This window comes from Carassius auratus, chromosome 28, assembly GCF_003368295.1.
Source record: "Carassius auratus strain Wakin chromosome 28, ASM336829v1, whole genome shotgun sequence".
NCBI lineage: Eukaryota > Metazoa > Chordata > Actinopteri > Cypriniformes > Cyprinidae > Carassius > Carassius auratus.
Genome location: NC_039270.1, coordinates 9524864 through 9636861, shown reverse-complemented (window position 1 = coordinate 9636861; position 111998 = coordinate 9524864). Strand labels below are relative to the sequence as shown.

Sequence of the window (111998 nt, the reverse complement as noted above, 5' to 3'; positions counted from 1 at the left end):
CTTTTAGATGCAGTATAAATATTTCTGCCTTGACATGGCTTCCGCAGTCTGATGGCAAAAACGGAGAGGCTCAGAAGTTTATTCCCTCACACTATCAGACTGCTAAACATGGACATTAACCACACTGCACCTTAGAGACTAGTGTAGAGTTACCCAATAACTCTCTGCACACTGCACTTTTTTTTTAGATAAGCTAGCTATGCAACTCATCCTCGCTGCACATTGTTTTCATCTCTGCACATCATCTGTGAAGAAGTTTCTGTGTAGCATCTCTACACATCATCTGTGTAATAGTTTAATATATTCTGTATATTTAATTATTTGTATGTAATTTTCTCTTTTTTGCACTGTCTATAAAGAGTATGCTAGACCTACATTTCACAATCTTGGAGACAATATCAATATATTAACATGTATGCAGAGGCAATTCTATTTTGCACATTCTAGAAAACACAATGTTTTCTGTTTTGTTGCTGTTTTTTCCCCATCGAAATTATCATCTTCATCATCATTGTCTTTTTAGATTATTTTCTTGTTTATTTAAATAATTACTACTGAGCTTAGATGTGCATCTCAAAAACCTTGTCTGCAATGTTAAAAGATGTACAAACATGTTAAATAAAATTGATTGATTGATTGATTGATTGATTGATTGATTGATTGATTGATTGATTGAATGAATGAATGAATATATATATATATTTACAGTTTTTTATTTTATTTTATATTATTTAAATATGTAATGACAATAATGACAATAAAAATAAAAATGGACACATTTAAACGAAATAAATATATTTCCTAATAAAATATTATTTGCCGCATTTAATGCACGAGACAAAGCCAACACATATGTTGTCACTCCCCACGACTAGTTTAAAATGTTTCCATACCTCCGATTTTCCTCAAAACTTGCTCAAAGTTAATTCTCCTTTTTTTTTCTTTGCTTCTTCAAGCTCCATGTTGCACTTAATCTACTGAATAGTAGGCTGTGATGCGTCACGCATGCGAGACTGCGAGTGGACGAGACGCTGCGCATGACACGTGACGTGCTTTATCAAGGGCCCTACCCGAGCTCGGGCTCGGGCTCGGGCTCGGGCTCGGGCAGAGAATCTAAGCTCTAATATATTGTGAGATAGATTTACTTTTGTTCAAAGAAAGAAAGAAAGCATCTCCACGTCCTGCCAGTAGAGGGCAGGCTCTCCGTCTTGTTTATTTGAGAAGGCTGTGGCTGCAGTTGAACAGGAACCATGGCCAGAGAAGGGATGCCAGGAAGTCCACGGGAGCGATTAGGCTGGTTGAGAGATACTAATGGCTGACCGCTGGCCTAGCTGGGTGTGTTAAGGAGGACTTGCCCTCTGTATAGGACTGCTTGGTTCACGTGGTGCGCTGGCAGTAAGAAAGCATATGCGGCCTTCATACACACAGGGATTAAATAAGAACAAGCCACATTTCATGGCCCACTCAAAAAAGCGTGTGGCTGGGGGGCTGCTCATCACCAGCTGGGCTCTGGCGTTGGTAGATTGCTCATGGAAGCCAAGATCTGCGGCTTCACAGTCTGCAGAACACACAGTCCATTAATCATTATCTTATGGCTTCTGAAGGGAGACTTCATTTGGCCCAAAAAGAGTAATTTTCAGTTTAAAAGGAACAATTTGGGCATGTAAAGTATTTGCACAATTTCTGATATCTGACTTTTGATTTGAACTTTTAGCAGTTCATACCAATTCAGAATTTAAGAAGTGTCTCCCTTTAAATTAATGATAAGATAACTTCAGGCATTCGGTTTAAACCTGCTAAACCTGCTTCATGACTTAGAAATAAATTATAGATATTTGGGAAATGTGTTATTCCACCATATGAAATCATATATTTTTCTATAGCCTATTATTGGCTAATCAAGGGTTTGCCTTGCACTGAAGGATTTTGCCAAGAACCACCGGCCCGTTGATTGTCCGCTAATTCCATGGTCATCTGCCAAGTTATAGACAAAGTTAAAACTCTTTACTCTTTCCAGCTCAATAGTTGACCGGAAGGGTAGAAATTACAGTTTGTAATTTACAGTTAGCGCTAGCATACTGCCCGCATCAAATCAGACATAGAGATGAAATAGTGCAGTTAGATCACATTTATTTGAATGAATTATGGCATGTATTTCAATTAATTATTGATCAAGAGAGAGAGATGAGTTGTGTGTGCTTTGCCGCCCCCCTCCCCCTCTCTGTGTGTGTGTGTGTGTGTGTGTGTGTGTGTTGTCTATGAAAAACCATTGGGGTGTGCAAACTGATAAATTAGGTGCTCTATAAATTACAAACAGATGTTATATGAATGCATTTTTATTGCTTTTATAAATCTACTTCTTTCTCAAATTAGAATTAAAATGTTTTACTACCGCAGTTGAGAAAAAATTGAATAATCTTGATTTAATTATCAATAACAAAAAAGTTGTTTTTCATTAAGTGATTTTGATATCATTTAAATGTATACATTTACTGACATATTTTTTATTTATTTATATTTTTCATTTTTGAAATGCAAATATACATAAATAAATGCAAATATCTCTAGACTGCATTTTACATTGGCTATAAATATATAGCCTGTATTTTTCTGCAAATACACCTCTATGAAAACTATGAAAAATCATTAAAACCGACAAATTAAGTGCTCTTTAATCTACAATATGAGTAGCCTAATATAATATATTTTTTACTGCATCTTCTTTCTCATATTAGAATTAAAATGCAACATATTTTACTAGCTCAATTAAAATGCATTAATTGGATTAATCTCAGTTTTGATTAATAATAAGTTGTTTTTCATTAAATGATTTTGTGACAAACTGGTCATACTCTCAGACACATCACATTCGTTTTATTCCATTGTTTATGTTTACCTTGTTTCATTGAAAGCGTGTTCTGTGTTAGTGCGCCTCCTCGTGGCGGGATTCATGAACATCAGGTTCCCCTGTAGAAACCGTAAACTCTGTAAAAACAGAGTAGAAACAACAGCTGTGCGGTTAGAGCTCTGCAGTTGAATGTTTTTCCACCAGGTGGCAGTAGCACCCGTCAGTCATCATTACTACCTTGAACCACAACAAATTGAAAATGAAATTACTGTCAGTCTATTGAGAGAATGAAGTTATGTCATATTGTAGTCCACAGAGGGAAAGAAATGGACAGATGGGCAACGGGTGCAGATAAAGCTGTTTTAAAGGAGGAGGAAAAAGCATGACAGTTATTTTTCTTTGTTTTATTCTGCTGAATGAAATCCTCTCTTTATTTCACATCTCTCGTTCCCGTTTTCCATTCTATACAATGGAGTAAACAATGGTTGCATCTGGAAAATAATAGAGCAAAATGTGCTGAGTGTGGTATCCACATGAAGATGCCATTGTCTGTGAATAAAAGAAACCTCAGAATAATAATTGTGGGGACAAAGAGTGGACAATGCACACTGAACTGGATTACGAGGTTGGAAAAAGTGCAAGAAGTGCAAACAAAACGATTGGCCTACTAAATAAAAATGAACAATGACAAAGAAATAACACAACAGGACTAAGGCCATTGCTCTCAAAATCTTGCTTAGAGCATGTTCTCACAAAGGTCTTAGTTTGTGGCTACCAGACCTTATCTTTAGCCTACTGGACGGGGGACATACACAAAAACACTCATTTTTGAGGATGTGGTGAAGAAGGGGATGCAGGATGATGGAAGCCATCAATCAAAACATTGCTGCTTCCATCTCTCTTTTTTTTTCATCCACAGCATCCGCCTGCTGAAGACAAGTGTAATCTTAATGTCTATTGAATAACATAAACTTCCAACATTAGATTCTGAGCTCAGATTTTGCAGTGGGAGACATTTAAATGTCGTGTTTTAGGCAACATCAGCTCTGTCAGGTGTAGTGAAGTGGGCCTTCATTTCACCATTTCCCCTCATTTTCATAAGGTTATTTCATTGGCATAAGAAAAAGGGGAAATTCCACTCTAAAGTGCTGATTCTGTGGGGACCGTCGAGACTAAACCTTAGCGTGTTTATTTATATGAACAGACAGTTCATCTTCCACGCGCCTCCAGCCAAAGCGAGGCGTCCGCACCGGGCTGCTTTTTTGGCGGGCAAAAGGGTTAAAACCGATCGGCAGGCATCAGTTTAATCATAATCAACCGAGCTAAAGAGGAGTAATGGAACCTGCGAGCCTGGCGCGCCTGTGCTCCGCCACAGATTAGCCGCTAATTTGCATAGCGCTTTCGTTCATCCACATCGGCCCGACGACAGGCCGTCCTCCGCGGACACAGCCATGCGTAGCCTCCGGGGCCGCTTTGACAAATGGCTGGCCACGGCGCGCTGTCTTTGCGCCCAAGACGGGGCAGCGAGAGCGACAGTGATTGATAGTCTGACGGGATAAATAGTGCAGAACTTCTTCTCCTTCGGCTTCTTTTTTCTCTAATAGCAGTACAAGAGGTGTTTAAAAACCTGCGTAATGGAGAAATATGAAGCCAAGCAGAGCAAGAGGGAAGGAGCTTCTGTGTGAGAGAGTGAAAGAGTTTGTGAGAGGCCTACTCGAACACGAACTGCTGGACTTTCTTACTCTTTAGGTCTGGTCTGACAGCTATTAAAACAAAACGTTCCTAAAGTAAGGTTTATGGAACGTTCTTATAACGTTATTTAATATTTGCTGCAACGAGAACATTCTTAGAACAACATTCTCGGAGTGTTCTCGAGATGTTATCTGTCCTTGATGAAAGTTCTTTAAATGTTGTGAGAAAATGTTCTTAGAATGTTACAAGTAAACATTGAAATAAACATTTTAGGTCAAAATAAAGTTAGAACGTTTTAAGCAATGCTTTTGTGGCCTTCAAATAATGTTATAATCACGGCAAGAACAATTTTAACATATTAGGAACATTTCAAAACAATGTTCCCTCAATGTTTATGGGATTTTGGGTTCCCAGAAGACATTTCCATTGAACAGTTCTCAAAATAATAAATATTTTTAAATTTAACAAATGTTAAAAACAAAATATATATATATTTTTCACTGTAAAGAAAACATCTATGCAATGGAAAGCCATATGCATTGAATATGCAATAGACTGATTTGAATCTTTTTCTTGATTCATTTTTTGATCAGCTTGCCAAAAGCCATTTTACAAACAATTGGTTTAAAATGCAAAATAACCTTTTATATATATATATATATATATATATATATATATATATATATATATATATATATATATATATATATTTAAACAAGATGAGCACCACTTGCTCAGTGAGATCTGACAACCAAACTTTTTTTTTTCTTTACTCATTATGGATCAGACAAAGTGTAAAACATGCACATGCTTTACCTTTTAAAAAAAAGGCATGCACAAATGGACACTACCGGCTTGAATCCAGCATACACATTACAGTTTAGCTGATCAAAACTATAATTGCATTTTGTGTTTATTTAAAAATAATAGGCTGTATAGGCAGCATGCAACCACATATTCAGCTCTGAGGGGGACCAAATGTAATAATTTATGAAAATGTCATCCAGATTGACTGCTGATGGGAATATTTGGTGGGATTTGTTCCTGTCAATATCTATGGTTATTGCCCTGCAATATGCAGTACATACTATGCAGTGTGCTAGTATTACATTCCAAATACTCCATTAATTTGCTTTCCCCCCATTGTCCTCATCATCATCATTATCATAATGATTAATATATAGTACATCATATCAGCAATCAGCAATACAGAGTTGGTGTTTAACACTACTAATTTGTTCAGAAATAAATGAATAAATGTAAGGCCTGAGACTGAACCTCTCAGTTTCCTGGGCTGAAATTGAAATCAAATGTTTATTTAAACGTTTCTGTAGCCGTGCCATTGTTCTCATGTTTCAAGCATTGCTTTATAACTGAAGAAACAAGGGCGGGACGAGCCGAGCTGAGACGAGCCGACTCGATCAGCCATGATGCCACGTACATCATTTATTCTCTGCAAGATTTCTCTCAACAAACTCAACCGACCGGAGACTTGAGATTCTCGACACACTAAAATCACTTCACAATCACCTTTTACACCAGCGCATAGAAAAATAAAACCAAATGAACTCACTAAATATAAATGTAAGTAGAGTCAAGCAATAAAATGCTTTAATGTTTAATAAAATGAAACAATTCCCAATTAAACAAAAGCAAGATCATTATTATCTCATTAGGAATGATAATTCCATGTAATATTTTTCATCGAACCTTGAACACACACACACACACACACACACACACACACACACACTTACAGTATGTCCCTGAGTGGCTGTCTGTTTGCAGATGAGGGTGCAATACGGCAGGATAATGAATTCATTACATGTTATCGGACACCATTACCATAAAAATGCCAAACACATACATCAGCAAAGCCCGATTTACACACCTCACCTCGCTCAGCTGCTAACACACACACACACACACACACACTGTGATGTCACATACTATGTTATAGACACCAAAAATAAAAAATAAAATAATGGTTTTAACTTCTATACAATAAGCTAGAGCAAGCAGAGTAATTAAAATGTACATTTAGATATTATTTTTTATAGATTTTTTATTAGACTTATTTTATATGTATTACAAATAGAGCATTTTATCATATTTGAATATATTTATTTAAAATGTTTAAATCTCACCATAACAGGTACACATACACTCAATGGAACCCTCCTCAGGTGCATTTTATATCTATCTCTCTATCTATAATATAATATAATAATATGTACCTAATATATATATATATATATATATATATATATATATATATATATATATATATATATATATATATATATATATATATTTAGCATTGTAAATAATATTTTCATTTATTGATTTTTTAAATGTATCAAGCATATACCACTGTACAACTACTGTATGCACAAACTCATTGGAATCCTCTGCGGATGCATTAATGCACAGAGATAGATCGCAGGCATTAAGAAAAATAATGGTGTGGATTTTGCAGCCTCTCATCTCTGGTCAGAGTGTTTTAATAAAGTGTGTAATAAAGTGAGGACGGGGTGAACGTACGCTCTGTATGATCTGCGGTAAGTGCTGAAGATCTGTCTCGGTTATGAAAACACAGCATCACTCATTCACAATAAAACCCGGCGTCATCGACTGAAGCAACAGTGCCTTTTCCAGCAGAGATGCAGACGAGACAGCTGTCGGTATCTAGACAGCAAGTTGATCTGACATTATTACTCAGGTGCTACATTAAAACATTACAACGTTATACTCTGTTCATTTATGTTGGAGGTTATTAGGTAATTAGAGAATAATTCGGGGCAGATGGTAGTTAAAGATGCTTTATTGCATTAGAGCTCATGGGACCAAAACTCTAGAGAGATGTTTTTATATTAATGAAACTCATCTGGCCACAAACGATAATAAGATTTAAGGAAATTATCATGTGAACGTATTTGGAACTAAATTGAATCAATTACACCTGGAAAGTGAGATAAAAACAAACAAACAAACAAAAATAAATCTAAAATCAGAAGTACAACTCAATGTTGCATGAACTTTAGTGCAGGCATGTGAAATGATTTGATGGCAATGGGAACTGGACCAAGACTTTAACAGCTGTATTAATTAATGTGACTAATTAAAATGTGGCTTCCCTTATGGCTGTCCAATGAGATGTGATTGAAGATGGCAGTAATCAAGATGTGGAAAACTTCATTTTCTTTTTTTTTTTTGAACCAGTTGACAGAGCTCAATTCAGCGTGCTTGGAAGAGAAATGGCCACTAACTATGTTATATAGAAATTCCAGGCACACATACACACCAATATGTTCAGGCCTGCAAAACATCACGGTGCACGGCCGCTGCCAGAGCTGTATGTTCACACACTCCTCATGAAGCTCAATTTAACTTCTTGTGTGTAATAAATAGAGTTGCCAGATCATTTGGGCCATATGTGCTGTATCACCCTCAAACACACAGACGGTCTTTCGCTCCGACTTCTCGGCACGCTGGCTGGCAGCGTTCTGGGACTGAATGTGGAAATGTGATACTGCGCAGCACCTGGGAGTCCTGCAGGAGACAGGATGTGTGTTTGGGTTCTGCTGGACTCCCGTGTGTTTCTGTTCTGTATATTATCATGCACTATTGCCCTGTGGCCCGCTAGGCCCCGGGCTCCTTCTGAGCACTGCCAGTCAATCAAGACTGAAAATCCACTAGTTTAACAGCGGATTTCAGTGCAGTTTTTATTATTTGCATAAATTAAAATTAGTGGAATTAACAGCATTTTTTATTATTTGCATAAATTAAAAAAGGATGACAATAAGCCTTTTAGTTTTATTAAAAATAAAGGCTGCATTTTAATTTGCATGGTCTTTTCTACACTAAAACTAAATTGGCTTTCTCATTTTATGTAAGAATTTGAAAAATCTTGTCAAAGCTTTTGATATATTATTTTTCAACAGATCTGGAGACAATAAAATGAAATTATTTTTCATTTAAGTTTATTTATTTCCACATATTAACAAAAAGTAGCTAACTAGACTTAAGCTATGTTTTATTCTGAAACTAAAATAAAAACAACCAAACTTAATTAATTTACTTAATTTTACAATAGATATAGCTAAAAACAACCAGTTTTTAAAATATTAATGTTTTTTTTTAAAGCTCAAAATTCCAGAGTGACTATCATGTGGGCAATTTTAGCATGTAAAAGCATAAATCAATGCAAATTTCCCCAAATCCACTAGAAATATTAGAATTAGAATATTAGAACCATATTAGAATTTTTGGCATCATATTTGTAATGTACAGTTTTGTTTTGTTTTTCAAGATTTTCCAAAAGTCTCTCAAGCTCACCAATACTCCATTGATTTGATAATTAAATAAATAAGCAAATAAATAAATAAATACATAAAAATACATAAAATATTTTTTACAATTTAAAATAACAGTTTTCTATTTTCATATATTTTCAAATATAATTGATTCTTTCACGCAAGCTGACTTTTCAGCATAGTGTCATTCAGTGTCTCATGATCCTTCAGAAATCAATCTGATGTGCTGTTTTGCTGTTCAATAAATTTTCCTATTATATTATTATCAATGTTTTTTTTAAGATTCCTTGATGAACATAAAGTTCATTATCGATTTGAAATAGCATAATGTTAAATACAGAGGGAAAAAAATGAACTGAGCTTAAACTTTTGAACTGAACTGTGTACTATCTGGGATACATTGCTTGCTATTTATTACTGATATATATGAATTGAGACGCAGGCAAAGAGAAAGAGAGAGAGAGAGAGAGAGAGAGAGAGAGAGCATGGCTAGAATTATCCAATAGCATGAGAGAATAATAGAGGTGGAGACACATACATTAAGAATGTGGGTGTCATAAACATAGAGAGAGAGAGAGAGAGAGAGAGAGAGCACAAAACAAGTGCATGCCATATTAAATGAATATGGAAAATAAAAAAGTGAGAGAGTAGAAAAGAAATAGCACTTTGATTGACTTTTTTTCCCCCACACAGGCTGATTTGTCAGATTATGGAAATGGAGTCGAGTGCCTAATATTACTTATTTTAGACATTCACATATAAACATCACAAACGCATAAAAATTCAAAACCCCACTCCATCATTGTAAATGTCCAACACTTTCTCCCCGCGGTTAAGATTCGTCCATTATGCCCAGTAATTCGCCAGACACACACATACACACATCGCCAGATGTCTTTCCCTCTCGCTTGCCACTGAAGAGTTTCTCTGTACAAACAGCAGGGGTCACTTAGTGACCCTCTGAGAGGTCAGAGGTCAGGTTCCCAGCCCTGTGTAGCCATGGCGATGGCATCTGGAGTGTCGCAGCAAAGTGGAATCTCCTCGGCTTGTCAAAGCATCAACACACACACACACACACACACACACACTTGCTCCTGTTTGGGCTCATTAGGTTGATAATCTGTGTTCTTTATTGTAGTGGGCTTCTCTTCGAGGTGGTGTTGATTGTATGTTGATTATCTCATTGGTTATGTTCTTATTACATACTGTGGTGTGTGCAGTTCATAGACAGCAGAACACCAGCCGCCCACATTATCCCATAAAGCTGTTACCTGGGCGGCAGCTGTCCACTGGAGCTGACAGTGGCGTCCAGAACAGGCCCGGAGGGGTTGGTCTCCCCACGGCTCCAGAGCCCGGCAGCTGAGGAGCAGAACAGAAAGAGCTGTGTGCATCTGCTTCTGTGAAGTCAGCACGCCTGGAGGCTGGCATTACCACAGGGTCAGAGGTCATCGCTCGCTGGGTGGCGTCTCCCGTTTCGTTCTGCTGGAAGTCACGATGTAAAAACACAGTTTGAGAGATGTTTCTCATGAGCGTGAGCCGAGAATTATGATAAATTGCTTCCAAACTCTGTGGAAACCAAATGGACCTGAACATTCTTTGCAAAAAAAATAAAAATGTACTGTGATAATTAAAGTTGCTGGCAAAATACCATAGTTAGTGCAGTTTTAGTTGCTTCTTGATTAAGGTGAGATCAAATTCATCTTTTGAAAACAATCATTTGCATAAAGCATGCCCTTAGGAAAGAACATCGAATTTGATTAGAAGTAGATTAAATGGAGAACAAAGGGTGAGGTTTGATTTAGTCATCTGGATTTTAGATTCTCCCCTGAGAAAAAAAAAAAAAGAAACACTTACTCTCGCGTGTTGGCTTTAGTGCTTTAGAAGAGATCTCAACAGTGTCTTAAACTGTTCGCAGATATGTTTGCAAGTTATCACAGCATCTACAAAACATATTAAGAAACAACTGTTTTCAACATTGATAATGAGAAGAAACGTTTCTTGAGCATTAACTCATGCTAGAATGATTTCTGAAGGATCATGTGACGCTGAAGACTGGAGTAATGATGCTGAACATTCAGCTTTGAATCACAAGAATAAATTACATTTTAATAAAATATATGAAAACACAAAGCTTTTAAAAAATGAGGCCTTGTTCATAGTTGAGGTGTGTGTGTGTGTGTGTGTGTTTTTGTTTGTGTGATATCAGGTGACCGGTCAGGTGAGGGTGGCAGACAGCTGTCTGGGGGGCGTTTGATGTCCATGTAGTAAATTCAGGATGTCTTGTCAGTGTATATCTGACAGGCCCGTGTGGGTGGAGAGTGTGTGTATGTGTGCAGGGCTCTACATGTGACTCAGCGACCTGTAATTGCTGTAACCCAAGCGTTAGACCAACAGCGCTCCTGCCCCGACCCGATCAGATAACACACGCTCACACTGTCACACTGGCTCTCGCTGTCTCACACACAGCACACAATAGTCTGATGCTCTGGCATGCAGCAGGCCGGATGATCTGACGCGTCCAGCCCTCCATCAGAGCCGTCAATCACGCCGCTGAGTTACGGCCTCGCCGAGACCTCGCCGTAGGCCTGGCAGACGAGGAGGAGAGTGAAATATCTCTCTGTGAATGATCTGTCTTTGTGAATTATGTGTGTGAGAGTGTATGTGAGGGGTTCCCTTTCTCCTCACTATTCAGAGAGATTGACCCCGTGGCCTTAAACTTTGCTCTTTCTCTCTGTCCACACACACATATAGGGATGGCACTCTGCGTATGTATCCATCACGCCAACTTCTTCCTGTTTTCAACCTCCACAAATCCCTAAAAACATGGATTTTAGGTTGAGCTGTGGTGCAATGGCTAGCGCTCAGCCTGCTGAAACACTGAGCCCTGGTGCTCATGGGGGGGGATGGGAGACAAAAATACACTGCATAGTTAAAATGTCAGATTAAATGAATTTCTCTGCTCTTTAAATCTGTTTTAATATTTTATTTTGCATAATATTAAATTCCAGTTATTTATTGCACCATATAGTTATTTGATGTAGCTGTATATTCCATATGGTATATTTCTAGATTTAAAATAATACAAATAATAAAATTAATAGTAAACACTTTATATACAGTGGATGAGAGAGTAAAATATATAAAAGAAATTCAATACTTAATTTTACATTTTAAATGTAATTAACAATAATTCATAATTTTGTATATTGAATTTATATACTGAATTACATTTCTTATTAAATATTTATATCTCTATATAATATTTGTTATTTTAAAATTATTTTAAAATAATGTTTCATATCTTTCTAATAATATATATATATATATATATATATAGAATACAGAATATTTTATAGAATATTTTTTAATAGTCTATTCTGGGGACCAAGTGCTGCCTCTAAAAGTACTGACAGATTACAAGTCTTTCTTGCAAAATGTTATGATGGTATTTCTCTTCTCATTGCCTATGATCATCCTTCTCTATATCTAACTCTCCAGAAACAAGCCACCTTAAACACTTAAAAACGCCCACATTGGTAAAGTATCCAGCAACATCCACTAATCTGAGTCCGGCTGAGACTCCAGTCTCATGAAATCCGCTTACCAACCCTTTGATACAGCTCATGTCAGGACGTGTGGCACTGATTATCGGTCAGTTCCACCATGTTCCCAAAACTGTAACATAGAGAGGGACGAGAAGCGAGCACCGAACATCCTCTAAAAGCCCCGACTGTTTGTGCACATATGGGCACCTATAGACGGGCGTGTGATTGGAATTGCCAAAGTAAAGGTGGTCCCTGCAGTCTAGGGCTGCTGGCAGGAAAACAGATATCATTATGGAGCTGTTTGATATGCATACTGACATGCTCTCTCTCTCTCACACACACACACAGAAGCACCTGACACTCCATCATGATGTCGTCCCTGTACCTCCCAGGGGGCTGCAGGCGCTCGCTGGCGTCAGAAACACATTACAGCCGAGAGATTGAGGAGCCAGAGGCCATTATCTCCCCTCTACAGCACACAGCGCTGCTCTCCTCCTGCAGAGACACAGAGAAACACTGTGTGTGTGTGTGTGTGTGTGTGAGGAGAGAAGAAAAATAGAGTGATATTTTGTCTGTTTATCCCCAAAATTATCCAACAGAGATATTAATGTGACTTCAGCAAACACGTTGAAAGGAAAGCAATGTATTATCTGAATTATTATCTTATTTGGAGATATCCACATTTTTATGAGAGAAAACAATAGTTTTGTGTCTCTTTTTGATTCTGGTTTGCCCCTGTAATTATATAGAGCATAATGTAATATTGAAGAATCGATGTTTTGAATGCAGGATTGGTGACTTGTAATCTGTCTCTGTTTTTAAGACATTGATATTTTGCCAAAGGTATCGATGGCCTTATTTGGACAAATTGATGTTTTTGTCACGATAATGTTTTTTTAATCACATTAGGATTTCCACCATTGATGTTTTTAGCGATGCTTCACTGACGCTCGGCAGTCTCGCCGGAGTTAGTCATTTTGCATGTTATTTTAATCAGATAAATATTTAAAAGTTATTGACATTGGGTTTCATGAAGTAGATGTTGAAGGCACAGATGGTTTGTGTTGTGGTGGACACAGAAGACTGCAGCTCGCTGTTATGATGCTGAAGTTTTCCAGAGAGGAACATCAGCTTTGTCCAAAAAATACTAGTATATTTACTTTATCTTTTGAATAAATTGCATAAAAACCCCGAAAATATTTAACATTCAAGCACATTCATTAACGAAACATTAATGAAAATACTATAATGTTATCTAATGATAGATTTGTTTTATTATTTAATGATGCATGTGTGTGAATGAGCAAGTGTGTATCATCAGTCAAACCACACAGGGGTCAGAAAACAGGGTCACCAGGCAGGACAGATGTTCTTCTGAGCCTGATGGCATCCACAGCAGTAATTCAGTTTTATCTAAAGACAAACTGTGCAAAACTGTCTGAAATCTAAAAAGCAGAAAAAAAGGGATGGCAAGAAAGACAGAGAGCACTTGGGAGTCGTGGACAGATAAAAAGCCTCTTTATGGGTTATTACAAGCACCTCTTTCATTTGCTCGTTGACACACAATGAAAAATGAGGATGAGGCACGACTCCTCCGTCTCCAGCAGTGTGGATTCACCAGGACAAGCTTGAAACTGTCCACAGCAAGACACAGCATCAATCCAACGCCAATTAAATGTCCCTGATTGGCTAATCAGGATTTGTTTGGAAACGCAAAGCAAAGTTTTGGAGGGAAAGATCATGTGTGGTTCTTTACACAATACCATCACAGGGTCATTTGCTTTCAAAAAGCCCAGAAAAGTTTTATGTCACTGTCTGTATTCAAAGACTCTTGTTTATAGGCGTGTTAATATACAGTGTATATATATATATATATATATATATATATATATATATATATATATATATATATATATATATATATATATATATATATATATATATATATATATATATACACATGTTAAACTCAAAAGCATTAAATATTAGTTCTTGTTAACTTTAACAGACTTATAAAAAATCTGAAAATTAATTATTAACTATTATTATTCATGAAAATGTTTTGTATTTTAATCATATATTTATTAAATGTTTTATTTAATTTTATATTAAACAATAATTGTATTTTAAATAATTGTTTTGAAAATAAAATAAAAAGTGAAAAATAAAATACACTATATATATATATATATATATATATATATATATATATATATATATATATATATATATATATATATATATATATAAATACACAAACTGCACACACACTCACACAGAAACACATATATATATATACACACACACACGTATACACATACATACACACACACACACACACACATATATATAATGCAGAAAAGTATCTGATAACTGATAACTTTTGTAAATGCAACTGAGTCAATCATTCCAGTATCTTCAAACCACGGCAGGTTCTGGAAAGAGTAAATAAATTGTAAATCCGACACTCGGAGGCCTTGAACTGACACTTTATCTCAGCACCCAAACTTCATCTGTTAAAACTCATGACTAAAATCACAAACGCAACACGATAACTGTCACAACAACTCATAACATTTCACAGAGATGGTCACAGCTGACTTCAGCCTGCTCTGAGAGTTTGGATCGGTCACTTGATAAAAGCCATTCATCACAACCGGACGTGAAGCGACGACAACTGACATGTTCACACTGTAACAGAACCACAGGGTGACAGAGATGCTTGATGAAAGTGTAAATGACAAACGTTTAATCAACCCAAATGTAACATCAACAGCCACGGGGGCCGCAGTTAATGAGAAGTAATGGAAGAAGCCTTCTGGGGGCTTTTTTCCGTAGCGTAGGAATGTAACTCACACCATTTAGTGTGAATGGTGCACCGTGGAACGCTTTAAATAATCACAACCTGAGATTTATGAATTGGCAAAGGAGATCTGAAAATAGTCTGTGTATGGGAAAGTGCTCTTAGTTTCCGAACAGACCTCAGTCTGTGCCATGATTCTCCTCTACATTTGATATCTATTCACTGCAGGTATGATTCAGCATTCATCGCATATTCAAATGACAGGTATCTCATGTCTCTTAAATGAAATAAGACATGACAGTTTGGTAACACTTCAGTTTAGAGACCAATTCTTACTGGTAACTATTGGCTGTTTAAGGCAAAAGTCATAATTAATGGTTTGTCAATAGTGAAAACTGGACCTTAAAATAAAGTGGGACTTCTTTTTTCTTACATTTTGTTTATGAAATATGAAAATGAAATAAAATATAAATATAAACCTATAAAACAGAAATATAATGGATATAAATATAAATATATAAAACAGAAAGAGCCTAGATATAAATATTGGTATATCAAAAGTATTTTATTTTTATTTCCCAAAATAAAACATTTTATTTTATTTGTAAAGTATATTTGAAAATATTTGTAAAATACAGAACTACGCATTTTTGCATGAACGTTGTGGCATGGTGCTTTAAATAATAAAATCCTTTTATGAAACGGCAAAAAAATATATCATAAAATGACCTTAAATGTTTCTCATTAATATTTTCTTAAAACCAAATTATTTGAGACACATTATGCACACTTATTTTGGGCCTCTGCTTTCATTTGTGTCTATTTAAGGAGAAACCTCTAAAAAAGGTTGGTAATCACATCATATTATATCAGATTTCTTTAAAGGATTCATAACCGTATAGTGAGATTTTTTTTGGTTTTAGAAATTTTCTGAAATGTCATGTCTGAATATGCAAATGAGGCATTACCTATTAAATCATCCAATTACATATGCACAAATTTGAATACATTTCCAGAACAGCAATCTGAACGTTGTATAAAGCCAGGTTTATTTATGTATTTTATTAAATTTATTTTTAAGTGGTTTTGCAGAAGGGACTTTGTATGTATCTCTTTTTATTACTGCACACACCAGAAAACAGTGTCAACAAACAGAATTTTTATATATTTTTTAAAAACACACACATTTTCACCATGTTTTCCACTATAGGAATGATTCAGCGTTTCTATCAGTGCGATACCTGCAGAAACATCACATTGCATCTTTCAGCTGTTCAGTTGCATCAGATAATAAATCAGGACCTGAATTAATGTGAGTGTTTGTTTCTCGCCCTCTTACTTTTTCTTTCTTTCTGTTGCTTTCAGACAAAGAGAAAGAGTAAAAGAGAAAGGCACACACCATATACCTCATTTCTGGGCCTTTGAACTGCCAGGACACTCTGTCCTGAGTGAGAACAGCAAAACCAGATGGATAGAACAAGCAATAAAAGAATCAAAAACCATAAATGGAGATATCTAAAAAAGAGAAAGATTGGGAACGGAGGGGCGCAGCTGGGAGAGTTCTGGCAAGCGAGAGTGTTCGGGGGTGTACAGGCACTGTCTGCCCTCGGGGGGGACATGGTGGGGCCGGGGGGGGGAGGTGTGGGTCTCGACCCTCATCAATCTCACTCAGAACCCGCTTCAAGACACCAGAGGGGCCCAGCCCCGCAGGCCAGAAACCCCCATCCTGTTCACCATACACACGGGGCGAGGAAAGACCCCACTATTGAACACAGCAGGAGGACGCCACACACGCTCCAAACTGCTCCAACCGCCAAATAACTTCTCTTTTAAGGGGAATACTGCATCTAAGAGTGCTTTTGAGAACAAGAAATGATTTCGGACAGGGTAAAAAAGACAAATCGTCATGGGATGTCAAAATAAGATGGTTTAATAGTGTCCTGTCCCACTCTTACACTTGATCACACCCACATCTGACACTTACTGTCAGCAAACTATCATAATCTGTCTTCTGTGTGACACGCCACAACTGTTTACTACTTTTAATTATTTGAGCAAATAGTTTAAAAAGATTCAAAATGATGGGCAATTCAATTGTGAAGCAGGACACTCTTAAAATTGGTGGCATTAATGTTTCCATTAAGAACCTTGAACATCTCCGGAAACTTTCCATTGCACTAAACAATCTTTATTAAATGTTCTTCACACTGAGAGAAAAGGGTTATTTTAAGAACTGTTCACTGAAAGCTTTTTTTGGGAACCAATAATGGTTGGCATAACTGTGAATTTTTTTCTTCTTCTTTTTTCAAATATATCAGTTCTTTCTCCCAGACAGCAGCAAAATGAAGAGTAGAGAGACAGGGGAAATAAAAAATGTAAAAAAAGATCTCAAAAAGAGATTTTAACATTGTCTCACATATGGTTATTAGTGTTAAGTTTTTAGTTATTACAAAAAACTACAATAATTTCAAAATCAATACAAAATACTTTATATAAAATAAACATTAACTGAAGCTAGTTGCCTGCTTCATTTAGTTTAAGTTGTAAAATAACTCAATAAACTAAAACTAATAACCAGAACTTAAATTATATAGACACATTTCATAAACAAACTAAACAAAACAAAAAACAAAGACCCATAAAATAAAATAAAATAAATATTTATTTTGCTAATTTTTTTAAATTTTATTATTAAACTAAAGTAGAAACATAACTAAACTAAATCTAACTTAAAACAAAACTATATTGACAAAAAAAAATATATATATATAAAAAGGACAAAAACACAACAAAATTACTAAAACTTTAGCTCAAATTAGAATAAAAACTAAAATTAATTCTAAATACTAACAAATAATCAATTATAATAAAAGAACACTGGTCTCAAATTGTGCTAAGACACCAAAGACTGCTTTCGCAAGTAAGATATCTCAAAATTAACTCGACAAAAATCTACTAAATCGAACTAAATCGGAAATATTTGATACACTCTTATAGACTCTCTTTGTCAACGCTCATCTCATTTGTGTCTACTTCTCCGAAGGGCTTCTCAAACTGAGCTGATACTTGAATGAAACATAGATGAGATGCCCTGAGCTTTGAAAGAGCAACTTTTGAGCAATGCCATTTTCCTTTGGATGCATTGCTGCAAAGTATTTGGGAAAGAGAAAGAAAGAGAACAGAAGATGTATGTGTAAAAGTGTGTGTGTGTGTGTGAGAGAGAGAGAGAGAGAGAGAGAGAGAAATGGAGAGAGTTCTTTGCGTGAATGTGTACTCGAATGATAAGGGAGTAATTAATTTTGCTTAATTAATTGCTACAATGCTGCTATCATCAGAGGGAGTGAGGAGCACAACTTCTACTGTTCTAAAGTGGCGAAACACACACACACACACACACACACACACACAGTCATGCATCGTAACCTCATAAAGGTTGAGGACACATTCGTTCACAATACAGATGAGAAGACAAGCTTTTATAAACATGGATCCTTGCATCTGCGAATCATTTGCAAACTAATTTATGAACAAAACACTGACAATGATGTGTCCAAGAAATATAAACCAAATGTTTCCAGCAAGAAAATCACATGAAGTGACCAGACACACGCTCCATGACTGATGTAAACCACCATGTTCATACAAACTCTTCCCATCATACATGGCTATAAACAGCTAACAGCTATGAGAATGAGGAGGGTGAGAGAGAGGAAGATCAGAACAGGACGGCAGAAGACAAGGGCCAAAACGTAAAAATCAATTTGCCAACTAAAACAGATGACCCTAAACTCAGTGTTGGGCTGGTAATGGTGGGGGGTTGTGGTGGGGGGATCCCTCTGTAAATTCAATTTACGCAGCCCTACCAACTCAATTTGTGCTTCCATTTGGGGGCAGAAGAGAGAAGCGGCGCCAAGGGAACAAGCGTCCCCCAGGCCCCTGCGGCTCCTCTACATATGTTCCTCTTCCCAAACCTAATAACACCCAGTCCAACCAGAGCCAGGTATCTCTGCTCTCTTTTACGCACACAAACACTGTTTCTTTTCTTTGCAGCATGCAACTGTCTTCCACGTACTTCTGTTCTCATTGTTTTTCACTGGCTGGGATATTACTGTACTGATAGCATTTATGCGGTAAAAAATATAATAAACAGATTGAAGTAGTTGTGCTTTACAAGAAAATACCATTTCAGTTTTTTGAACATTTAATGTTTCATATTAATGGTTCGTGATATTTACTAGCCTTTTCTGAGTGAAAATAGTTTCTACACCTTTGTTTTTAGCATACATTTATGAAATATGGCAGATGCTTTCATCCAAAGCAATATTGTTTATTACTTCATGTATTTCCTGGGAATCAAACTCTTGACCTTGGCATGGCTTGAGCTAATATTTCAATGCTCACATGACCTCAATATATGCATGTTTAATTCCGGTGATGTTCTTCACATAAATAATTTACGCAAAGTTCAGCTTTGCATTAAAATGTCTTAAAACTTTTAACAGTGCGATCAAATAATGAGTCAAGAAAATACAAAAGAAGTGCAGTTGATATTACTTCTGCTTCACTGCTCACAATGGAAAAGTCAGGTGGAGAGCATTGCATTATGAGGTACAATATACTGCACAGTGTGCTCGCTCTTATAATACAAATTCTATTCTATGCATACATAAAATCTACAGTATACAAACATTTTGTGGCATAAATATGTGTAGTACGGTAGCAAGCTGTCTTTCTCTCTCTCCCAAACAAGAAAGACAGACATTTTGTAAATATGAGTTGTGCAAAAAGTTTAATGTAATTTAAAATTATTAAATTATTAAATATAACAGAAAATATTATCTTGAAAATTTTATACAAATAAGCACCCCCCCCCCCCCCAAAAAAAAAGAGTAACATGCTCTTGACTTTTTTTTACTTATATCATGTTGTAAATTCTCAAAGGGAGTTTTTTGCTGACAGAATCATGCTTCAGTAGTTCTTTCGGCCTTGGGAAATTATGACAGACAGCTCCTGAATTTGAGGTTGTCCCGAAAGAAAAGCTGCTTCCCATTTCTGTCCATTTCGGTGTGCCTCAAAGCGACACTTTAAGCCCCGAGCTGGTTCAAACTCTGATTATTTTAGGTTTTTAGGCTATGGTTGTTATTTTTAGACGACACAAAACACAGAGGTACACGTGTAGCGATCTGACCCCACGCCAGTGTGTTTACAGACCACAAGTCTCTGATTTGCGGACAGTAAGTCAGATAGATGAAGACACCGCTTTAATTCCTCACGGATTCTTACAGCCACAAGGAAATGGAGAAAATGCGGTTTGAGATGCCAACGAAAAACCACACAGAGAGAGCGAGAAAGAGACAGATAAAGAGCGAACAGGTTTGGATGGAGTGGTTACACATACAGACTGTTATATCCACATATATAATCGAGTGAGATCAGACAGGCTTCATCTAAATCTCCACCTCTTTTATTCATTCTGTCGGTCTCTATTTTCTCTTTTTCTCTGTTTCTCTCTCTCTCTCTCTCTCTCTCTCTCTCTTTCTCAGCCGCTTGGTTTCTTGCTCTATTTTCTCCATTCCTCTGATTGGCCACAGAGGTGCTTTTCTGCCCTCTGATTGGACGAGAATTCTCTCTCTCCTTCTCGCTCTCCCACTTTCTCGTCTTTTTCCCATAATGCCCATGGTTGGTGAGCAGGAGCTAAGGGTCTGTCCAATCATTGTCTGAGCCATCAATCAAAGCTGACGGGCCCAAGCGACATGAAAGAAACCTCAGTGGCAGCCATTAACCGAACACCCCCCACCACCCCTCTCTCTCTCTCCCTCTCTCAACCCCCCGTGCTTTGTTTTCCTTTCAGCAGACAAAAACGGACTGACAAGATGGAGGGTTGGACATTAATCAAACCACCCCATGGAACCACCTCTTCCTCCTGATAATAAATAAATTCCACTCTTCTCATTGGACAGATGCTCGCATTTTCGCCCGGCTTTCCCTCCTCCTCCTCCTCGCTAGTTCATGCTGGCTCTCTCGGTTTTAAGGATCCTCATCTGCTCTCAGTCAGAGTAATTCCCCACAGATCAGAGCAGGGCAGGTGTTTGCTTCACCCTCGTCCCTCTCCAGGGGCCGTGTTGCCCTGACAACTGACCATCCCGAGCCTCTTTGGGTGTTTGCGGCTGCCGTATGTGTGTTCTGTTTGGTTTGGACCAATGGTCACCCCCTGCGCTTTAATTGAACATGCACTTCTCAGCGGGAGAAAGGAACAGCCACAAAAACACGTTCTTGCTATACACATGACTATGAATGTCAACTGTGCTCAGACCGTTGCATCTGTACGAGTCTTGCTGCATGGTGGAAAATCACACTCAGCCCAAGAGAATGCATATAAAAACAGCCTTTGTTGATTTGGAAACATGACAGCTGGTCTTTTCCTGTCCTACTGCCATGACAGAGAGAACAACAAGACTCCCAAGATGAGTCAAAGACTTATAATTAAAACCGAACTTAGGGTTATTGAAGAATTTGTCCATGTTCAAAACAACAAAACACACTGCAACACAGCTGTTTGGGTTTGTATTCATCCAAACAAAAACCAAGTATAAGAAAGCTACACAAAACAGAAACAAAACAGCTGTTTGGGTTTCATTCATGCAAACGAACCAAAACCAAGTATAAGAAAGCAACACTAAACAACAACAAAACAGCTCTTTGGACTTACATAATATTATAAAAGATCTAAACAAAACACAGCATTACTGTTTGATCGTGTTTAAAACAAATACACATATACAAAGTCAAAATGTATTACACAAATGCAAGGTCAAACAAAACAAGACAAGAAAAGCTAAAGAAAAAACATCAGAAAAGAAACTGCAGTTTGGGCTTATCATTTATATTATTAAAGAGCCAAACAAAACAAAGAAAAAAAAAAAAAAAAAAAAAGGAAAAGAAAAACCAGTGGTTTGAGCTTATACATGAAAAAAAATGCAAATGTGCTTATACATAGACAGACTCCTAACAAAACAAAAAGCATAAACATAAAAATAAAAAAGGGTGGTTTGAGCTTATATTATATATTCAAAGATACAGACAAATAAAAATAAAAAAATAAATGTGGGTTGTACTTTCATTATATATATATATATATATATATATATATATATATATATATATATATATATATATATAAATCATCAGTCTGCACTTTCACATTCTACATCCAAAAGGTCCAGACAAAACAAAGTAGAAAAAATTAAAAATGAAAATAAATTTCTGGTTTGCACTTGTATTACACATACAAGAGATGCAAAACAAAAAGCAAAGCAAAAATCAACAATTAAAGCATGTGTGAATGTATTTCTTAACTGCAGAGTCTAATCCCTGTAACAACAATATATTTTATGACTGGGATGAAGATGACTGAATTAGACTGTTTCTGCTGGTGGAACGTTGAATAAAAGTGCGTTGTCATTTAACGGCACAGAAGTACAACTGATCGATCATGATTCTGTCATTCCCTCCAAACTATTTTTTCCTCCCCTTGACAGGTAGAAGAAGACAAATGAAAAGTTAAGATGGCACGTGGAGGCGTGTTAGTGAGCCGCAACGGGTACCGTGGCACCCTGCCTTGCAGGGCATTGTGGGATATGTCCTCCACCGAAGTGGCTGCCCAGATGACATATTACAGCTCCGCGGGAAACGTATGGGCCTACAGGAGGAGGCGTTTCTCCTGCGTTCTGCAAACGTTTAATTTCGGCTGTCCTCCCTGCTGCTTTTACCCAGGTTCAGCGAGAGCCCCGCGGAGGGCCGAGGCGTGTTTGCGTTGGCCCCTTCAGAGAAGGATGCGAGCCCGGAGGACTGTTTAACGCTCCAACTTTCAACTTTGAAGTTTTCTTTGACTGCGCTGTGAAAATATTAGCGAATGCAGCTGAAGCACTTCTCATATTTGTAAATCAACTGGAGCCTTCAGAGATCAAATGGCTGCGCCGTAGCGCCGTTTGAAATATTTGCTTCCTCGCAACGTTTACATCCTCACATTAGATAAAAGAAAACATTCTGGGAGAGGCCTCCATCCTGGCGATTTACGCACACACACAACGCGCTGCCAATAACACGTCGACACAATGAGGATGTCTGGACCTGCAGAAACAAAAGAAGCCCATTGATTTGCTGTTAGCAGATCTGATGAGTGGAAATACAGGCAGAGTCTGTAAGACGGCTGGATCGGTGAAGATATCGTCCCCAGTGCGGCGCTGCTGTTTTCCCGAACCCCAATCTGTTGTACCATTGACACATAAATGGATTAGGGTCATGTATCACTGATAATGGTCTAGCCCAATGCTGGTGTGTCTGCGGTTCTGGTTGTGTGTGCGCGATAAGGCCTATTGATTATGTACCATATGCAGTTCCCACGCCGTCCTTTGTGCCATGTGTTGGGTGATGTGTTTTTTCCCCCAGAAAGGGGTGGGAGCAGTGATACAGCTGGTGAGTGCGGGGTTAATTTACTCACACAGCCATTGGCCTTCAGGAGCCTGCACGCTTCTGTCTGGAAAGGTAAAAAACATGTGCATTTTGTGCTGCCGATTCAATAAGCTTCAACGAACAGAATCTGCAATCAAAAAAACAAAAAAGACGCCACACGTTCAAGACGGACAAATCCTTTTTAATGGATATAATCACAGTGGTTTCAAAATGAGAATTGTACTGCTGCAGTTTCTGACTGATAAGGCCACAGTGAGGAGTTCGATATAAGAGGCACGTGTGTAGTTCACATTACACACAGAAAATATATTCACATTACACGCAGGGGCACACTTTCAACATGTGATCAACTAAAATACCACAAGTCTGAACTACATCAATCACGATGCACCCCGCTACCAAGAGACATCCATGTCATTTTACAGGAGAGCGATGCTTAACCATCTGCCACTGTGTTCACAGCTTTAGTCTACTTGGTGTCGAAGTTTTAGCGCACGACAAACAGTGTGTGATAACGTCTGGCAGTGATGCTGGAGGTATGTCAAAGCTACTGTTTTCCAGCTACTTCTAATTGTAACTCCGGGGTTCGTTTTTGCAATTTCAAATCAATAAGAAGTCACAGTCTTGTGTAATCAACATGATAAAAATCATATGCACATAGTTTGCCATGTACTCTATAGCTTAGACAAAAAAGGATAGTTCACTCAAAAACAGGGCTGCACGATTTGTGGGGAAGAAATTTGTTGCATTAAAAAACAGCACCAGTCCCAAAATTTTAATAATAATAATAATAATAATAACTATTAGTATTATTAAAATATTAAAATAATAACTCATTTATAATAATATTTCAATGCGAAATAAAGTAATAGTTGTAAAATTGTATTTATTTTTATTTTATAGTACAAATGTAAACTTACAATACTAATAAATTTGCTGTTTACATTTCTTCTTTTTAAATGTTAAGATATTATGCTTTTATTTTGAAAGACAACTGCAGGGAGCCCTTAGAGATTCTCTTGTGGACAAGTCTGTTTAAAAATTCTTAGAAATCTCATTAAAAAAAATTGTGACAGTGGTTGAGTTCCCAAATGTAGGTTAAAAGTGACTCAGGGCACAGCACAAGCAGAGATTTCTCTGAGAGACTGAAAACACTGGGTCATGATAAATGAACTCAGTGCTGCGCTTCACTTTTAAACGCTGCTTGTTAAATTAAACTGCAGCCTTTGCATTTTGATAATCACACTCGGTTTTGGTTTTATTTTGATGAATCATGCAGCCTTCCTCAAAAATTCTAATTCTGTCATAATTTACACACCCTTGCGTCGTTTCAAATCACAATAAATGAAAATTAAGTAAATGATGACAGAACTTTTTTTCTGAACTATCCCTTTAAGGTTAATAACAGGGTTCTGGGTCGTTATGAATTCTTCAACTAAATATGTTGACTGGGGATGTCCAATGATAGTCAACACTCAATGCTCAAACATTGCTTTCACGGTCTCAAATGAGCCCACCACTGGATCATCAGCTGGGTGCGGCCTTTTCCGAAGCCTCTTGGCCTCATTCTGAAGCTTCTGTCGTATGTAGCCCTTTATTTCCGAATCAGTCTTTCCGGGGAAGAACCGCTGCACTGTCCCTGTGGAGAATGTTTCACTGGTAATCAAAACTGCAGACTTGAGACCCCAATTAATCACAAACTTCACAATGGCCTGATTGCAGTTAATGAAATGGAACTGAACGCATTCTGGAACTAACTAAAAGACACCCACCGTGCAGTACTTGTTACAAACAGTCCCTCATACGTACTCAGAATGGCCTGGATCTCATCTGCCGGAAGAGCTGGCTTAGGCATCCCTCTCTTGCTGTTGACGATGCCTGAGATGGAGTGAGAGGCCAGACAGTCTCTGTCGTAGAGGCTGCGCAGCAGGTCATTGGTGAGTTTCTGAGCGGTGGTCCCTGTGTTGCAGCGCTCCAGGAGATCAGCAGTAATAACCTGCAGAGGAAACAAAAAAGATGCTGTTTATGAGCTATGAAAATGTAGGTAAACAACCAATAATGACTCATTTTTAAAACTGATTATGGAACCAAATTAAAATAATCAACAATTAATGTTATTCCTGATTAGTCAGGTGTTTCGTATGGTGCAAAATGCATTACCAGAACCTAAATTCTTCTACATTGCAAAACAATGCATTCTAACAGAAAGCAATTGAATGTTTTTGTCATTGTTACATTTTAATTGAATAGTAGCTTTAAATGAGCCACAAATGAACTTGAAATCATAAATGCACATAATAATATTTTTGCAGAAACAAACTGTCATTTTAAATCATGCATACTACAGATTTACCCAAATAATTGTTCATACTTAGTTGGTTTAGTTATTTTCATAATTTCGGTTGTTTAAACTGTTATGCTGCTTTTAACTGACAATGACAAATGACACATTTTCAATAAATAGGCCTATATATTTTTTCCTCAACATAAAATGAGTTTATACAGTAACCTTTACTTTAAAATAATTTGACCTAATGTATCCATTCAATTTGCATATTGTTTGAAGGAAAGAATTGAACATGATTCTCAATTAATCAAGGAAATAACAAACAGATCAATCAGTTACTAAAATATTCATTTACTGCAGTCCCGCAAAAATAGTAATACAGCAACTAACGCAAATTTAAAAAACAACAGAACACAGGGTTCTGCAAAGAACTGATACTGTAAAGAAAGAAGGTTATTAAAAAATCTTTTACACTATAATTTTTTTGTAACCATTTCACATCGTTTCATAATTCTTTATTATACAGTATTTTTAGACACAATGCAAACACCACTTTTCAAATTCTTCGATTGAGGGCGTTAAACATTACGTCTCATTAATCAAAGCGATACAATAACTGCAGCCCTACGATGAAACAGCAGCAACTGTGGCTGAAGAACAACTTTTTATTTCAAAACAATTAAATACATGAAATTATATGTAGAACTTTTATGAAAATGCAGTGAATTCCACCAAAATGAAACATTCTAAAGCTGACTGCAGAGGCACTTAAAACGTAGCTCTTACTTCTTGTTCGGGAAGCGTTCCATTCCGTTGAGGCAGTGTTTGTGTGACCTCATACTGACCACACCCCTGCTGCTCTGAACTTGCACATTCAGCTGTTCTTCCACTAATGTGACTGGGTGGCCTGCTTCTCTCCAGCTCCTCTGGAATGCTGGGAGTTGCAGCTTCGTGGCTGCAGCACAGCCATCTATCACTCTTCTCGATCAGCTCTTCAAGTGTCTGAGCCAACTTCCCACAAGCTGTACAAAAAAAGTATGAATTTAGCTTGAAACTGTGTCACAACAAGAGGCAACCTGTTGTGTAACATGGCACGGTAACACCACAGTAACACTAAATCTTTCTTTGACGTAAAGTTTCCTCATGAACTTGCTTGACTTTTCCTCAAACTGAAATGATCTTGAAACATGAAAAGATCTGTGAACGAGCTGGTTTTCAGTGAGCTTTCAGCTCAATGCACGTCTTTCCCTGCCAATGGAAATGCATTGCTGTAAAATAAAAAACTAAACCCAAAAAGGGACATTTTGCCACATTTCAGAAGTCCACTGCTTTACCTGTAAGACTTCTGATTTGCTCTCGAAGGCTGTCCATCTCCCTCTGCATACTCAACACCATGGCGATAAGCTCCGCCCTTGAACGTGATTGGAGGCTTCCAAGCACCTGGATGAAGATTATCCACGTCACATTATAAACTGAGTGCACACATGCGTTCAAACTTGTATCAGTAATTGACCAAAACCACCTAAGATCATTTTAAACATAGGAAACGAGTTTCTGGAGCTGAACGAATTTGGCTCTAAATACTTATAAGCACTGCATCAAACAGGTTCTGACGTAAGAAGCTTAATTTAATTTATGTTGTGAATTTTATTAACAAATTAGCCCAAAAGTGGAATGTTGTGCCATATTACCTCCATAGTAAAATCTGCACCCCTTGTTACATCTCCAAGAGTCTTGTCAACCTCAAAAGCCTGTTTGAGAGCAAGCAAAATACAAATGAAACCAGTGGTTCTAGTTTGGCTTGCAACTTCACAAAAGCATTGGACTGCAATGTAAAAACGATGGTTGTGAAGTTCTTCACATTGGCAGAACCACTGGATAACCTTCTGAAGATGCCTCAAATGGAAATGACATTATTCGAGATTTCGTTCTATATTTTAAGTGCCTCAAAACCTTTCCCTCATGATTCTTTGAAGAAACTGATGGCAGTCTTTTAAGCTCTTGCATGAACTCCATCACGTATAAGTTTTCAGAGAACTGATTTTCCTTTTTGAAATGCAACCTAAAAAAATTCTCCAGAGGCTTTTGGCAGTCTGATAACCGGAGGAAGTCCAGATGTGTCTTCATTTTTTACAGTAGCCTATGTGAACCCATTAACCCTCATTAAACTAGGCTACAGATATAGCAAACATGGAATAAATGAATGAAAGATGCATTTTATCTTTCATTTATTTTCATTATTTAGCCTATTACATTTAATTATCAAAATCTTCAAGGCTATAAATGTCAAGAATTGTCACTGGAACAGATGTTTTAATCTATTCAGCAATGCTTCTCAGATAAAAAACAAATCTGATTCCAATATTGATTCAACAATAAAAAGGAACAGACCTTTGTTTTGAACTTGATATAGTCAGCATTGCGAGATGAGATGTCCTCTCCATTCAGTTCTCTCCATTTTCTCCTCTTCGCCGGCTCTTGCTGAAGGACAGTCACATAATTAAACCAAGGGAGTGCAAAACAATGACACACAGGCAACAAAAGCTGATGTTTACATACACTGAGGACGTGGTTCGCCCTGGCGCCGGTTTCTGCGGGTGTCTCTTCGTATCCATTGTACAGGATGCGCTTTGCTATTGTTTTTCTCCTCATCTTTCGCCCATTAGCCGTTTTCCTCGCCGAAAAGCCGTCCGGTTCTTTATCATGCCGGTCATGGCCACGCGCAGATCCGTGACAGCCTGATGACTTTCACGCTCGTGGCATTTCGATTAAAGTTAAAGACACTCTGGCGTGTCGACATCACGAGTGCGCCTTGAAACACTTGAAAACGAGTCAAATGTGTGGGAAAGGCACCCTAAAAGTTTTAACAGCGGCTGACATGTCTTAAATCTATAACAGTTTGAAGAAGAAAAAATAAGAAATCATAAACGGTTCAATATGTCATAAAGACACGATAGCTATAGCTAGCGGTCATTTTAATAACGCAAAGCTCGCATCTGATGTTTATTCTGTACGTAAGAGTGAGATTAATTATAGACTAGTTAATAGTTAGCTGTTGCTGTTATTTTGCATTAGTAACTATTTTATTTAGCAGCATTGGTTTACTGACGCATCCTACAAAATTCAGCACACTTCAGTCTCCAATTAACCTTTTAAAACGATATAAATCCCAAACTATTATACAAAACATTTACCTAGCGTGAACTGTATCCAGCTTTAAACACATAAAATGTCTTTATTCTCTCTGGAAATATGGATTTTGACTATTACTTAACACTAATAGTCAAAATCATCAATAGACATCATCATTAAATGAATTTAATGAAATATATTTAATTAGTTGTAGTACAATACTTTTTAATTATACACAAATTATTATGAAAACAACATTACAAAATATATATATATATATATATATATATATATATATATATATATATATATATATATATATATATATATATATATATATTGACAAAAAGTAATCTATCACTTTCGGAGGGCAGGTAAATATTTTACTTTCTGAATTTTTACACATATTGGAGAGTTTACTGCATTAGTCAAGCTCAACCATAGTAGTCAATTTACTGTAAGAAAATGTATTAATTACATTTCATAAATATATGGGAATTTTTATTATACAATAGAGATAGGGAAAAAAACATTAAAATATCTTAATTACAAGCCCTATGAACACACGTAAAATGCATTTGTCTAAAAAAATATGTAGTCTAAAATAAAACAAAAACAAAACTAGAAAAACCTGAAGATGTGAAATGACTTCTCCCACATTATAAGAGAGACTTTATAGGGCACTTTGTTTTTCTTGTTCTTTCTTTGTGTGGCTGCGTGAGCACAGATACCAGTGGGAGGTCAGGAAAGGGTTGACCCCGTGCATTCCCAGGTGATGTACAGTGAGCACTAAGTGTATCCAGAAGCACCTGAGGTTGTAAAAGAGAGGCCTCTGCAGGGATGAGAGGAGGGAAGCAGCTCTGTGCTGGAACAAAGTGGATCCTGTAACTCATTAAAGCAGGCTGGGGATCACAAAAGGTCAATCAAATAGTGTCAGGTGCACCAGTACTGTCTGTCTTATATGCACTGTGAATATATGGGTCAGTTTAAATGATGTCTCGTTTGAGCCTATCACAAGGGCTCAGACAAGACAGATCATGTCCTTCCTGCTAGTAAAATGCTGATCAAATCAGTTAATTCTCAATTATTCTCAGTTTACCTGTATTAAGTAAGGTTAAGGTTCATTTCTTTTAAAACCCTTGTTTTAAGAGTGTATGATGCCTGAAAGGTCAGGGCAAATTAAATAGTATAGCTAATATCACGAATGTGATTTGGTCACATGCATTTAAAATTTAATCTATAGGTTCTCAAAGTGTTCAACATCCTATTTACATCTGTATTTAGTGCTGTGGAAATGGATCTCAGTACCAAAAGTAAACGGGGTCTATGTGAGTTCTTGACTAACTAACAAACTAGCACACAAAGACTCGCTGTCAGGAGAAACAAATGACACCGAGTGCAGAATTACTTTGTTACCAAAAATAAGCAATATGCATTACATGCTGGATGCAAGAGAACTGGCACCTTCTCTTATGACAGTGATTAGACAAGTATGAGAGCTACACTACATTGATCCTGGTGGCCCAAGTCATTTCAGTTCAGACCCTTTGAGAACTTTGTTCTAACTTATGTGAACAAAACGACTCAGTTAACCTGCTGGATCCACCATGACGCTCCTGTCGGCAGAGGCCAAATGTGAAGACCTGTAACAAAAGGACATCTTACATCACAGCAGATGTTATAACAGTCACCATTTCTCACTCAGACGGACTGATTATTGATCTCCGCCCTGCATACTGCAGCTTCTTGAATCAGCATAAAGAGGAGTATTAATGATATATTGATATGCATTCTTTCATTTACTTTACCCATAAGGGCTTTCACCTCTCTTATAACAAATCAATTGCACATACAGCATAGCTGTAAGCTTCTTTTCTGGGTCACAGGCTGCCATTCCCCATTTAGTCTGAGAGCAGCTTTGAAGTCTGTCTTGTGACTGTCAGACTTGCCTATGCATGAGAAGTTGTACTAAAGGACCTAATCTGAGGTCAGTCTAAACAAACAACAAACACAAAAATTCTGGAACCAAATGACGCCATTCATGATGCCATTGAGCAAAAAAACAATGTACATAAATATTTTGATAATGTTTCCTGCATTTTTATTAAGTGTCAACACTATTTAAACAGTAATATTAATTGCACCTTAACCAGTTAACATATGACAAGGTTGCAAATGTCTCAAAGTTCATTTTGATCAAAAATAGAAAAAAACAATCTAAATAAAATGTATAATAATATATAAATATACAAATGAATTATCACACATTCATTTGCACATAGTTGCATCTCTAAGCTAATAAAGACAACTGTGTATTATAATTCCCTTCTTGACAGAGTAGAACAGTGAACAGAGCATGTAATAATCAAAATTGTGTTAAAATATATATTTTTAATATTTTGTATATTTTATATAATCCCCCAAATAGATTAATTTATAATAAAAATATATAAAATGTAATACAGGATAAATATTATGTATACATATATATATTAATGAAAATCATAATAACAATTAATAGAGTATAGTAAAACTATCTATGCATTACATACTATTATTATTATTATAAGACTTTTTGTGGAGGTGCTACTTAAACAACAGTGCATGTTATAAATATTACAAATAATAATATTTTATAGAAGTAATAATTATATTAATATGTAATTTATAAATAATAATATTGTACAAATAAGACCAATTATTGTGGAGATGGGGAGTATTCTCAATAACTAAAAGATTTATGAATAAACTGGAATTGTTTGGTGCAAATCAGGATCAGAACTAAAATCATCAAAAAGTCCTCATGATTCCCAACCATAGTGATTTGTAATCTGTGTCCTTTCAGCTCATGCATCAAGAACAGACCACTTTCTTCTCTCATGATCTCTCATTCTCTGTACATAATGAAAATATAAGAGTAAATAGTGCCATAAAGAAAGAGGCCCTGCTTTGGCACTGAGTGGGATTTAATTGACCATATGGGGGCGTCGGAGTTGAACTCTGACCTAACTCCCATGGGAGCACCCTCAAATGATATAATGGACAGAAAGGTGGGCCAGCCACCTAGGTAAAAAAGGATGATACAAATGGGCACATATGTACATTCTATAATATCTGTATTAAATGTAGCTCTTGACATTTCTCTGTCGACTTGCATGTGAGACTGTGTGGTTTCTCACATTCACCTATCGCTGATGGACAGCTCGTGTTCTGAGCTCGCTCAGCAGTCTGTCACTTGATTAGACTCCCCACCATGGCACTGCTTTCCTTCGTTGCCAATGTTCTCTATCCCCCCTCTGCTCATGCATATGTAGAAGCTTAATTTAAAAGGACAACAGTGCTGCCTTAAGATCTGTCTCAAAGAGACAACATAGACTGACACATGAGTACAAAACAATGCAGGCCATTCGGTGTCCAGGGCAGCACTGAATGTGAAGGAGTGCTGGACAGGGGTTTTTGCAAGTCTTTGAAGGGGAAAACCAGAGTTTTGAATTAGATCTCTCTTTTTTTTTCTTTTTTTTTTTTTAGATTAAATGTGTCTTTTTTGTACATGTTTAAATATTCTCTTCTATGGTTTAGTGCACAGACACATGAGCCAAAAATATGAGTTTTGCATTTCTTTGTGTAGAAATTATTAATCTATAAACTTACTATAAAATTAGAAAAACTCTTTATAAACACTTAACTAGGCTACTTAAAGTAAAAGTTCATCCAAAAATGAAAATGTACCCACCCATATGGTTCCAAACCTTTATCACTTTTTTCTTTTGTGGAAAGCAGATATTTGGAAAAATGCTGGCAACCAAACAATTTTGGTTCCCATTGACTTCCATTGTATGGACAGAAACATACAATGGAAGTCAATAGGAATCAAAACCATTTTGGTTACCTACATTCTTCAAAAATTGACAACATTCTTGAAGAATATAGGTAACCAAATGATTTTGTCTACTATTGTCTTCCATTTTATGAACCAAACAACAACAAAAAAAGTCGATGTGAACTGAAAAACTGTTTGATTACCAACAATCCTACAGAAAAACAGTCAGTCATATTGTCTTGCCACAACATAAGGATGAGTAAATGATGACAGAATTTCATTATTTTTAGGATTAACATTATATTCTCCTTTATTCAGCCTTAGACTTAATAACTTATGTTGTAATATTCCTCTTTTGTATGTTTCTTTGTCTAAAAGCACCTGCTGCTAAATTGATGAACATAAGTAAACTTTCCCACGCGTCAAATGCTGCTTCTCATTAACTAACATCTAACTCCTTGCATTTGTTTTAAGAATCAAGACCTTTCTGACTTTATACTGTTCACAAATCAGCAGATGGATCCAGATCTGGCCTACGGTCATCTGTTAACATGAATCTGAGAGTTTCGAGATGACATGAAGCTGTGCAACCTGCAAACTTTCTCCCAGAACACGGTTCTGTTCAGCGTCAGCCATTTCTGCCTTTGAGGGATTAGAGTGATGTCATCAGTAAGGTCTCAACCCTTTTCGTTGTCATCCTGGCTCGGGTCGCCGTTAAGTCCGAGCGGCACAGCTTTTGCATGTGCTATAATTCAGACTGTGACTTTGATGATAATAGCACTAATAATGGTCTGACAGTGACGGATGCTTGCAGGCAATTTGGAGGCCCGTGAAGTGACCCCTGGACCAATCAGAGCACTTCCAGGTTAAATGTGACCCCAGGCAGCCGGCAAAGAGGGAGAAGTGCTGAATAGATGAAGGAGAAGAGAGAGAGAGAGAAAAAGGTGAAGCACTGAAGTGAGGAACACTCCTCAGGATAATAAGTAATTGCTGCTATACGCCATTTCTTCCCCGTTTGGATGCTTCTGCAAGATTCAAAGAGTAGAAACTCTGTCCTCTAACCACAGAGGCAGCTGCATTCGAATCCCCAAGAGCTACACCCGAAATTCTGCCACGTTGCCAAAACCCTCGGTTTCACAACCCAAGACTTTGGCCGCCAAAACAGTTCTCTTAATCAGTCCAAACACCTCCCCGGGCAGCAGTGGGAATGCTTGGCCAGGCCATGTGTTAGACATTAAACGCAATCAGTGACGGCGTTTTTGAGTGCTGGAGAGATTGAGAGGAAGGGAGATCCAGGTTGATAAATAGCAGAGCCACTCAAATGCCCGTCTGTTCACGGGGAGTCTGGGTAATCAAACCGAGGCCTGTTTGCTTTATTTATGCCGCACGTCAAAATGAGAGATTTATCGTTATTGTGAGGCAGCTCTTGATTAGTGAAGAGAATGTGGGAAGCTAACCTGGAAAAGCTCCATTGGCGTTTAACGTCTTCTTGTCAGGATGAGCACAAACCGAACAATGGCTTGCTAGTGAGACGCATGTTGGTAAAGATGGAGAAGTGACAGGGATTAAGCGTTCTTTGTGGCAAAAGCAATTCTCTGCACAGCATTTTCTCATGATTACTGTTCGAAAGCGCTCTCCAACTTGGTTCAGAAACAACTAACATCTGATTGCCATTTATCCTTTAGCGGTATCATCTACAGATGGGAATTGACACCAAAGACAACATGAGCTATGGAAATGATTAAGCAAGACCTCCACAGCAAATAGCTCGGTTTTGGAGTACTATAATTTCAATTTCCTTCGCAAACAACTGTTTCAATATATGCCTGGACAAACCAAATAAACACTTCTGATGTACTTAAGTTTCTTGAAATATATAACCTTTTATCTTTCCCTGCCAGAAACGAATGGCATGTTAGGAATTAGCACAAGGTTCTTCCCTCTAGGTCAACACCGTTCATCGCCGTTTCGGTACTTTTCCATTAATCCTCCTCCATCTCCCTTAATCATACCGCTGGCCTGGCGACTTGAGAGGCGCCAAGTAACACGCAACTTGTCAGATCCAGCAAGGGAAAAATGAATTAAGTCCAGAGGGTAAAGTTGGGATGGAGAGAAGTGTGAGTGGGCCGGGTATTGAGCCCTGGGGCACCCCGAAAGTCATAACTCAGAGCTTAGGTACCGCGGCCCGCCTGAGGAGTTACCGTGTGCCAATTGATTTAGTGTCATCTAAGGTCTCGGCCGCCTCTTACGATTATGTGCCTTATTAAGTGATTCTCTGAGCATGACAGGTTTAGGATATTAGGTAGTACTTTCTGTGGCCCTTTTCAAGTACATGAATTGCCTGCTTTTATTAGTCTGAAGGACAGTGCATCTCAGGCCTGGAATGATTGTGTGAAACCTTTCCTATATAATACTGTATAATAACTATGGCAGTTGCTTTGAAATACTTTCATTGTCCATAAAGCGTATTCCCTCTTCAGTTTTGAGGGTTTTGTAACATCACACGTTTTCACATTTTGAGGTCGCAACCCACTGGACGTCGATGTTTCTACAAAAACTAAACACAAATATTTTAGAACCAAAACATGCTGTAACACCAAGTGAGCGTGTTTCCTTTAGGAGGACATTTCCTTTGGAGAGTGTTTGTTTTCTTTCACCTTTGTTTGATGGAAAGGTTATGCAAACATATATAAAAGAATGATTTTTGTTTGATGTGTGTATATCTGTGCCTGTGTGTGGATGTTAATGTGTGTGCTAAGAAGCCAAAATTGTGAGTTAAATATTGTCAAAGACACTCATTAGCCAAGTGCAACAAGTACAGGGGACTTTTGACCAAAGTTACAACTGCAGGATTATTTTATCAGAAATCACATACACAGAGTTCCCAGAACTCACCAGGAGAAATCTCTTCATCCTCCATGTTGGATAAAATTCCTGAAGTACTAGAGATGCTGTTTACTATGACTCCAGGGCTTCATTCATTACTGGAAATAGACAGAGAGAAACCAAAAAAGATTAAATAAATATTACACTGTCAGTAATGTCAATATATTTCCTAAAAACTGTTTCAGGGGTATAATGGGAAAAATCATCTTTTTGCAGGGTGATTTTATGATATGAATTATCATGAAGAAATGTTTTTGAGCAGCACAACAGTTATTAAAACAGACATTAAAAACTGGACTATTGGCTCATGAAGATTCAGCTTTGCCATTACATGAAGAAATTACATTTTCAAATGTTTTTTAAATGTAGTTTAGTGTTCCTGTAGCTCAACTGGTAGAGCATTGCGTCAGCAAGCAACCTAGCGCAAGGTTGGGGGTTTGATTCCCTGGGAACACATGATAGGTAAAAATTGATAGCCTGAATGCACTGTAAGTCGCTTTGGATAAATGCATAAATTTTAATTTAAATAGAAAATGGTTAGGTTAGTTTAATATTTCACTATATTACTGTTTTTTACTGTATTTTTTATCAAATAAATACAGCATTAGTGAGCAATAAAGACTTTTTTCAAAACACAAACTAAGCCTAACCCCAGAATATTTAATGATAATGTATATACAGATGAGCACGCTTTTGTGTTTATTAATTAATTTAAATTGATCTCTCCGTCAACTTTTAATGCTGTAATACTGTAAAACAGTCAGACTTTCACAACTTCCGTTTCCTTTGTTTTGACAAACTTTTACATTTCTTTTACAGTTAAAATTTAAAACTCAAATTGCTGTTCTGTATCCTGTTTGGTCCCTCAATTCAAATTCAAAAACTGAATTGGAATTTAAAAGGCATTCTCAATTAAATTCTGAATGAGACACAACCCTGAATCTTTTAGTAAAGAGTTTTTACAGCTGAATCTTTGTGCCAATGGACTTTGACAACATGGCATTATGTGCAATTTATGTCAGGATTGGTTTTGTGTGTGTGTTTATGTGCTAGGTTGCATGTGTGAAAAAGAGTGTGACAGAGATTGCATTCATATGTATGACCTTTCTCTTTAGAGGCACCCTCAAGATCACAGTCAGTGTTGACAGAGATATTTCTCCCATGCATTGCAGCGGTGAGGGCTGCTGTCTAAATGCTTACTCACCAGGCGCCGACTGCACAGGCCGCCAGCAGAGCCAGCCGGTGGCCCTGAATGCCCTTTTGCTGACTAGACTCTAGCAGCCAATAAATGGAGCTGTCACTCCTGTCAATCTTGCTTTCCCTAAAACATTCGCCCTATCACGCCCACACATGCCGTCCTGCCCACCTCAATTATATCCCTATAAGGAGAGATTTCCGTGACAGTCCTGCCTCTTGCATGACGGAACACAAAGACAGCCAATCATCTTATTCTCTAGGGTTTGAGAGAGAGAGAGAGAGAGAGAGAGAGAGAGAGAAAGAGAGAGAGAAAGACTTAATGCTTTATATATATATATATGTGTGTGTGTGTGTGTGTGTGTGTGTGTGTGTAGCTTAACAAATCAGCCTCTTTAATTCATGGAGCATATTATTTTGGTGAAAAAAAAAATTTCATAAAATCTTTTATCATAAGATATGATCATGTGATACATCACTAAGCTCTTAGTAATCCAGTCCATCACATGATGTTTCACCATGCTTATAAATGAACATAAAAATGAAGAAAGTGACTGAAGTAGAACCGCTCTGTACCTTCATATTTCTCAAATTCATGAAGTTTCATGGTTAACCTAAAACACAAGGTGAGGCCAGGAGCACACAGCGTACATGAGGTGGCTTAAATCAGAGATTTGGAAAAAGGCCTCAGACCCTCTTTTGGAGGCTGTCTGGTCCAGTTGCATCTTGGTGCTGTATCGCCCTCTGCTGGATGTAAGGTTGATGCGCAGACTCTGTAAAAACAGACAATAACAACGTAGCACAGGTATTATGAATGAATATTTGTTATTTTTAATAGCAATTTTTTTTCCCCAATACATATAATTTGAAATCAGCTTTGATTCTACATGCATGTAAGTAACATATGTTTATATGGCAGAAATAACAATTATAAGATAATACAAATCATGCAGAACCATGCAGGTTTATAATGTAAGCAAAAACAATGAACATGTTAAGGCAATGATTACATGATGTGACAATGATTATAAGGAAATTGTTTAATTATTCCAACTTTTCTTAATATTAATCAATCTTTTTATATATATATATATATATATCTTGCTCATGAAAAGTAGCCTATTTTAATTAATATTTATAATTTTTTCCTCAATACCATTTTCATAACAATACAAATTCTAATTTCAGAAATTCTAATGCAGTGCCATATGATCTTTCAGAAATCATTTTAATATGCTGACTGGTGCTCAATAAAAAATAATTATGAAAAAAAAATTATATATATATATATATATATATATATATATATATATATATATATATATATATATATATAGGAAACTGTAATACATTTTTTTTTGTGTGAACAAACATCTGTTATTGTCATAGTGTCAGCAGATTTCTGATCTAAAGTTTAATGACAAGTAAACTTATTTTTGGCCTATTTAAGTAAAATATCCAACAAAAGGGTCTCTCTAACTCTAACCGCTTCACTGTAGCCTAAAACCAACAATAACAATTCCCTACGGAACCTGTAAAGTCAAAGGATAAGTATGCTTCATGTGATAAGATCAAAATTAGCCTTACTGGTTTATTATTCAGCTAAAAGTTCACACCAGCAAAAATACATTTTAAGAGTTAGCCTTTGTCAAATAAAATAAACTAAATAAAATAGTTTGCCAATATACATTAGCCTATGCCAGTCACTGACAGGTTACCCTTTTAATATAAAACTTTTAAAATAATATTTTTTCTCGAGGTGGATATCTATATGCTTGTCGGCTTCTAGCAAATTGGACTTAGACGTTTGCCATATAGACTATAGGAGCGCGCTGTGGCTCTCTGCCTGAAAAGCTTATCATTTATTTCTCCAAACGACTTTGTCTACACTTTCCTTTGATTACTTTCCTGTTGACTCTATACTCTGTGAAACCTCACCACTGCACGGGTCTCCTCGTATATTCAGAGCCCTGTCGCCGTGTTTACACTTCGCGAGGATAAATCGTATTTTATCCCGCGCTTCAGTCCCGCGCGTTCTGAATGGCGCGAAGGTTTATTTGTTCAGGAGCGCGGCATTTATTTTCCGCCTTGCGCTGTTTGGGCAGATGGCGGGTCTCGCAGCGCCAAGTGGAGTCGGGTGTTTATTTGAAATGGGGCGTGCGGCACGCGAGAGTATCGAGGAGCCCCGCGGACCATGTGTTCCTCTGGGCGCCCTGATTGGGGGACTCGGAGTTGGCAGGCGACCTGACGAGAAACAGGAGACAAAATGGCGGGAGTTTCTCCATGAGCTCAGGCCTTCCACACGGCCTTGTGTCTGCTTGGAAGCGCCTGGCTTCATGGATGGATTCATTTCATGAGATCTCGAGGTCCAGCCCAACACATATTTTAAAATGCTTTTAAGTCCATGTGACAGCACAGTGTAATTTAGTACCATACTTAAGGCCCTGAGTTAAATAACACAGACCTCCAAAATACACCACACTGTTTGGTTCTTCCAAGAAACAGACGATTCAAATAGTTCATTTCATATTTTTTTTTCTTTCAGCAGTTTGAGTATAAGTTAATATTCCAGATGAACCTGCCAGGAAGATGAATGTGACGACTCACAAACACTTGATTTATTAATTGTCAGATACAGTTTGAAAAATAGGTTTTCATCCGTTACTTTACCTTCATTTTCACGTGAATTGTTTCCATATTTATCTTCAGTACCACTGTGATAAATAGAGAAATTGTTAAATTGTTCAGTAGATTAAAAGTGAAATTATGTGTAGCTTTTGTTTGGTATGCATGAAATTCTTTTCTTTTCTACAAAAGTGTTGAATTGATAATCCATGGTTTAAATGATAAATATAGTACTTTAAACAAAAATGTTGGCGGGCAAAACTGTTAACACTTTCTTCATGTGTTGAGGGATCTTGGTGATTGACAGCACACATTAAATTAGCCACACCCCATATGTTTAGCCCTGCCCTGCATTTGTGAACGTCATTTTTAAGAGGAACCAATCAGTAAAGGACCAATCCATCAATGTCAGCTCCTTAGCCATTCAGGGAGAGTATGCTAAACAGCTGCCAACCAATCACGCTCAGTTTCTTCACTCCATCTCCTATATATGCAGCAACCCCTTGCTGTGCTGCATGGTTTGACTGAAATTCTGAGCGAGGTTAGACTCTTAATGATTTGTGCTGCTCTTCGGGTGTTCATGGACTTTAACTGTGGCAGCTGAACGCAAAGGAATATCTTCAGATTGCTGAACTGTAAAGTGAGGCTTGTCATATCCAGCAGAAATGCAGTCACAATCATCACACAGGGCTAACATGAGATCTAAAAGCAGAAACAAAATTGTCATTTTGTGTCCTGTACTTCCAATCATCACAGTTCACCATGTCTTAAAAAGGTTCAAACTAGCACACTCTTTCACATGAACTCTCGCTCTCCCTGTTATCCATAACTGATTCCGAACAGACCAGCAGTATGATTTCTCCACGTCAAGCATGACACTTGTGCCAATAAGTGAAATATGAGGAACAGTTCAAAGGTCTCACCATATGCCAACTGGCTCCTGTGATGTAAACCAAAATCCACATTGCCTGTACTTCCCAGATGCTCTTATGCCCAAATATGGGTGACCATATGACCAATCAGTGTTTCAAAACTGAACCCCCTCATAATTCATTGATTAATAGAGCCAGCTTGACATTTATACACCATGAAGTGTGATTGACTTCATTTATTATTTAATAAGATGTCGTTCAGTGAAAGACAATTGTGTATATTTTGTATATATATATATATATAATTTTTTTTCACACTAATAGAATAGAATAATAATAGAATATGCCAGTTTTGGTGATTGTGATTTCGGCCTTTAAAAATGTTTGGGGTTAAAATACCCTGTAATGATTATCTATTATTATTTTTAAAACATAATACAGTCATAATGTTATATTCTATAAATGTATTTTATTTTATAAGTTTAGAAACCAGTGAAAATTAAAGTTTATTTTTTTATTTTTTTAAATTATTGATTTAAATTTGAAATCATATGACACAGGATGTATAGCTAATATGCACTTAGATAGATAGATAGATAGATAGATAGATAGATAGATAGATAGATAGATAGATAGATTGATTGATAGATAGATAGATAGATAGATAGATAGATAGATAGATAGATAGATAGATAGATAGATAGATAGATAGATAGATAGATAGATAGATAGATAGATAGATAGATAGATGCCAACTCTGTGCTTGAATTAGAAATATGTGGTAGGGTTTACTTGAACACATTTGTTTGACTTTATGAATGCCTTCAGCTTTATGTCATTCATCCATAAATTTGTCTTTCACCATATCAATAAACGATTCAGCACAGGGGAAACAAGGTCAGATTTCTCATGGCAAAAAATGAGAAATATGTAGACAAATCTTCTCAAGGTCAAGTCCTTGAGGACATTAGTGTGCTGTTGTGACCTCGTGGAGGGCTGTGTTTCGGGACAAGCCCACAGTGTTGCGTGTCTCTATCCCATGAAGAGATCTGTGACAGACGAAGGCGAGTTCTTTCATCCGGCGCTTCTTCACTTTGAAGCACTTTGTGAGAGCAGCTGCAAGCGATCTGAAATCTATTAACACCCTCTACTCTCTTAAAAACACATTTCCTGAGGATGTGAAGATGCAGCAACACGTGTGTGTGTGTTCGCTCTATGACCCCACTGTATAATTACATGCAGGAAACATGATGGCATAAATGATGGATTACTACAAGGGTTAAAAATACATCCATGATATCTTTGGGAAAAGGATGCTGCAAAGAGATGCTGGTTTGCTGGTTTTAGATGGTCTCACATCCTGGCCAAGCCGGTCGAATTTCCCAGCCTGGCCTGGCTGAACCTCCAAACCCAGCCAACAGACTGGGTTGACTTAATTAGACCAAAAACAATCTTAGGCCTGTTAAAGGATATAGCTCAGACAAAACTGGAATTTCTGTCATACCCTCAAACCTCTGCGAGTTTCTTTTCTTTTTTTTTTTCTTCTGATGAACACAAAAGAAGATATTTTGAAGAATGTTGAGAAACTTATAGTTGCTTATAGCCATTGACCTCAATAGTATTTCTTTTCTATGCTATGAAGGTCAATGGTAACCAGCAACTGTTTATATCTTCTTTTGTGCTCAGTATTTTAATTTACATTGAGCATAAACGCATTAGATGCTGAGAGTCTGGCTTTTTCAAGTTGACAGTGTAGATTTCCAATTGTCCATTAGATGGCGATAAAGACAAACACAACAATCATTCACCACTCCTTGGCAACTTACACTGATAGCTAACATCTGTAAAATACTCGTGCTTCTAAGAAAACACATTCAGTGACAGTATTAGTATTCTGTAAAGTCTTTACCCAATTTCCGACATTTGTTCCAACTTTTTAATAATTAATGTCAATTCTACTCGATTTCACAGGTTTCTAGCCTACATTCAGCTTGATTATGTACCAATAATTATTTTCAAACTCGTAAATTACTTTTACCAATACAGTCACTGATTTCCATGAGCATTTTTAACACTGCAATATGTGTGCTCAACTATTAGGTATTGTTAAACTCATGATGTCACTTAAAAAATGGACCTAAACCTAAAATAGCCTATACACACTTCCCATTAAATGGATAAAAACATGAAATCTTAATGTTTACACACACACACACACACACTAATATATATATATTGATCTTATCAAAACATAAAAATAGATTAGGCTACAATTGTAATTTCATTATTTGTTGTGGCTGATTTGAAGGGAAGTCCGTAATATTTAAAACAACACCTGCATGTGAATTTTGTGTGTGAATCTTCCTCACTGATTCCTTCATTTTTTGACATTTCATTTTATTTATCTATTTATTATACAAAATGAGCAATTAATCTCTCTCTCTCTCACTCTCTCTCTCTCTCTCTCTCTCTCTCTCTCTCTCTAACATATAAATAAAGAGATTAAATTTGGAGGTTTTGAAAAAGCACAAATAAACAGACCAAAAATGGTAGGCTATTGTGGAGATACACCACTGATGTCAAAAGTATTCACATTCATTTCTCAAGTAGAAGTATAGATACTAGGGTTTAAAAAAGACTTTTGTAGCGGTTGAAGTATTAACTCAAGCTTTTTACTCAAGTAAAAGTGCAAAAGTACTGGTTTCAAAAAAGAAAAAGTAATGTAGGGGAAAAAACGCCATTAAGAACAAAAGCTTAGGCCACGCCACAGGGGTAACTACCCCACCTTAAAAAAACATTTTTCTAAAGGCCATAAGCCATAATGACTATAATGTTATATTAAGTGTTGAACAATTTGGGAAGCTTAATTCGCGAGGATGAAGAGAAAGCACCCATTTGATAAATGATAACTTTTTACGAACCCACCACTGGCTAAAGTATGTCCTTGCTGGAGTGTGATGTGATTTGTGTCATGTGCAGGTGTGATGGATCGATGGATCGCGTACAAACCAATAGGGTGTCGGAATGGCATATGTTTATACTTCTCATCCAACCACAATCAAATTCACTCCATCCGGATGGCGCGATTTATCTGGATAGTTTTTTTTCTTTTTCTTCTTTTTTTTATTTTATTTTATTTTATTTAATGATGACAAGCCGGAATGAAATAGCAGTAACGAACCTATTTTTAAAATGTAAGGAGAAGAAATTACACTTGCGTGAAAATGTAAGGAGTAGAAGTAAAAAGTTAGCTGAAAAATAATTACTCCAATAAAGTATAGATACCCCAAATTTCTACTTGAGTAAGTTACTTGACACCTCTGAGGTACAGTCATGATGAGGAGCCCAAACAGGGGTCCAAACTAAACACAGAAGTACGAGATCAAAAGAAGAAAATGATACATCGCAGGGAGGAAATTAAGAAAGTAAAAGGTCATGAGAGGAAGTAACAGTGTTAGCTGGTTCTGGCCTGCGTTTCCCAAAAATCTTCGTAAGCCTAAAAAGTTCATAAAAACGATACGACTGATCTTCATATTACGGTCTGTTTCCCAAAGGCAGTGCAACTTAAGTAGCACTTCAATATCATCGTAGATTGTAGATCAAACCTGAAGTGCATAGTAAGAAGACAGATTTATGTGGTCTGCCGATTGTCCAGGTAACCACATAAATCTGTCTTCTTATGAATTCTTAACTTGATTCAAGTGCAATGTGATTATAATATAGGATTTGATTGTCCTACTTTATTGTTCACTTTATTATAAAAAATAAAAAAGTTTAATTATTTCCTTTATAAAGAAATACACAAAATAAAAAAATATATGTGTAATATAGGAAATATGCTATAAAGACTCGGGCGTATATATAATGTAGAGTAGGTTATAATATTATACACTATGTAATATAATATAATATAATATAATATAATATAATATAATATAATATAATATAATATAATATAATATAATATAATATAATATAATATCCGAGTTGTCTGGAACGCAGCATTAGGTTAACATTTCAAGTAACTAATTAGGATCCATTATATTAGGTAACATTTTAGCAGTTGACAAACGGATAGCGACTCCTAAAGCAGCACTTTTTACAATCGTTCGTTATTGTTTCACGTGCGTTTCCCAAAATGCACTTACACAGTCACACGTAGCTGTGCTTTAAGTGCTAGCAGTCGCTATCCATTTGTCAAGGGCTGAAATGTTGAAATATAATATAGTATACGATTACTATACAGTAGCCTAGATTAATATTATACTATATATTAAATAATATCTGTTATTTACGGGTCCAATACATTACCGGATTTTGTGCACGTCAGCAAGTCTTTTTTTTTCTTTTAGCTTATCCCTGGTTTTCCCATCCTTTGAAGAATATTTACTACATTACTTCTTTTTTTTTCTTCTTTTTTGTGTGATTTAAGTTAGAAGTGTATTTCTACTTATATTTTTCTACACTTGTCAATCACTTAATTTATAATTTAATATTAAAAAACGATCAATAAAGTGTACAATAAAGTACAACCAAAAGCCTTAATTATAATCACATTGCACTTGAATAAAGGTAAAGGTGCACTCTTTTAGAGATGCACTTGAGAAGATTTTCAAGTACTACTTAAATTACGATGGTTTTGAGATACGGTCCCCAAGTCTCAGACGATTCATGCGATAGTTTTTACTATCAACTTAAGTCTACAATGATTTTGGGAAACGCAGTCAAGAATAGGTGACAACAGGTTGTAAAAACAACAACAGCAACAAAAAACTAATGTCCAAAAAATAACAACAAAAAGCTGTAGCAAGAACAACAACTGAAGTAATACCAGACCAAAGGATCTGCACGTTCCTGCCTGATTTAAGATTAATGGCATTGCTTGATAATAATGCCAGCTTGCCCAAGTGTTAGCTCGCCTTAATAGGATAAGAAAATTTGTAATTAAATATAATAATTTTATATAAGAACGGAATATACTGTGGATTTTGCTTATATTTCATGTTTTACTGTTTAAAAGGTTGTAATTGTAGCCACATGTAGCAAATTGTGCTTACTTTCTGATAGCCTTATTTATTTGTAGAATGAGATATGGTGGGCTGTATGCATAATGTTATTTGTTGCTATTTTTGTCAGGTCTAAATTTATAATCATTACTAAATTAAACCTCTAAATTTAACCAGAACATTTGGGTAACTAATTATTATTAGCCTGTATGCTTTATTTGGGCTAGTGGTAATGAACAGGTCAGATTTGGCTGGCATGAGCCGAAAAGAAAGAGTCAAATGTGATTGGGTGTTGAAGTTCACCCACGCTTTCACAAGTCAACGCCCAGTTTTAATGTCTGCGACCAGTCACGCTTCGACAAGTCCTCAGTAGGCGGAGCCTCGGCTTCGCGATTTTCATTGGCCCACGGCATCCAATGGCAGTTCAAGCCACACCCTCTTTTTGTTACTATTAAATATATTCGCATTTATGCAGAATATTCAATAGGGAACAAATCTGATTGGTCAACATTCACTCTTCTCTCTCCAATAGAGAATCAGCATTGTTGTCGTATTGTCATTCGGTCTTAAGAGAGAAATTACTCAACAAATCCTCAAATAAAATAAATAAATAAAAACATTTATTAGATAAATGACAATTTTGTGCACAAGTACTTCCTGAAACCATGGTTTTAAAAATTAAACCACAGAATAGTTTATTTTATTAGAAAATAAAATATAGCCTTCTGAAATGTCTTTGACATTTTTTATAAACATTTTAAATGATATTTTCCTACTTCTAAACTACAGTACATGTAGTGTTTAGTTGTGGCTCGTCAGAAAATTATTAATATTATAGTGGACTCAATTTCATAATATTGCACTTTCTTTATTAAAAAAACTGCAAAATATTTTGTTTATATATATATATATATGCCTAGTGTAACAGAACGCAGTCATTTATTTTTTCACAACAGGTTGTAAAGCAAAACAAAAATACCAAAACTGACAAAAGACAAGTTTAGATAATAAAGCTTTGACATATGACCATTTAAATGAGAGGCTATGCTGAAAGGAAACATAACTGTACCTCTTCTAAACAGAACAGCAATATTTGCAGAGGTTAAATAGAATTGCAATTGCTTTAAAGCTGATTTGGAAATAGACAGGTATTTGTGCATTGGCTGATATTTGGTTCAGAGCCCAGTGAGCAAATATGCCTTTTATATCATTTAAAAAAAAACACACACACAAATGACCTAATTTACTCTTTGACAAACAAATATAAATACACCAGCACTAAACGTTAACTACCATGTGCACTACTTTAATAATTAATTACATTACAACTCATTAAAAATAAAAAACGAAATTCCCTTGCAATAATTTACAGGTTCCTTCAGAGGTCATGGAGAAATGTTATTTTAGAATCGACCACTTGATCTGCTCCTTTGCTGATTGTAACACCTGAAAAATAAAACAAGGTGTATTAGTCAAATCAACAAAAAAACTGTACCACAATGACAACATATATGCAATTCAATATGAAATAAGGTGAGTTGTTAATCAGTTAATATAATATATATTGTGAGTATTAATATTTCATTCTGAAGCAAGGCAATATAGGTGCAAAACACTATTTTAAAACAATAGATAGATAGATAAAATAAAATAAATTAAAATCATTATATTTTGATAATGCCAGATGCCATAAGGAGGTGTACGCAACAACAAAAAACGTTTTGCATCGGTTTTTATTAAGTTATGAAATCACAAATTTTGAATGTTCATCTAAAACAAAATATAAAAAAAAGTGTAAAATATATTTCATAAAAAAAAAAATAGTATATGAAATAAAATATAACAAATAAAAAGGTCCTGCTTATGGGAACAGTAAAGGGACATTTAATTCTATCATTTTGCAAACATTAAGGGGATGTTTCTTTTGAATGTTCTCTAAAACAAGACCATGGATGGAATCTAACTAATGTTTTGTGCTAACGTTTTCAGAACATTGTTAAAGACCAGATAACATAATGATACCGGGAAAACATTTGTTCATAGGTTTGAGAGAATCTTGCCAGAACGTTCTGAGTTTCCTGATAGCGGGGATATTACTATCGTAATAAAAAAACTCCCCAACCACACACTAACAATTTCATATTATGGCCACAAGGGGGCATCTGAAGACCACATTACGATCCGAGCTTCTTAACAATTGCTTCCATCTACTGTGACGGCTTTTTATAATTAAACTTCCCTTTAGATTAGTTTTAGTCCATTATCTATGATATTACACCTCTGTTGTCACTCAGATATAATGTATCAAAGATTTAAACTAAAGGCTGAATAACATATTTCAGTATCTTCAATGCACATGCCTGCTCGCCTCAGCATGCATATATATGTGTGAGTGTTCATGCACTTACATTAGAGGTGAGAGCCAGTTTTTCAGTGATGTGCTGTCAAGGTTAGAGTTAGTGGTTAGAGCGAGACTAAAATCAGTCCAGGCGTTAATGACAGAAGACAGAAAGCAAACCATTTCAGACCTTTTTAACAAGTTTTGAACTGTAAAAGTGTTTTATGCAAAGATGTTAAAAGAAGGGAAATGCCTTATTACAGTGTCTGTGTGTTTGCGATTTTCTATGTAAGTTCATTATGTGTTCAGTACCTGTGCCACACTCTGTTCTGATAATGGGCTGTCATCTGCCTGCAAAAAAGCCAAAAATAAAAACAATTACATTTAAAATAATAACTAACCAACATAAACTACAAAAAACCAAGCCAAACATATCATGCAATTTGTTTGAAGCTGTTACTGTATGCCAAAGTAAAGGTTAAAGGTCACCAACACACTGTAACTCCACTGCTACTAATGTTAAACATCACTAATGACCAAAAACAGTGTCCCAAAGCTGTAGCAAGAACACACAGAGGACATTTGAAGTAATAACAGACCAAATTATCTGCACATTTCTGCCTGATTTGAGATTAATGGCATTGCTTGATAATAATGGCCGCATTTTCTGTTGTCAATTAAGCAAATGTTTAGTAAATATACCCATGTATTCTTTTGATTATGTTTATTATGTATATATTGGACTTATTTTAGCCATCAGTTTTTTTATAGATATTATATAAAAGTCCATACTGGTCGATCACTACACCAGAACAAGAAAATCATTAAAACTGAGTATAAAAAAAACATCTAGAAGATCACAGAATAAAGTTATGCCCCAGCTGCTAAAATGTATTTATATGGTACTTCTAATATAAAGTAATACATCAAATTTTGTGAGTCTAAACAAACAAACAAGTAATTAAGTACAGTCTATTCACTGATAATTCATTGAAATGTCACTAGTGTAAAAAAAAAAAAAAAAAATTCCAATAAATAAAATAAACACTTCAAGATTTATTAAAAAATACATTTGTCTGAGGTTTGCATTTTTGTTTTAAATTTTAAATGTTATTTATGCTGACATTTAAAATAAATATGAATAATATGAAAATTATAAAAATCAATAAATACAACCTTAGTGGGGCAACATATTCCCACAGATGACACCCTAGCAATGTCCATTTGTACTGGATTCACATATTATACATTGCAATTTAAAAATATAATAATTAATAAAAAAAAAAAAAAAAATGCAAATCCACTTTACTGGAGCAGGACCATTCTGAAAATCAATGACAATGACAATGACAAAATAAAACGTTCTCCAGCTGCTACAATGTATTAATGGATAATACATTTCCATTTTTACTGCTAAAAAAAAAAAAAAAAAATTCTTTAAAAAAATATTTCTAGTATATACTGACAATATACATTTGCCTGTGATTAGATCTTTAGATAGAATTTAAAGATTCATTTAGTGGTACTATTTATTTGTATTCTATTTTGTAATGCATTCACTTTTTATGTGAATTTTAACATTTATTTTAAGGGTGGATTTTAGTAGGAGATCCCCCGCCCCCCTGCACAGGAGTAAAAAATAAAACTCATAGCAGCATAAATCAGAAGCGTGGTCTGAGGTCAGCTGCGTTGAAATCATGCCGGTCTTTGATTGAGAGAGTTTATGCGAGCGTAACTCAAAGATGTGACTCAGTGTCTCCCACTCCGCAGCGAAAGGTTTATGGTCAGATGTCAGCGAGACGCTTTTTTAATATTGATCGCCCGCCTGGGTTACAGCTGTTCCTCTTGTGAGTTTCACTCACGCTTGTGCATGCCATGCAGTTACCTGTCCACTCTCTCACCCTCGTCTCTCTCTCTCTCTCCTGTGTCTATCCAGCTCTAAATCAACGGGAGAGAGAGGGAAGGGAGGGAAGGAGAGCTACAGTAGCTGCCGCCTCTCTCCTTGGCCCTCCACGTTACCAGTGATGTAATCAAAAAGGACGAAGCCATACGCTTGCTCCGACAAACACTGACAGGGCAAGAGAGGGGGCATTTAGTCTGTGTGTTTGTGTATGCAAGTGAAAGGGACACATTAATTATAGAATAACAGAACGGATCTTCTGTTTAGACAAAAAAAAGGGCAACTTCCTGTCAAGCTGAAATGATTTGCCGAGGTAGTTATAAAGACAGGAAGCAGTGATTCGAAGTAAAAAAAGCAAGCTAGAAACTAGAAACTGCTGACTTGCAGTACTTTTGTCACATCTAACAACTGTCTGGTGTATAATAACAAGCTGTCAGAGCAGAACCCATAAATACAGGAAACAAACACTGTCAGTTCATTACACAATGATATGTGCTCTTCTATACGGTCTCTTACCCTGTAGTTGACCTTTTCAATGACCTGCTGGGGGTCACTCTCCAGGATCACCCTGTAACATGTCAACGGGCAACACATGAATGTAGAAAAACGTTAGTTTTACCACACAAAATTGTCAGCGTTGACATTTTTTAAATAAAAGCGACCCTCATGATAATGATAAACTCAGTCAGTCTGGTTATTGAGTATATACAATTTCAACTAAAATATTAAAGGGATAGTTAACCCAAGAATAGTTTTGTGCGCAAAGAAAACAAAAATTGGGTGTCAGTCATGACAGGACCACGCATGCTGACGTAGAACCCGGATGCACTGCACCTGGTTCACAAGCAGAGGAATGCACATGCATGTGTCGTTGCACTGTCATGTCTTAAGAAATGTGTTATTTTTGTTTTCAATTAGTACAGAAAGTATTCTCATAGCTTCATAAAATAAGGGCTGAACCTGAACCTTTGAATTTTAACAATTTAACCTTTTAACCCTAACTACCTTTCTGGGTCTTGAACATGTCAGTTGTGTTTCTGTCTATGGAGGGTCATTTCGATTTCATCAAAAATATCTTAATCTATGTTCTGAAGATGAACGAAGGTCTTATGAGGTTGGAACGAAATGAGGGTGAGTAATTAATGACAGAATTTTCATTTTTGGGTGAACTAACCCTTTAAGCATGGTTTTCCACATTGACCGTAATAAGTTTCCTGAGCCCCAAATCAGCATATCAGAATGATTCTGAAGCATCATGTGACACTGAAGACCGGAGTACATTTAAATTCAACTGGACTGTGCAGGTTCTAAAAGAGAACAGTGTTACTCACCCTCCATCGATGATTTCATCCACCACTAGGAACACTCCATCCATATTATCCAGCAGAGTCCTTTTCTCCACATTCTTCCTGTTGGAGAAGAACCAGACATCTGAGCACACAAGTGTTCTTCTGTAACATCCCGCGCTGCACTTCACCAGTTTCTGTGGTTACCACAGGAGGCTTGATGCCAAGAATTCTGGGAATTCTGACATGGTTAAGCCTATAGGCAGCTAGAACTGCATACAGTGTCAAAACTGTTCTTAAAAAGATACAATGTTGTCCGAATATCACTAGGCCTCAGATTTCATATATAACCTTTCAAAAGTTTGGGGCTGGTAAGATTTTTTAAAGTTTTTTGATAGAAGTTTATCATGATTACCAAGGCTGCATTTATTTGATCAAATATTATAACTTAATATGTAAAAAAAAAAAACTTTTTTTGTTTTTAACAAAAAATTTTGTCCTGTGATGCAAAGTTGAATTCTCAGCATCTTTACTCCAGTCGTCATGATCCATCACAAATCATTCCAAAATAATGATTATCTGCTCAAGAAGCATTTCTTCTCATTATAAATGTTGTGCTGCTTAATATTTTTGTGGAATGACTGATAGATTTTATTCAGACAGTCTTTGATGAAGACAGAACTGCATTTACAAAAGAACTGCATTTATTTAAAAACAGAAATCTATAGTCTTTCCTGTCTCTTTTGATCAATTTAATGCATCCTTGCAGGATAAATGTATTCAGTTCTTTAAAAAAACACACATCCCACTGAACCCAACATTTTGAACAGTGATGGTATATTAGAGCATGAACTCACCTCAACATCTGACTGAGAGACTCAAACAAGCAGTTCAACACTGCCATCAGCATGAGCTGAGATCAGACAAATACAGGAAAAGAGAGACACATCAGCTGACGTTTTGTTAGTTGTGCATCCTCTTTCACAAACAAAACTGCACAGATATCAAATAGTGTCCAAAACTGACCCGCTCTCTGTAATGGTCAGAAACAAGTGACAAGATTGGAGTATGGACAACACTTCAGCCAATCACAGGCCAGCTCATCTGTATACAGGACTTACCTCATTCTCCTGAGGGCTGCCAACTACATAGAAGAACAAGTCAATGCTGCTCTTGTAGACTATCGTCATTCCCTCTAAGAAGGCTATTTCATCTGTGCAAACACAAGACATAAATCCAACAAGATTTACCATTTATTCATAAAAATATGTATGTTCAATTACCTGTTAGAGATATAGAACAAACATTTACCAATCTAAATAACCATTTTTTTTTTTTTTTTTTTTTACACTTTTGGGTACAAGAGATAAATAAATATGACTCTCAAACTGCTACTAGGTGGCGCTAAGTTTATTACCACAGAAACTCCAACGATTGAAAGCAACAGACAGCACACAAAAAATACCACATACTTTTTCAATGCCAATTGAAGATCAGTTTCGTTTGTACTAGGAACACTGATCCCAGGACAGTGTTTTACTTTGAGACACTGTGTTTACAGGACCGGGTGTGTCTGATTACTGAAAGTTTCATGTGAAGTTTAACAACTGCAGGTCAAAATAGCTTTTTCTGGCCCTTTTGCCCTAAATCTCAGTATGTCTGAATATCTGGTTGAAGAATAACAACAAACTCCAAGAAATTTAAACAGACAGGACAGTTTCACATTTCTCCGGGTTCACCTTTAAGAGACAAATACAGGTGTGTATTTTGACCATGTTAAACAGTTAACACCTAAACAGGTGAAAGGATCAGGGTGGTTTTGTTGTCCCGGTGTCATCCTCCTTCACCCCACAGGGCAAGTGACAGAAACATTTATGAACTCTAGAACAGGTTCTCCACCCAGTTTTACAGTAATCTGACCTGCAAACCCCAGAGGACTCTTGCAAATGCAAGTTCCAATGACCACTGTAAACTAGTTACTTGATCAGGGACTGATCTGGGACACTTATTATTTTACTTTGAGAGGGGTTGTGGTCCTAATCGGCACAATCAAATCTCTAAACTTCCTTGAATTTACTACGAAACATTGATCTGAAGAGCTTGAGTTGGAACATAAAGCAGCCAATCAGGTCTACTCACTACAAGCAGTACATCTGGCAGCATATTGATTAGTAAAAAGCAACGTACATTAGGAAGTATTAAATAATGAACTTACTGTCAGCTTTGTGTGTTTTGTTGAAGACGTTATTTTCAAAATTCTTCTGCTCTTTCATCGAGGGATAGAGTTCTGGATCATAGTACTGAAACAGCACAGGGATCTTTTGTTATAGTACATGACTATGTAGGCCTATACATAATGCTTAACTCATATTTCCACTTTTTCATGTCTGCACATGTTTGTTTTTTTCTTCATAAAATGACTACACAAAAGAGGAGATCCTCCAAAGTTTATTTCCAACACTGTTCTAACAAACATGCTTGTAATTTCCTTTAAAAAAAAAAAAATCCCCAAAATAAATGTCTTTTTTTTTTTTTTAATTCCAGATTGTCTGGTGAAAGTGTGCTTAATTAGTGATGGCGCTTAACCCTGCCAGAATTCACATTTCTATAGAAGCAAGATTTTGCACCTCAATCGATATAAAGCAGCATAAAACTTCATTTAATATTTGTTGAAAGTTCAAATATTATTGAATGGCTAATGGTTTAACAATTGCATTGTTTTTTAAAATAACCCAAATGTCTAGAGTTCAAGAATATGTTCATCTTTGATGACAAGAATGAATATTTTAGAAGGGTACATGGGGCCTGTTCACCTTTGAAAGAAGTCTGTTTCCATCGTTGTCTAAGATGAAAACAGCCTTCACAGTGTAGAGCGAGGGTTCCTGGTTAAAAATAGGTCAACGTTATTTTCCAAACATTCAACATTACTTTTTTTTTTCATATCTCATATGTCATAAATAGCCTACACCCTTGAAATGATACAGTTACATGATACAGACAGGAAAAAACTATAAAAAGAGAAAGTTGTTGGCTCCCAAATGACTGGGTCCGTCCGGGCCAAAGTTCTGTCATGCACTGACTACCACTGATTCAAAGTCTGAGTGTATCACAGAACTTGAGCCAGGCGAACAGAAGGAGAAACCTATCATCTGAGCATCTTTTCAGCCCATCTGGTTGGAATACAAGAGAGTTCTGTCTCGATGTGGACCTTCAGGGCCCAACAATTAATCTCTATCATCTATTTCACTGGAATACTTGCACTGGAAATCCATCTTTTAAAAGTGTTACCATCGACCCTCTCACTCGTATAAACTGTTATATATAACAATAAAAACATGCAGCATATCTTCACCCATGGTTACTTCCATGAAAGGGCTCATTTTGTGTTCCTTAAGATTATGTGTAAACAGTGCAGATCCTTGTATTTTTTTTTTACAAGGAGAGTAATGAATGAAATTTCTGTAAAACGGTCGACATCACCTTTTTAATTACAAAATGTAAAAAATATATTCCAATATCAGCTATTCAGTGTTTCAGATGACACAGTACATTGTATTAAAATGAAAAAAGCATAATGTGTGTGTGTATATATATATATATATATATATATATATATATATATATATATATATATATATATATACATATATGTGTGTGTGTGTGTGTGTGTGTGTGAGTGTAGAAAGTCATTCTACGTCTTGTATAGTGTTTACAATCTTAAAGAAATAATAAAAAAAGCTATAAAAAGCACTTATTTCAGTCTAACGCCGCTATGTATTTTTTTTTTTTTTTTTTTTTTTTTTTTTTAAAGCTACTGTATTAATCATTTGCAATTAGTACTGATCCATATAGGTCAACCCATAAGAGTATTAAAATGTCCATGGCAAGCAATGTCCCTGATCTCCTCCAAGTGTCCACCTGTGGAATCAATCACGCGCTCCGCTCCTGCAGAGACGCGTCGAGGACGTGGCATCCACGTCCCACTTTAAAAACCTACATCTCACACGAGAAGACGGAAAAAAACTTTCAGGACAAACTAACCACAAGTGGAAAATGAATATAAACAAATCCGTAGTGCACGAGAAGCGAGAACACATTACAAAGGCACTAAAATGTATGATCCGTTCATAATCGAAAAAATAAAAAGAATGTTATGGCTTGCGCCCATACATTTTCATTCGCTAGCAAAGAGAAACCGGATCTGTTTCTGGCAACAACAATTTCGTTTTGGCAATGATAAAAACATGCACGAGCGTTGATAATTCCAGACACGTCATATTTTCAGTAGTTCACAATTGTATAGCTTCTTAAAAATACTGTTTCAACTTAGCACGCGAAGGCTTAGAATAATAGGCTATAAAGAGTAAACTGCTGCTGTCGAAAACATATTTTTCTATTGAGTCAAAGACACAAACTGCGTACAAGCTACCAAAGCCAGTCGATCTACTATTTCAACGTTTATATTGAGTGAAGAAATTAAAAACAGCGATTAAAGGGAACACATAGCCTACCAGAGCCGCGGAGTCCATGGTGGTAGCGCAGTGTTGACGTGGACAGCTTTGAGCTGTCATAGCGCTCCTAAAACCCTCTGACTCACAGGGGGCGTGTCTGCAACTACAGCCCTCGAGCCGCCATGTTGGCTCAAACCCACCATAGAGTTCTACTTCAGCAGCGCTACGGTACAGGAGCCACAATGGCGGCTTCCACTGCACGCTCTGCTGTTCGCTTGATTGTGAAGTCTTGAGAATTAAATTTTGGGCGTCATTTTGTTTGCTCTAATGAGTAACTCGTTTCACAAGTAAGTTTCATTACGCAATGATATGCAATGAATAGATAATGAACGGCTGCTGTAAGCAAATAAATTAAGTAACGTCACCTCTTACCAGCGCGACAGGGGGCAGCAAAGCTGAAAAGGTTCAGGGATCAGGGGCGAAGCTTGCTTAAACACCGCTTACTGTAAATACACTCATTAAAATGTCACATAATAGTAATAATAGGATAATAATAATAAGAAGAATCTGTAAATAATTTCCTCCCTAGTTAACCCAAAATTACAAAAATAAATAAAATAACTTAAGTTGTTCCAACCTGCATGCATTTCTTTTAAATAATGTTGATAATCAAACAGTTAAAGGTAGCCAATGACTTCCACAGTAAGAAAAAACTGTGAATGGCTATCATTAAAGGGATAGTTCACCCAAAATGAAAATTCTGTCATTAATTACTCACCCTCACGTCATTCAAACCCATAAGACCTTTGTCCATCTTCGGATCACAAATTAAGAAATCATTTTGAAATCTGAGAGCTTTCTGACCCTCTATAGACAGCAATGCAACTACCATGTTCAAGGTCCAGAAAAGTAGTAAGGACATCGTTAAAATAGTCCCCGTGACATCAGTGCTTCAACCTAAATGTTAAGAAGTTACAAGAATACTTTTTGTGTGCTAAGAAAACACAAATAAGCCTAGCTTTATTCAACAGTCTCTTCTCTTTTGTGTCAACGCATGTTTCCAAGAGTTTTTTTTCTTCTTCTTAGTTTTGTGGTCCAGAGATGGTCTTGTTGGTTTGGTACAACATGTATGCAATGAAAGAAATTGTATTTTTGGGTCAACTGTCCCTTTAAATATTACCGCAAATTGCATCATTTACCATCGACCAATATATTTAGCCCGTATGCACATGTGTACCAAAATAGTTCAAAGTAGGTTTCATTTTATTCTTGTCAGTTATTCCGTGGCACTAGTTTCATGGTCCAAAGATAAACACGAAAGCTCTAGAAAACACATCTGATGTGTTATTGGAAAAATCTGCAATCTCTTCCAAACACGGACTCCAGCCGAAAGAAAACAGAAAGTCTCCTCACGTGACGACCCGTGGGGAGGAGACCAATACTTTCCACCGCTTACTTCTGCCGTATAAATACACTCCGCACTGTTATAGAGCATGTGAAGTGGTGTGATTCAGGATCAGCTCACTCAGGAGGAGTATCCCGCTCTCACAAAACCTCTCATCCGCAAACAAGGTAGTTTTATTAGCCACAGCTTTTATAATATAAACATCAGCTATTGTCAACAGAGAACAACGTTATAGCCTACTGTTCAGTTTAAAAGATTAATCCATTTAAAATATTCAAGGCAGCCGAAGTTGTATTTTATCAGTGTAACGATGTTCGTGCCGTGCGTTAGCCTAACTGTAAATGTGTGTTTCATCGCTATTGATCCTGCTTGTCACATGTAGGCAATGAGTTATGAAAGGGGGGAAACAAGCATGTTTTGCAGTATTTTATTACTTAAAATGTGTATCTTATTATTATTTTTATTTATTTTTTTCTTCAGAATAAACCCCAACTCTAACACTGTAGTGTTTATTTCATGAGAAAGGTTTTGGTTAAATCTTGGGGTGACTCAGTCGCCTGTTGCCCGGTTATGAGGAAAGAAAGTGTGTCAGTGGGAGTGTCACGAGTCGATGATTGCAGTTTATGATCTTGAGTGTTGTGCTCAAGATAACAGAACATTCGAGAAGTTGCGCGTGTCCACCCTACAATTGTTCATCTAGGATATGTTTGACATTTTGACAGCTGGGTCACAGCTGGAACGCTGTATTGACCAATCAGAAGCCAGCGACTCAACAATGCGTTTAATACGTAGTATAATTATATTGTACACTAGTTAACAATGCTACTACTCAATAGCCTTTATGACTAAAATATGGTTTCCATTTATAATAAAACATTTTAAGTGTTTTATATATATATATATATTATTTTTTTTTTCTTTTTATAAAAGCATTATAGGCTAAGCTACATTAACTGAGAATGTGTGAAACTTAACATTCTTATATCATTTTTCAATTCTGTTTCAGGATTTTGTGTGAAATGTTTCTCTTTTTTTCTATGAACTAAAAAACAAAAAAACTTGAAGTTTTTCTTCATGGAGAAAGTTTTGAAATTCTAAAGCTGGATACACAGACACAAACACGCTCATATTCAATTTGAGACTGACTTGGCTCATTCTTTGCTCTTGGCACTGGTTTGGGCCATGCCGGACCTGAAGAAGTACCTCACGGAGGGCCTGATCCAAGTAGCTATTCTTCTCAGTCTGGCTGGGAAGCGTGTGGACGTGGATCCCTACCTTGCCCCTTTTAGCGAAATCATTCTGGGCCCAAATTCAGCTCTAACTCGGACTCAATTCCACAATCTTGGAAACATCCTGGATGGATATAACCTGCACCCAAAAAGTGCAGATCTGGATGGGTTCTTCACAGCTCGCAGGCTTCTGAATTGGGTTCGCTCTCTAGACCGCCTGCAGGTGCCGGCGGCGGAGCTGGAAGCCTGGTTGGTCCACAGGGAGCCGGACAATGGGGTCTCCATTCCAGCTCAAGTGGGTCTCCTTGAGGAAGGTGGAGGACTTGCAGATGTGGAGGAACCCTCAGAGCTGAGCATGAGGTTGGGAAGTGGAGGGGAACTGGGTTATGACATAGATGAGGATCAAACCCTTAGAGATTTGGGGCACATGCCTAGAAGCCTTGACCATCCAGAAGACGATGAACCCATTAAAGAGGTAAGCTGTGAAGTCAGTGAAAATGTTCAAAAATGTTCGTCTATTTCTGTCAATTACCTGTTTTCTGGTTTGTTACATAAAAGTTCAAGTAAATAGTCGAGGAAGGAAAGTTGGTGCTATCACCCTCCATGCAAGGATATTTGACTGTCACATTTAGTTTTTCTTTTTAAAGCTTCTAAAAAGCTATAACAAGAATAAAATAAAACATAATTGTTTGGAGAATATATATAATTATATACACTGCCTCTCCAATGTTTGGGGTCAGTAAGACTTATTTGAAAGAAATTTAAGAATTTTATTGAGCAAGGCACATTAAATTGATCAAAAGTGACAGTGAAGTACATTTATTTTCAAATAAATGCTGTTCTTTTGAGCTTTCTATCATCAAAAAATCTTGAAAAATATGTCTCATGACTAATTCAGCTTTGCAATCATAGAAATGACTTGCATTTGAAAATATAATCAAATAGACAACTTTTTTTAATTGTAAAAATATTTCATAATAGCTGTTTTTAGTATTTTGAGTGGCAGTGTAAAAATATTTGTACATTTATTTGTGCACCACAATTCTTATCTCCAATAGCCATGCAAAATTAGCTGGAAATAAGTTAATGCACATACAAAATTACTTTAAAGAAGACTATACACTATACATCACGATATGCATTCATTCAAATATTGTTAAAACATAAGTAACTTAACAATATCAAATAAAACTCATTTCACTAATAGTAATTCTGTAAACACACACCCAGACAGAAGTGTCTGTATACCAGACATGTCTGGTCTGGATATGCAAATGGTTTGTTATTTAGTAGGGCAAACACATGTGTCCCTGTCTTTGTCCTGAGGCACAGCTGAGTGTTAAGCAACTTCAAGCATCTGCTCCTTCAGCTTGGCTGGAGTTCCTCTCCATGCGTTACTTAAAGCTGCGGTAGGGAACTTTTGACGCTCTAGCGGTTAGTAAACAGAACTGCTTGCGTCTTGCGGAAGAACATCGTAGCCGGAACTACTTCTCTCTGTTTATGTCTATGAAGAATCACAAAGGTACTGGGTTACTCCGCCGCGGTACCCCCGAAGCAATCTAAAATAGTCAGAATATAAACACTTATTATAGGTGCACCCTAGTGATTCAGGACAAGCTAAAAACACGGTTTGGAAAATGGATTCATGGTGTACTCGCTTATTATATACATTTTTCTACATTTTGAACACAAACAAAGTTACGGACCGCAGCTCTGATTGGTTGTTTCTTACCGGGGACGATGTATTTCTGCAAATGGCAATAGGACCACTGGGAGGAGCCAGAGGAGCTTGATTTTTTCACAGATTATCTTTCTCATATTCTACTGTCAGGACATAATGATAGGTTTAACAAGTATGTAAAAAATAGATTTTTACAAAAGTTACCTACTGCAGCTTTAACCGTTGCATGTTGTTTTTTGTTCTACTGACCATGAGAGGTTCTTGAGACCCAGATTATTCTGGGTAATGGGGGTAACACATGATGGCTGGCCTGTATACTAGCATGTTATATACGTTTCTATATTGTAAACACAACTGGAGCTAATGATTTTCAGACTCAAGAATAAGTAGAAACACTCCAAAATAAAATCAAAAGCATATAAAACACTTTAGTGACAAAGTGAATAGTTCACCCAAAATTGAAAATCTGCTAAAAAATGTACTCACCCTCAGGCCATCCATGCTGTGGATGAGTTTGTTTCTTCATCAGAAATGATTTGGGGAAATTGAGCATTGCATCACTTGCTCACCAGTGGATCCTCTGCAGTGAATGGGTGCCGTCAGAATGAGAGTCCAAACAGCTGATACAAAACATCACAATAATTCACACCACTCCAATCCTTCAGTTAACATCATGTGAAATGAAAAGCTGTGAGTTATAAGAAACAAATACATTATTACGGTAGGCGTTTTAACTGTAAACCACTGCTTCTGGCTGAGTAAACTACTCATTTTTCGTGAGTTAAACTGCAAACACTGTCCAGCAGACTATTTAGTGTGACTGTGAGCATCTGCCTGGCTGTGCACACACATTATTGACATCTGTGAGAAGCATCAAGCCACTTTCTTTTGCTTTCTGCGGACATGCATCAACTCAATGAGATAGCTAGGGAAATTTCAAATGAATGCTTTTTACTTTCTCTTCCTCCAGCTGGCTTTGTAACAGAATAAGATAGCAGTTAGTGAGTCTGAATTCCCCTTGAGTAAGGACCCTGTACTTAGAAACAGTTGCCATGCGTTTGTCAAGTCCTCACATGTGCAGACCAGATCAGATTTGACAGGTTTCCATGCACATGATCCACAGGGCTATTTCTGAACCAAGAGCCAGTCAGTTTGTTAGTGTGATGTGTAGAAAAGCCTGCAAATTCGGCCCTATGGCACATTTGACCAGTACTGACGGGCAGCATGGTGTTGCTGGATCAGACTGTTGACTATTTTTTCTTTAGGGATTATTAGAAGCATTCAGTTAGGAGAAAAGGGATCCTTCCTCACACACTTGAACATCTCTAAAATGATTAGTTAACAGAAGTTAAATTCAGTTTAGCTGAGGGTTGGAACACACAATTTTGTGATAGGATTCTTTTGATTATTTAATTGATGAAATGGATATTCATTTTGGGATTTTCTAAAGATTACCCGACAATGTTCTTAAATGATACATGTTTTAAAACATTCATTTAAATTGTTGTGAGATGACGGCAAATTAGAGCTACAGCGAAAAACTAGCTTCACTTATCACTTATTGTAAAAAAACGATTCAGCAATGTATCTATGACATACGATCAAACTGGTGGATAAATCAACATTTTTTTTTTACTGTGTATATTTGGTCTTTTCAACATCGTTAAGATGTTATTAGACTTTCTTGAGTCAGTCATTGAACTATTTGTTAAGTCAATTTGCTTTAACACTTTGGTTCATTATGAGCGAGTCACTGAATCATTCATTCAACCAATTTTTTTCAAACACATTGATTAATTCAGGAAAGTACGGACCCCCGCACATGACATGCAAGAAAAAATAAATAAATTGTGCGCACAATTTACTAATTCATTCCCTCAATGTACTAAAACGTGCACACGATTACTATTGCATTCCCTTGATTTGCTAAATCGTGTGCACGATTTATAAATCGACTGAACGAAATAGTCAATCGAGGGAACGTTTTAGTATGCACGTTTTAGTACATTGAGGGAACGAATTAGTAAACTGTGTACCCGATTTAGCCTAATATTTTTTTATTTTTTCCTGCATGTCATGTCATAAGAGAAAAAGGCTTTATGAAGTAGTCATTGTATCATTTATTTAACTTCCTCATTCAAATTAATAAATATTTGTATCGAAAGGAATCAGGTTTTATCAATTACTGAAATAAACTTTTTTTCTTCAGAATTGCAATTTCTAATTTCTCAACAAAAAAAATCTTAATTTTTAGTTTTGAAAAAAACACATATGGATCACCGTAGTTCAAACGAGGGCATCTTTACTTGACCAGGCAGGCTTGTTGTGACCCCAACTTGAAGTTTGACCGCTGTTAGAAATGCCTGAGCATGTGCTGGCTTGGCGTCCAGCACCAGCATGGCTTGTTTTGTAATCCGAGAATTTTCTTGTGCAATGCCTGTTTACCGGCTACTGATCAAGTTTCTAGGCCCATCCCCTCAAAACCAACTCAACGGACAGTACATGAACATCTTCCACTGCACCACATACCTTAAGCTTAAACATAAACAGGCACAGTGACCTTGTCAAAACCTTTCTAGGACTGAGCATATGTAGGTGTGGATGTTGATGTGTACTGAATAGGTTACATGATTAAGTGACACCCTAACCTTAACTATAAGGCAGGGGGATTGGGTTTGTTATTCCCCTAATACCAAAAAACATATTAGTCAACTGCAATGCTTGTCACAAGAACCACAGGGGTCTCTGGAAGCTAAGGGGACTTCCAGTAACAACGGCACAGACACCCAAGAGACCAATCGCTTTCATTAATCCTCCTCCAGAACAAGGAAAGGTTAGCTCTATTTATAGCCAAGAACTGTCTGTTGGCTGCAAATGTATGGATACCATATATAAAAGTTATTCATCAATTATCTTGATGTTACTACTGTAGGTAGGACAGATTATTATAAACATTTGAAAAAAATAAAAATAAAAATAAATATATATATATATATATATATATATATATATATATATATATATATATATATATATATATATATATATACACAAAAAAGCACTTGAATGCAACAAACTCGTAATTAAAATTCATATGGGAGGTTTCCAAAATCACATGAGGGCATCAATAGACCATCCTGACTTATCCGAGACCACCCCTTCCTATCCATTAGAGAACATACTTCCTGAAATGATACTTACTTTTGCATTTGCAGGACGAAGATGGTTTGTCTTTCTTCTGGGAGCAGGAACCTCAGCAAAATGTCCACCAGGAGCAGCTGGAAAATGCTAGAACTCAATCTCTCAGCTTGTTTAATGAGGAAGAAGAGGAAGATGATGAATTTATGGTGGATAGCTGGAGAAATTCAAATCCATTTCACAACCAGATTTTTGGAGAAGATCTACAGGTATGACAGTGAACATGTTCACAAGGCACTAAACATCGTCTTTTTTTGTTTACATTTATTTAGTACTTGTCATCTCCATCAAATTATTTTTGACTTGGAGAGAAGTACATTGAGCTGAACTACTGAAATACTGTGAATAGGACTCAAAATACACTCAAAATTGAGTGAACATATTGTGTGGAAATTAGATTTGGCAGTGAATTTATTGATCTCGTTACTGCTGACCTTTATGATGTCTTTCCACATTCCAAAGCAGTGCACCATTGCCGTCATAGTTTGACCTTGACAGATAACAGAGTGATATGAGTTGTAGAAAATTTCCTCATGCTCACTCGCTCCTCTTTCAGTTGTCAGGTGTAAGGGACGATGCTTCTCTTTCCATTGATGAGTGCTTACCTCGCATCGATGCCAACTTCCCCTCAGAAGGAGTTCCAGAGGTAAAAACTTAATCGAGACTGCTACATTTCATATTTTTACAACAATTTCTAAAGCGGGAATTGTTTTAGAGCTGGATAGAGATAAAAAAGAAAATGCAGGTCTTCCAAACTTCTTAAAAATCTTCATTTTCTCAGTTGATGGGTCCTGATGTACAGAATGTAGGAGAACATGCACTTTTGGAGTTTCAGAGGCCACTAATGTCTCCCTTGTTGCCTGAACAGGAATCAACAGCTTTAGAGCAACAATGGCAAGATGTTTTGGCCATCATGGAATCCCAGGTATGAAATGACAAACATCTTCCTGTAAAGTCCCAAAGTTCACATCACCTCATAACTCGTGTACATCTCATGCACCTCTCCCTGATACGGACCGTCTCAGAACGAATTGTTCCTGGTACATGGTTCCTCTTTAGAAGTTGTTTTTCAGCCTAAAGCAGTTACGTGCACAGGTTACACAAAGAACTCAGTGTCCCTATGGACTATATAAACTACCTTGATCATTGTATGTTTAAAATATACTTAAATGAGAATAATGCAATCAAATAACAAAATTAAACATTTCCATAACTACTGTCTCTCGTGTAATGACCAAATCATTGTTTAAATCACAGAAAATACCTCATCAAAACCGCTGGTGAACAACACGTCATGTGAAGTTATATTTACCTCAGAAAAGTCATCATAAATAAACAGTTACGTTTATGCAATATATGAATATATTAGCCAGCCATGATTTAAATAATTATTCTTCACAATGGTTTGGAGTAAAACATATAATAAACTAATCATTAAAGATACAGACTTTTTTATTGACTACTCTAGAATAGAATTCTCTAGTTTCTAGAATATATGGAGCAGGTGACAAGTTTTATTGACTAGGCAAAAAAACATTTTTTCTTCTCTTCTCTTTACAGGACATGGATACAGCCGAAACAATAGGCGATTCTCCATACAGTAACAGTGATTCAGACGGAAATATTGGATCAATGGAAAACTTTATTCATCAGGCTGTTAGCCTTCACCAAGCCATGCTGCCAAGAACCACTGAAGCACAAAACAGCATCACCATGGAAGAAACATGTATTAACAACAACTCTATGCCCAACATAAATTTGGACACTTCTAATGCAGAAGCTTTTGAAGACTCTGATATCATAGACCTCCTTCTGACTACTGGGGCTAGCCCGCCAATCCCTATAGATCCTTTTTTTGAGGAAGCCATGCTTGATGAGATTGAACGAATGGATTTGGCTCTGCAAGAACTTAGCCAGGAACAGTCTGAAGAGCAAAACCCAGTGGATTCTGACTCTGGTTTATCACTGGACTACAGTCAAAACCCTGCCTCTCCTAGTGGATCTGAATCTTCCAGTTCCTCCTCATCTTCTTCATGCTCTTCATCACTGTTCAGCCCAACCTCTAGTTTGATGGCCGAGGAAGGCGCTGAGGGCTACACCCATATCAAGGAAGAGGACGGAGCTGTGGGCGGGTACATGCCAGAACAAACCAAAATGTGTCAATCAAGCTTTTTGGAAGCCAGCCAGTTCCATCGCCTTCCTTGGCTCGAGCACATCGGACACGATCATACCTACAACCAACCTCAAACCCAGAGGAAACCTCCACAAGATCTTTCCAACGAGTTGCCAAAAAACAAAATGCTGGATCATCTTTCCAGCCGCGACGAGAAACGCACACGTTTGATGAATATCCCGTTCTCCAATGAACGCATCGTAAACTTACCCGTCGATGAATTCAATCGCTTGCTAGCCAAATATCATCTCAATGAGGCTCAGCTTACGCTCATCAGAGACATCCGCCGCAGGGGTAAAAACAAAATGGCTGCTCAGAACTGTCGTCGGAGGAAGCTAGATGTCCTGCTGGGATTGGAGTGCAGTGTGGATAGCCTGCGACGCCTCCGGGCTAAACTGCTCAGGGAAAAGTCTGAGATCTTGCACTCCATCAGGGAGATGACGCAGCATCTTAATAGCTTGTATCAAGGGGTTCACGAGAGACTAAGAGAGGAACAGGTACTGCTGTACTCTGACAACAACTTTACTCTGCAGCAAGACAGCAGCAGTCCTGTAACATCACAGCGCAGATCAGATTCACACTCCAGACGCAAACTTAACAAGAGACAAAAACACAAGAAGTGAGATGGAGGACTCATGCAATTAATAGGCTCAGGAAAAAAGCTCTCTGCTGTGAAGTCCACCAGCTGGTTTTCCACAGGTCAATGGGAGTTTGAACCAAGTAGGGTATTGTTACCCAAGTGATCATCCTTGATAATGTACTGTATTATGTAGGCACATAGTAACACAAAGTTTTGATGTTAAAGGACCCCATCAAGTGTTTCCATGATCTTTTATGCTAAAGGCCTGTATGTACTCCAAAAACCTACTGTAGTGGATAGCAAAACTGAAGTTTGTTTGCAAGATGATGCTCGCCGCTGTTGTCCATTTCACATTGTACAGAGGTTTCACTGAGAAGGTGAACAATTCTCATTCAAGAAGCTTCACTCTGATATATAACCATAGGAAAGAACGGTTGATTACAACTTCTGTTTCATGTCCAGTTTATAAACCAAATTTGGCTACAAGAATATAAGGAGTGTCTGAAATTGTTTCCAAAATCAGAAAACCAAAATAAGCCTAGGTAAGAGCAGAAAATGGTCAATTATGCTTGGAATCCAAGCACTGAAACAAAGTTTTAATACATTTTAATTACTACTAAAGGCCAAAGTATACCACTTACAGTAGCTGTTTCCATCCACCTATTTTTATCCGTACAAAAAAACAACAACTTTTGAACACAACTGAGTAGGACAAACGTTTTATGCGATAAGAAAAAATTTGCATAACTTACAATGTAAACAAATTTACGGAATACATTTCAGCATGCTCATCAAAAGTCGTCATGTGACTTTGCACGATGGGACAGGATAACTTGACTAACCAGTGGATTGATCTCGTTCTGAAATGCCAGAGCAAAGTCTGTCATCAAAGGATTTCTGTAAAATAGCCAAACAGCAGCATCTCCCTCCAAAAGAAAAGACCGCATTTGTTTAATCTGCTTACTCTGAGGCGCAACTTAATATACGAAAAATATATTTAGTGGCTTTGCCTACTTTTCTTAGTGATAAGCTATTTAGTGTCAGATTATCAGGAAGTGACGATTTTGTTCTCTTTGACTTGTTGGATGGAAACTATGCTTTATTCGCAAATGTTTTATGAAATATTCCAGTTTTGCACATTAAGTTTAATTGGAATCTTTGGATTGAAACAGCTAGTGTGCGTGATGCAAAGTTTCTTCACCAAAATATAATGTGCGTACTATACATGCAGGTCGCACATGCACATTGACTTGGTTTTGCACTAATCAGTTTTTCCACAAAGTGGCAGCACTGGCCTGGACCGTTGTTTCACAGTAGAAAATGAAACTGAAGAAATGGAACAACAAAATAGCAGAGACTGCAACAACAGACGGCCACATTTACAAACACTTGAGTGAGTGTCATACGAGAGCTACAAAAAAAAAAAAGGACAAAGACATTTTATCGGTCTTAAGGAGAAAAACACAGGTTCGACTGTACGCATAGATGTACACTAGCATATGTGCACGTATACGAAGTATACTTTAATGGTATAAGTGTTGGTTTGCCATTTTATTACAGGAACCACCTTCATGTCATCTGAAGTTAATTTTGGAGAAACAGTCACTTAAAAAGTCTAAAGTATTTTTGACCCACAACTTTTTTAATGAGTTTTGTCTTTGAGTACGTGTGGTTTTATTGGAATTTGCATTAATTTATTGTAATTCATTGATTAAATGTTTTTTTTTTTTTTTTTTTTTTTTAAATATCAGGTCTGAATTTGATTTCATTGTTTAAAAAGCCTTGTAAATAATCTAAACCTTTTTATATTCAGCTGTACCTTTTGTTAAACATTTTGCAGTGAATACGTTTTTGGTGATGAGCTGAGATTGTTCTTGTTTCAATTAAAATATTTATTGTATGTAATTTTCAGTTTAATTTTTTTGTAAAACAGGAGCTTACTAAATTTCTTATAAAATAACCTTAATCATAAAACAGAATTGATAAAAAAAAAAGTTTATTTTAAGGAACAAAAACATTTCCCCTTGAAAATGTGAAGATGAAAGAAAGTAACATGCTTTTAACAGTACACTTAAAAAGAGAAAACAGACAATCAGGAAGAAATATAATGCAGTCACATTACTGATCATGTACAACAAAGTACATCAGGCTTCTCCGGTACACAGAAGTTTATGCCACGATTAATACCATATTTTGCAAAAGACAGTATCCAGTGATCCAAGCACTATTTAACCATTTTAAAAACTTTTTGAAGATATCGATTACATTTTAAAACTAGCATATTGTCAATATGAACATGTTTATGCTGGTGCAGGTGACAAAAAAAGACCTGGTCTGTAGCATGATAATGGAGTTTATTTATTTTTACCTTCACTACTCATTTACATACGTCTATTATAAAAAGATGCCTTGAAGCCGTATAGTACATTCTACTCCTTGAGCACCATCGAAAAAGAGGGTAAAACGACAAAGTGTCACTTTTCATCAATGTTTTCTGAAGTATTTACGAGGCAGATCTGGCAGACCTTGATCAGCCTATAAAACTTGAAAAGCTGTAATCTAAAGGGCACATTTCCTCTTCACACAGTAATGCAACCGATTAAACACACCGACATCTAATAGTTAAAAATAAAAAGGTTTATATGAGATTATGGGAAATGCAGTTTACTAAGCTGACATGAAATAGTTACAAAAAAAAAAAAAACACCTTGTGAATATATATATCCATGCGCAACATATATCCTCAAATGGTGAACAGAAAAGATGAGAATACTGTATACATGGTGAATACTAACTGAGAAATACTGCTAAAACAGCAAGACTGCAATACACAGCTATTTGCTCACTAATAAGGTGACAAGAGTTTTGACAGATGTATTTACATAAATGACGAAGTCTAAACAAATGAGGGGGAAAAAAGTAGGCTTGAGAAATTAGGCCATGCTGCCTTACAAAGATAAAACACAGTAACTACACAAACAGAAAAAAAAAAAAGTTTCCAACAAACTATGCACAGATTTAGAGAAATCAGTGTACTCCCATATCAAATTAATCAAAGTGTGAATTTGTTTGTCTCCTTAGTTTTAATTGCTGTGTACTTACTATGTTTTAACTTATGGTGGTGTATTACACATTGAAACGTTCTAATGTAGACTGAAATGCCCTTCAAATGTCTTACCAGAAAAACACAGAAGGTATGAGAATGTGCAAATAGGATTCAACGCATTTAGCATATCCTTCCTCATCAGACGTCAACCTTTTTAATCAGCCGGGAATAACTACTGAGCAACTACTGCAGCACATATATACACCCCATTTCCCATAATCCAACAGAAAGAGAAGCAAAGATGAAATACAGTAATCCTGTGTTTCTTATGGTGGTCAGTATTCTGACTAACATTCACTTCTGCCCAATAAAGATGACTCCACGTCTACATATCTTGCTCTTTTGAATATATCTTGAGTCCAAGTTTTATGGCATTGAGAGTAAAGAGCTTTTGGGTGTCTGTTTCCCCATCTTTGAACTGCCCATATCCCGAATGCCCCCCACCCTGCCCAAACTAGTCTAACACGGCCCTGACCTGCAACCTCTCTCACTCTCCCTCACAGGCCTAGTTCTTGTCATCCTTCTTCTCTTCTTCCTCAGAAGGGTAGGAGTGCCACGTTAGTCGCTCTTCATAGAAGGAAATGACCACCTGTGGGCACTTCACATTGGCCTCTTTTGCTGGAACGAGATCTGCCTCGTCAGAGTTTTTCCTGCAGAGAAGAAGCAGGGGGAGAATGATTAAGGGAACCCAAAAATTTAAAGACAAAAACAAAACAGTCTTCAGTTTATTAATTAATGTCTTGTGAAGTGAAAAGCTTGTGTTTGAAAAAAAATCCAATGCATCTTGTTTTTAAACTGTTGCTTCTGGCTAAAAAACTGGCTTCAAACTATTACTATTATGCAGTTCAAAGTCCATATCCAATGTTGTCCTCGCCAATTAAAATGCACATATTTGTTTAGAAATCTTTTTGCTTGTAAACAGTGCTTGATCAGTGCATATTTCTCTCCTGATTCAGACAAGATTACTTTTTCACTGGAAACTTTCACTGGAACTTTTTCACTATTAAAAACAAGCAGCCTTTTGCCTCAAGATGTTAATTGGGATGTTTTTAATTGGCTGATGGCTCCCATTCACTGCAAAGGATCCAGTGGTGAGCAAGAAATGTAATGCTAAGTTTCCTCAAATCTGTTCCGATGAAAAAACTAATTCTTCTACAGCTTGGATGGCCTGAGGGTAGATAAACATCCAGTACATTTAATTTTGGATGAACCATTCCTTTAAATGCAAGCACTTCAAGTAACGTAATTTATCCTAACATTCAGAATTAGGGTTAAAACAGAGGCATCTGGTGGTTGGCTCAACATGCCAAATAGAAACAGCCTGCAAATTTCATAATCTGTATTGAAGTAAAGAAAAACTAAACTGGGGTGTGTTTCCCAAAAGCACTGTTGTGAACTTGTGACCATAGCTGTCTGTTTATAATCATATGTTAATTATGCTAAAAATGCCAACAAAACCCTGCTTTTTTGTGTGAACCTCTAGCCTAGTCTAAAACAGCAACACCGGTTACTGAAGTTCGGGATCTGATGCGTTTGTTTGTTTGACCAAAGGTCACATAATTTTCACAATTCTATTTTGTGACACTAATAATGCAGAAATCACATTTTTTAAATCTTAATCTTTACAAACCATTTCATTAGAAACATGAGCTCGCCGCTGGAATCTGTGGCTCCAATGATGCGTTCTGGTTCTAACCCCCGTGCAAAACCCCTCGGCTTGTCTGGCTGCAACACAAAGAAACTATGTCAGTATTTTATTATTCACACACAGTAAAGATTTCTTGGTCTAAGAAAGCAAACATTTGCATTGGAAAACAAAAATAAGGAAGATATATTTTTAATGCAACCAACATTTCATGACATGACTTTATGAACGTAAGAACTTTGTAAAGGACGTGAAAGGGTGAATTAAGACCTTTTTAAATCATTTTAAGGCATAGCACCCCTGTATTCATCTTTTTCTTCATGCATCATGTTTCACAAGAGCTATTTTAAAAGTAAATAATAAAAATAAAAAAAATGTTTGTTGGTCTGGTAGTTTTTATAAAAAGCAAAAAAATTGATATAAAAGCGCACAAAATTGATTAAACACCCATAAGTGCCTGGCAAATGCTTAAATGTAGTACATGTATGCAGTCTTATGTAAAGAAAGATAAAGAAACAACCCTCTACACTGCGAATAAATCACTCACATATGCGACTAAATTATGTCTATTGTTAGCCATTGGCTAATAAATTCTTAGATTGTACTCGCCAGTGTTTGTGTTCAAAGCTATAAATAAGATTAGCACATTTTAACTCGCTAAACACTGACTGAGCGCTTCAGAGCTCTCTCTCCATCAAGCAATCTGTACTTTTCAATAGTGTTTTCACTGTACCAAAATTTCAGTATTCGGTACCAATACCAGTGAAAATCCACGGTTCTCGGTACCAAAGCAAAACACAATATGCTAATTAAATAAAAAACACTTATCACTAAAAATAAAGCCAATGCCATTCTTTATACTTATTTAAAATTGTGATTAAAGTTTTTTTTTTTTACAAGTAATACAATTACACAAAAAAAAAAAACACTAAACAAGTTTCACCCAAATTTTATTTGTCTTTTAACTAATGAAATTTGAACACATTCTATTATTTTGGTAAATAAAGGATTTGCTATTAAAATTAAAACATGGAAGAAATATTGTGTGATTTATTTCTTTAAAAAGTTTTATAAATTTTTTCAACAGTAGTAGCAGTATCACATACATTCTACTAAATAATAGTAATATTTCTAGCACAATGCCTTCTTGTAAAAATGAACTTTTGACAGGTTGCCGTGAATACCTTTAAACTGACATTGGATTTACTCAAATGAAACTGTAAAATGCTTGTGAAGTGACTCAGAACAACTCTGGTGATGTTGTTTATGTATTTATGTCCTCATTGAGATGGCAGATGCTGAAATTACTGCAAATGTCATGTGCTTCAGTCTATGCAACCCTCTACGGACACCTCTGCAATTGAATCGCCATTGGCCATTAAATATTTTAGTTTACTCGCCAGACTGATATAAAATTAGAACTTAAGTAATTAGGAGTAAACTAGATAACCATGTTTAAATGCATATTAGTCAATTTAACTGAACATTTTAACTGGAATGGTGGTGCTGCTTTTTTTTGTCATTCAGTGATTCTGTAAAAAAAAAAAAAAAAAAAAAAGGTGGTGAGAAAAACTTACAAGAATACTGATAAGATAATATTGATACGAATTCTAATAAGAACTATAAAAACACACTAAATATTACTAAGGATTAATTAGCTGCTGGATTCATGAATGTTAATCAGGATTTGTGCATTCGCTCGAACTGATTTGCTGAAATCAAAACGAATGATAATAGGTGAGGGCCAGCCAATGAGATTGCCATTTGCGAATTAACTCCACACACTAACGTTATCGGAAAACCCAGCTATTCTTAAAAGCTGAAGATTTCCATGGATATGCCACTATTTTGACAGGAAAATACAACCAAGAATAGTTTAAATGTAGTGCGTCAATTCTCTCTCTTTGTCTCTGCGTGTGTGTGAGAGAAAGCGACAGCGATCTTTGCGCCTTCACACTAGATGTACATTAAACACCGGTGCGCTGTGCATCCATTGAGATGAATTGAATCACACAGATCGCCTGACTGAGAGAGAAACTTTATAGCGCTCAGTCAGACAGTGTTCGGCGAGTGAACATATATCTGAGCTAAACTTATACTTAGCCTCCAACTCACACAATGGCGTGTAAAATCTGAGAATTTATTAGCCATTGGCTAATATTAGACATCATTTAGTCGACAGAAGGAAGATTTAGTAGCATATGCGAGTGGTGTACTCGCAATTTAAAGGGTTGATATGTAGTAAACAAACCCACACGTCACACTTTTGCGGCTTAACATTTAAAAATACTGGTCCATATGGAGTTTTGAATTTATTAATTTATGCAAATTTATTTTTGATATTAAAATGTAAGTTTCATTTTCATGACTGGATTTTGAGATTCCGTCTGCGTCTTCTGCTTCGCAGTAATTATATCGCTGTATGCATCAAGAACCGGGTTTGAACGGGACCTCGGTACTACAGGTACTTAAAGAAACCTGGTGCCGTCACATTTACATTTTTTTGTACCAACTTGGTACCGAAGTACCGGGTCTTTTGACAACACTACTTTTCAATTCATCTCAATGGACGCACAGCGAACCTGTATTTGCCGAACTGTAAACTCTGTGTGAAGGCGCACGACTTGCTATCGCTTTGCTGATAGCGCTGCTACTCGCACACGCAAAGAGAGAGAGCGAGAGACCACAACGAATCAATGCGCTTCATGTAAACTATATTATTTGTTGTCTTCTCCCGTCAAAATAATGGAGCTCATTTAGATTTATTGAACTTTTTCAAACAAGCAGAAGATATGCCGGTTTCTCAGATAGTGGGCGGAGCTAATGCGCAATTGACAATTTCATTGGCTGGCGCTCATCTATTAACGTATTAACGTTCGACCGAATGCAGACTACGTGATTAATATTCATGAACCCAGCAGCTCATAAATCCATAGTGCATTGGATATTGTTAGTATGTTAGTAGAATTAGTAGTATTATCTAAATAATAATTCATATGATCTATTACTTTTTTTTCTTCTTTTTTTACAGAAACCCTCGATGACCAAAAATATCTTAAGCATCACCACCAGTCTTAAGTTAAAACGACAAATATGCATTCATACATGGTTATCAAGTTTTAGTTCGAATCATTAAATGGTGCTTAATACCATAATATAATGCTTGACTGACTGATTAAAAAGCTAAGATGTAAGAAGCTGTGCCATTTTACAAAGATAAGCTGATTGGAATCATATATATATATATATATATATATATATATATATATATATATATATATATATATATATATATATGTGTGTGTGTGTGTGTGTGTGTGTGTGTAAAATAGTATATCAGTCTGGCGAGTAAACTAAAAATATTACTAGCCAATGGTGATTATATTGCCAAGTTGTGCTTAGAGGGTAAAAAAAAAAAAAAACATTTTATGAAATATTAAACATGCGCTATTTTTATACCTAAAGTCTACAAAATCGTACTCATTTAAGGGAATGATTAAATCGAACCTCATCTTTCCTCTTTTTGGGCCGGCTGTCTTCCCCACCATCTGTGTCAGATTCCCCTTTCCTCTTTACACTAGACTCTTTCTTGTCATTTGGCTTGTGTTTTGACATGTACTCTGCAATGAGATCAGGACAGTCCAGGTTGTCCTGTGGCTCCCATGTGTTGTCTTCACTAAGGAAAAGGGAATATATTCTCAATCATGACAGATTTAAATACCATCTATTTCCACTGGTTAAGAGCAGGACCTCCAACCAAAACCAAAGGCTATATATTTATAAGCAAACCATTTATTCTCCCAGATATCTTTATATAACGATAAAATGACCAACATGTTTTCTTAGGAATCAAGTTCCTTGCCTTACAACGAATGCATCGGAGTGAAAATCTTGCTGATATTGGTTACTTACTCTGAGAAGCCCTTCCACTTGAGAAGGAACTCCACTCTGCCCTTCACCACACGTCTGTCCAGAACCTTCTCCACAACATATTCTTCCTCTTCCTCTTCTACCACCTCCTCCACCTTCTTCTTGGTTTGCTTCTTCCCAGCTGTGGCCGCCAGCTTGCTTTCTGCAGAGAAAGAGGGCAGTAAAGAGGAAAAGGGTCAGTCTTTTCTATGGAAAAATCACGTCTTTCAGTATTTAAACAGTAAAAAATGAAGCAGACACGATGGAGCTGAGCAGAACAAACACAAACAGTGAGACTTTACTAGCAGAGGTCGTGCGCAAAGAGGAAGAGTGATTATTCAAGGTTTGTCCAAAAAAAAAAAAAAAAAAAGGTATGCCATGTTCAAAATCATTTGACAAATCTTCACATCTTTTTGCTGTATAGAACAAGGAGTCAAAATGAGAGACATTTTGACTGCTGTGAAAAACCCACAGCGCTTTGTGAGGAATTCTTTCTTTTAAGAACAAGGTCAGAAATTACAAATACAGAATAAACATCAAAATATTTCAGGGTTTCAGTTTCACGGTCTTAAATGGATAAGTCCACCTCAAAATTTTTATTCTGTCACCATTTACTTATTCTCATGTTGTTCCAAACTTGCATGAATTCCTTTCCTCGAAAAAGATAAAAGATTTTGAAGAATGTTTTTAACTGTTCTCCAACTGTTGCCCATAGAGTTTAAGTCAATGGGGTCCAAACACTGCACCCAAATGTCTGTCTTTGTGCTCCACAGAAGCAACAAGCCACATTGGAAAGAAATTACATGAAGGCAAGCCAATGAGGTAGAAATGGTAGAATTATTTCTGGGTGAACTATCAACCTATCTACAAGTGCAAGCATCCGAATTATATAAACATGTAACAGAAAACCTGTTATGAAATTGGAAAGCTGTTCCGATCGCTTCTCAAGAATCAGCATGATCACAATGTTAGAGTCATATTCCAAGCAGATCAAATATCAATTTGAACAAGGAGCATAACCACTTGACGCTTCATATACAACTTTAACAGACCAATCAGTCAGGAGATACTGGCATCAGCCAATCAATATTGATTCATGTGCTCTGACAGGCTCGTCAGTTAAGTATACACTACCAAAACAAGTCTAGGCTACATTTATTTGATCAAAACACAGTAAAGACAGTAATATTTTAAAATAATATTATAACATTTAAAATAAATCAGTTTTCTATGTGTTCCTGTAAAGCACAGCTGAATTTTCAGCATTACTCCAGTCTTTAGGGTCACATGATCCTTCAGAAATCATTCTTCTTAAACTGGTTTGATGCTCAAGAAACATTTGATTATTAATGTTAAATTCAGTTGTGTTGTTTCATATTGCTGTGAAAACAACTGTGATGCATTCTTTTCAGGGATTTTTGTTTAAGTTTAATGAGATATATCTGAAACAGAAATCTTCAACATTACAAATGTCTTTACGGTCACATCTGATCAATTTAATGCATCCTTTCTAAATAAAAATATTAACTTCTTCAAACCCCAAACTCTTGAATGGTAGTGTATACTGTGTGTGGAATAAAAAGCTCATTAATTATATGCAAATCTCATCTGACATTAAACTATTTCAGCACTAATTTTGGCATCATAGTCGTATGTGTCAATTCAACTCCCTAAACCTCATCATCCATTTCATGATTGAAAATACCACAGCTAGCATGGAGAACAAATGCTTAATTACTAATCGACTACAAAAGACGGTAATACAACACGCATCAGTTCAGAAAAAAAAAAAACACTTATGTCTCGTTTGTGAACATTAGTTAATGCAACTAATATGAACTGACAAAAAGCAGTATTTTCACTGCATTTATTAACTTTTGTTAATGTTAGTTTAAGGCATTAACTAATGTTAAAAAAACACAACTTGCCACTTAGAATACAACTGGTAATTATCCTGATTTTTTAAATGTTACAAACTAATTTGTAATCACTTTGAAACACTCCGACCACCAGACCAGAACCAAGCCGTTGACCTTATAAATCACCAGAAGCAGCATCTCTATTAGTCACTGACAGATAATGGATCACATGGCAGATGAAACAGCAGTCATGAAAACAGACAACATCCCGTGATTTAACAGAAGTAATATCAAGGTCTGTTTAGAAGACAGAAACTTTAGGATGATTTGAACATCTAGAAAGAACCCTCCCCCCACACAATATTTGAAATAAAAACATCAGTGAAAGAGAAAGTTGTGAGACACCTGCGGTGACGCTGGGAGCATCACTAGCTGTGTCTGTTGGTTCGCTCATGCTCGTCGATGGGGTGGAGGCTCTGCGGAACCTTCCGGTTCCTTGTCAACGTCAACCGTGCTGAACAAAGTGAAAGTGTGGATTAGAGGGGATGGGGGTCAGGTGATATCAGGGAAAGAACAAGTCAGGAAACACAATTACACAGCACTGTGGATAACAGTTCAGGGGCTCTAACAAATACAACATTTCATGGTGGCAGCTCCCTTTCAAGTGCCAAAAAGATTAACGCCACAGTGTATTTTTGGTGGATCTCACGATACGTGTCCAGGTCCCGCTAAAAATGTGTTGCGTAAATTAGAGATTTTTTTTTTTTTTTAATTTGTTCATTGAGATTTTGTTTTCATGAATATTTACAAATTTTCTAGGGATGATCCGATTGATATCGGCCGATAATCACATTTCACGACTCGATCGATATTCAGTATTTGGCCCCATCTCACGAAACCGATCGCAATTTGATGACGTCAACGCCCGACCACGTACATGATGTGTGGGACATAACAGTGTGCAAATGCTACGATGCTTCGAGAAACAATTCAAAATTCGATTTGTCGTGTATGTTTTGCATGATGATCTGATGAATGGATGGTTCATTTTTAACAGATTCAGTGAAGTTAGAGACGTTATTGTCACTGCAACTTCCTGTTCAGGTGAACGAACACAAAACCTTCTGCCTCAAAAAAAATATTGGATGTATGTAAAGCAAAATATGTTTCCCCAGTAACGTCTGTAAATTAGAGCTGAGCTCACAAACGCTGCTTTATCAGGCATATAACATGAAAGATTAAATTAAAGTGACCAAAAATTTTCTAAAAATAGTCTTCCTTAAGAAGTACAGTGATTTAAAAACACCCACGCCTCATTTAGATTTTTAAACACCCAGTATTGTACTCATGTTTATTCAACAAAGCCTTTTGGAAAATTGGTCAGTTTTGATATAGTGGTGAGCGTATGGATCTGCCGGTATCAAATTTTCCTGTTGCGATTAATTGCTCATGCTTTTGTCACGGTATACGGTATTATCACAGTATTTAACTTTAGTTTAAAAAAAGTGGTCATAATACAGTATAACAGGTTAAATAACTTTTCTAATAAAAAAAATAACTTAACATCTTAATACAATAAAGCATTACAGAAAAGTATATAGTTAAGTTTTTAATTTAAGTTCATGTTAGCTCATTAAATAACAGCTCCAACTTTAGATTTAAACAACGTGTTATTATATATTGGAATATCTAAGATGAATGAATGCTCAGAATAATTTTTCATTGGCAGTTCATGTTAACTAATGAATTAATGAAGCCCTAATTTAAAGTACAAATTAACGAAGAATCAAAACATTTTCAAACAATATCTAGGGCATGTAGTCCAGATTAAACTGAAAAAAAGTTTGAAAATAAATAGCTATTAAGTAAATACTTAAGAATATGATCTGAATGCCTAATTAAACTTATTTAAATGTTTTTTAGAAAGTACTGCAGCTGCTTTATTTATGGGGTTTCCAGGGTAACTGCTGTATTTTCTGCAGTTTAGCGCCACCTGCTGTCAGAGAGTGAATGTGCTTTCATTCAGCTCGTCTCTCACATGTTTCTCCATGAGCTAGACATACGTGCTTGTTTACATCAGAGCGCACATGCATCTTTCAAGCAGCATACAGCGGTGTTGTGCATTTTGACCAGTTGATGGGAATAATATTCTTAAAGTGCATAAATTCTGAAAAAATTGTAATATAATTATTCACGGTATTTAGAAATGCCCACAATAACAATATCGTGCAAATTCATTACCGTGATATGTCGCATTACTGAATAACGGCCAAAGTAAACGCCACAAATAAATAAATGTATGGGAAACATCCCACAACACAACAACCTGAGCCCAACTTCAGTGTAATCATAGTGGTGCGCAATAAATATCGTCCGATAATTAATGCGCATCTCGTCAGTAAAGCCGGTTCTCTAATCAGCGGTAAATTCCATCAGGTGTGTGATTTCACATTTAGCAGCTGTTACTACACAGAGCATTTGTTAACTGACTAGCTGCGCAAATAAACGCTGATAATGAACGTGGATTTGCACAGCTAGTCAGTTATATTTATCGCACACCCCTATATAAACATCGTCTTAACTTTAACTGCGTTTGTAGCTGGTGCCGTAGCCAGACTGATAAAACAAACACAGACCAAAAGTTAACATCGGGCCAGTCGCATGCAATGATTCAGTCTATATAAAGCTTGATGCATCAGAATTGGCATCAGTATGGGTCGATCACCATGACAAGAAATCGGTACTCTGTATCGGCTGCAAAAATCCTGATCGGAGCATCCCTAACATTTTTCCATTTATTCTTCTAAATATCTCAATATTTTTTGTAATTTCCATGATCCCCAATGGTCACTGATACCATCAAACAATTTTATTAAAAAAGCATTTGGGTCAAAGACAAAAAAGCACTTAAGCATCAGAACAACAAAAGTTTAACACATCTGTAATTGTTTTTTTTCTCTCAATAGAATGTCTTGTTTATCAAATGATGTCACCGTCATTTCAATCTCTCTCATGCTGGACAGCTCAGCTGCAGTCATCAGGTGTGAGTCAGCGCTGATGCGTGGCAGAGCGGAGGACTGTTTGAAACTCTTCTTTACAATAAAACTTAAAAAACAAGTTTTTAAGTTATAACATGTAAATACATAGGCCAAGTCGCCAGTGGCGACCTCAGCAAAAACTTCACTCGCAATTTAATATTTTAGACACCGTTTGGAGCCTGGCTTAAAAAGACACTTGTTAAGGATCACAGTTTAGCCTTTCAATGTACTAACTGTATTTTTTAAATCTTTATCAATCTTTGCTTTGCTTTATTTCACCTAAATTTAAAAAATTATATTTTCACAAAAAGCTATTTGAAACATTTAAAAATAAGGGTGTAATGATTAAACATGAGCCGTTCGAAAATCGATTCAAATATGTAACGATTCAAATCGGTTGAGATGCCAAACAAACCACAATGCAATTGGAGTAGGAGTTCAATGAATGCATCTCTGCGGGGAACTAACTGTCTTTAGAAAATGTACGTGTCATTTTCTTTTCATCTTGCCTCAGAACAACAGATATTAAAGTAGTGTTCATGAGCGCAGCTCTGCTTTGTGTACAGCAGCCAGTTACCCAGGAAACACTGCATCACTGCTGTTCATGAGCACCACCTGCTGTCACTCAGTGAATCTGCATCTCATTCTGATGTTTGTATAGTTCAGATATGTTTTATGTAGTATAGTTTCACAAAACTAAAGTCACACCATTCGGTTTTCGCTTCAAATTTCTAAATTCTACAATCCAAATTAGATTAAAAACTACTTATGCTGCAGGTATGCTGCATCTTTATTTAGATCATGACTAAAATGCAGTGGTTGCCTTCAAATTTAAAATGGAAAGAGCACAGACGAAGCCTTAGTTTGTTCATATTAAGAGATTTCTTTTATTTGAGTAACTTTGGTTTATAAAATTTCTTTTTAGCTGTGTTATATTTAAATTCCACAAAGAATTTTGCAGCAACAGCCTAATAAAACACCACATTCATTCACTGTATAATGTCTTCAATCTCATTTTGTAAAAAAAATAAAAAAAAATCGAGAAATCTAAATCATGAATTGAATAGCGAGTGAATCGTAACATCCCTATTAAAAATACACATAAAGAACTTTTTTTCTATGTATACTAAATCAATTTTGCTAATCAACGTGAACTGAAAACTGCACTTTAAAACTGCCATGAAAAACTTCAGAAAACAGCAGGATGTGTAGGGTAGATGTACCTATTAAGCTCACGCCCATTAAACACACTTCCATATTTAAGCTCAGATTATAAAAAGAAAAAATAATGTTTTATCATACTTGATGTCTTTACAAATTGATGTGTTTGTTAGTAAATAGCTCCTGTAATTTCAAGTCAATCAGATCATTGCACACCGAGAAATGAGTCTCCATTAGGGCTGGGCGATATGGAGCAAAAAATATATCTCGATATATTTTGCTATATCTCGATATACAATATATATCTCGATATCTTTATAGGAAAAATAACCCCCCAAAAACTACTGCAAAAACAAATATGCCAAATATTAAATGTTTAGGGCCCTAAGAAACGTTTTATTTTTTTTCCTCACCATATGTTTTTTTTTTAGCATTTAATTATTTAAATGCATAAAAAAAAACAATCTCTTAAAATCTTAAAATAGCCTTATGTGAAATGTTTTTTTTCCCTTCAGAAATTCTGTGTATTTACATTTTTCTGGTTATCAAACGAAGGCATAAAACATTCATGTAATTTATCTTTTCATTATTTAAAATTAAGCAAACTTATTTTTATTTTTTTTGGTAAACAAAGGGGATTTACTATTAAAAATAAAACATGGAAGAAATGTTGTATGATTATTCCTTAAAAAATTATGTTCGTTTCATTTTAATAGTAGTAGTAGTGGGCTATGTACATTCTGCTGAAAAATAGTAATAGATTTCTAGCAAACACTTTTATTTTACAGTTCTGTGTATGTGATACTGCAGTCTATGATGTGATATGAGCTAGTTTTACTCAAATCAAACTGTCAGATGCTCATGAAGTGACTCTCAGTGCAGTTCTGGAGATGTTCTCATATTTATTTAGTTAGAGGAAAGACGCTGAAATCAACGCAAGTGTCACGCACGCTTCCGTATGTTTAATGAATGAAGATGCGCTTCTGCGCCATTCATTGACACAGACACGCAGAACATGCAGGATTCATATTTAAATAGACTTTTCCGGGTTAATATTTGCAGATATTAGTCCATATCGCGATTTGATGTAAGTGCATGACCTACTTTTAATTCATTCAAAATTTGACAAATTCCGTGACATTCCGCGTTAAACTGTAAATTCCGTTTTTATGACTGGATTCCGCGATTCCGTCCACGTTTTCTGCATCGCGTAAATCATAGGGCCCTACACAGTAGACATCTGCCTGCTGTTCGCCCAACGCCTTAAAACCGAAGTATCTCAATATTAATGGAACCAGTTGTCCTTTTTTTTTTTTTTTTTTTGACTAGTTCTCTACACGCGAGGGGAGGGGGGACAAAAGCAATTAAAGAGGCGGGGGGCGAGCGAGCGGGGGCGAGCACAGCAAAGTGGCGGAATCAGAATTAAATATAAACAATATATCGATATATACGATATGGCAAAATCCATATCGTGTTTAAAAAATATCTCGATATATTTTAAATATCGAGATATCGCCCACCCCTAGTCTCCATGTGTTCACACTGCCTGGTGGCCATTTTGAAAGCCGTCTGAAAACTTTCACTAAAAGGGCTGCTCCATAAATGTGCATTTTTTATATATATTTAAGCCTTTATTTTGGGTAAGTTTCACTACTTGTAAAATTTAAGAGATTAATGTTTAGACGTTTGCATATTATAACCTGGATGTGGGAAATAACTACATTAGATCCAAAAGACAGTTTTTGCAAAATAGCACAGATGCTAAAGAACAAAGTTAGTCGACTAGCTTTATACGTTTTTGTGCTACGCTAGTATATTACTTTACAGGCATTACTGGCTTGTACTTTTACATCCATAATATTATAAATTGACATTATTGCTGTCATTTTTATAAATATTACATGACATTTACTAAAAATTGTTGAGCTCAGTGTACTCTTTAAGCTCTCCACATTGAACTTCTATGTAAATACTTCATACGTTTTTAATATTAAGATGGTTGCCACTTTAAGTTAATTGATTTTTTTTTTTTTTTTTATAGATGGTCATCTCAAATCTGCAGACTAGCTCTGATCTACTGTGAACTTCTCCAGACTGTAAATTGGGGGCTTACATTTTGTAGTGTATATCAGCCTTACAAGACTATAGATAAGTTGACATCCACTTAATAAGATGTTTCAAAAAAGCCACTTTTCCACTGTCAGGCCAGTGCTTTAGTCAGACCGGGCGGGGCTAATAGCCTCGAACCTGTAGCTCTGAGGCCAAAGTAGTATTGCGTTTCCACCGTCGGGCCAGAGGCTCCACTGCACTTTACTAAACCTGCCCTTTACATGCCTCTCAGAAACAATGTCACGCAACTCAATCATTTCAACAACAAAGAGAAGTTAAGCTAATAAGTCACTGGAACTAGCGCGATCACAACACGACGAACACGATAAAAGCGGCCATTTGTTCCAAAAGCATCAATGTTTTAATATAAGTGATACATCAATTAGAAAAAATTAATTTACCAGGACTGAAAATTAGTCACACACAAATAAAGCGTAATGAACGTAGTCTGCTCTTCAGTCGAGTCGGTTTCTGTTTATTTGAAGTAACAGTAGCCTATAAACATCACATTTAGAAAGAATGATTATTTCTATATTTTTATAAAAGCTCCCGAACAAAAAACATTATTATATTTTTATGACATAAGCTACACGGGTCTAAACTCTCGAGATGAGACTTAATGACATAAAATGTGTTACTAAATAAATATACGATTGTGAAGTTGATGTCTGATTTCAAGCGATTGCATTAACCATGTTTACTGTGGTAACGTTAATGTAGGGGTGTCACGATTTCGATTTTAAATCGAAATCAATCGAAATTAAGTCACAGTCTCAAACTTCGAATTAAAAAATGGAATCGTTGATGCTGCCACACCCCCATGTTGTATGACGGCAAATCAATGACAAAAATAACAGAGCATACAACTGATGCTGGCGCGCGCGCTATATGGCTTCCGCGAGAGGAAAACTGAATCGGATGCGAAGAAACGGGAGCCCGCGAGCTCATTTCAAACTCTCGCGCGCAATACAAGCCCTCGCGCGCGCATGCTCATTCCCCACATCCTCGAGCTCTATCATCTCACCTGAGGTGAGTCACCTCTGCTCGCGCGAACAATTTTATTTTTGTCAGTCGTTGGGCGGGGATTGCTGTTTTAGTTGTTATCTCAAATGTCATTGGTTATTCCCCTTTTCCTAAAGTCAGTATTCGACGCCTGTTAGAAAATGATTAATAATTCACTTGACTTGACCCATGACTTCATCAGTGGACCAGATACATGTGAGTAATCATTTCTTTTGCTTGTTTAATTTATTTTTGTCTTTAATGTAATTTAATGCATTGTTTATAGAGTAGATCTTTTGTAGATACTTGATTAACTGGAATTCTTCTGATTGCTAGTGATTGCAGTCTTGTAATAAGAGATACACATATTTTACAGACTGTAATGATGCACACACACACACACACACACGTGTGTGTGTGTGTGTATATATATATATATATATATATATATATATATATATATATATATATAATCTAAATGAATGACAGTGAAGTGTTTAACAAGTGTTTTATCTTTAATCTTTTAAATAGATACATCGTAATATTTGAAGGTTAGTTTAGTCATTTTTTATTGTTTTTGTTTGTTTTGTTGTGAAACTGAATTTCATCTTTTGTGAAAACTGCACTTACAAAAGAGAAACTGGATGGCAGTTTATTTTAAGTTTTCGATTGACTAAAGATATAAGTTATTGTTACATTATGTTGTTAATAAAAGTTTTAAATTTGACAGTGTAATGTGGTACATTGCAAACAAAGGTCAGATATTATATTGCATAAAAGTCTAGTTTGAAAAATGACAATCTGTGCATTAAAAAGAATAAATGTAAAAATCGAGAATCGAATCGAACCGTGAGCTTAGAATCGAAAATGCAATCGAATCGAGGATTTGGAGAATCGTGACGCCCCTACGTTAATGCCTAGCGTGCATACATCTATTGCATCGCTTATAAATATTTCTGCCTTTTATGGTGATTATAATCCACATCGGATGGCGTTATTTCAAACACTCGCTGCTGACTGAAAGTGAGTTTTGAGCTCAACTTATTGTAAACGTTTTTAATGTAGGTGTTATAGCTGTTAGCTTTCTGAAATGATCCGCGGTGCTGACGCTCTCCAGACCCAGAGAAACAGCCCTTGTTCATAACCCCTCCTCTAGGCCCAGCTGGCCCACGTCCTGTAGACAGGGTGCACATTCTTATTTAGGCTACTTTCCTGTTTAAATCTATTTCTTTATTTTAGTGTTTTGCAGGCTGTGTATGCACTGTCGGAAGTGCTGAAATAAACACGCACATTTGTGAATAGATGATTGAGCCTTATTTATTTTCAATTGTGTTATTGTTTGTGTTTATAATCATTAAATGATGTACATCTTAATTGAAATGATTTTGTAATTTAAAATAAAATATTTGCATGTGAGATTGATCTTATTTTAACATAACTTTTTGTAGAGAAACCAGTATCTTGTTCTCTAAAAGTGTATCAATGTAGATTCTGGTGAGCTTAATAGGTAAGATAAGCCTAAAAAAAAAAAAAATAAATAAATAAAACAAATAAGTTACATGGCTTGAAGTTTTTTTTTTTAGTAAATGCTTTTTTTGAAAAAACAACACACAAACACGTTTGTTCTTATGGGACTATTAGCAAACACTCACCAGGCTGGAGTACTGAGATGTGTCATCAAAAAAATGGCATAAAACTAGAACAAAATTAACAAATTAAGCTCCAAGCCAAGAGTCAGGACATTTTTAAAGTCTTAATTTTTTTGAACCTCTAACAATTATTCTAAACACTTAAGCTCATCTGACACTTGTATTAACACTTGAGCTAAATACATTGTTTAAAGAGAGAAGACGGGGTACGTTACAGGATTATTTTAGTTCTACTGTTAAACTGTATGTTTAGACCATCACAACTCGCGCGCACTGAAGTATTTGATTTAACCTCTTCCGGTGGCGTGCACGCGCAGATGCTTTGCCAGAATATTCGACGAAGCAGCGCTAAACACTTGCCAGTGAGGCCAAGCGTTACATTTTAAGGTGACAATGCAGCTGTAAACAGCATGTAAAATGTTTTTACCGAGCCCCATACTGAACGCCTCGCGTGCACGAGAAAGGCGTTTCTGCCTCTCGCGAACATGGCGGGCTGTACTGACCCTTTACCCGCACAATTGTTTGTCTAAAAGGTACCAAAACATCAACTACATTTATGCTGCCCGATGAACACACGCAATAAACGTTCTCATGCACGTTAACCTCAACTTTACAGGCCTAAAATGGCCGTTAGATACGAGACACCGACTAGCCTGCTGGCTAATGTTGCAGAAGCATGGTCGCCACTTCTCCATGTTGACCTGGATTCGATCAGAAAACTACCAACAATTTCTCCAATATAACTGGAATATTATTTAAGAGTAATATGGCGCTTAAATCACTCAACACATCCGCTTGTTTAGTGAGTGAGTGTGTGTGTGTATGTATGTGTGTATGTATATATATATAACGTATATATATATATGAGAAATCAATATTTCATTATACACAATCCTACAGTATGTTTTCAAACTGCCACTTACCTTTGAAATTCTGAATTAAAGGCGAAATATCACCAAATTAGGTGGTTCAGTGCAGCTAGACCGGTTTTAAGTGTCGTCAAACGTTTCAAATCTGTCTACTGGAGAAAGAGTTTGCTGTGGTTTTAGCGATGTTCTTCAGATGGACAGACAAAAGATCTACAGCTACACGAACGCTCCAGCAACCCGCCAATTCCGAGCGTGCCTGTGTACGTACGCGAGTGGTGCATCCTGGGAGTTGTAGTTTTAGAAACGCACTGTCGTGGGGATTGGGGGATGGGGGGGGGGGGGGTTACTCAATGGGGTTACTCAGAACTCTTGGAAATGCCTCATGTGGCCATGCACTACAAAACCTGTCATAAGGGTCCATTTCCATTGATGTATGGTTTGTTAGGATAGGACCATAGCCTATTTAGCCAAGATACAACTATTTGAAAATCTGTAATCTGATTAACCTTTGATATTTAAGCTTTGATATTTACAGTAGGCAATTTACAAAATATCTTAAAGGTGCCATATAGGTTTGACATCAAGTGGATGAACAAGGTATTGCAGTCCAAATTCAAAATTAAAGGTCACGTTTTTCATGGTTTTTTTTTTGAAGCTTTGATTGTGTTTACAGTGTGCAATATAACATGTTCATGTTTCGCGTGTTAAAAAACACATAAGTTAAATTCACTTATCTGTATACCGCTGTTTTCACTGTCATAAAAATGGGCTGATATCTTCCTTGTTCTATGAAGTCCCTCCTTCAGAAATACGTAACGAGTTCTGATTGTGCCAGTGGTTCCTGTGATGTGATTCGACAGCAGCTGAGTTCTGGCAGTGGCAGAGGTCATTTGGGCCAGATTTGGCCCACACACATCAAGCCAGTTTTAGTGTCAGTTCCAGCATGTTGTATGTGGGCCAGATCCGGCCCATGTGTGACAAACCGGTTATAGGTTGAGTTCTGGCTTGTTGCGTGTGGGCCAGATCCAGCCCATGTGTGACAAACCGGTTTTAGGTCGAGTTCTGGCTTGTTGCTTGTGGGCCAGATTCGGCCCATGTGTGACAAACCGGTTTTAGGTCGAGTTCTGGCTTGTTGCTTGTGGGCCAGATTCGGCCCATGTGTGACAAACCGGTTTTAGGTTGAGTTCTGGCTTGTTGTAGTGGGCCAGATATGGCCTATACCAGGAGACCAGATGTGCCATTTTCTGAAGACACGTCCTGGCAGATCACCTTACTTTACCAGTCAGTGGTTCTAAAACTATTTTGAGTACTGGACGCCCATAATATTTCAGGACACGTAATATAAATACATAGCCTACACACATTTATTTGTCCTACACGGACCTGTTATGAAGTTGCAATGTTATTAGATTTTTTTACATTTTTGTACCATGTCCTCTGGTGTGACACCATGTCCTTTGAACTTTTTCAGAACCAGTACAAATGTTTTATGCTTTGTTGTGCATTAATATGACACCCCTAAATTATATATATTTTTTTATTAAAAAGTGCATGTTAAGCTACATAATCCTAGAAAATTTTATAAATGTGACTTGCTTGCCACTAATGCCAGGTTAGCTTGGAATAGCAAGGTCATTAATTGACAGAAAAGGCTGAAACGTCCATTGGTGTGACAAAAAAAAAAAAGTCCTCCATTGTGACACCTGTACTGTCACACCACAGGACAAAGTTGCTTTAAAAATCATTTTAAATAATTAAATAATATTTGTTTAACTCCTTTTTTATACTTTTAAATGCAATAATTACATTAATTAAATTAACCTCTAATCATCAAAAAAATTATGAATCTTTAGAATATATGAAAATTTCACTTTTTAATAAAAAAAGTTACAAAAAAATGAACTTTTTTCATGATATTCACATTTCTTCAAGATGCACCGTATACACACACACACACACACACACACACACACACACACATACATATATTTATATAGGTCATATCTTAGATGGCAAATGGTATCTCAGGAAGCACACTTCAATGGTTTGAGTCTTACCTATCAGATAGGTCCTTCAAAGTATCTTGGAGAGGTGAGGTGTCCAAGTCTCAACATCTAACTACTGGGGTGCCTCAGGGCTCATTTCTTGGACAACTTCTCTTCTCTGTCTACATGGCATCATTAGGTTATGTCATTCAGAAACATGGCTTTTCATACCACTGCTATGCTGATGACACTCAACTCTACCTCTCATTCCATCCTGATGATCCGACGGTAGCTATTCGCATCTCAGCTTGTCTAACAGACATTTCTTCCTGGATGATGGACCATCACCTTCAACTCAACCTTGCCAAGACAGAACTGCTTGTGATTCCAGCAACCCATCGTTCCATCACAATTTCACCATCAAGTTAGGCACATCAACCATAACTCCTTCAAAAACAGCTAGAAGCCTTGGAGTTATGATTGATGATCATCTGACTTTCTCAGACCACATTGCTAAAACTGTCTGATCCTGCAGATTTTCTTCATTCAGCATCAAGAAGATCAGGCCCTTTCTTTCGGAACATGCTGCACAACTCCTTGTTCAAGCTCTTGTTCTGTCCAGGCTAGACTATTGCAATGCCCTCTTGGCAGGTCTTCCAGCCAATTCTATCAAACCTTTACAATTAATTCAGAACGCAGCAGCAAGATTAATTTTTAAATTAAATGTTACCTCCTGGTGGAATGACCTCCCCAACTCAATCCGAGTCCTTAGCCATCTTCAAGAATCGGCTTAAAACACATCTCTTCAATCTTTATTTGACCCTCTAACTTTAACACTCACTATTCTAATTCTATTCTTAAAAAAAACTAACTACCTTTCTAATCTTTTTGTATTCTATTTTCTTTTAATTTATTATGCAATTGTATATGTGTGTGTGTGTGTGTGTAAAGACCTATAACTAGCTTGCTCTATTCTTTATTTATTCTATCTGTTTTCTTTTTATTTATTATATTATTTAAAATCCCATGCTACGTGTACTGTGTTAACCTAACTGAGACTTGTTATAGCAGTTATATATCATTGCTCTTTTTGTTGTTTTTGATTGCTTCCACTGTCTTCATCTGTAAGTTGCTTTGGATAAAAAAGTCTGCTAAATGAATTAATGTAAATGTAAAAATGTGTTTAGTTAAGGTTTGGAATTCATTATCTTTTTATCATATCTTTTACTACGAAGTCTTATATCACAAGCCCCCCATCCCGTCACCCAAAACCGCATACATATATTTTTTGGGCCACTTAAAGCACTGCTTTGAACGTGGAATTGTTGTTGGTGCCAGACGGGCTGGCCTGAGTATTTAAAAACTGCTAATCTACTGGGATTTTCACGAACAACCATCTCTGGGGTTCATGAAGAATGATCCAAAAAAGAGAAAATATCCAGTGAGCGGCAGAGTCAGAGGAAAATGGGCAGACTGGTTAGAGATGATAAAAGGCAACAGTAACTCAAATAACCACTCATTACAAACAAGGTATGCCGTATACCATCTCTGAATGCACAACACGTCGAACCCTGAAACAGATGGGCTACAGCAGCAGAAGACCACATCAGGTGCCACTCCTGTCAGCTAAGAACAGGAAATGGAGGCTACAATTTGCACAGGCTCACCAAAATTGGATAATAGAAGATAGGAAAAACGTTGCCTGGTCTGATTGCCTGGTCTCAATGGTTCAGTCTGCTGCTGGTGGTGTGGGGAATATTTTCTTGGCAAACTTTGGGCTCTTAGTACCAATTGAACATCGTTTAAATGCCACAGCCCATCTAAGTACTGTGGGGTTTTTTGTTTAAAAAAAAAAGTGAAAAAAAGTGACATTCAGCCAAGTATGGTGACCCATACTCAGAATTTGTGCTCTGCATTTAACCCATCCAAAGTGCACACACACAGAGTAGTGAACACACACACACACACACACTGTGAACACACACCCGGAGCAGTGGTCAGCCATTTACATATGCTGCAGCACCCGGGGAGCAGTTGCTCAAGGGCACCCAAGTCACAGTATTGAAGGTGGAGAGAGAACTGTACATGCACTCCCCCCACCCACAATTCCTGCCAGCCCGGGACTCAAACTCACAACCTTTCGATTGGGAGTCCGACTCTCTAACCATTTGGCCACGACTTCCCACGACCCTCTTTTATTTGGTTAATCTTAGGTCAAACATAAAATAATAATAACGTAAATATAGTAATACAGTATGCTATAAATAATAGATAAACATATTTCCACACACACACACACAAACAAAATTAACCATTTATTCAGATGAAGTAATAAAAAGAAAAGAAACAGATAATCATAGTTATACAATCAAATAAAGAAAAAGACAAATTGAAGAGAGGAAAAAAAGAAAAAAAAAAGAATAAATAAACCAACAAAATCCAACACCTTGTTGACTCTATGGCACAAATAATTAAGGCAGTTCTGAAGGCAAAAGGGGGTCCAACCCGGTACTAGCAAGGTGTAGGGTTAATTACCCTAATGTGGGACATTTTTTGCATTTCAGATTTCTGTGACATATTGCCATAGGCGGAGCATGTGTAAGGCTGGGGAAAGCATAGCCTCCCCCTGGCCATGGGGTCTTATGGCAAAAATGCCACTAAATTGGAAAAAAATGCGACTGCACAAACAAATTAAGTCTATTGCTAACTAAGTGTCGATTGCGGCATTAGATTAAGATCTGCTAATATTGCACCATATTTCATTTTAGCCGTTTTTACAGTTTTGCTAATTATAACCAATCCCACACTATTCTGTTGAGCTAAGGAATGCAATGGCCAATCAGATGCATTCAAATGAGTTATCACTAAAACTCATCAGCTTTGTTGAGTGCGTGTTAGCTGACTAAAACTTTTGTGGACTTTTGGATATTCTCTCATCATGAACAACAAAACGGAGATGTACATAAAATGTAAATAAGAGATTAATTTTGCAGTGTGAACAGCTTAAGTGATTATAAGGACAGTCAGTTTTTTTTTTTGAGGGTGCTTAAACTCCATACTCTGATATACCAGAGTTAGTGATAATGTCACTTCCTGTAGGATATACAGGTGCTCCTCCACCGGACTCAAGAAGACCGGTGCCGACCCAACACCGCTCCCGAAGACCACCGGTGACTCGTATTGGTTCATGAGGTTCCCCGGTGACTTGACTCAGTCCTTGAAGAGCCCTGGTGACTTGACTCAGTCCTCGAAGATCCCCGGTGACTTAACTCAGTCCTCGAAGATCCCCGGTGACTTGACTCTGTCCTCGAAGATCACTGCTGACTAGCCTTGTCTCTGGAAAGTCCATGGTACCTAGTCCTGACTCTGGAAGGTCATCAGTGACTAGCCCTGACTCTGGAAGGTTCACTGGAACCTGACTCGACTCTGGAGAGTTCACTGGAACCTGACTTGACTCTGGAGAGTTCACTGGAACCTGACTCGACTCTGGAGAGTTCACTGGAACCTGACTCGACTCTGGAGAGTTAACTGAAATTTGACTCGACTCAGGAAGGTCAACAGGAACTAGCCCTGACTCTGGAGGGTCAATGGTAACTAACCCTGACTCTGGAAGGTCGACGGTGACTAACCCTGACTCTGGAGGGTCCATGAACACCTGCCTCGACTCTGGAGGGTCAACCGGAAACTGACTCAACTCTGGAAAGTCAACGGGCACCTGACTTGACTAAGGAAGGTCAACAGGAATCTGACTTGATTCAGGAGGATCAACTGGAACATGACTCGACTCTGGATGGTCAACAGGAACTAGCCCTGACTCTGGAGGGTCAACGGTAACTAACCCTGACTCTGGAAGGTCGACGGTGACTAACCCTGACTCTGGAGGGTCCATGAATACCTGACTCAACTCAGGAGGGTCAACCGGGAACTGGCTCAACTCTGGAAAGTCAACGGGCACCTGACTTGACTCGAGAAGGTCAACAGGAAGCTGATTGGACTCTGGAGAGTACACTGGAACCTGAATCGACTCTAGAGGTTCAGGTGTGATGGTAATCCTGTGCAGCGGCGTTGGGCAAGCAGCCATCTTGGGCCATGACTCTAGACCGGTGGCCAACTTGGGCATTGGCGCTGGGTGAGTAGCAATCTTGCCCTGAGGCACTGGGCTGGCAGCCATCTTGTGCTGTGGTGCTGGATGGGCGGCCACCTTGGATTGTGGCACTGGCTCAGCAGCCGTAACGTGAACAGTCTTGGGAATTTCTAGGATTTTGGACAGCATGGAGAAATAGTCCAAGAATGAGTCGGCGGCCTTCTTGGGCGTAGGCGCTGAGCTGGCGGCCATTTTGCACCATGGCGCTGGATTGGAGACCACTTTGTGCTGTGGCGCTGTGCTGGCATCCATATTACCTCGTGACGCTGGGTTGGCGACCATCCTGTACTGTGGCGCTGGGCTGGCGGCCATCTTGCTTCCTGGTGCTGGGTTGGCGGCCATGTTGCCTCGCGGCGCTGAGCTGGCGTCCATCTTGCCCCTTGGTGCTGAGCTGTCGGCCATCCTGTACTGTGGCGCTGGACTGGTGGCCACTCTGTGTTTTGGCGCTGTGCTGGCTGCCATCTTGCCTCGTGGTGCTGGGTTGGCAGCCATGCCGCGCAGCGGCGCTGGGTTGGCGGCCATTTTGTGCAGCGGTCCAGGAGTGGAGGCCATTTTGCACAGGCACACTGGCTCAGCCGATTTGCATCTCCTTTCCCCCTTATGGTCATCATGGGAAAATGGCGGCTCCCAACTGAACCCCGGGTAAACGGGAGCCCACAGTGGAGATCGCTGCCGGACCTCCTCTCGACTGCTTGCTCTGGAGGGACCTCCCCTGGTCCCCCGGAACACCACTAGGCGAGAGCCCTCAAAACCATCTCTCTCCTGCTTGCTGGCTGGGGAGGAAATGGTAGCAGACATACTCCTGGATCTTGTTTGGATGGAGTCCTTCTGTGATGATCGTGTATAGGAAACACAAGGAGAGGGTATTGTGTTATTTTTTGATATTACTCAATACAAATGTGTTATTCTATGTTATTTACTTAATATGGTATTATCTTACTTATAATATTATGCATAACTATGACAGAAAGCAATATACTGATCAATATGCTGAGTTATTCCCAAATACTGGTTGTCATGAAAAGGGTCAGGTGTATAAAAGCCCTCCCATAGGGCAGTACTAGTAGTGTTGAACAGGATTGGACATAAAAGACCTCCCACTGGGAGATCCTGGTAATATTCCACTAAGTTGTATCTGTGAACTAAACTGACCTCTGTAATGCACCTGTGAACTAAAATAACCCTGAGAACTTTGGGTGATTTCCAAGTGTTGACATCAGTGGTAAACAGACTTGGAGGGATGTCTCACGTGACCATAGCCAACCAATAGGGAGAGATTGTTTAATTGTTGATTTGGCCGAATTCCATCATTAAGCGATAAGGGGTGGCAAACTTGGCGGGCAATGCCAATTAAAAACCGGAACTACCAAATAAGGTATAGAGATAGAGGTATAAAATGAGTGCATGGACAGACAGAAGATTCAGATGCAGTGCACGGCATCTCGGCTTTGTTGCTGTGTTCAATAAAGTCTATATTCTGACACCTGGAACCCCGTCTCCTGAGCCTTATTAATTTGACTGAATAAATTCATCATCAGCCCTAAGACACGACATAATTTGCGACCACGAAGGGACTGGATTGAAGTCCGGTGTCCAGGAGAGCCGTCACGGGCAGAAGGCCTGACTCCCATGGAAACTACTTGAAAATTAAAGGCGCCTAAAAAGGTAAGCAATTTTTGCTTAAATTGGACACAAGAATGTTAGCGTGGTAGGTTAAGGTCATGCCTGTGGGGGTAATCTAGGACAGGGCTTCACCAATAAACGAAACTTAAAGTATTACATTTGAACTAAATTTGATGAAAAGATAATTAACTATAAATCAAGGGGTTCCGGGTGTCGGAAGCTGCGCTTGCGAAAAGTAGATAGTTAGAAAAAAAGTGGAGACGCCTAGGAACTAGGGAGCTGCCCAAGTAGGTGGGGTGTGGCCCTGGTGGGTCCCCGCATGGGAAGGGCTGCTTGTTTGGGTGTCTGCAGACTGGAAAGAGTTAAAGTGTTAGTCTCTGTCTGTCGATTGTATGTTGAGAGAGAGATTTGTGTGTGCGCGCAGCATGCTGGACAAATTACTGTAAGCGCTGATTGCTTGGCTATACTAACCACATTAACTATACTGGGCTTTGCATGAAGCTATATGTGCTGATTTTATATGTTTTATGTGGCTGTTTGTGTTTGCAATGGTATGAAAAACTAGTGTGAACAATTGTAAAATAATGCAGGAGGAGGCAATAAGGTGGTGATTAGAAAATAAATTGTGTATAAAGAGTTGAAAGAACAAAGTAGATTTCAAAGAACTGGCTTTATCGGGAGTTTGGAGGTCATCCAAGTTACCGACGTTGTGATCTAAATTGTGAAACAATTATTGATAAAGTAACAAGTGACTGGTTTTTCGTTTCTAGAGTGAGAGAGAGAAAGAGAGACAGAAACCAAGGCTGGTTTGTGCATAATGGAGGGAGTGGAAGCAATGAGTAGGAGTGAAGGAGAAGCTGTGTGTGTGTGTGTGTGTGTGTGTGTCCATGCAAGAAACCTCTGTATGAGTGAAAGAGTGAAATTATCTCTGTGAGTGTCAGCAAAGAGTAAAAGCAAAAGGGCAGGGAAGAGGAGAACAGAGCAACTGTGAGTGTGTGGTGTGATGGAGAGAGAGAGAGCATGTACGTCTGGATGCATGTATTTGTGCACAAATGTGAGAGTGAGAACCTGTATGTTGGTCTGACTTTGTGCTGTGTGTGTGACAGAGAACAAAGAGAAAGTGTTATGTGTGTTTATGGGTGTATGAAGGAGTGTGTGTACGTGTGTTTGCATGTGTGAGAGATAGTGTGGGAGTGAGTTTAGTCTTAAGAAATTACATTAGATACCAAACATATTTAAAACATGTGAAAATCCTTTGATCTCAGTAATACTGCTGAGGTCAACATGACCCCAAACATTATGTGTGTAGTCATGTCATAATAACGGATATTAGAAACATTATTATTAAATAAAAAACAAATCCCTAAAAAGATATTTTGTAATTAGGAAATCATGAAATATCAGGATAGTAATAATAATAAAAAATAAAAATAAGGATATATATTTTCACCATGTAAAGTGGGTCTGGGGTCTGTATTATACCGATGATAATGAATATGTTGATGAATGTAGACTATTATACATGGATGTTAGAAATGTTGGTAGAAATTATCCAGGATTAAGAAATAGAAGAGCAAATGTTGAGATTATTGCTTAATCGATTTAAATAATAAAAAAGAGAATAATGGGTGAAGTTGTTGTTAATAAGAAAAAGAGAAGAAGGGGATGAAGGGGTAGACAAATTACATCAATACAAGAAAAAAAAAAGATTGACTTTTATGGAACCATTAAACTTAAAATACTGTCAAAAGAAGAACTGAACATTAGAATATTCAAGATATGAGGGTTTTGCATATAGTAAACCCCATCTTTCACTTATTCAATTTGGGCAGGAGGAATGACAGCTACAGGTCACAGATTGTGGCGTTTTGAGGCAATTAGCATGGGAGAAAACAATTCAAACAAAAAGCAATTTGCGATTGAAAGAACCAATAGATCCTGTGTTACCCTTCAAACTGTTAACTAGAAAAAACATTGTGATTATTTTAAAATATTTGAGACAATCTAATCAGCTTCTATAAAAGGTGATAAGTCCTCCGCCCAACAAAAGTCCAGGTGGAAATCAGGGGTCGGATACTTTTAGTGATCCTCGTCTGATGAGCCTGGTGAAGATTAGCTATTAAAGTGCTGGGATTAGAGAGGTAAGTCACTGAGGGAAAAATAATAATTTATTGTGTTGAACAAATTTATAACTGTGACTTTCAGAGATGTCAACTCAAGTAGAGTTATTGAATTCTAAAAATCCAGCCCGTAAACAAGTAATAAGGGAGCTCTCAAAAAGGTGGGCAGAGCGAACTTGTTAAAAATCTTAAAATAATTACCAGATCAATGATGAATCCAAAAAAAAAAAAAAAAAAAAAAAAATAGAACAATGGGTATTGACTCGGTTAAAACAACATGGAATTAAATCATTAAAATTGGAGAAACAAGAAAGAGACAATAAAAACAATGAAATAGAAGAAGAAAGGCTGCCTCCATATGCTCCTTCCTGTGATCAAGTTGTTAATCAAATGCCTGTAGTACAGGGAAAAATAGATTTAAAGGGATAAATAGAATTTGAGGAATATGTACAAGATGCACCTGCAGATGTTGAAATAAATGAGCAGCACAGCAGAAGTTAGCTGAGGAGAATGGCAGACAACAGGAGAGAGAGTAGATACACACACAGCCATGAGAGAGGGGCTGAAGCTTAAAAAGGAGGGGCTGATAACATTAACACCAATGTCTCAAGCAAAACAAAAAGAGAGAGAGAGAACAGCCCACAAGGTGGAGCTAAGGACTGGAAGAGGAGGGGCCAAGGACTACCGAGAGGAGGAGAAAACAAGTGAGCCACACACATCTCAATGGCTTTCAGAGATGCTCAAAGAAATGGAGAATTGCCACAAACACCTAAACTCAGTTTATGAAGAATTGGGGAGGCATTAAGCAGAAGAGCTTGAAGATGCACCTGAAAGAACAGTGACACCTGCTGACTCAGCCCAAGAAGCACTAAATGAGATGGAGGAAAGGTGCAACGGAACAAGAGAGAATCTCAAACAAACTGTCCACATGACAAGAGAAGATTTCAAGCAAGCTGTGGACAAATTGCAACAAGAGCTGGAAGAACTGATGGGCAAACATGATCGAATGCAATCACACCCAAGCCCACATGATTATGTTCAGCGGAAGCAGTACAAGCAAGTAGCTGGGACACAGGTCATGCAAGACATATAATATCCAGATATATCGGTTTCAAGCATACAGACGAAGAGGAAAAAAGCAGCACGGATCAACAAGGACATCAAGAAAACTGAAACCCCAAAATTTGAGTGCTTAATACTCATCAAGCAAGGTCACACCCAATACATTCCCTGGGCAAGTCAAGATCTGGACACTGGTTTCCTGTCTTCTAGACATCCATAAAGGAGCTGGAAAATGGAATCAGAACATTTGAAGAAGAATCAACTGGAAAGCTTCTGGCCCTAAGTGACATCAAAGCCCTGTTTGCTAAGTGTTTGGGGGCCTCCAAGATGAATGACATACTCAAGCAGTCTGGCCTCCACCAAGCAGTTGACAAGCCCCAAGCAGAATGAGTTTCTTTTGACAAACATTGACGTGACATCTGGATGACTCTGAGAGTTGAATACCCTATGCAAACTGACCCAGGATTCCTGAAGGGGGAGCTAATGGGGGAGACTGAGAATCCCACCACCTGCATACAGAAAAAAAAACTAAGATGCTGGAAAGAAGAACTGGAAAAAGATCCCGAGCAAGAAAAAGTACTGACAGCACTCTTCAGGACTGCCATTGTGGAAGCCATGCCTGCAGTAATGAAAGTGAAGCTGTGGTCCATGCTGTAGAACAGCACAGAAGACCAGAGTTAAAGATGAAGGACCAAGAAAAATAGCTGCTAAATAAGAAGAAAAAGGTCCAAGCAGTGCAGAAGGAAGACCACTCAGCAGTGATGGCACCTGTCAATACTTCGATGCCTGTCAATCCACTTGTAACAATGAATGTGCCTGCACCAGCAAATCAGACTGCAACAGCACAAGGCACGGCCTGCTGGAACAGCTAATGTTCCACAAGGACCACCAGTAGTCATCTATCTCAAGTAAAAGCAGCGAAACAACAGGAGCTGGAATAGACAACAACAAAAAGGACGTGGCAGAGGAAGATTTAACAACAATCAACAAAAAGCTGGTGGCCCTCCAGGAGTATGTTGGGGATGCTGTCAGCCTGGACACAGTAGAAGAAACTGCCTCACCAATCCTGGGCAACAGGGCCAGCCAATGGCCTCAGGAGTCAACTATGGACAACAAGTGCAAGCTCAACCTCCAGGCCCTGTTAACCTATGGCGTGGACCTGATCAAGGCTATTAGGGCTGCCCAGAGAATCCTAAGGGGAGGAATCAGCTTACAATGATATCCTGTGATGCTGATCAAGAACCAATGCTGCAAGTTAAAATCTAAGGAAAACCCATTATTGCCATGTTTGATAGAGGGGCAACACATTCCTGTTTAAATCCAAGATATGCTTCGCACCTCCAAATGTCTGGAAAATATATAAAGACAGTAGGATTTTAGGGGACAACTCAGTTAGCATGAAAGCATGAAAGACACTGAAATAAGGATACCAATCTTAGTTTCAGGAATATACACCTGTTAATTTAATAGGCAGGGATGCTATATGTAAACTAAAAATGCAGATAGGGTGTACACCAGATGGAATTTATGTAGACGATAGGGCAATTAGACAAATGAATGTTTCACCATTACAACAAACACAAGAACCCTGTGCTAACATATATTGGTTAGGTTATCTAAAGGAAGATGTAGAAAAAAAAAAAAACAATTAGCAAATGGGGAAGATACATAAGAGAACAGCTTTGTGAACCAAGTCCACCAAAAACTGAACACAAAAAAAAACCAGAATTTGAAAAAAGATGGTTAGAAAACATACATATAATACATAATAGTAGGACCAGAAGGGTAAGCTCTGCAGATAGATAAAGAAAAATTCATTGATGAATGGTTTGAAGTTCCAAACTCGATTCCTGATGTTACATTATATGTAAGTAAAGATTGTGTTTCTAAAGACTTAGGCCCCATGACGAAACAAGCAGAAAAAAAACAACTGGGAAGCCACAGAAAATCCTCTAATCTTCCAATCAGCAGATAAGGTGTATCTAAAAATCTTGTGTACTACTCCAATTGTGGGAGTCCCCAGAATGGTTATAAATACAAAAGTTGAGCCAAAGGCAAAATGAATTGAGAAATGTAGAAACATTTACCATCAGAGTTATGGTCTCAGTGTGACATAGATGTGGGTTTAGTCAAATCAGATAATCCAGTTCGAATCAGTAACCTTCAAAACCAGAAGCAGAAGAGGGAATCAAAAAGACAATTGAGGGGTTAATGAAAGCAGGAGTGCTTGTTGAAATTACTAGCTGTAGTAACGCCCCAATATTGCCAGTAGATAATGCATACAAATCAAAATGGCGTTTGGTGCATGCTTTGAGAGCAGTGAATGAGGTTGTGGAGGATTGGCCTACTGAAGTTCCAAATTTCAATACGTTGTTAACCAATGTTCAGCTCCTAATTATTATACAGTAACTGATCTCTGCTAAGCTTTTTCAGCGTTCCCTCGGCCGAGGAGAGCAGACTTTTGTTCACATTCACCTACCAAGGTAAAAAAACTCACTTACATGAGACTGCCACAAGGTTTCAAAACACTCACCATATGTATTTAATCAAGTTCTAAAAGAAGATCTAATTGATCTCAGGCTGGACAGTACATTAATACAGTACGTAGATAATTTGTTGATCTGTTCAACGACTTTGCCACCAAGGCTCAATTAAAGGTCTTACTGGCTGAAGGGGGACATAAGGCCTCTAAAGGAAAACTGCAATATTGCTTACCGCTGAGAACTTAGGACGCACAATTTTACATGGGATGAAAGCTATATCACCCAGTCAATTAGAGGACTACAACTACAAACAGTGGGATAAATTATTATTTTTTTGGGAATGACAGGTTTTTAGTACAGACTATAATGAAAATTATTCAATCAAAACAGTTCCACTTAGAGCACTAAGAAAACATATGGGCCATCAAAATATTAAAGCACCTTTGATTATTTGAGGATTACTGATGCATGGACAACATTTGAACCATTAACGAAAAAAAGAAAATGCAAATTGGCTTTGGCGCTCATATGAAGGTCTATATCGGTTACAATCCTTATATATGATGCGCATGGTTTTGACCATTGCACGAGGGGGGAAGTGATTAAAAATAAATAATAATAATAATGATAATAATTAAATAAAAAATAAGAAAGATTATAAATAAAGTGACAAAGTAATTGGTTGCTTTATGTATAAGCAATGGTGGATGAATATCTATTTGAATGTGAAGTCTGCACCCTAAATAATGTCAAGAAATGGACATGATGAATGTCAACAAATAGATATAAGAACTGACATCAAGAAAAGAAAGACCCCTGTAGTTTATGTAATCGACTGCGCATTGGAGTATGAGCCTTTGAACAAATCAAAAGGGAAAAATAAAATGGGATAATTTAAAAGGAATTGTGCAATAATCTGGCATTTAGACCAAAATATGTATTATAATTTAGAAGTGCTCAAATCATTTAGTCTAGTATATGCCACATCCACTGTAAAGATAAACATGAATGAACATGACAATCATAAAGGTCAAAGACACAGAACTATATGTTTTCCCCAAATTTGCATCATGGAAGATCAATAAAAAGCAATTGCAGATTACTATTGGGTATGTGAAAAAAAAAAAAGAGTAAGAGCCTCACGAAAAGACTGGAAAGGTATTGTACCAGAGTAAGACTGTTACAAGGGTTAACAATGATTGAAGGAGACTTAAATGAAGTTAAGCAGCCACAACTAAGGTGACACAGAGATAAAAGAGCCTATGAAGCAGATCCAAATCTGTACATAGATTTAATTGGCCAACCAAGAAGAATACCAAGAGCAATATAAAGCTAGATAGTAAATAAAATCTGGATTTGAGTCTATAGTTGAATGACTAGCCCCAAATAAGAACACTGAGTGGATAAATTATATTTACTACAATCAGCAGAGATTCATTAAGTACACTGACGAGCTCTGGGAGAACAACTGGGTCCTACAAGTAAAATGGCATGGCAAAACAGACAAGCACTGAACTGGCTTCTGTCCGAAAAAGGAGATGTATGTGTAATGTTTGGAACTGACTCATATACTTATATTTCAAATAGTACAGCCCCAGCTGGATCGTTCACCAAAGCTATGGAGAAACTGGAAAACCTAAGAGAGGAAGTGACCAAGAACGCCGGAGCAGACGTGCATACTTGGGACTGGTTTAATTCATTTTTTGGGTCTTGGGGGACAATTTAACTAAAGTGGGCAACATAATAGGCATTGTTGTTGTTGTGTTTCTTTTTTTGTTCTGATGTCTTGTGCCTTTCATCAGATCAATGCTGGCCAGTGCTGCAGCCAAACAGATGATTGTGTCAGTGAGACCAACTGGAGTGGACATTGGATGTACCAACGTGCACAGTGGGACCTGGACTGGATGAACTGGATGAATTTGTGTGAAACCTTCCTGAAAAACAATGGAGTGGTAGGGGAAGGGGTGCCTTTTATTTTCTATTTTTTATGTTTATCCTGTATTGTAACTTTTGATAGAGAGGGAGTCAGTATTTTCATTGTATTTTCATTTTCTTATTATGTAGTAGAATTAGAATACTTGGATAGAGTAGGCAGGAAGTTAGATGGTGTTGTTGTATTTTATTTTGGCATATGCCCCTTCCTGAAGTCACTTACTCCTTAAGACATTTATTTCTTAAGTCACTTATTATCTAATCATTTATTTTAAAGAACATCTTAGGAAAGAAAGGGGACGCTGAAGGTGTCAAGCAGGTCCGTGTTAGGATCGAAGTAGTGAATGCACAAGGGTTAAAATATAAATAAATCAAAAGAGAAAATGCAGATAACGCATTCATAAAACAAATGATAGACATATTAGTGCTCTTAGTGCAAGTCGTCTGAGAAAATCTGCAGCTTCCTAATGTGGGACAGATGTGAGAAACTAATAATAAAAGGCCAAAATCACCTTTCATGTAGAATAGTCAAATATTAAAAGTTAGTATTTATCTTAGTTATAGATGTATAAAATATGGATAATCAAACATCATCAGACAAATAATACTGTATGATAGTTTTGATGCATTTATTTGTGATAAGCAAGACATTAAGCAACTATTATCATAGACCTGCTTGTGTTGTGTTGTGTTATGTAATGTTGTGTAAATAAAATTCTTGACTGTTTTCTAGTTCAACAAACACATACAACCACAGCAGGCATAACATTGGCCTATTTGAAGGCAAAATATAAAACCACAATTGAGACATTATGTTAAGTTGAGTTTAACTTTAGGCTAGATCAACCTTGATTCAGAATTCATGAACGTGCAGTGAACTGCTGTTAAAAACATTTAAGACCAATTTGTTGATGCTTTCTCTTTTACTAAACAAACACACAATTATAATGTCTTTTTGAAAACCTCCAGCAGCTAGCTTGCACAAACCTTGAGAACTACTTGGATAAAAACAATCTTAACTTTACCCTTAAAGGTTAACTTTACATCTCTGAAAACAAGCAGTGCATGTCATCATCATCATCTATAATCCCATCTGCAGTAACAGTATTCTAATATCGCATAACAACACTAAAACCCTGTAAATAGGAAATTTTGCCCCACAAACCATGCCCATCCACACATTTTTGTCTGACTGAAGTACTGTCCCACATTAGGCTTATCATACTCTCCCACCTTACGAAACCATATTTCTTAAAGTGGGACATTAGGAAATTATTCCTTAATATCAAGTTTGTCAAAACACTATGTCACTGAGCTTTGGGTGTGCTTCCAGTTTGATGATTCTTCCACCCTCATTCATGAATGTACATGTTAGAGGTGATGTGATTTTGATCACATGACACCACAGCTTTTGTAACCCAGAGTTTCACTGGAATTCATGTACTTATAGGGGAGCTACAAACACGAAACCCAAAAAGTGTCCCACATTAGGGCAATTCACCCTACCTAATAAAGTTGCAAATGACTGTACATTATTTGGAAAATAATGTTTTCTGAACCTTAAACTGCATAAACATGTTGCATTACACCAAATACACAAACTAGCGACACTGAAATATGAGGTTTATCTGTCTGTCAGATGCCCATTAAAGTTGCATATGTTACTAACAAACACAGCATATTTTCTTTCAGAATCATCATTGGCTGGTCAAAAAGAAAAATGAGTAATTTTAAAACATTTTACTTACAAATGAAGATAGGTTAAAGGTGCAAATAATAATAGTGAGGAAAGAAAAAATATTAACAAATTTAAGGCTTGACTCGACCAAGAGAGATGATTTTTCTCAATGTTTTCAGGAAAAACTGCAAAAAAGTTGAGAAAATTTAAAAAGATTTTTTTTTCTCAGTTTGTTTTTGTAGGATTTTTTGTTTGTTTGTTTTAAAAGTTTTTGTTGTGTAAACTGAATAGAATGAGTTGAGAAACCAAAAAATGTCATGAAGCTGGTTGCCTTAAACCTTTAAATTTGTTAACTTTTTTCAGTTTTTCCTTCTTAGTTAATTTGCAAAGTTGTCACATACAAATTACATTTATACTTCAAAAGTGAGACTTAATGATGCTAATATATATATATATATATATATATATATATATATATATATATATTTGAGCATCATTACTCCAGTCTTCAGTGTCACACAATCCTTCAGAAATCACTCTAATATGATGTTTTGTTGTTCAAGAAACATCTTATTATTATCAATTTGGGAAACATATGTGCTGCTTAAAACATGATGCATTTTCAGGATTCTTTAATGAATAAAAGTTTCAAAAGAATAGCATTTTTTTTTTTTTGGTTCTGTTCTAACATTATATGTCTTTAAGCTTTACTGTTATGTTTTATCAATTTAATGCATCCTTGATGAATAAAAGTATTAATTTCTTTCAAAAATGAATAAATAATTGAACAGTTTACATGACAATGTTAAAGTTAATTTGAAATCAAAATAAAGCATGAATTAATTGAGTACTCCAAATAAACTAGACCGAAAATGACTACTTTATGGAATGTATTTCACATTATTGTACATATCGTATTGCTTTATTATGTCATTAAGTGTATTAATGGGAGTAATAACTGACAAGAGTTTATTAATAATAATATATAATATTTCATAGAAGATTGAAATATAATTTATTTCCCTTTTCATTTGTTATGTCTCCCAAAATGCATAATAAAACATGCTTTTAGTCCCGGGGTCCTCATATGAGAACATGTATGAAATCAATGTCCTGTTTTGTAACAGAAAATCATATTTTGATTTGAAACCCCATACCATTTTCCTGAGATGTTGACTTTTGACACACAATTGAAATTATTTTGACACACAAATGTAAAAATATTTCCATATTTCCATAAGATCCAAACATTTAGTATCTCTGAAAAGCCCTGAATGTGCTCTGTACAGAACATCCAGACTTAAAACTGTGGTATGTACAGTCTCAGAGAAATTCACTAAAATATAATGTCCTCATGTGAGGCCGCACGGTCTTAGGAGGTTAAATAGCACAATTAAAACAACAACAGCTGACCAGTGTGCTTTACAGCATCAAGTAAAAGAAACAAAAGAATGAAAAGATAAAATAACAGAAAAAATAACACACACACACACACACACACGCACACACGCACACACACACACACACACACACACACACACACACACACATATATATATATATATATATATATATATATATATATATATATATATATAAAGACCTATAACACTAGCTTGCTCTATTATTTTTCTATTCTATGTTTTCTTTTTATTTATTATATTATTTAAAAGCCCTTGCTACATGTACTGTGTTAACCTAACTGAGACTTGCTATAGCACTTATTGATATTTTGTTGTTTTTGTTTGCTTGTATTGTCCTCATTTGTAAGTCACCTTATATATACTAAATATAAATTATATATATACTAAATATAAAGTATTATATTAAATATAAACCAACAGAAATCAAGAGCAATTTAAACATCAGGGCACATTAAAAGCAATGGAAAATGTTTTTTTTTTTTTTTTTTATCATATTTGATACATCAGGATTTTATGGCACATATAGTATGATATAGTGAGAATAGGCAAAAACGCCTCATTTTAATTTAGAGACCCAAACTGGTCTAAAGTATGTAATTTGGTGTTGATGTTCCTATTTATATAGTCAAAAAAATACAATTCTGAGCTTGTAATGTAAAATAAGTATCTAAATGACTTTTAAATGTTACTAATATTTATTTTTTTATTTTACTTTCTTTCTTGCCCCCTTGTGTCGGGAATAATGTCACCAAACCGGTAAAAAGTTGTGTTATTCTGCCATCTACCGATAGAAAACCAAACAGCTCACTTTCTGAACACAACCGTGAAAGTACATGTGCACTGTCAGCTGCAAAGAAACACAAGGTAATGCAAACACAAACACAAACCATGGTTTGAAGACTCACATAAACATGAACATGAACACCATTAAACAATGCATTTGATTATATTCATTCACTTAGCGTCAAGTTTCTCTCGAAATAAGATGCTTTCTTGTAAGCGTGGCGTCTTTGTAAATTATATATAGCTCTTTATTGTAATTATATGATTTCAAATCGTGGACAGGGAGAAAAAGGAAATATTTTAACAGTGCATGCTTTTGACTTCCACGAACTCTAGGAATGGAGTATTTCACGATGCAGATGAAGCATAGGTCGGCTAATGCTGAGTTATCTGCACTGTCTGTTGGGGAAATAAAATCAATACACCATCATCGAGGCAGAGGAATGTAATCCCGCCCAGAGCATCTGCTTGTCACATGTGTCCATAGAGCCGTTCGTTCATAGCGTGAAATAGAAAATCCCTCCTGTCCTGTCCACTATTTAGTGACGGAGCGGTGCTCGGCTGCAGTGCCTCCTATCGCCGTCAGATGGCGCTTGGGAGCAACTCTGGCTTTTTAGTCAAATGTAACGCTTTATGGCTTTGTCAAAGTATCAAAAAGTGCATGGAATTTAAGCGGGTTTTATTTTTATTTTTTTCAAACACCTATACGTGATATTTATCATAACATTTTTCTAAATCATTTGCAATTATTGCATATACTTTTGGAAACGGTGTAGGCCTACAGTATTTCTAAACATGTGTCACGGCATGATTTAATTTACTAGTGAAAGCAAAAAGATGATTCAAATTGTTGCAAAATCTAAAATATACTCTTGTGCTTATGTATTAAAATACTGATGCTCGTTAAGTCACGTTTTTTCAAAAATACACTTGAAATATAAATGACATATTAAAGTATTTTATACACATCTATAACTCAGGTTTTTTCACTTTTTTTCAATTAATAAATTAAATGATTTTTTTTTCTTTTTTTTATATTACAAATATATATATATTTTTTACTAATATTCTTAATGTTGCCAAATATAATTTACAAATCTTCAAGTTTGTGATTTTCATTTTTCATTGTGATTTTCATTTTTTTAATGAAAAGGCTTAGACTTATATAAGGTAGTTTTTCTTTTATCATCCAAGACATCCTTATTTGTCACAAAAACCTGTAGATTAGAACCTAAAATCTTTCTTGCCTTGAACTGATGACATATACAATTTAATGCATACAGAACAAGTATCAAGTATGCCTGTATTTAACCATTCTTGTGTATTTACTGTAAAAGGAATTCGTTTATGTATATATATATATATATATAATCATACCTTACTCGTTAATCCTCTCATATTTTTTCAACAGGATATGTTATTGTACCTATAGAATAGACGAAAGGACATGTGTGGCCAGCAGAGGGCGCCCTAACTGGGATTCCAAACTGTCAGCTCCTATGAAGACAGCAGAAGTTGGATTGGCTCTGGTGGTTCCCAGACACTGTAACAGATCCGTGACCTGAGAGACCCGCGTGTGGAAGGGCCATGATAAGTGCGGCACAGAGGGAAGCAGCGTTCTTCTGTTCCACCGAGCCTTTCATCTCAATCTAAACCATCCTCCTCATAACGCTCCTCTCTTCTCTCTTCTCCATCTCGTCCTCTTGACAATATCTTCTTTTCTTTTGCTTTATTTCTGCCCCCTCACCTCTCGCCCTGTCCGTCCCGCTGTGAGCCGAGGTGTAATATATCCGTATCCCATGTGTGCTGAAGTCTTTAACATTCTTTCTTCTGCAGAAAGCCGAGGTTGGCACTGTACTGCGCGAACACATCAAACACCACTTCTTTATCTATCGCTTTCTTGCTGCAATTCAGGGGTCAGAGGTCAGCGTTCCAATTCCTTGCTCCATCTTCCATCTCAAATACCTGCTTTTGTGTTTGTATTCTTGCATATTTTTCATTTTTTTTTTTGATCTTCTATAGCTTCTATTTTTTAACTTATTTTAGATGCAGCTGTTTTGAGACTGTGTTGGTGTGCTTTGCAGTGACAGGACACTGAATCACACAGAGTATCAGAGGTAGATCCCGCTGTATTCCTTAAGATCTGTTTATGATTCGATAGTCCAGTTCAGAGGAGCATGTGGACAGGGAACATCACTCATTAAAGCACCTGACCGAGATCAAAATGCCCACCGCTGCTAATGTGTCTTTTGAGTTCATATTTTACCGTTCTTGTTGATCTAGTTCACTTTTACAGGTATCAGTGACTGAAGCCTGTTCAGGTTTGGTGATGAGAGAAAAAAATACACCAAGAGGAAATAATAAATTTGTCTGTATTTTCTTTCTCAGTTTTAGTGGAAAATGTCTTTAAAACAGGATAGATTTACTTTGAGCAACATTTTAAAAGAGTTAAGATTGGTTTTAAGAGAGCATATCTTGAAATTATTGTATGCTTTCAATGTTTCAAATTGTAGTGTAAATAAAATACACTGAGTAGTTGTGTTTTTAGGATATTTAGATAGTAATCTAATAATAATAGTAATAATAATAGTAATAATAATCAACCTTAAATAAACTGTTCAGATTATTAAAGTGTTTGGCATAACATACATTTACTTAAAGCAGTTTTTGTAAAGATTTAAGGTTTTCAGAAATTATAGCTTGAATTATTTTATTTTATTATATCTATTTTGGGATCACAGAAATTCTATACGAATGTCCTAAATATCTGTTTAAAGGTGCTTGTATGTTTTCTTTCTGAAAAATATTTGCTGTGTTCACTATTCACAGACTTGAAGCAGTGGTGTTTATCTGTAATTAAAAAGAAATAAGTCTAAAAATAACTCTTTATTATTAATTTATAATTAATTTGCCTGAGGAAATGTTGGAAACAAATTGCACATATTTCCTTAGTCTTCATATCTGAAAACTTGAAATCCATTTTGAGAATAATAGTATTTAGGTATTTTTCAGCAGCACAAACTATAACAATGTGAATAATCTGAATTGATGCAGTAATCTTACCATGAAATATTCGTAAACATTTAACTGAAATGGGCATTAAACTGTCTTTCTATTTATTGCTTAATTTACTCCGAGTTGGCTTTTTTACTGTAAGATGATTACTTGCATTACTTCAGTTATGTCTTTATGTTTGCTTTGCTACAATAAAGCAGTCTGTTTCCAATCCCTCTTAATTAAACTGAACTTGCAGCAATTTACAGTGAATATGAAAACGGTTCTTATGAATCCAGTTTTTGGGTTGCGTTCATGTCTGGGTCAGGCCGAGCGTTCCCCAAAACACACGTCGAAGTCAGAGGTCACTCAAAATGAGGGCGCAGAAGAGAAAAAGGAGGGACAGAGGATGATGAAATGGTGAAAGGAAGAGCTTAGATAGTGACCTCTGGCCCCGCGTCTTCCTTTTCTCTTTCACTCTCTTATTCGCTCCCTATGTTTCTTTTCTGGTTCTTCTCACTGACTCTTTGTGTCCAGCGTTGATCTGAGCGCAGGCCGTGATCTCTGCGACCTTTCCAGGGGTCAGCTGGCGGCCACGACCACAGAGGGGTCAGTCTGCGGCCTGGGTTCATCTCTCGGTCAACATCAGGTCAGATTTTGGTCAACATCAGTGGTGTGTTAAAGACCCTGAAGCAGCGAAGACGGTTTCATCAAAGAGCAGGTCTTGTGTTGCAGCTCGTGAGATTATACCAGTTGTCTCATATTTCTGATTGGATCTGAGATTGCTTTTGTTGTGACTTGCAAATTCAAATTTAAGATCTGCGTGAAAAAGCTGCTTTTATAAAGAAAGTAACGAGTGTTTCTATTCGAAGTATTCCGATGGCTTGCAAGTAGCGAAACTAAAATGAACCTCTTGTTACGGTCAACATGGAGGTCGTCTACAGGTCAATTACAGGGTGTTTTTCCAAAAGCAGCAGTAGCTGATAGTTTCCACTGTTCTAATACATATCTGCCCTCGCCATGACCTGAAAGCTGGGGTCACTTGGCAGTCATCGGAGTGTGTTCAGAAAAGCTCCAGATGATTCAGCGAGGTTGTAAACACTGGGAGTTCAGTCTGTCTGTCATCATAGGTCACTCGGTAGTCAGCATCATGCGTTGGGTAACATTCATAAGGTGTAATGGCTTGACCCAAATTATTACTGCTGACCTCCGTGTAATGAAACTCACCAGCATCGTACAATGTTTTAAATATACACTTTTTAGATGTGCATGCAGCATACAATTAAATGACAAACTGTTAGTCAAATAATATGTGTGAGATTCAGTGTTAGACTTGTTTGAATGGTAATCTTTGTTAACCTTGGTACTATAGCCTTCAACAAACCGGTCATCCTCTAGGTTGATGGTCTATTATTAAGGCTTTTGGGGATGCATTATAAATGGGTTTTTAGATTTTTGCAGGTTTTTGTAATCGTTGTTAAATAAATAGGCCTACAGAGTTAAATATTGGCAATTTAATTCTGAATGTACCTATTTTAGAATGAAAATTTAGGTGACAACATTTTAAATAATAGCATTGTTACATAATAATTCCCCAATGTTTAGGAATGCACTGTTATAATTATTATTATTAACTGATACCATTTTGGTTCTCTGATGATATTTGAAGTTTAATGGCTCTATATTGGTCGTTTAATTTTGAATGCGCCTATTTTTCCATGTACATTACAATTTTAAATAATTCAAATGGAATTTGTATTTAGAAGTTACAAAATGTTCGTATAAAAAAAAGTAATTATTAGTTGACTATACATTGATTACTGTAATTTTTTGATGCTTGAATTTACATGTAGCATTTAAAGTGATTGCCTTTTAGTCTTTTATTTTGAATTTTAATTAGATTTTTTTTTATTCATTCTTTATTTATTATATTAAATTATAGTTATTGGTAATATGATTAATTATTGGCCTGTGGTATTGGCCAGAATTGTAATATTGTGCATCCCTCGATTTGTGTTTTTGTTGGGATGCCAGGTATACATTTCCAGTGTAGGTTATGCTGGATTTTGGATTTGAATCTGGATACTTTTAGAAGTAGCATTATGTTGTTTTCACCCCATAGCTTCCACCGCACGCTTCAGAATTTTCACACGCTTCAATTAATATTCATGTGACCTCAAATTCACCTAGAAAGTGGTGCGGGTCGTCTGGGGGTCAGTGGCGTAGGGGTGCTTCTTTCCCCTAAAAGCACTTCAATGCCCCTACAAAAACATACAAGCGGCAATCATTTAGTCTGATCATTCAGATTGGTAGGCTACGTGTTTTTGGCCTCCGTCTGACCTGTATGTATCCAGGGTCACATGGCGGTCAGATTCAGGGGTCATCTGACGGTCGAAGTCCTCCTGTCCCTTCCGAGCCACCGTAGGGTGTTGGTTCTATCCGTGGGGTCTGATTGGCTCAGTGGCAGGGCCCGAGGGCTCATCAGTCCTTCCTCTAATCATTACAGATGTAAGACAGTGGCGTAAACAGGCTTCATTAGGCCACAGCCGCTGTCCACTTTAAACCGCCGTTATGACTTCACAGAAGCATCTGTATCTTGCTCCCCTGGGGAGCGACGTCGAAGGATGAAGTGCTTTTGAGATGGTCTTCTATCAGTTAAGTGTGCAGGGTTGACAGGGCTGAGGTAATGACACCGTGCTGGGGTGGCAGGATTGAGCAACAAATCGAATTATGATATTTCTGATAAAAATTCCAATTGAAAATATGATTTTTACACAAAAAATAAAAAATAAAAATAAAAATAAATATATAAACCTAGGTTTGCTATGTTCATTTGTATGGCTGCACAATGTGGCCAAGATTTTGTAATGTAATTTGATAGATTAACAAATTTATTCTAATTTTAGTTTTAGTTATCTATAACAATAACTACTACTAAATAAAAATGTCAAAACAAAATAAGTATTGCAATATGTAATGCGTGATTTTTTTTTTTTTTTTTTTTTAGGCTACAAATGTAAAATAGAAATACTAATATTTATGTCTGTCCCAGTTTCTTGATATAACTACATCACTCTAATCTTCTCTTTTGTTGATAAGTGCTTCTTATTTTAAGTATGGGAAGATGGGGTGTGTCTTGCATTCCCAAATACACATTAAAGTGACCCAATCTTAGACCAGATTCAAAGATGAGTTTTCTGCAGCATTTTCTGCAAGCACTGGTGGGTCATGAGATGCTCACGTGTAAACGTGTAAAAATGAACACCGTGCCGTGCTTGACTTGATGTTAATTTAATTAAATTGCAGTCTTTGCTATTTGATATTCTCCCTAATACAATTTCGGTTTATTTCAATTAATGCCGCAGCAGGGCCAGATCCGAGTGTTGCTGCTCTTCAGAGACTGTGAAACAGAAAGGTACAGACAGAACAAGCAGTGTTCTCGATCTCTCTCTGTGTGTCGATTGTGACGTATCCGTACGCAGCAGGAGAGGTCAAAAACAGAGAGCGCTGCAGCAAGGTGCTGTCGTTGCTGATGAGCTTTCATAGCATGTGTGTTTTCGTCAGGAGGAACGAAGCGGGTTCAACGGCAGGGCAATGGCAGACCCCCCATTCTCAATCACACTCGGTCCCTAAGGGGAATGCGACACTGCATGCTCGCGCCCGAAGCTGTGCTAGACAAAGTAC

General features: G+C 36.9%; 4 protein-coding genes and 1 long non-coding RNA gene across 12 annotated transcripts; 1 reads left to right on the top strand and 4 right to left on the bottom strand.

The window, feature by feature from the left end:
• Positions 1–23836: 23836 nt before the first annotated feature.
• On the bottom strand, positions 23837–29155 carry LOC113046735 (uncharacterized). 2 transcript variants are annotated; one of them, XM_026207666.1, is made up of 7 exons: positions 28523–29155; positions 28355–28444; positions 27655–27714; positions 27298–27403; positions 26750–26985; positions 25449–25672; positions 23837–25315 (listed from the first exon to the last, which is right to left on the bottom strand). In XM_026207666.1, the coding sequence occupies exons 1-7, from the start codon at positions 28613–28615 to the stop codon at positions 25282–25284; spliced, it is 843 nt and encodes a 280-aa protein (XP_026063451.1). In that variant the 5' UTR covers positions 28616–29155; the 3' UTR covers positions 23837–25281. The 2 variants fall into 2 exon arrangements, with proteins under 2 accessions (XP_026063451.1, XP_026063450.1); XM_026207665.1 differs by having other exon boundaries at positions 25486–25672; positions 28523–29140.
• A 519-nt stretch (positions 29156–29674) lies between these two features.
• LOC113047621 (uncharacterized) lies at positions 29675–39227 on the bottom strand. Its single transcript, XR_003276322.1, has 5 exons — positions 38934–39227; positions 37572–37768; positions 37006–37254; positions 35811–35899; positions 29675–30738 (listed from the first exon to the last, which is right to left on the bottom strand). It is a non-coding gene; the product is annotated as an uncharacterized LOC113047621 (long non-coding RNA).
• Positions 39228–46420: 7193 nt separating this feature from the next.
• On the bottom strand, positions 46421–56349 carry LOC113046733 (coatomer subunit zeta-1-like). 6 transcript variants are annotated; one of them, XR_003276146.1, is made up of 10 exons: positions 56252–56348; positions 53836–53904; positions 53238–53322; positions 52144–52235; positions 51880–51935; positions 51068–51145; positions 50253–50304; positions 49722–49904; positions 48149–48187; positions 46421–46944 (listed from the first exon to the last, which is right to left on the bottom strand). XR_003276146.1 is itself a non-coding variant. In XM_026207659.1 (10 exons), the coding sequence occupies exons 1-10, from the start codon at positions 56285–56287 to the stop codon at positions 46897–46899; spliced, it is 588 nt and encodes a 195-aa protein (XP_026063444.1). In that variant the 5' UTR covers positions 56288–56349; the 3' UTR covers positions 46421–46896. The 6 variants fall into 6 exon arrangements, 4 of the variants coding, with proteins under 4 accessions (XP_026063444.1, XP_026063446.1, XP_026063445.1 ...); XR_003276147.1 differs by having other exon boundaries at positions 49738–49904; XM_026207659.1 differs by lacking the exon at positions 49722–49904 and adding an exon at positions 47907–47939 and having other exon boundaries at positions 56252–56349.
• A 361-nt stretch (positions 56350–56710) lies between these two features.
• Positions 56711–67201, top strand: LOC113046732 (endoplasmic reticulum membrane sensor NFE2L1-like). Of its 2 annotated transcripts, none has more exons than XM_026207658.1 (6): positions 56711–57045; positions 57885–58582; positions 63004–63195; positions 63543–63632; positions 63855–63911; positions 64547–67201. In XM_026207658.1, the coding sequence occupies exons 2-6, from the start codon at positions 58061–58063 to the stop codon at positions 65780–65782; spliced, it is 2097 nt and encodes a 698-aa protein (XP_026063443.1). In that variant the 5' UTR covers positions 56711–57045; positions 57885–58060; the 3' UTR covers positions 65783–67201. The 2 variants fall into 2 exon arrangements, with proteins under 2 accessions (XP_026063443.1, XP_026063442.1); XM_026207657.1 differs by having other exon boundaries at positions 63768–63911.
• Positions 67202–67724: 523 nt separating this feature from the next.
• LOC113046734 (chromobox protein homolog 1) lies at positions 67725–86348 on the bottom strand. The gene is made up of 6 exons (XM_026207664.1): positions 86141–86348; positions 76664–76772; positions 74403–74562; positions 73998–74166; positions 70476–70570; positions 67725–69495 (listed from the first exon to the last, which is right to left on the bottom strand). The coding sequence occupies exons 2-6, from the start codon at positions 76710–76712 to the stop codon at positions 69351–69353; spliced, it is 618 nt and encodes a 205-aa protein (XP_026063449.1). The 5' UTR covers positions 76713–76772; positions 86141–86348; the 3' UTR covers positions 67725–69350.
• Positions 86349–111998: the final 25650 nt, after the last annotated feature.

What these genes read in the sequence shown, in the direction of transcription:
- LOC113046735 (XM_026207665.1), bottom strand. Translation starts at nt 28,615, where the DNA reads ATGAGGAGAAAAACAATAGCAAAGCGCATCCTGTACAATGGATACGAA. An exon ending in ATATCAAGTTCAAAACAAAG is followed by an intron (nt 27,715 to 28,354) that starts GTCTGTTCCTTT and finishes GCTCTCAAACAG; the next exon opens with GCTTTTGAGGTTGACAAGAC. An exon ending in GCAAATCAGAAGTCTTACAG is followed by an intron (nt 26,986 to 27,297) that starts GTAAAGCAGTGG and finishes TTTTTTGTACAG; the next exon opens with CTTGTGGGAAGTTGGCTCAG.
- LOC113046733 (XM_026207661.1), bottom strand. Translation starts at nt 55,593, where the DNA reads ATGACAGCTCAAAGCTGTCCACGTCAACACTGCGCTACCACCATGGAC. An exon ending in CAAAACACACAAAGCTGACA is followed by an intron (nt 52,236 to 53,237) that starts GTAAGTTCATTA and finishes GTGTTTGCACAG; the next exon opens with ATGAAATAGCCTTCTTAGAG. An exon ending in CAGAACAGAGTGTGGCACAG is followed by an intron (nt 47,940 to 48,148) that starts GTACTGAACACA and finishes TAACCTTGACAG; the next exon opens with CACATCACTGAAAAACTGGC.
- LOC113046732 (XM_026207657.1), top strand. Translation starts at nt 58,061, where the DNA reads ATGCCGGACCTGAAGAAGTACCTCACGGAGGGCCTGATCCAAGTAGCT. An exon ending in TTTTTGGAGAAGATCTACAG is followed by an intron (nt 63,196 to 63,542) that starts GTATGACAGTGA and finishes CTCCTCTTTCAG; the next exon opens with TTGTCAGGTGTAAGGGACGA. An exon ending in TGGCCATCATGGAATCCCAG is followed by an intron (nt 63,912 to 64,546) that starts GTATGAAATGAC and finishes TTCTCTTTACAG; the next exon opens with GACATGGATACAGCCGAAAC.
- LOC113046734 (XM_026207664.1), bottom strand. Translation starts at nt 76,712, where the DNA reads ATGAGCGAACCAACAGACACAGCTAGTGATGCTCCCAGCGTCACCGCA. An exon ending in AAGTGGAAGGGCTTCTCAGA is followed by an intron (nt 74,167 to 74,402) that starts GTAAGTAACCAA and finishes CCTTTTCCTTAG; the next exon opens with TGAAGACAACACATGGGAGC. An exon ending in CCAAAAAGAGGAAAGATGAG is followed by an intron (nt 70,571 to 73,997) that starts GTTCGATTTAAT and finishes TTTGTGTTGCAG; the next exon opens with CCAGACAAGCCGAGGGGTTT.